Raw genomic sequence first — 113,763 nt, 5'->3', positions numbered from 1 at the left:
TATACATTTTTTGTTTACACTTGTCGCCTTGTCGGCATATATAGACGATATATTCATATATAGCTTTGTTTTTAAGTTAACATAAATGATTGTCTTTACCTATATAAAAGACCCAAATTGTAGAAAAACAGTTGATAAATAATCGTAAGTATCATGACAATTTGATTTTTCTGTTTTAATAATAGTTCACATGCAGTTATATATAAAAGGTGAGAATCTGAATATAACATACGATCATATTTATTCGGGTTCCATTAACGTAAACTATGCGATAATAAGACTATAAGAGCCCGGGAAATTGTACCATACCATACATGCATGTTTAATACGCAATATGATTAGATAGATAAAAGCTATAGTCATTTTCAATATGAAATCGAAATTGGTACACTCAGCATAGGGGAAAATAGCATTTTTATACTTTGTTTCTATTAAGAAATCGGTTCGAGAATTAAATTGAAAAAGAACAAAACATTTAATTATAGATAAAATATAACGAGTAGCCTCACAAAAAGGTGTTGTATAAACCACATTTTGGTGTGTTTATCGATATTTTTATATAACTAGAATACAAATTTCTTAGTGAGGCCAAAAAAGGCCGTTACATATAAGAAGCTGTTCTGTCCTCTTCATAATCAAAGGCATCCATGTCTTCTAGGGAAAAAGAAGAACAGAACTTATAAAAAGGAAAAGAAAATCTCAACTTGATCCTTTACTATACGCAACCTTTAACCCAATTTAGTTGAGCATATCTATTTCAACCTGATCCATTGCTTACTGATTCTACCTTTGATACTATTTTCATGTTTTAAAAGTAATTTAAAGTAGTTTTATTTAGATGAAACCATGACGTAAGTGAAAATTTTGCTGATATTTTACATGTTGAGACTAATATATACATGGTATCTATCTCAACATATATATAAGTTAAAAAAATGTCACTCCTTTTTACTAAATTATATTTTTCTCACAATATTCTAACCACACGAAAATTGAGGTATCGTTTATCAAATCAGTTTTTTCTAATCCTGTTTAACATTGTACAATTTTCTTTTCTATTTTACTTTAGTTTTCTTTTAATTTATATTTATACCTTATTCCTCGACAAAGAAATGAACCAAAAAAGGAGAAAAGGAAGGGGAGATGAGAGTAGCTAGCTAATCAATCACAATATTCATTTTATTTTAATTTTTAGTAATGTTTGACCCCAAAAAGTTATCAATGATTTTAGATTTTAGTAGTGATTTGACCAAAAGTTATATCACATTTGAATGGATTATGGATATATCACACGAAATACGTATACCTTTTGAATAGGGGCTGCTTATTTTGGGAGTTTTGTATTTCATATGTCGGTGTAACTAGTTGTTTCAACCATATATATATATTAGAAATGCAGTTAAAACTATATGGCTGGTTTGATTTGTTACAACTTATGAGCGTTTCATCAATCAAATAACTTTATAATAAAAAGGGAATCAGATGTTTATTCACACAACATATTCTTAAATCCCCTGAAGACCACAATCCACGATGATCAATTAGATCCGTTTGAAAGTGAAAAACCTAAACAACAAATAGATAGTGAACATGTGAAAGTAGGGTTTCGTGATATATAAATCAATAATGAAACATATAATAAAGAAATGGATTGATGAATTGGAAAGCACTGCAAAAATTATAATGAGATATAATAATAATGGAAAGAGACTGATAAGTAAAGAAAGAGGAAGAGTGTGGTTGCCACACGAAGAGCACCATCCTTCGCCATCATCACCCACGCATCACCACACTTGTACATACACCACCACTCGATTCATCCTACACTTAATGCAGTCTCTCAATTGTTAATTTAACTATAACAATTTATATAATAATATAATATACTGTATATATATATATATATATATCATCCAATAAGCATGCATACGTACTCGCCTACGTACATGTATACTCATCTTGCCACAACGATTCACATTATAAAAGTTTTGGTCTTTTGGAATATGTTAGACAGCTAGCAAGTGTTTCAAACATATATAGTAGACACATAAGACCATCATTAGTGAGTAACCCACCGTAGTTACTCTCATATTAATTAAATATATAATTAATACTAAATTAAGTAAAGTAACCCTAACAGAAACTTAAGCAAAATCACTCTATTACTAGAGAACCCAAAATAAGGTTGTTCAAACATTTAAATAATACTTGTTTAATTTGTGTTTATTAATTATCAAACTTTAATTATATTAAATGACAAAACAATTATTAATTTTTTTTATATTACATACAATTGAAAACAAATAAATTTTACAAACTTTAGAATATAAAACATATTTTACAAAATTCGGAACAGTAAACATAATTTATAAAATTCGGAATATTAAACATATTAAACAAAATTCGGAATAAGATTTATTGTGCAGTTGCCCCAAATTTTTGCCAGATATGTTCAATCAAGTCTTTCTCCAAACGATCATGCATTTGTGTATCATGAAGTTGATTCCGAATGCCCATCATATTATTTATAGTTGTTGGCATATCTGTAGAATACGATAAATCGACATGGGAACTTCCGCTTCCTTCTCCTTGATAGAACTCTGTTGGATAGTAGAAATTGTATTCATGTCGTTCGTCTTCCACTATCATGTTATGCAGGATTATACATGCTCTTCACGTGAATGACACTAAAAACCAACACCCATTCACTTCTTACAACCAAGACAGACCCGTGAATGACACTAAAAAACATCCCTCACTCACGGGTTACAACTCGCTTCCATCTTGCTGTCATCCGCAAGCCAACATGTTTCCCTTCACGAGACTCCTTAATATGTTGTCCCAAAACCTGAAACAAAAGATAAAAAAGAGTTAAACATGAGATAAACAAACAAGATAATGATGAGATAAACTAAGAATCAAACAAACAAGAGATATAATATTGAAACCTAAATGTTTGTCAACATTTGATCAACCAGTTTGTCTCTAAGTAGAGCTTCAGTGGGTGTTAGTTCAGACTTGTTAAGGAGGCTGTCTAGCAGTCTCATTTTGCTGTTACTCTCTTTAGCTGCTTGTTCTTTATCCTTCATTGCTCTTTTTCCTTGAACTCGCTTGTGCATAAAACCCCACAAACTTATTGACTAGGTGGTTTATCTTGTTCCACCTAGCCTTACATTGTGAAGGCCCTCTTGCTATTGAACCAGATGAGCCATCGTTTGCTTTGTAGTAGCCAGCAACCCTCTTCCAGAAACTTTGAAGCCGCTGTTCATTACTTACAACTAGATCCTTGCTTGTATTCAACCAAGCGCTTATCAGGTTGATATCCTCATCTGCACTCCACCGCTTTCTACTTCCTCTTCCTCCGTCTTCTTCATTCTCATCAACCGTTAACTCGATACAGTCTTCATACTCTTGTGATGGGCTAAAGTGAAGTGGTTGAGAAGAGAAGTTAGAGTTAAAATGGACAGGCTGAGAAGAGAAGGTGGAGGTAAAGTGTACAGGCTGAGAAGAGAAGGTAGAGTTAAAATAGACAGGTTGAGAAGAGGATGTATTTGTGAGAATCAGATTATCTGAACCGATGGAATCGTTTTGAGAATTCATAAGATCAACAAAACATGTTTGTTATGGAATGCGATTAATGTTTCTTGGATCCATTTCGGGTGTTAGTGAAAGCGAAAAGGGTTTGTAGAGAAGAAGTTAATGGTTTTTGTTATTGCTTAACATTGAGGTTTAGGTTTGCTTTTAAAACAAGTGGGTTTAGGTTTGCAACATTAAGTTTTTACCTACACTACAACAACCACACATTTATCACATTAAAACAATGTACAAACCCTATATCATCAAACAATAAGTTTGATGTTGAAGCATTCATCAATTACTGATTCGACAAGTACCTAATCTTACCTAAAGACACAACCAATTAAATTACAAACTCACACTTGAAGAGATAAGACAAGAACACTCTCGGAAATTTTAAACTCAATAATGTAAACTAACCACAAAGCAAACATAACACTATAACACTTGATGAAACTCAAACTCAAACTCACACTCAAACACTTGATCAAATAAGACAACAACAAACGGTTCATGACTTATGAAAGCTATAAGACTATACAAAACACAAAGTAAACATAACACTCAACCTCATCTCAACACACAACCACAAACAATATCTATCAACAACATGTGAAAGGTAGAGTACCATACCTTTTAAAATAAGAGAATCCAACCCGCTGTCACCACTTTATGTTTATCACTCCAAAATCAAATCCATTTCACCTCGCACAAAACATGACATTTATATCAATAGTAATCACACAATTACTTATACAAACAAACACAAAACACATTCTACTCTTAGTAACAACAAGAGACTAATCTCAACAAAAAATACAATAAACCGATTACAATCATAAACCCTCCAAACCAAACTTCAAATCAACACGCCATCAAACTAATCTCTTAATCAATTGAACATCAAACTAATCTCATAATCAATTTAACATCAGAATATTAAACATATTTCGAGAACAATCTGAAACCCTAAACATCAGAATAATCCCATCATTAAATCGGAATTGAGAACATGAACCTTCGTATCTCACGGTTACACCACCGTCGTTTGTCTCCCATCGTCGTTTGGGTGAAGATAACATCAAACTAATCTCCGCCGTCGATTGTCGTGAGAACCGAACCGTCGTATCTCACCGTTACACCGATATGGAAGCCATTGCCTCCGACTGAGCAACAAACAACCATTTTACGTTGAAAAATTCAATAGATTCGACGTGAATCTATTGATTTCTCCGATTTCTCAAGAAATCGCATGTTTTATCTCCGAAGCAAGGGAGAAAGAAGAGAGAGAAACAGTCGGCGAGAAAGGGAAAAAGAAATGAGAGAAAAAAAAATTTCTCTTTTATATTTAAAAATCCACCACTCAGGAGACGCCACGTAGCATTCTCTTAGAGTTACTCGGAATGTTTCCGACAGAATCAATTCTCAGGCAAATGGACTCAAATAAGGGGTTTTATTAATATTTTGAGGCCCAAATCCAAGAATATTTTTGAGAGAACCCATTAGTAATGATGCTGTAAGATCATATATATATATATATTTAAAAGATAAGATCACACAGTTTCTCGTAACATATGTCATATATATAGTAACAGTTTCTCGTAACATATGTCATATATATAGTAACATATTCCATATATATTCTATCGTAATTTAAAATTTAATTAGACTGTGATAGTTTTCAATTTTAATTCGTTATTATCCATTGATTTAAAAGCTGTGAATCCTTATATATGTTAGTATTGTACTAATATCACTTGATTGCGAGGAAAGGTTTCAACTTTATTTTATCTTTAAAAACCAAATAATAGGAACATGACTTCTGTATGGCTGTAGTGGAGTTTTAAGATTTGACGGTTCATGCTTTCCATTTGAAGGCTTTGTTAATGACTATGTGTTGTCTCGTTTTGTCTACCATTATACGAAACAAAAAAGATTATATTCTCTTACGTATATTCTCTTCGAATATAACCATATAAACACACAAATTTAATTTAATTTCATGAAAAACATATACTTTTGTTTACAGAAAAAAAAATTGACGCTTGGAGTCCCTCACTACTTTTGTATAGGCTGAAACAAAGCAGGTCTCAAAATATGGGCCGTTAAAATCATAGTTCTTTCCATTAGGCCCATTTGGTACAATATTGGGAATAACCGGGAAAATGGTATATTTCTATCCGTACTATTTGTAAAGTGTATATTTCTACCTGAACAAAAGAGAAGTGTATTATCCAACCTGAACTCTAATAAAATTCAAAATTACTACCCAGACTTTGAAGCGTTTCGATAAGACTTTGAGTGATTCATATGACACATAAGCAATGATGTGGCAAGAGTTTTTGGAATGAAACTCAAAACGACGTCGTTTTGATTTGGGGGAAAAACTTCAATTAGGGTTTTTTTTTTTTTTTTTTGACTTCACGATTCGTTTCTCTCTTTCTCTTTCTCTGCGAAGGCGAAAATGGAGAACGAGGATTGAAGTTAATTGCGAGGGATAAGTGTAGAGGAAACAAGGCGTGAATCGAAGGAGTTGTTAGCATTACCCACAATCGTTTCTACTGAAGCGAAAATGAGGTATTTTTAGTTCGTAAATCACAAACATTGCTTCGATTTTTGGTATTAAATCTTGTATTTTGTCTTGTTTTTGTTTAATAGTTGCATAATGTAGATATTTGGAGACAATAATTTGAAGTTTTATGTTTAAAGAGTCGTATTTGTTTACTGCACACTAAGTGTTTGATTAAATGCTTGAGTGTTTGAAACTTTGTATAATTTTTTTTTGTTGACAGCAATCCGGATCATGTGACATTCCTTGTGTATTTTGGAGGGTATTGGGTGAAGAATCATGTAGGAGATGTTGCTTATCTCAATGGTAAAGACATAGCTATAGAATGTAAACCAGAAGAGTTTTTCATCAAGTTGTCGGCGGAGTTGGGGGAGGGATTATATGGCCAAAACATGTGGTATAAGTACCCTTTTGAAGAGCATAATGAAAGAAAGAGATTGAGGTCTGCGGATTTGAGTTTTAAGAGGATGTGTGATGCGGGCAGATGGACTGGAGTGATGAATGTTTTTTTGGTGAACTCAACAGAGCATCCTAATGATATCGAGTCATCTGAGCCATGTGAAGAAGAGATCCGGGTTGAAAGAAATGTGGCTTCTTTTGTTGATGAGGATGAGGATTTCGATTATCATAACACACCTCCTAACTCTGATGGTGAAGAAGAAGAGGAGCATTTGGTTAGATACAAACGAGGTAGTGGTCAGCTAGAGATAGAACAAGTATTTGATAGTCTAGAGGAGTTCAGAGAAGCTTTAGTAGCTTATGCATTAAAAGAGGGTTGTAACATAAAGATAAGTAGATGGGGGAAAGACAAGTCAGCGGCTGTGTGTGGGACTAAAGAGCCTTGTCCATGGTATATCTACTGTTCTTATGAGGAGTGCGTTGGCAAGTGGAAAGTGAAAACTTTTGAAGATCAGCACAGTTGCACAAATGATAACTATTGTAAGATATTGAAAGCACCTGTGATTTGCAAGATGTTTTTGGATGATATCAGAACTGATCCTGATTATGGACCAAAATGGATGCAACAAGAGATTGAGAAGAACTACAATCTGATAGTAAGCATAGACAAATGTAAAAATGCTAAGAAAAAAGCTGTAGAGATCATCGACCGTGAGCACAAGGAGCAATTTTCTAGGCTGAAAGATTACCGCTTAGCACTTCTTCAGTAAGTTCTTCTTTCATTACTGAAATTTTAAATTTAACAAGTGTTTTCCAATCTGTTAACTAGGTTTTCATTTTGATATTTTGCTAGATCTAACCCTGAGTCAACAGTAGTGCTAGACACAGTGCTTGATGATGATGGATCAGAGATCTTCCATAGATTCTATGTGTGTTTTGCTGCCATTCGAAAGATGTGGTCTATGTGGTGTCGTCCTATCTTTGGAGTGGATGGTTGTTTTATGAAATGCACACTAAAGGGACAATTATTGGTTGTTGTGGGGAGGGATGCTAACAATGGAATGTATCCCATGGCTTGGGCCGTTGTTGATATAGAAAATGAAGACAATTGGGTATGGTTCCTAGAAAATTTGAAGGTTAATTTCAATCTACAAGAGGGTCAAGGGTTTACTATCATATCTGATAGGCAAAAGGTATATATCCAACCCGTACTAGGCTTTAGAACATGTAAAATGACATGTATGGTTTAACTAATATATCTTTGTTTTGCTTTTACAGGGTTTATTGAATGCAGTGGAAAGAGAGTTACCTTATGTTGAACATAGAATGTGTGCTAGACACATCTATGGGAACCTAAAGAAGATATTTCCCCATCAAGGTGACATGAAAAAGCTCTTTTGGCAAGTAGCGGAAAGTTATACCACGAAAAAGTATGAAGCAAATTTGGAATTGGTAAAGAGCTATGATATGTGTGTTTATGAAGCCATGATGGAGAAGAACCCAAAGAATTGCAGCCTTGCTTTTTTCACGCCAACATCCTCCTGCGTAGATGTTCATAACAACATCTCTGAATCTTTCAACAATGCAATAGATCCTGCAAGGTATATGCCAATGGTAGAGATGTTGGAGACGATAAGGAGAAGAACCATGGTGCGTATTGATATGAGGAAGACAAAAGCTGACAAGGATCTAAGCAGAGTACCTCCTAGAATAAAAGAAATGATAGCGTTGGAGCAGAAAAGGCTTGAGTTCTGCAAGGTTATCCCTGGATCAGACGGTAGAAATGAAGTCCGTGAGTCAGGTACATCTTACTCTGTGAACATTAGAATGAAGACATGTGCCTGCAGGAGATGGGAAATGAGTGGAGTTCTATGTAGGCATGCATTACGCATCATCGCAGAAAAGAAGCTAAATCACGAAGATTACATCTCTAGTTGGCTTCTCAATGGAAGGCAACAACAAATTTATAGGGACTCAATTCGGCCAGTAAATGGTATGTGTTTCTGGGATAACTCCGGTTTCGTGATATTGCCACCTCCAAATCTGGTTGAAGAACTTGAAAACAGAAAAGGAAGAAAGCCAAAACCAAAAAGGAAGAAAGGGAATAATGAGTCTCCAAAAAAGAAAAAGGCTAGTAGAGAGAGGAGAATCATGCATTGTCGTCGTTGCAGTTTAAATGGACACAATGCAGCTAAATGTCCAAATATGGAAGTGGAGAAGTCTATGCCACCTAAGAAGAAGAAGAAGACTAAACCATCGGCAGATGGAGGAGGACCAAGTCAACCAACACAAGACACATTTTCAGGTTTCAATCTTCTTATTCTCATCTTAAATATTCAGATTATGTTGTGTTGTAATGTTAGATTTTTTTTGTTTTTTCTAACAGGAACTTTGGAGAACTTAGGATCAAGCATGACATTTGTGGGTTTGGAAGCTTGAAGTATGAAGCGGTTTAGGACTATTTCTTTTTCTCTTTTTGATGTCATGGTCTGTTTTTGGGGACATGTAACAACACAATGTCTTTTGATTTCATGGTCTGTTTTATGACATGTACCACAACCAAATGTCTCGGTCTATTTTGGATTCTATCACAGTTGGATTGGGTTTGAGCAATGTCATATGTCTTGTTCTTTTTTCATTACCTTTCATACAAACAAACAGTCTTTCAAGCCATATTTTTCTCTAAACATCCAAACTAGTTACTCTCATACAACCACTTTTTAACTCACATATTCAATACATACACATGAAAAACAAAACCATAACCATAACAAAGCCAACAATGTTCTTCAAGCTTCTTAGTTGCATTTTCATCTCTTTGACCTCCTTCTCAACCACACCTAAATGCACACGAGTCTCCATGGCGAGAGTATCAATCTGAGATTCACAAGCATTGACGCCCTTCTGCAATGTCACTGCAGCTCCATCAATGTTCTCCACTTTCTCAATCAAGTCCTCGATCTCTTCGACCATAGACGTATCGGTCCATTTAAATGTATGATACCAATTCTATGACATTTACAGACTTTTAGTTGCAGACACAGCCAAACTATACAACAAAATTGAGAGAATCACACTTACCCCATCCCTTCCAAACGGACACCCATGAAACAATCTTCCAGGATTTTTAGCAGTTGTCGATGTCTTCAAAACAATAGGTTCTCCACATTGACATCTCTTGGGGAAACCTCTTCTTTGATTATCCATTTGATTTCTTCGAAGAGAAAGAACCCTAATTGAAGAACGCATTCGCAGAGAAAGAGAAAGAGAAAGAGAGAAACGAATCGTGAAATCAAAAAAAAAAAAAACCCTAATTGAAGTTTTTTCCCCAAATCAAAACGACGTCGTTTTGAGTTTCATTCCAAAAACTCTTGCCACATCATTGCTTATGTGTCATATGAATCACTCATATTTAACAGTTGACTAACAGTGTTTGTGTCAATGTAGTATTATCGATAACGCTTCAAAGTCTGGGTAGTAATTTTGAATTTTATTAGAGTTCAGGTTGGATAATACACTTCTCTTTTGTTCAGGTAGAAATATACACTTTACAAATAGTACGGGTAGAAATATACCCTTTTCCCGAATAAACTATGGTCTGTTTCTGGTTTCTTGATCACTCCTCTGACAGAGATATTTTATCCGACTTAAAAACAAAAAAATACAGGCAACCATGCTCCATTTTTTCCCGTTCCATTTTTAAATTCTTAACAATGTATCAACCATGCTCCATTTTTTCCCGTTTCTTCACAGTTTTCCACAATTAGGTCCTCTTTAACTATTTCTAACCAGTTCTACTTTTTCGAAAACGAAAAAGTTATTATACTTAAATGACGAATTGTCAATTTTCTCAACCAAAAATCTATAAGAAATTCAACCGATTCCATTAAATCAATGTGTTACTATTTACAGCTACATTTCTTCATATAACCCAGTTGGTAAAGAGAACAAGTGGACAAACATAATATTGATAGTTAAAACATCAATTTAATGAAATTGTGAATTGGTGACTAAAACAAAGCTTGCGTCTTATGCTTGATTGGTATAAGTAAAGACAAAGGTGACAGCAACACAAATGCATGAGAGAATACAATCTACTAAAACTCCTCTATTTCGCTGTCGTTTATTTTAAAACAGTGCCTTGAAGGAGAAGAAAGCAAGATCAAAAACAAAAATGAGAGACTTAATTCCTCAAATCGGTGACGATGATGATGATGACACTGAGCTTGGATTAGCGGCCGTTTGGCTAGCCAATTGCACAGCCTTACCGATGGTTTTCAAAGCCGCCATCGAGCTCGGTGTCATTGACACTCTCTACGTAGCTAACGTCACTGGATCCGGTTTGTTCCTCACACCTTGTGAGATAGCATCACGGCTTCCTACAAAGCCTACAAACCCTGAAGCACCGGCTCTGTTGGACCGTATGCTTCGGTTACTTGCTAGCTACACCATTGTCAAGTGCCAAGCCGTAGAAGGTGTGAGGGTCTACAAAGCCGAGCCAATTTGTCGCTATTTCTTGAAAGATAATGTTGATCAAGAATTGGGAACACTTGCTTCTCAGTTCATTGTATCACTCGATAGCGTCTTCCTCAATACATGGTAAGCTTCTTTCATATTTATAATATAAGACCGATATACAAATAATTTGGAGATTGTTTTTTTTTTTTTAGGGCGCAATTGAAAGATGTGGTGCTAGAAGGAGGAGTTGCATTTGGCCGTGCCAACGGTGGTTTAAAACTCTTTGACTATATAAGCAAAGATGAGAGATTAAGCAAACTCTTTAACCGGACCGGATTCTCCGTGGGGATTCTGAAGAAGTTTTTACAAGTTTATAGAGGTTTTGAAGGAATTGATGTGTTGGTTGATGTAGGAGGAGGAGTTGGAGACACACTTGGCATTGTTAGTGCAAAGTATCCAAACATTAAAGGCATCAATTTTGATCTAACTTGTGCTTTGTCACAAGCTCCTTCGTATCCTAATGTTGAAAATGTGGCTGGTGACATGTTTGTAGATGTCCCAAGAGGTGATGCTATCCTCTTGAAAGTAAGACCCAACCACAAACCCTAGTCTGCTCCAATATGTTAATACCTTACTTTTTTACTTAAAATGTTTTGCAGCGTATACTTCATGATTGGACTGATGAAGACTGTGAAAAGATTCTTAAGAACTGTTGGAAATCATTACCTGAGAATGGGAAAGTGATTGTCATGGAAATAGTTACTCCGGATGAAGCAGAGGTTAATGATGTGCAGTCCAAAATTTCCTTTGACATGGATTTGTTGATGCTCACTCAACTATCTGGTGGGAAAGAGAGGTCGCGGGCCGAGTTTGGAGCTATAGCTACGAATTCAGGGTTTCAGCATTGCAACTTTGTATGCCGTGCATATCATTTATGGGTCATTGAGTTTTATAAATAAGGCTTTGAAGTTGTACGCTGGTCCTTCTTGTGTTCTATAAAGGGGCTGAACCGTACTATGGTAATATAAAAGTTGTATGGATCTTGATTCCATTGAATAAATAATAAAGATGATACTGTATTGTGCTTTGGTTAGAACTTGTAACATCTTATTTTTCTCTTGGAACGAATGAAACTAATAACTATGACTATAAGTGACATAAACAATGTTGATCCTCCCACTAACCGGAATCCTAATCTGATTCTTTTTATATGTCTAATATCATTATTATCTTCATGATCTGAATCCGTTTCTTGAATTACTTCAGCTTCCCAGTTTTCTTCTTCTTCTTCAAATTCAATTTCTAACTCTTCTTCGTCATCATCACTTGTTTCCCTATCCACTGGTTCTTGGATCTTGTCTCGTTTCTCATTTCTTCCTGCTTCAGTTGATTCTTCTTTGTCTCTCTCTTGAATCTTTTTCGAGTCTTCAAATTCAGTTTCTTTGTTTTCTTTTTCTCTGCAAGAATGTGTCCTGTCTTCTACCAATTCTTTGATCCTTCCTTGCTCTTTAATTCTCTCTTGTTCATTATCCTTTCTTTTTGTTTCTGTCTTTGACGTTTCTTCATATTTAAGGTTATCTCTTAGTCTTTGTTCCCTGCTCTTGTCTTGTTTCCTCAGTTCATCGTCTTCAGCTTTTGCCAAGACATCCGTAATTATGCTCTCCTTTTCTTGTCCTTCTTTGTTGTTCATTTTCTCTTCAACCAATTCTTTGATGTCATCTCGGTTTTCATGTGTTTCAACCTTTTTAGTTGATTCTCGTTTTTCAACTCCCTTTAACTTTCTTGACACCTCTGCTTCTGCATTTTTTTTATCTTCATTTCTGCAACTGTTTGTTTTTTTCCCAAGTAGTCCCGGGTTCTTCTTGTCTTGATCGTCATGAGTCTTTTTCTTATGAGACTCTTGTTTTTGAGTTTTATTTCCTGAGCTATTATCATCTGTCCTCTTTGTCTCTTGGTTCTTGTTCTCTTTTGCTTTACCACTTGTGTCCACAAATGATTGCTTATTGTCTTGCTCGTGTTTCTCAATCTCTCTTATCTTCAAAACCTCTCCCAGTACTGCCCCTGCTCTGTTTCTTTCTTTGGCTTCTTCATCATCGCTTGTTTCCTCTTCTGCAATATTTCCGCTCATTGTATCTGACTTTCGTCTGTCATGTTCATGAATCTTCCTTGAGCTATCATGTTCTTCTATTATCTCTTCTTTCTCAACAACCTCTTCCTCATTTCTCTTTTGTTCATGAGACTCTTGTTTTTCATTTGCTTGAGTATTATTTCCGGACCTATTATCATCTTTCCTCTTTGTCTCTTGATTCTTGTTCTTTTTTGATTTACCACTTATGTCATTTCCCACATATGATTGCTTCTTGTCTGTTTCTTGTTCTTCAAGCTCTCTTACCTTTCCAAAGCCATCATCCCTAATTTTAGTATCCACCTCTTCCAGTACTTCCCCTGCTTTGTTTCCTTCTTTTGCTTCTTTATCATCGCTTGTTCCCTGTTCTGCAAGTTTTTTGCTCATCTCTTCTTCCCCATGTGTTTCTAGTTTATCTGACTTTAGTTTTTCGTGTTCTTGAATCTTCCTTGAGCTCTCATATTCGTCTATTGTCTGTGCTTTACCAACAACATTCTCCTCCTCTAATTCTTCTTTCCTCTGGTCTATTTCAACCACTTCTTGATGATTTATTTTTGAGCTATCATCATTAGCTTTTGAATCGACCTGTGACATTTTCTTTGCCTTCTCCTTCTGCTCTCCTTCTCTTATAAAAAGTTCTTCTTTTCTCTCTTTCTGTTCTGCATATCTCTTTGGCTGATCTGATCTTTTTTCCTCAGCATCTTGAGACTCACTTGAAGCCATAGATTTTTCCTTGAGCACTGCATTATATCCTCCCCTTTCATTCTTATTTTCTTTGCTATGCTTCTGTGTTTCTTTTCCCACTGATTCTTGGGTGTTGCTACTTTCTTGTATCTCACTTAGTTTCCGGTGTTTCTCTACTTCATCTGATTCTTGTACTTTATTTTGTTGAACCTTTCTTGAGCTACAATCCTCAGTTGTTCTCTTCATCTCCTCAATTTCACTCTGTTCCATTCCCTTTCCCTCTTCTCTATGATATTCTGGGATCTTATCATGCTCTACATTTCGTAGAAACTCATATAGTTCTTCTCCTTTAATCTCTTGGTTCTTAGTTCTGTTGTCAGTCTTATCTTGCATCCGCTCTTCTGCAACTTTCTCATTTGCCTCTCTTTCTTTCTCAGGAGCATTTGATTTCTCTTCCATTTTTTTCCTAATCTTCTTCTGTTCCTCTTCTTCCTCCCTTGATTTAACATTGTTGATTTTTGTCTTTGCCTCTACTTGTCCCCTCTTTGACACATTTGACTCCTTTTCCAAAATCTCTTGACCTTTTCTAAGGCTATCATCTTCAGTCACCAACTTTACCTCATGACTACTCGATTCTCTCCTCTCTGTTTCTTCAATCTTGCCTTTCTGTTCTTGATTTTTCTTCTCATTTGAATCTTGCACTTTGGTCTCTTGAATCTCCTTTCTCACAATACCATCGTCACTTGTTGACTTGAACCTTTCGCGTGACATAGTCTCAACAATCTTTCCTTGTTTTCCGTTTTCTTCTCTCCTTCCTTGTCCATCATCTTTACAATTCTCTGTTTTTCCTTCTTCCTGAACATGTGCTTCTAGCTCTTTTGTCTCTCGGACATTTCTTGCCTTGGGAACCTTCTCTTTTGTCTCTTTTACTTCAGGATCACTTATTTCAGGGATCTTGTTTGTTTCCTTGTCTACTTCTGATTTTTCTTCAATCGTTTGAACCGTTCTTGAACTTTCGTTCGCATTGGTTGCAACTACAGCTTCCTCTGCTTTTTCATCTTTCTGATCCCCAGTTTCGTCTTCCAAAAAATCTAGGACCATGTCTTGTTTCTTGTACATCTCCAATTCATGTAGCTCTTCTTTTCCAGTTTCTTGAATCTTTGTCGTAGAATCATCCACGAGATTTTCTTCTTCTTTTTCGCGATCACTTACTTCCTCTTTTAGTACTCCTTCCGACTTGTACAGCACCTGTTCAACTTTTTTCTTAGCCTGTGCAACTTCCTCATATCTTTCTTCTTCATCATGTTCTCCTTCCCCTCCTACTGTGTGTTCATCTTTCACTGATATATGTTTATTTATTTTCTTACAGTGTCTCTCACGTTCGCCTAAATCCAATTTCACAGTCTCTTGGCTTCTTCTTAAGACACCATATCTATCTTTTTTCTTGACTTTCCCTCTGTGATCATTTAATTCCGTTTCCACTACTAACTCATGGATTCTGTCTTCTTCCCCATGTCTCTTCTGTTTACCCAATTGTGGATCTTCTTCATCTTCTTGAACCTTTCTCAAGCTTTCATTTATAGTTTTTTCCCTTCTCTCCACAATCTCATTCTCCTCCATTGCTCTACTTTTGTCTTTTTCCTCTGTTTCTTGCATTTTGTCTTGTGTCATAGATCTCTGCAATTCATCTTCATCCTGTTTTTCAGTCTCTTGAACCCTCTTTGAGCTATCTTCATCAGTTTTAAGTTCTGCCTTGACAATAATCTTTTCTTGATGTTGTTCTTGTTTATCATCAGTATGGTCATCTCCACCAGTGTGTTTATCTTTAAGATCAGCTGCTTCCTCTTTAACCAAATATTTTCTCTTTTCTCGCTCCTCGTGTGTCCAATCTTCATATGATTCTCCCCCCAGCTCAGCGATGTTCTCCACGTTTTCTTCTTCTACCAATTGAGGAATATTGCTTCGCTCACCGTGTCTCTCAAATTCATCTAAATCCTCTTGGCTTCTTAAGATGTCATAATTCTCATCTTGTTTCTTGGCTTTTTCTCTGTAATCACTTGTTCCCATTTCCACTAGTTCCTGGGTCTTGTCTTCTATTTTTCTCTTATAAGGTTTACTCGATTCTTGATCTTCATCATCTTGAACTTTAGTCAAGCTACCATCTTTAGTTTTTGTCCTCATCTCCACAGTCCCCTTCTGCTCCACTGCTATATTTTGCATCTTTGGTCCATCATAATTCTGTTGCTCAGTCTCTTCAACCTTTTTTGAGCTCTCTCTTTCCGTTTCCAGTTCTGCCTTGGCCGTTGCCTTTTCTTCTTGTTCTTCTTCATTATGGTCATTGAGTCTCGCTTCCACCACTTCTTGAATTTTGTATGGTTTCTCCTCGCTCTCTAGCTTGTCATCAGGTTGTTCTTTATTAATCTCTGGAACATCTACGGGATTGTCATCCTCTGTTGTTGTCATAGGCTCTACAATTTTCTCATCCTCTTGACAACTTGGTTCCTCTGCTCCAGTTATTCGGGTCTTATCGCTTTCTCTGTGTCTCTTTGGTTCATGCAACTGCTGTGATTTGCTAACGTCTACCTTTCTTAAGCTATCACATTCACCTTCTACCTCTGACTCTGAGATTGTTTTCTCTTGCTCATGATCACCAATTTTCTCTTCAACCAATTCTTGAACCTTGCTTACATGTTCCCTTTCCGTCCTATACGACTCATGTTCTTTAATACCTTGAACCTTTCTTACAACATCATCATCGGTTTTGATCTTTGATTCTGCACCGCCATCTTCTTCTTTACAATCCTTGATTTCCTCTTCCACCGGTTCTTGATTCTTTTCTCCATCTTCAACATTGTCTTGCTCCAATTGGCTGTTCAAGTTAACCAATTCTTGTTCCATCTTTTCAGGTCTGTAATACTTCTTCTCTTCACTTCGACAAACTTCTCTGTTGTTGTGGAGTTCTGAATCTGTTTTTGCAGTCTCTTGGCCTTTTCTCGAGCTATCCCTGATTCCTTTCTCTTCTTCTGTTATTTTCATATCATCAACTTCTCCGCGACCACTTACTTCACCTACTATGAGTTTCTGGAATTGTTTTCCACATCTATCTTCTTCATGCAACTGTTGTTGGTCAATCTCTTGAACTTTTTTAGACTTATCATTCTCAGCTTTTGTATCCAACACTGCAACGATTCCTTTGCCTCCATCACTCACTTTTTCTTCAAGTGCTGATTCTTGAATCATGTCTTTTTCTTCTTGGCCCTTCATTGCATCTGAATCTTGTTGTTCAACCTCTCGAAATTTTCTTGAAATATCATCACCATCATCATCATCACAAAATTCTGTTTTCTTCTCTGCAATTTCCTCTTTCTCCTTGACTTTTCCATTTTTTGAAAATTTATTCTTCTCTTCAGCCAGTTGTTGTTGGATCTTTTCTTGTTCCCTGATTATTTTTGGTCTATTTGACTCTTGCTCACTTGTTTCTGTTTCTGCAATTTCTTCATCATTTCTTTTGTTTTGCACCAGTTCCTGCGTCTTGCTTTCTTTCTTAGATCTTGCTGGTTCATTCAACTCTTGTTTTATCTCTTGAAGCTTTCTTGAGCTGATGTCTTCACCTTGTGTTCCAACCTTATCATTTCCCTCTTCATCCTCTGTCTTCAGAACCAGTTTCTGTATCTTGTCTACCTCATCTGAATCTAGTTTTTCAGATTCAAACTCAAATTTTGTCGCAGTTTCTGCAATGTTTGGTGCAAATCCTCCGCCCATTTTTGCATCAACTTCTTCTTTGGCATCTCCAGTTTTTATCTCCATCTTTACACTTTTTGTCTCCTCCTTTTCTTTATCACTTGTCTTCGCCTGGACTGGTTTCGGAATATCATTCCCTGTATTTGGCTCTGCTTTTGGTGTTTTCTCTTCCACCAATTCTTCTATCATTTCTTGTTTGTCTTGTCGTTTCTGTCCCTTAGACTGTTGTTCTTCATTCTCTTGAAGCTTTAAGCTGATGTCTTTACTTTTTCCTCTGAGATTAGCATTTTCCCCTTCATCTTCTTTCTTCTCAACCAGTTCATGTATCTTGTGTACCTCATCTGCTTTTAGTTTATCAGATTCAAACTCATCAGTTTTTGTCTCAGTTTCTCCAATGTCATTTTCTGCAACTAATTGTGTTCTATCAATGTTTGGTCTGAATCCTTCTCCCATTTTCCCATCAACCTTTTCTTTTGCATCCCTATTTTTTATGTCCATCTTTGCAGTTTTATTCCTCTCGTCACCACTTGCTTCCCCTTCCACTTTATTGCTTTCTTCATTGTGTATCTCTGGTTCTTCAATCTCTTGAACCTTTCTCAAGCCAACATCATCATCTTCAATCTTTTCCTTTTCCATTTCTCTACTTTTAGTTACATGAGGTTTTTGTTCACCAACCTGATCTTCAAAAGCTCTGCATCCAAAATTATTACTATTAGTCTCTGCTTGTGAATCTTGCTGCTCCACTACTCGTTCTTGTTCCTCATGTCTTGTCTGTTCATGAGAATCTCGTTCTTGAATATCTGGGAGCTTTCTCAAGCTACTGTCCTCATTCTCTTTATTTGACTCAGCAACGATTTTTTCTTCTTCTTGTTCCTCAATCTGGTTAATCTTGTCCAAATTATCATCATCAGTTTCTTCTATATCCTTTTGTTCCTCTCCCAAAACTTGACTCTCTCTTTCTCCAAATTCTTCTTCTCTCTGAATCTCAGTCTCAGAGTGTTGGCTATTTTCTTGTTCCTCATGTCTTGTCTGCTCATGAAAATCTCTTCCTTCAAAGTCTGTAGGCCTTGTTAAGCTAATGTCTTCACTTTGTGCTCCAACCTTAGCGTTTTCCTTCTTCTCAACCAACTTTTCTATCTTGTCTAGCTCCTCATCTGATTCAAGATCTTCAGTTTTCATCGCAGTATCTGCAAAATTTGATGCCAATACTTCACCCATTTTTGCATCAATTTTTTCTTTGGCGTCTCCATTATTTATCTCCTTCTTTGCAATTTTCTGCTTCTTTACAATTTTCTTCTTATCCTCCTCTCCTTTGCCTTGTACGATATCTTGAATCTTGCGGTTGTCATTGCATCTCTCCCGCTTTTCTTGAATCCCTTGATCCTTGCTCAAGCCATCATCGTCGCCGTCAGTCGTTTTCTTTTCTTTTGCTCCACTTTTACTTGTTCTATCCAGCTGCTCATGATCAGGTTCTTGTTCGTCAATCTCTTCAAATGTTGTGGATCCAAAATCATCACTTTTACTCTCTGCTTCGTCGACCCGTTTCTGTTTTTTATCTTGTTCGTCATGTCTTGTCTGCTCATGTCCTTGTCCTTCAATGTCTAAAGGCTTTCTTAAGCTACTGTCCTCATTACTCTCAGCCAATTGTTTTTCGTCTTCTATATGTTCCAGAATCTTGTCTTGTTCATCAAACTGGTGACTCTTCTCTAAGTAATCATCCCCAGTTTCTTCCTCATCATTTTGCTGCTCTCCCAAAACCTGAGTCTCTTTTTCTCCAAACTCTTCGTCTCTCTGAATCTCTGTCTCAAATTTCTCAGAGTGTGCATCAGATTCTTCCCTTACTGTACTCTGCTCTTCAACTTCTCCCTTGTCCACTCTTTCTTCTTCTTCCTCCTCAATATTAAATCCAGGAATCCCCTTTACTCTTTTCGGCATAGTGATCGTAAGAGTGGCATCATCATCATCAAACCTAGCTTTAATCTCGTCTAAAACCACAGTATCAGGAATCCTAAAAACCTTCTTAAAAACCCTAAATTCAACTTCTTGTCTCCACGCCATCCATCTAATCATAACCATTTCTTCCACAGGCTTCCTCCCTTCTATAGTAATCCGATCCCCCTCTTTGTTTATATCTATTTCAATCCCTTCCTTTTTGAATCCTGCCCCCAAAATTATTTTGAATCTCAACAATCATTAGAACACTAAACCCTAAATCAATTCCATCGAAATTAAAAGTCTTTCGAGCACGTAAGCAAAAACAAAGAGACAAGAGAATTCAAGAGAAGTGATATTTAGTATTGACCTTTGATGTGAATGATGATGATGAACCTTGAATCGGTTTCTCGAGTAAGAACCAGAGGACCAAACGGGTCTTTGGAGAAGCGGAAATCAACCGAAGACGATACATCCTCTCTCGTTCTCGTGGCCTTTAATCCCAATTCGAGCTCCATTGTTTAACTTCTTTCTCTCTGTTCTCGTGTTTTTTTTTTTAGTGAGTTCTAAGGTTTTGATTTGTCTGATGGCTCCGATGTTCCCCACTAAAAGAGTAAAGGGCTAAGATATTCGTTACTTCCTCTTTAGGACTTGAAGATGATCAAATAGTCAACGCCTTTCCTCTTTTGTTGCCTTGAAATAGAAGTAACCAATTCATCAAATTACTTCACCTTAATCAAAGTTTTGCATATCGTTTTTGGTCTACAAGCAAGCATATACTGAACAGGTAATTAAATATTTTTGGATTCAATATTTTTGTTTTTATCTATCTGAGGACCAATAGTATAACACAAAACTCACATTACATAAAGTCAGATTGTTTCTTTTCTTACAAAAACAAATAATAAGAATAAAATGGGTTCTATCCTTGGAAAATCAGCAAGAACCCAAACCCTAAAAACCTAAGGAGTGATCTCATTTTTTTCTGGACTGAATCAATTGAATAATGAAAACAATAATAGACATAAGCAGAGTGGATCCTGCAAAACATGGTAAACGAAACTTTTTTCTTCTCTTCTTTCTTGGTTTATCTTCGACTTCTTCTTTCTTTTCCTCATCATGATCCCTTGTTTCTTCCTCAACAACCTCTTCTTCAATCTTGTCTTCTTCCACTTCTCTCTGTGGCTCTACTTCTTCTTCTTCTACCTCAGGTTTTGGCTCTTCTTTGATTTCTTCTTCTGGTTCTGTTTTCTCTTCTACTATTGGCTCTGTTTTTTCTTCTTCCTCTTCCTCTTCTTCCTCGATCTTCAAACCCGTAATCCCCTTAATTTTCTTAGGCATTGTAACAGTTAAAGTCCCATCTTCTTCATTGAGTTTCGCTTTGATCTTGTCAAGATTAACGATATCCGGAATCCGAAACACTTTCTTGAACTCCTTTATTTCAGTTTCTTTTTTCCATTCAACCCACTTTACCAAAACCATCTCTTGTACTTGTTTTCTTCCGCTTATCTTTATCCGATTCCCTTCTTTGTTTATCTCGATATCGATACCCTCCTTCTTGAATCCTGCATTTTGGTTTTCAACCTCAATATCTTATTTATATAAAGACTAAAAAAAGAGAGTGACTTTACATGATTATATAACCTTTGAGATGAAGAGTGAGGATGAACACAGAGTTGGTTTCTCGAGAAAGTGAGAGATGACCAAAAGAATCTTTAACAACCTGAAAATCTCTAGAGGAAGAGACATCGTCTTTTGTTCGAGTTATCTTCAGACCTAATTCTACCTCCATCTTTTTTGTGTGTTTCTTCTTCTTGAGCTACTACTACATCTGTTTAGTTTTAATCAGAACTAGCTTTTTTTTTTTTTTTTTTTTTGGTAGCTTTCATATGTTTGAGAGAATATATATTCGTTACTTGCTTCTTCAGGAAACTCAATAAAGTTTTTCTCTTTTTATTCTAACTGTCCCAGGCTCCCAGCTGCGTAGAACATAAAAGCAAGGGTGTGTTTGGGTACAGTGGTATGCGTATTTGTGGTTTAGGTGGGCAATTACAAAAACGATACGGTGCACTCGACCGTAGTGGATCATCACACTCTTTCTAGTACCTTCTGTCTTTTTCATTCTGAAGAGTTCGGTTCTGTCTCTCTCTCTCTCTGGTCAAATTGAGTTTTCACAAGTGTCATCGTCAACCTACTAACGCCGCGGCTGAATCAAAAGATCGTCTTTTTTCTGAAATTTTATTTTCAATGGCGGCGATATCTCTCTCGTCGTGTAAGATTCCCTCGCTGAATTCGAAAGATTCGTCTAGTGTTTCTGCTTTCACTTCTCGTTCTATCTCCGCCGTTAAATTTCAGTTTCCCGTTCGTCGGTTTCGAACCGGAGACTTTATAAAGTTTCCTTCTTTATCTTCAACGACTCGTTGCACTCCTCGACCTGTAATTCTCTCCTTCTCTGCTTGCTTAACTTTGTATTTCCATTTAAATCTAGCTTTCTGTGTGCTAATCTATGTGAAAAAGTAATACTTCAATCTCAAGCTTGAAACTTTCCGGTGAGAGTTGAGCTGCTGATGAGTCTTCCTATGGTGCTAGTTTCTTATTTTAGTTCCTAGCTGATTATTGTTACTCTAGGGTTTGGGAATTCGTTTAAAGTGAGTGTCTTCCTATTTAAGTTTGAGCTAATTTTACAAGACCTTGTTGCTATTACTTCAGATTGAAGCCAAGAAGCAGACGTATGACTCATTTGAGGATCTGCTTGTCAACTCTGACAAGCCAGTTCTGGTTGACTATTATGCGACCTGGTGAGTCCATTTTCTCTGTACAATTCCAAGTTTGGTATTAGCTAGCTACATATGAATGAGTATACATACTTTGGTCTAGTTTGGGATCCATTGTAGTCTGTTTGCTTTTTGAGCTTATTCGTTTGACATATAGATTTTGAAAAGCTAGTAATTCAGAATGTAATGCTCGTTTGGCAGGTGTGGTCCCTGCCAGTTCATGGTTCCAATACTCGATGAAGTGAGCTCAACCCTGAAAGACAAGATCCAGGTGGTGAAGATCGATACCGAAAAGTACCCGAGTATTGCCAATAAGTACAAGATTGAAGCACTTCCTACATTTATCTTATTCAAAGATGGAGAGCCTTGTGATCGCTTTGTATGATGAGTTCTATTGTCTTTTTATATCTTGTGGTTTACTTTGGTGTTTACTCTTAAAGTTCTTGATCTTACTCACAATCGTTTTCTTTCCTTGTGAATTATATAGGAGGGTGCTTTGACGGCCAAACAACTCATCCAACGAATCGAGGATTCTCTGCAAGTGAAGCCTTAGTTATGGATCAAGTGAACTCTTTTGATTTTGGTATGTTTTTCCACTGTCCCTGACCTAATCAGGGCTTAGAGATAGTGATGTTTTTCGGTTGATTAACAAAGAGAATTTGAGAAGAAAGAAGATTATGTATGCCAGATCTTTTATTCTCAAAAGTGTTAACAGAGAAGCTATTTTTCAATATCCCTCTCCAATTACATCAAGACTAAATTTTCCTTAGCAAAAGAAAACATAGCAGGCGTGTAACCTGAATGAATTCTATGATTCAAGGGTTAGAAAAGGATCTAACAACCGTAGGCTTGTAGTTCACGGACAGAGGCAGTGGTGAGGAGGAAAGAGCATGGTCTTCACCGTTGTTGTCAGAGTCATGGCCATCACAGTAACCTTGGAGCATGTCACCTTCTTGTGCAGTAAACCCAAGAACACCAATCATAGTAGGCCAACACTTGCGTCCAACTGTTTTTATAGCACTGCAACACCCAGGGCCAATGTAAGTCTCACCGTTGAGGAAGAACAGGATCAGCTCTCCAGAGCAGTGTTGGAGCTGCATCAGTGAGTCCCAGCAGTAACCTGTATCTTCATCAAGCCTGAGCCTGTACACAAGGCTTGTGGGGGGAGACGACGAGCCCACAGATGGTTTCATGAGAGGTCGAGCTGTCACTATGGAGGAAGCCACCATGAGCATGAGCGTGGTTACCATGAAACTGGATTTGATAGCCATATCTCACAGATTGGTAAAGTCGAAAGAAAAAAAGATTAAGAGTGGATATGGTGAATTTGCTAATGTTTGTGATGAGAATTGAGAGATAACCTTAGAGAGTTTATATAGTCACTTAGGACTTGACTGTTACAAGTAAATGGTAGATTGAAAGGGCCAAAGTAATTACGAGGGGAAGCTGATTAGTTTGTGAGATAATTAGTGCTGAGTGGCGTAGTGGGTATTATTACTGTATTAAACCTGCGTTATTAGTGGGACTATAGAACATTTACTATCGTTTACAAGCGAGTATGCTAATGGGCCACATTAGGATCACTTGACCTGGAATTCATTTGATTCAATTCAACCGAAACATAGTCACCATCAAAATCTTTGGAAGAAATAGGTTTGGTGCATGTGTTAACATAATATGACTATTTGATCATCTTGCAACAGAAGAAAGCACAAGGCAAACTATTTTTTATAAAAACACATTCAATACTGCAAATTTGAAACGTAATTAGCTTAGTAGTACTAATTCAAGATAGGTGTTTCAAAGTACATAATAGAAGCAGAAATTATTATAGCGGATAAGAGAAATTTTAGATAAGTGCATGAGATATGCAGATTCGTCTTCTAGTTCTTCCCCAAGTCTTGGAGCGGCTGTCTCTTTGATGTTCTTGGAGCTGTTACGTTAAGATTATGCACAATCTTCAAGTTTGGTGCATTCTCTTTCATGTCATGTCTTTTAGGCTTCACTTGTGTTCCGTAAATCAAGCTTGGTTCTCTTCTCACTTGCATCTCGGATATCTCCTTTCTGGTTTCAGGAGTAGCTTCTCTGCTGATCATTTCCTTATCTGCAATTATAAAACGAAATAAACATTTAGGGGTTAGTCATTGTTTTAGCTGTTTTGCCATTTTTGCTGGATACAAGAGACATAACATTTGTTAGAAAACTAAACTTTTTCATTCATGTTATTCTGAACAGTATATTCATCAGGGGTCAGAGAGATATTTTTCTCTGTGAGAATGGATTGAGTAGAAGCAGTTATTAGTCAAGAGTATATATCCCAATATAGTAAGTAACACCTAGAAATTGCTAAGATGTCGTAAATAAATTTACCAAAGGCAGTAGCAACAGGACCAGCTGCTTCATCTTCATCCTCGGTTCCAGCTAAGATGCATGTCTTTCCAGAGACATTGACATAGGAGCCACCTGAAGAATTCAACAGGAAATTTCCCTCCAAGCCTTTTTGAATGTTCTTTGTTAGCTTATCTGCTTCATTAATGTCTACAAATGATTGGAAACAATATAACAATTTTGCACTTAAATATGCCTCGAGCATGTGATACTGAAATGTAAGAGTGTTAATGTGATAGCTACCTGTTATTGCCAATTCTTCCAGCGCATCATGTATCTGATTCTGATTGTCAGTGGAAGGGCCAGATTCTTCTGCGTTTCAAGAATGAAGAAAGAGATGAAAATTTAATCTCAACTGATATAATGATATAAGCATAATAACTTCAGACAAAATGGTCAACCTATGGTTACGTCATATGATATAGATTATATTATTGGCTGTATGAAATTTTAATAAGAAGTTGCTCACCAGACACCATGGAACATGTTCCAGCAACTTCAAGGTCGTGGGAAATTTCGTCAATTGTCTCCGAGTTACCTTTGGCTGGTAACGCAACATAGGAGCTAAAGGAAACATTTATTTCTGCTTCCATGATTGACTCTGCTTCCTCAGTCTCAAAATCAAAAAGATTTAACGAGTCAACATGTGAAATATGACCTGCAACATCCTCTGCCTGAGAACCTTTCGGCATTAACTCTGCGCCTGCAGTCTCTATCCCAGCATTAGAGTAATTGATGTAAACAAATTTGGATGCGATACTACTGCTTGAGTCAGCAATGGTATTTTCTCTGAAATCTTGAACTGCAAGAAGACTTTCCTGAACCACACTGTCTTCCACCACCTTTTGTTCTTTCTTACGAGCGCTGTATGGTTCAAAGTTTACTAAAAGTTGTCGTCTCTCTGGAGAAGTGAAAGCAAAAGACTCTTCGCAAGTGGTAGCTGTATAATCTCGTATGTTTTTTGTTCCATCTAGTTCAGATTCTCCAAACAGCATGTGCATCTCTGGGCCAAAGGACGTGTTAGATTCACCCAACATATCCACATCGTTGTTTTCTCTGTATTTTTTTTCAGCTTCATCTGGTTCAGACTCTCCCATAAGAAACTGGCCTTCAACAGCACTGAGAACATCAGACACAGCATGAGACATAGCAGTTATATTGTCTCCTTTTACCCCTTCATCTGTTTCAAGATGTTTCTCGGCACTAGTGAAAGAGGCAACTCGAAATTCCACATACTTATTTTCTTCACCTTTTGCAGCTTCGTTCAATTCTGAGTTTTCTGGAACATCAAACCCATCATGATACTCTGCACCCGCTTTTTCTCCAGTCTTTACTGCTTCCTTTTGTTCAGATGCTCCGTACAGGAGTTGTCTCTCCACGCTTGTAAAAAGACCTGACTTGTCAGAACTATTGATTCCTTGCCTTCCTGTTTCACTTAGTTCAGAAAATGCTAAAGGTTGAGCACTGTGTAGCCCAGTGGACACTTCAGATTTCTCATAAAACTGCACAACCTCTTTTCCTTCACTTTCTCTAGCTTTATCATGTCCAACAGATCCAGCAAGCTCATATCTCTCCTGGTCAGTGAAAACAACATAATCTTCATAAAACTCCATAGGGTTGTTCCCTCCACCTGATACATAATTTCCCAAGAGAGTATGTGCATCCAGGCTACAAGTGCCAGAATCACGTTGAAGCTCAACAGTCCTATTTTCTTCATTCATTCCAGATCGATCTCCTTGTTTGACCTGACTTGTCAGCACTATTGATTCCTTGACATCAAATTCATCAGGAAAGATGGTAGATGTATGCTCCTCATCTATCCCAGCATCCCCCAGTGTTGAAACTTGTTTAGGAGTTGTGAAAACAACAGCATGAGACTCTCCTACTTCATCGTTTCGTTCGGTCATTGATTCAGCTGCAAGAGCCATTCCCTTTTCCCTGCTTTTTTCAGCTTCATCTGGTTCAGACACTCCCATCAGAAGAAAGTGGCCCTCGGCAGCAGTGAGAAGATCAGAGACAACATGAGACTTAGCAGTTATATTGTCTCCTTTTACCCCTTCATCTGTTTCAAAATGTTTCTCGGCACTAGTGAAAATGCCAGAGTCAACTCGCAATTTAACAGACTTATTAACATCACCTTCTGCAGCTTCGTCCAATTCTGAGTTTTCTGGAAAGGTATGTTTAACTGGAACATTTGGAATAACATACACGTCATGAAACTCTTCACCCACTATTTCTCCAATAATTACTGCTTCCTTTTGTTCAGATCCTCCGTACAATAGTTGTCTCTCCGCGCTTGTAAAAAGACATGACTTCTCAGCACTATTGATTCCTTGCCATCCTGTTTCGTTTGGTTCAAAATTTGCTAAAGGTTGATCATTCTGTAGCCCAGTGGATACTTCAGCTTCGTCTTCCTTTCCGGCCTCATCTATCTCAGCATTCCCCAGCGTTGAAACTTGTTTAGGAGTTGTGAAAACAATAGCATGAGACTCTACTGCTTCATCATTGTGTTGGGTCACTGAATCAGCTGCACGCATCTTTCCCCTTTCACTGCTTCGTTCCATCAACATCAACTTCCTTTCTGGGGTAGTAAATATAGCTAACTCATCAGAGGAACTAGAATCGTTGTTTCTAGGTAGAGGTAGGGACAGAGCTTCTGTGTTATCTTCCTCAAAACACTTTGAAACGTTATTTTCCTCAAGAGAATGAGAAGTGATATCAGTTGACGAGCATCTTTTTAGCTCTAACGCGTTAAGTTTGCAACCTCTTTCAAAATAACTTTTCTGCTCGGATTTCTCCAGAATCTCATCCAGCATCTCCAGATTTACACATTCACCAAGAGAACTATTCTTAGTGTTGTATCCAGAAAAGTTTCCATAAAGATTTTCTGCTTGTATTGTCTTCTTTAAGGAACCTGTCTCACCATCTTCGCCTGATTGAATCTCGTTCTGACATTCAGATGAATATTCCAGGATTGCTGTGATTGAATGTCAGAGAGAAACATGGATAAGTAAGTAATTAGTTAAGCAAAAAATTTAAAATTAAATTAAAATGATTAACAGTATATACCCTTTTCTTCTGCTAATTTAGCTACAAAGTTGTGCTCCTTCAGCTCACATGTAGGAGTGGAAATAAAGATTTCATCCTTGGTGTTGATATCTTCCTTGGCAATAACTGTTGAAGCAATATCCTTCACAAGAATATGGTCGGTAGGATCGCCTAACTCAGCTTCCGGGTTGCTCACTGCTAACAGTACTGAAGTAGGAGGTTGTGTGGTTTCTACAAAAAGCTCGACTGCAGGGTTGTTCACTTCTGAGCGCTCCATAAGAAATAAAGACAGTGATGATGATTCCACTTTTTCCTTAGTTGAAGCCATCAGAACTGTGTCTTGCTCATGTTTCTCTTCACATTCTCCTTCCATAAGTTCAGAATGCAACTCTTGAGTGTTTCTTCTCTGTGAAATATCAATTGAGCTTTCCAGAGTAGTTTCTAAAACATTCTCAGAAATCATAACAGAAACTGCAGCTTTGGTTTCAGATGTAGAAAGTGAGTCCTCCATTCCTTTCTCATCATCTTTGCTTAAGTGAGTCTCCTTACAACATTCAGCTGAATTTTCCAGGATTGTTGTGATTCAATGTTTGAAAAAGATACAGATCATAAAATAATTAGTTCGAGAAAAATACAAGAATAGTTCAAAGCAAATGAATAAAAGAACATACCTTCAATTTTGGCTAACTTAGAGATAGAGCTATGCTCCTTAAGCTCAGATCTAGGAGTGCAAATAAGGGTGTCTTCCTTGGTTTTAATATTTTCCTCGGTGATAACTGTCGAAACAATATCCTTGTCAAAGATACGGCTTGTAGGCACGCCTAGCTTGGCTTTTGGATGGCTCATTCGTAAATGTGCTTTAGCAGGAGAGGTAGTTTCTTCCACAGATAGATAACAACCAGTGCTGCGGATATCAGGGCGTGTGTTCACTTCTGAACGCTCAACAAGAAACTTAGACAGTGATGATGCTTCCCCTTTACCCTTCTTAGTCACAGCCATGAGAAATGTTTTCTGCTCATGTTCTCCTTCTAGAAGTTCAGAATCCAAGTCTTGCGTGCATCTTTCCAGTGAATGACCGGAAACTTTCAGTGCAAAATCCAAATCGTTCTTAGAAATCGTAACAGGTTCTGCAGCTTTGGTTTCAGATGTAGAAGGTGAGTGCTCCTCAGTCATTCCTTGTTGCGTATCTTTTACCAATTCTTGATTCACTGTCTTCATAGTGTTGGAAGAGCCAATAGCAGGTCCAGCACTAAGACAACCGACAGTATTGTATTCCAAAACGTTTCCATGTAAATTTGCTGCTTGTACGTCCTTCTCTAAGGATATTTTCTCGTCAGCTTTGCTTGGGTGAATCTCTTTCCAACATTCAGCTGAATTTTCCAGGATTGCTGTGATTAATCATCAGAAAGAAACACAAATTAGAAAATAAATAGTTAGACATAAAACTGAAAATAATTCAGATCAAATGAAGCAAACGTACCTTCTAGACAGGTCTGCTCCTTGAGCTCAGACATAGGAGTGCAAATAAGGATTTCGTCCATGGTTTTGGTATTTTCCTCAACAACTATAGAAGCATTTTCTTTAACAAAGATATGGCCAGTAGGGGCGAATAGCTCAGCTTTAGAATTGCTTACTGAATATTGCATTGAAGCAGGTGATAAACGATCGCTAAGAAGTACAGAGCATGATGATACTTCCTTTTCGTTCTCCTTAACCGCAGCAATCAAAACTGAGTCTCGCTCAAGTCTCTCTTCACGTTTATCTTCCGTAAGTTCAGAATTCAACTCTTGAGTGTTTTTTCTTTGAGAACTTTCAACTGCTTTATCCGGTGTAGAATCCAACACATTCTCAGTAATCAGAACAGATTCTGCAGCTTTGGTGTCAGATGGAAAAGTTGAGTTCTCGATCATTCCTTGTGGCTTCTCCTTAACACATATTTGATTCATTGTCTCTGACCTCTTGGAAGAGCCTCTAGATCCGACATTACTCTTGTCTGCTTCTTCTTGCTCAAAATGAGCGTACTGATCCAAAAGTTTTCTTGGCGTTTGATTGCCCTGACGTGATCTATCCCTCTTCTTTTCAAGAGTTTCCCCCGTCTTCTTTTCAACCAGATTCTCTTCAACCACTATTGGATTCTCAAATGAATCATCCATCTGCATTTCATCAATCACATTTGACTTCTTCAGATTATCAACAGAAGCTCCATCTTTTTCACTGTCAATAACTGAACAAGGCTTCGTTGAACTACTCATTGCTTGACCTAGCGTATTAGCTAATGTAGTGTGCGTCAAACTTCGTAGAAGCTTTTTATCCTCACTACCATTTCCAAAAGTTTTCTTTGGTTGTTTATCACCCTTTTGCGCTTGGCCATCATCTACTAGAAGTTTACTGAGACGCTTTTCACGTTGCTTAAACTGATTTGGAGCCTTTTTTACTCCAAGGTGATCAAGCTTCACAGCCTTAACGGGCTGCTTATCCATCAGTACACTAATTTCGTTGCAACCTCGTTTTGAACGCCGAGGAACCATTTCAACTTTAGAAGCATCCTGGACTTTCATCATACGGTAATCTTCAGTTGTCTGAACCTCACAATCTATTGAAAGCTCCTTCGTTTGATTAGTGGCTAGCTCGCTTTTTTGACTAGTAACCACCGTAGATCTAGCTTTGAGCCTTGTTGACCTTCTCTGATCCTCAAGGGTATTAGCCTGCACATCAATATCTCTCCCAATTCGTCTAGATCGCCTAGGAACCTTTTCAAATTTAGGATCATCTTGCACATCCTTCCTATGATGGCAATTTCCTGTATCCTGAACCATAGATACCAACTCCTTCACATTATTCTTGACAAGCTGATCTTCTTTATCATCGATATCTACAAGCAATTTTGACCGATTAGCAGGTAACAAGGTCCCTGCCTTGGATGCTATCCGTGTAGACCGTCTCCCAACCTTTTCTACCATGAAACCATCTTGTTCACTCTCAGAGATATCAGCCTCATATTCAAACTGTTCCAAAGCCATCAACTCGGTTCCTTTACACTCTTCCTGAGTAACACCACCAGATACAACTGTTTTCCCCTTATCCAGAATCCGCGTTGACCGCCGTAGCTCAATTCCACTTTCTCCAACATTATCAATCCCTTCGCTACGCGTTCGAACATCCTTCCCCTTCATAGAACGAGTGAATTCAAAAACTTCGTTCTCAGGACTAAATCTTACTTTCTTAACAACTAAATCATCTTTAACAACATCAACTTCATCAGAATCATCTGGCAAAACTATCAATTCCGTAAAAGTTTCCTTCTACAGTCAAAAACACACACACACACACATACACATACAAACAAAATCAACCGACGATTCCTAAAGATAAAAACGTTTGCAAGAAATTAGGATCAATGTGGTTTACCTCGAAAATATACGCGAGTCTTCTCGCCATCTCGGTATTCTTAATGTTCGCAGGGATCCCGTGTTTCTTTGATAACGCTTGTAAACGTTTTCTTTTCATTCGGTGAAATTCCATTTCTGAAGATTCTCTCTCTCACCATGAATCACTTTCAACACCTTCAGATTGTTAGATTTATAGAATTGGTGAATCTGAGTTTCGGGAATCGAAGAAGTACTGTAATTTGGGAATCGGAATCGTCCCCTGAAATGTTTTTTTTTTTTTTAGTTTAAATTTGAATTTGGCAACCCCCGCTCTCTTATATCACGCGCTCGGCTTGTGTTACGTGAGTTTTACTCGCTTGTGTTCAAGCCGTCCGATGCGAAAGATGGAGAGTGCGTGTACTTTACTCGCGGAAGCGTCTAGAAGAAGAACTGCTTCTTGGGCCGATATAATAGGCCCATTTAATCAAATCAATAATTATTTTTGAAATTTGACACTAAACCCTCCAGGAGAAGAAGAGTGTTTTCAGCGGGAACTTAAACGAATGATCTAAGCCGTTGATTTCTTATCTTCTAACACTAAACAAAGCTGAGATTTTTCAAAAACCTGAATTTGAGTGTGTTTCATGTTCGTGGATCTAACAATGATAAGATCATCATCACCTGGATTTGCAATCCATCCTTGTTTTAGATCCAATCCCTTCGTCAATTCCCAGAAACCGATTTCTCTCCCGGTGCAAATCGGGTCACGGCGGAGGAATTTCTCCGGAATCGGATCGGAGAATAGCGGCGTCGGTTTCGATGCAGTGGCTTATGAGTCTGAACGGTTGAGTCTAGACGCGGCGGCGATGGAGAATATGGCGGAGACGGCGAAAAAGGAACTGGAATCGGATCCAGATAGTGGTGACGACCCGAAAGCGTGGAAATGGGTAATCCGAAAGAAGATGTGGGATCTAATGGAAGCTAGGAACTACGCTATGAGACCTAGACCTGTTCATCACCGAATCCCTAATTTCGTCGGTGCATCGGCTGCTGCAGGAAAAGTTTGCGAATTTTTTTACCTCCCTTCTTCACTTTCTTGCTGATAAGTTAGTTATTGCCTTTTGTTAGTGAGTGTGCCTAAATTTGAGTTCTTTGGTGCAGTTAGCCGAGCTTGAGGCTTTTCGTAAGGCTATGGTCGTGAAGGTTAATCCTGATTCCCCGCAAAAGCAAATCAGGTTTCTTACACTTTCTGGTTAGTTATAGAGTTTTGAACTCATGTTCAATCATATTGCAATCCCTTTTGTCGCAAAGGTGTTGAGTTGTTACAGTTTTATGAAAGTTTTATTTCTTTCTGGTGATGTATAAGAAGAACAGTCTTGAGTTGTATTCCAATTCTAGTCTTTTTTGTCTGCTGTAATTGTAGGTGACAAGAAGTTGCTGACTCCTCAACCTAGACTAAGAACAGGATTCTTCTCTGTACTAGAATCCGATTTCTTGAAACCCGAAACGACCAATGAGGCTTGCACCTCTGTAGGAGTAGCTAAATATGGAAGAGCGATTGGCCTTGATGACAAAATCAAGGTTGATCTCATCGTCATTGGCTCTGTTGCGGTTAACCCACAAACAGGTGCTCGATTAGGGAAGGGAGAGGTGAGATTGCTACAAATTCAATTTCAATTAAAAGACAATTCATTTGAAGCAACTATATATACAGATATGAGTTGAGTTCCTCATTTTGTGTTTAGGGTTTTGCTGAACTTGAATATGGGATGTTGCGTTACATGGGAGCCATTGATGATTCCACACCCGTTGTTACAACCGGTATAGATATAATTAAGTACCAACTTTGGACAACCTTCTATTGTTTTTTTTTTTTTTTTGTTATTTATCATTACATGATTGATGAAGTGTTTACTTGTTTTGCAGTACATGATTGTCAGCTCGTATATGATATACCCCTCGAGAAACTGGCGATTCACGATGTTCCCGTGGATATCATATGCACTCCTACTCGAGTCATTTTCACAAATACACCAATACCAAAACCACAAGGTCTTGATTTCCGTATGAACTTAAGATTTCATGCAACTTGTCGTCAAGCTGGACTGTTTGCATGATTCAGTGATTCTCCTTTCTCCATTTGTTCATGAGAGCTGATGGTTTTTTTTTTTTTTTTTTTTTGCAGGAATCTATTGGGACAAACTGTCACCGGAGAAGCTACAGCAGATTCGAATACTAAGAGAGCTAAAAAAGCGATTGGAAAAGAAGACTGGCCGTAAACTTCCGACAGGACCATCTGAGAAATTACCTCCTACGGCTGAGCGAAAACGCCGGTAATTAACGGCTTCTAGTTTTGGCCAATTGGTTTTAGTTCTGTTTTTACCCGTTTGTTTTAACGGTTACTGTTTTATACGATAAAACAAAATGTATGTATATTATGTAATTGAGTAGTGAAAGTAAACAAAAATACGCAATATATAAATTGGTGAGTTCACTTCTATCCATTATCCAAACACATCTCAAACCATCGTAGCAATATTATATGATCATACACACATACATAATTTGTTCTTATATAATTTTATCATACATTATTTTACTTACTAATAAAAGAATGTCATTAAGACTCCTCAAGCTATCCACATCAGCAAAAATCTACTACTCTAAACTCTTGCTTCAGTTGATTAGTTTTTCACACAAAACCGTGTGATATACAGCTTCTTTAATTATTGGGAAACACACGTAACTAAACTTAATTTCTCATATAATAATGTTAATGGATCCTTAAACAATTTCCAAATAAAAGGCCCATCTGTGCATCTTTTGTCAAAACCATCTAATAACTTTAAAGCCATTAATAAGCCCACAAAAATAAAACCCCCTACTTCTTTGCCATCAAACCCCATCATCGTCCTCCAATCACCTTGCCACCTCAACGATTCAGTTTTCCAAAAAAAACAACAACCTCAATCGATTCAGCTTTTCAAAGCCACAATTATGAAACCTCAAAGCTGTTCCACTTCGTCTTCTTCAAACTCTAATTTAATGGTCACTACCTCCTAAAGCACATATATGTGGCTAGATCTAATATGTTTAAAGTACGAGAACATATATGTAAGAGCATATTAAACAACACACAAACTTTGTTAACGGGGTTCGGATAATCTACATCTCCCAGACCAAATTCAGGATTTATTAATTAGAAATAGAACTTCAACAATACCATCAAAAGATCTCCCTTTTAAGCTTGAACTCCTTTTCTCTCAAATCTCTCATGCCAATGAGATCACTCATTTCTTTATATTGTTTCTTCCGAGCAAACTTTTTCCAAAATATCCGCTCGCTCCCGCGAACATGCTCGATTTTCACTTGCCCATTCTCCACACATTCTCTTTTATCTCTGCAAAATCTCTTCTTGTTTCAAGTTTGATTGATCTCCTTTTGATGTCTTCACCAAAGCACGTAAAATCTGAAAACTTCAGAATATTGTACCCAAAACAGACTGAAGAAGCTTGAATAAATAGCAATTCAACCGTCAAAACTTCAATCTAACCGTTGAATCTCAAGTCCTTAATAGCACAAATCTCCCCCACAAAATTTCAGCATGATCATATTACTTTCCAAAGCCTCTCTTGAAGATGTTAACTTGAAATACATTTATGTAATCTTTCTCAGATCAAAAAAATATTAATCTTCTCTCCTTGATGATTGTGTGCATCAATCAAATATAATATTCAATCAATCGACCACACATTCAACACAAAAATGACACAACTCGACGACTAAAACTCGTTGATCCTTTTAGTAACCCATATGACATTGGCTAGGCATAACCACTCAAGGATGAAGATACTGAGAATCCAATACCTTGTTGCCTTTGAGATGTGTAGTTTTCACAAAAACTAAACTCAGCCTAAAAGCATTCAGAAATCTTGACAGAGACACGCAAACAGAGCCATTCCATTTTGATCATTAAACAGGAGACAACCAGCCACATGATAACTTCACAAGACAAAATATAATCTTCTGCAGTTTTAAAACGTTATCACACTAAATCACACATCGAAGAGCCACAAAACACAGAAAGGGGTCCATCTTGATAAGAACTTATCTTATTCTTTCAGCTTGAAGGAACTCTAGTGACTTGTATTGAAGCTTTGTTGATGCAGTCTTGAAGCAGATCATAATCGGATAGCAAAAACAACCCAGAAGATTATGAAAATTGGTGAAACATGTCCACTGTGATCATACAAGGCCACAAAAAAAAATGGATCACGATTTGGTTTTCGATTTGCAAGTTATGACCAAATCTGTAAGACAGCTCTGGAACAACACAATCCTGCGAACGTGCATCTTTGAGAGAGATTTCAGATCAAACCACATGGAGTCAGACGTCGAATTTTATATCACTGGAAAAAAAACGTTCTTAAGTTTCCAGAACACCTTTCTTAGCTCAAATCCGAGTTCTATAAACATAGTAACCGAAGAAGAAAGTAGCAACCCGAGAAAGAAAAACTATTCCTGAAACCTTCTTCTCATCATTCTTTGAATTCTCTGCAGTTACCAGCGTTATCTTTAAGAACCATATTCTATAGACTCCATATTTGATGCTTCTTTCTATCCCAGCAGCAAAAAGACATTGTTGATGACATTAATAACACAAATACTTTTTCTCTTCGTTTTGAACACACTCTTTGTTTTCTTCTTACGAAGCTCTTTCTGAAGAATAAAATCAAGAGTATCGGATAACTACTCTATTTCTAGTTGTTTTTCTTTGTTGAATAAGTCATCCTTGTCTATAGGAGTAGACTAGCTACACGTAGAACATGTTTTGTTTCAGTTAGTCAAGTTGCTTATTTCTCGGTTTCCACTTGTATGATCGTGTAAGATCAAGGTCTATTTAAGAGACCAGTTTCTTTGTTTCAATGTAAGCGTTTTTCAGTTCATCTTCTTGCAAATCCAATTTACAGAGATAACAAGTGGTATCAGAGCCTGTTACTAATTTGAGAGAAACAATGGGCGACAAAGACGTGATGATCATACCAAAGTTTGATGGCGACTACGAGCATTGGGCGATGCTGATGGAGAACTTTCTCCGATCAAAGGAATGGTGGGATCTGATAGAAACCGACATCCCAAGTCAGGAAAGGGGAACCGTTCTGTCAGGAGCACAACGAACCGAGTTACAAGAAAAGATAGCAGAGAAGACCGTAACAGATCACAAAGTGAAGAATTATCTCTTTGCCTCAATTGACAAGTCGATTCTGAAAACCATTCTAAAGAAGGACACAGCAAAGGAGTTATGGGAGTCGATGAGGAAGAAACACCAAGGAAATGAGAGGGTGCAAAGTGCACAACTACAGAGGTTGAGAAGAAGCTTTGAAGTCCTTGAGATGAGGTATAGTGAGACGATAGAAGAGTATTTCTCACGAGTGATGGAGGTTGCCAATGATATGCGCAATCTTGGAGAAGACATGCCTGATTCGAAGATTGTTGAGAAGATTCTCAGAACCCTTGCTGAAAAATTCATATACATAGTGTGTGCAATTGAAGAATCAAATGACATCAAGAGCATGATGGTAGATGGCTTGCAGAGTTCCTTGAGAGTTCATGAACAAAACATGATCAGACATGATGGAGAGGAGAAAGTTCTGAAGATGGAAGAGCAATGGAAACCGATCAGAGGTAGAGGCAGAGGAGGATACCCAGCCAGAGGAAGAGGCAGAGGAGGTCATCCGGGAAGAGGCCGTGGTAAAGAACATGTGCAGTGTTTCAAGTGTCATAAAATGGGGCACTACAAGTCTGAATGTCCAGATTGGGACAAGGAAGCAAATTACGTTGAGATGGAGGAAGATTTGCTTCTGATGGCACATATTGAGGAGGTCAAAACCGAAAAGGAGCAGGTTTGGTTCCTAGACTCTGGGTGTAGCAATCACATGTGTGGTTCAAAGGAGTGGTTTATTGAGCTTGACAATACCTTTCAAAGAAACGTGAAGCTGGGAGATGATAGGAGAATGTCGGTAGACGGAAGAGGAAAGCTGCGACTTGAGATCAATGGAAGGATTCAAGTAATCTCTGATGTTTATTATGTACCCGGATTGAAGAACAATCTCCTTAGCGTGGGACAGCTGCAGGAGAAAGGACTAAGAGTCATTATTGAAGATGGAGTGTGTGAAGTGTGGCACAAAGAGGAGAAAAGAATGATAATGCACTCAAAAATGTCAAAGAATCGGATGTTCGTAGTCCTTGCCGTTGTCAGAGATGCTAAAGACTGGTGTAGAGTCTTTAAGGAGTTCAAAGCTGGTGTAGAAAGGGAACTAGGAGAGTTGTTGGTGTGTCTACGCTCTGGCAGGGGAGGAGAATTCAATTCTAAGGAGTTTAATGAGTATTGCAGAGAGTATGGTATCAAGCGTCAACTCACAGCTGCATACACACCGCAACAGAATGGGATTGCTGAGAGAAAGAACAGAACTGTCATGAACATGACACGGTGTATGATGCTAGAGATGGGGGTTCCAAGACGTTTCTGGCCAGAAGCTGTTCAATATGCTGTCCACATATTGAATTGAAGTCCGTCGAAGGTGTTAGGAGATATCACACCAGAAGAAAAGTGGAGCAACCAGAAGCCATCAGTGTGTCATCTCAGAGTATTCAGAAGTATAGCCTATGCCCTTGTACCATATGAAAGGCGTATCAAGCTTGACGAGAAGAGCATTAAGTGTGTAATGTTTGGAGTGAGCAAAGAATCAAAGGCGTACCGTCTCTATAATCCTGCAACGAAGAAAATGGTGATAAGCAGAGACGTTCACTTTGATGAGAGTAAAAGTTGGGACTGGGAAGAAAAACAAGAACAGAAAGAGCTGGCTTGGGATGATTCTGAGATCGAACCTGTGGGAGAAGAGAATGTAGGAGGAGAAAATCAAGTTGGGGAAGAAGAAAATGCAGTGGGAGAGGAAGCTGAACCAATCGCAGAAGCTCAAATTCCTGTCAGAGAAGGATCTAAGAGAGCGATTAGGAGACTAGTGTGGTTTAAAGACTTTGACACTAGAGGTGTTGGCTTCTTGGTGACAGAAGAGGATGGAGAGATACTAGCATTGTTCGTAGAGGATCCTAAAAGCTATGATGAAGCAACAAAAGAAGAAGTGTGGAGAAAAGCAATGGAGAAGGAGATTGCTGCAATAGAAGAAAACAACACATGGGAACTAGTTGAGTTGCGAGAAGGAGCTAAGGTGATCGGGGTAAAATGGGTGTTCAAAACCAAACTCAACGAGAATGGAGAGATTGATAAGTTCAAAGCAAGGCTGGTTGCAAAGGGCTATCATCAGAAAGAAGGAGTAGACTTTCATGAAGTCTTTGCACCAGTTGCAAGATGGGATACGATCAGGGTAATACTGAGCACAGCTGCAGAGAATGGTTGGACTGTTTACCAACTAGATGTTAAAAGTGCCTTCCTACACGGAGAGCTGATGGAGGAGGTCTTCGTAGAGCAACCTAAAGGATTTGAGGTCAGTGGCGAATCAGAGAAGGTTTACAGATTGAAGAAAGCACTATACGGTCTGAAACAAGCTCCTAGAGCTTGGTACAGTCGCATTGAAGGTTATTTTCAGAAGGAGGGGTTTGAAAAATGCTACTGTGAGCACACACTGTTTGTCAAAAGGGAAGAAGAGCACTGCCTTATTGTAAGTATGTATGTCGATGATCTCGTTTATACGGGAAACTCGACTAGGATGTTTGAGGAGTTTAAGAGCTCAATGATGAATGAGTTTTCAATGACGGACCTGGGAAAAATGAAGTACTTCTTGGGAGTAGAGGTTGTTCAGGATGAGAAGGGGATATTTATAAATCAGAGGAAGTATGCAGAAGAAATTTTACAAAAGTATGGGATGGAGGAGTGCAATGCTGTTAAAAATCCCATGGCTCCAGGTCTTAAGTTGAGCAAGGCAAGAGCAGGAGAAGAGGTGAATCCCACGACATTCAAGCAGCTTGTTGGTAGTCTCAGGTACTTAACCGCTACAAGACCAGATTTGATTTACTCAGTAAATTTGGTTAGCAGATACATGGAAAGTCCAAATGAGCAGCATATGGTTGCAGCGAAGAGAATTCTGAGATACATTCAGGGAACAAGAGATTTTGGTATTCAATATAAGTATGGAGGAGAACAGAAGTTGGTTGGTTATGTGGACAGTGATTACGCGGGTGATGTTGATAACTATAAAAGCACTTCTGGGTACGTCTTTATGTTGGGAGGAGCAGCAGTTTCTTGGGTCTCCAAGAAACAACCGATTGTGACGTTGTCTACCACTGAGGCAGAATTTGTTTCAGCATCTTATGGAGCTTGTCAAACAGTTTGGCTCAGGAATGTTCTGTCAGAAATTGGGTTCGAACAAGAGGAAGGGACTGTTCTGTTTTGTGACAATAGTTCTACTATAAAGTTGTCAAAGAATCCGGTGCTACATGGGAGGAGTAAACACATTCATGTCAGGTTTCACTATCTAAGAGAGTTGGTGAATGAGGGGATCATTCAACTCAACTACTGTGGAACGCAAGATCAAGTAGCAGATATAATGACGAAGGCTGTGAAGCTTGAGGTGTTCGAGAAGCTTAGGAGCAGGATGGGAGTGGGTGCTAAGGAAGTGTAAACTGGAAAGGTGACATTCCAGTTTAGGGGAGGAAATGAAGAATAAAATCAAGAGTATCGGATAACTACTCTATTTCTAGTTGTTTTTCTTTGTTGAATAAGTCATCCTTGTCTATAGGAGTAGACTAGCTACACGTAGAACGTGTTTTGTTTCAGTTAGGCAAGTTGCTTATTTCTCGGTTTCCAGTTGTATGATCGTGTAAGATCAAGGTCTATTTAAGAGACCAGTTTCTTTGTTTCAATGTAAGCGTTTTTCAGTTCATCTTCTTGCAAATCCAATTTACAGAGATAACACTTTCTATAAAGCTTAACATTCTTGTTCATCAATATCAGACTTCAACCATCAAGATGCAGACTCCCAAATTACTCTCTACTTCGTTGCTTCTCCACATCCAAATTGAAACAACACTTGGTGTCTCCTCCTCCAAATTCTTCAAAAATTGCTTTCTTCTGTAAATTACTTCACATAATTGAACCTTATAAAATATAGATTCATTCTTCCTCTGATCAACTGAGAAGTTCTGGCGGATAAGACTACAATTCCACCTATGAACTCAGACTCACAAACAGAAACACTTCAAACTCACCAAAATAATTGAACATGTGAGGAGACCAACAGAAAAATCCCAAAGATTAGCATATGCCTTTAATTGCTTCAGATTCGTGTGATGAAACAATCTATTGTGTTTCAATCTTGTTGAAATTGGAAAACCAGAATTTCGACTCCACCCTTTTTCTGATAAATTCTCCACCGTGAAACACATGTCTTCCCTTATAAGACTTAATCTCAATAGAGACGAAGATTCTCAAACTCAGATTTTTGGTTGTGAAGAAGATTCTTTAATCCATCTTCACTTTTCTTCTCTTATAAATTCTCTAAACAAATGCACATTCGATTTCTTCTCCTAAGAACCACCAATTCACAGAGTACTGACTTCTTCCCTCAGGTTCGTAAAGCTGTGACTAATCTCTGAGATGATCTCATTTTTTTATTCTTACCAGAGATTCATAAAGAGAACATCCTTTCAAATTGTGGAACATCAAGACCCAAAACGTTTCCTCACTCTTAAACGTTTCATCTTTGTCAACTCCGACATAACTTCCTGAACACTAAATCACCAAATACGACATCTTCTCCGGCTCCCTCAGAGTTCCATGATATATGTCTTCATCTCAAAGGTAAACATGTTATTGATTCTCAATCAATACAAATAAACTCTTCCAGACTCGTTGTCAGGTTCTCTCTTTACTAACCAATCCATTACAAAACTAACTCAATTAAGAAGACCAAATTCACTATGTTTTACGTTCTTCCCAACGAACACGCGTGGAATCAAACTAGTACAAGCTGACAAGGTTCAATCCCACGTTCTTCCAGAAACACAACAACACAAATCACAACTTTCAGACTTCTGATATCAATTCCATCAATCAATTAGATCTTCGATTTCTTCTTTGTCCTCTATGGGATACAACTTTTAGAACACCCTCTTGGGTCTCTCTCTCTCTCCTTGGCTCTGTTTCACAAGCTACTAGACGAGCTTCCTTCTACACGCGAACGTACAGAAGACTTAATATACGTACTAAAAGAGTGGACCTTCATAGGCCTGATTTTAATTAGACATGGCCAAAAAAACAGAACACATAGACCCGTGACGAGTAAAACGATTCTCCTTTCTTCATTGATGCTTCCGCAACACGATTCCGTTCAACAACCGCCACCTCCTCTAAATATCTATAAATTCAGGCTGTTACTTTTTCATCGATCTTGAACCTTGAATTCATCATACCTTTCTTTTCGAGCCCAAGGTTAAAAAAAACTCTTTTCTTCTCAATCGTTTCCGGCGGTAATAGAAACAAGTAGCATTTTGATACAACTCCGATGGATAGCACAAACCCTGGGAGTTTATGATTTATTTTGCTTTTTCATAATACTCGTCATTCTCATCTGCTTCCAATTCTACGCTAGCCACAAATCCAGAATTACATCCAAAACAAGAGATCTCTATCGAACACAAGCTCTGATACCAAATAAAGCACATATATGTGGCTAGATCTAATATGTTTAAAGTATGAGAACATATATGTAAGAGCATAGTAAACAAGACACAAGTTTTGTTAACGGGGTTCGGATAACCTACATTTCCGGGACCAAGTCCAGGATTTATTAATTAGAAATAGAATTTCAACAATACCATCAAAAGATCTCTAAAATACCCTAAGACGCGCAGCTCTTCATGAAACACTATCTTGGTATTTATAACAATTGCGCAATCCTAGAATTAACAATTTTCCTATTCTAAACCGGTAAACTAACATATTTAGATAACTCCTAAATAGAACTAATCCTAATTTCATAACTCGGTAGGATTAGCATAGCTTGAGGTGTTCAAGCTTATGCCCACACCTGCAAGTCATTAACAATCTAAAAAATCAAACCTATATAATCACTCTCCTTGACGGACCATACATACATTTCAAAAAACTCCACAGAGCCACTAAAATCTAAACCTGTCAAAAAAAAAAAAAAAAGAAGTACAACACCCTCCCCAGCCATTCACCTTTTAGATTTTTTATACCATTCATGGAGATCCACACGTTCATTTCGTAACACAATAAAAAAAAAGACAGAATGTTGGTTTTGACTAACATATCTGCAGTTGTTCACGAATGCAGGTTCTTCATTCTTTACTCGTTAAATTGATAACTTTTTCTCCTAAGTAATCAATTTTTAAATCAAGGTATACACTACTAAAGGTTGAGCACGTTTGGTCATTTGTTACTATTATTGATTCACAGTACTTTCAGACAGATGAGGATATGAGTTTTTTATTACACGTGTCACATGCGGAGCTTCGTGAAAGAATAAGAACGCAACATGTTCGTACCTTGGGGGCTAAGAGCCAAGATTGAATTGGAAGACATACTCGAATTCATTTTCCCCCGTATTCATCAAGTATATCTTCTCAACTTAGTATATATTTTCCAAAAAAAAAAAAAAAAAACTAAATTGTAAACCCAACAAATTGTGATGACAGGGTCTACACAAAACCTGTCATCATAAAACATTTTATGTAGTTGTGTTTAGATCTAAATATTGATTATCAATTTATCAGAATACAAAAACATAAATACAATAAAGAGTGATATGTATTAAGTACTAAGTAATGCATAGAAGATGTACTTTTGACTTTTGGAAAAAAAAGAAGAAAAAAAAAAGAGAGAACATGAGAAAAATAAGCTCTTTGTATTTAATAACAAATGATATTCTAACATTTTTACTTTCAAATTTCAAATGAATGTTTTGTAATTATGATACAATTTCATTGGCTAAGTTATTCTTCTCATTCTGCCCTATAATATATCAGGAATATTTATACATTTTGCCATTCTTGGTCAAACCAATATTAGAATTATAAGTCAATTTTCAAGTACATTCTTAATTAGAGTGCATTTAGATGGAGGAAGTTTCATAAAATGCATAAACATATATATTTAAATTTTTTTATGTATGTATTTAATTTCTAAAGTTAAAAAGATGACAACAAAAGAATATTCTATGAGAGTTCAGAACATTCATTTATATAAATTATGGTACTCACATGTAACATTTTATTCAAATCATATATTTTGTTAGAAATATGTAGTTTCCCAATATATATTACTTCACCTTTTTAACTTTTTAGTCTATTTTTTTTTTCTTTTTGAAAGAAAAAAATTTAAATCTTAAATAATTAAGAAACATAATTAAAAAACAAAACAGTATACAATTCACGGGGGTAATACCCAGTAATTTGTAAAAGCTCTTATTGAAGAAATACTTATGGCTCGTCAGCCATTTCTTCATGATTACGGTCTGTTGTAGCTTGGTAACGAAAGGCTTTTAGCTTTTACCAATTGATTTTTGTTCAACTATAATTAAACCGTTTGGTTTTTACTTTTTACTGGTTGTTTTCGATCGGTTACTCTTTTATACAATAAAACCAAAGTTATAATATTTGATGAATTTGAGTAATGAAATCGCCGTAAAAAGAAGAAAAAAACTATATCAATAAAGAATTGGTGAGATTTATTCATTATCCAAACACATTTTAAACCAGTGTAACAATAAATCACACATAGACTTTTCGTCAATACATATGCTTATTGCTTATACTTTATAAATATGCTTATTCAAAGAAATACAAATTACCGTCAGAGCATCCACATTAGTCTAGATACTCTAATGGTATCTCACAAATATATAATATCAATAGTTCCAATATATTATAACTAAACTAAAGAGAGAAATTTTAAATCAAAAACAAATTTGAACCTTACAAATATCGTCAAAAAGTCTCATCTTTCCTCACCGCAGTTATGGATTGGGGTTAGCCACAGTCATGGGGTTGCGGCTAACCATAGCCATGGAGTTGCGGTTAGCCAAAGCCATGGGATTGAGATTAGCCGCAGCCATAGGGTTGGGGTTAACCGCAGCAATAGGGTTGGAGTTAGCGGCAGTTGTGGGGTTAGGGTTAGCTGCAGCTGTGGGGTTAGGGTTAGCCGCAGCAATGGGGATGGCCGGCTTATTCTTCGGCAAACCTAATTATTAAAGAAGAATATAAGTTTATCTACACTTAACACATCATCAATTAGGTATTACGACTTTGTTATAAGATTTACGTACACTGTTTATAGAGGCACCATATGATAAGACAAACAGCCACCAAGCACATAAAAAAGAGGCACAGCACCAGCCCAACCAGCAAATCCATTTTCCGTTACTTGTTCTTGTTCTCACTTACAATTCTTTTTATGTATTTTGTGTGGGTTATGATGATCTTATTATAATCCAAATGTTGGAAGTACTCATAGCAACATATAAAAGTGGTATTTTATAATCAAATTTGACCTTAACATGCGCTCAAATGCCCAGTTTTGATATAAATCAGATCATGACATGTGTGATACCTAATATTAAATAGAATGTGATATATGTATGCCATAAACTAATTTAGTCACAACATATGTTTAAGTATATCTAATATTAAATAGATTGTAACATTTGTTAAAGAATTTCCTCAAAACTTATAATGATTAAGAAAAAACTAACATATATGATATTGAAATCATTGTAGCATTAATTTATACATATATCTTTTTTTGCTCTATAATATTTTAAGCATCTTGTATAGAAAATATAATACTATTCAAGAAAATAATTTATTGTATTTTTTATAATAGGTGAATAATTTAGGGTTTTAAAAAATATTAAATCTAATAATTATATACTTTAATAATTAAATATGTTATAAGAATGATTAAAATATATTTTAAAATTGAAATGTTTGGTTAAATGTTTGATTTTTTTGATTAATTGAAAATGAATATTCTCAAATCATTCAATGACAATTATATGAAAATATACATAAAATGAAGGCAATAAATTCATTGGTGTCTTGAGCTCTCCAACACCGACATATCAACACTTTCTTAAGAATATTTTTCTATTAATATATAAGGGACTACTTCAAAATATTTCACAAAATAATAATGCAAATACAACCAACAAACAATATAAAACTGTAATATACATCAGACAAATTTAAATATTATAATATTGTAAATTAATTAGTATTCAAAAATATATAGATAGATTTACCAAACAATTACAATATTAAAAGTAAATATTCTCTCAAACAAAATAATTGTTTAAAATGAATATAACAATAATTTTTATTACTATATTATAATTTTAGGAAAATTAAAAGTGCTATGGATATGTATAAGTTTTTCTTCTACACAACTCCCAGAGGCTACCTTCTAGAGGTTATCTTCATCTTTAGTCTTCAAGTTGGTCGATCGGGAAATTCGCAACATCATCACCGCTAGAAGACTTCGTAAGCATTGGAATAACCTTATGCTTTTTTGGTTCCGCTAACACACCCTTTTCTTTATTCCATTATTATTGTAGCCTTGCTTTATTTTTTTTTGCGTTAGCTACTTTAACTTAGGTTCTCTGTGCAAAACCTAAACTCTTTCATTATTAATGATATTTACATGCTTAGCAAAAAAAAAAAAAAAAAAGGTTTTCTTCTCGGTTTTGATTGGGTAAAGTATTAAAAATTACAACTGAAGAATATAAAGTTTTTTTTTCCTGTTAAACATTTTTTTTTTATTTTAACGCCGTGAAACAAAAACTTTAACGCCGTCTATTGGTCTTCTTCTTCGCTCATCGTCGTCGACTCGCGTTCTCTCTCTCTCTCTCTCTCTCTCTCTCAGGTAAGCTTCTTCAGTTTTGCTCATACACCAATATAAAATAGTTTACTTTGGTTTCGTTTTCGTTTTGTTTATAGGCGCAAAGTTTCTTCCTTTTTTTCTTTCCAATGTTCGTGTCGATCTTTTTAATCACCAGAGATTGATTAAAACCTAAATTGTCTCCCTTTCTGTAGATAAATTGGGAGAATCTTTGACAAAACAAAAAAAAAATGCAATTTTCTTGTGATCCTGTAAGTTCTATGACTGAGATTTCGATTTGGTTTTTGTAGCCTTTTTTATTTATTTTTATTATTACATATTTATATGTTTCGTATGCGTTTGTGTAAAAAAAAAGGATCAAGAAGGAGATGAGCTGCCACAATATGAACACATTTATCAGAATGACTTCTCATATCGAAAGTAAGAACCTTTCTTTTGATGCTTCTGGCTTCTTTTTTGGTTATCTATCTTGTCAATATGAGTTGTTTCAATGCCTCTGTATGTAGGCACAAGAAACAGAAGGAAGAAGATATTTCAATCTGTGAATGCAAGTTTGATTTTGGAGACCCTGACAGTGCTTGTGGTGAGAGATGCCTGAATGTGATTACTAACACTGAATGTACTCCTGGATACTGCCCTTGTGGTGTCTATTGCAAGAATCAGGTTAATTGGTTTAAAGCGTTTTGCTTCTTCTTCTTCTATGTTTTCATGTTTAAAGCACAAGGGTTGTTGATCTTACTGTAAATTTCTAGTGTCATTCTGGCTTGGTGGTGTTCTTAGCTGTTCCTGTTTGAACTAGTGTGGGCTTAAATACAACTTATTCAGTTAGATGTATGTTTTACTTAGTACTTTTACATGCTTTGCTGGTCACAGAAGTTCCAAAAATGTGAATACGCCAAAACAAAGTTGATTAAGTCCGAAGGTCGTGGGTGGGGACTAGTGGCTCTTGAAGACATAAAGGTGAGGACTCAAGCTTCTTATTGTGTCTTTAATATTTCTGATACGCTTTTACTATGGTTTATGAAATTTTCATCTAACTTTATTGATCAAACGAGCAAATTAGATGGTTGATGTAAATATTTAGTTGGGTTTGATCAAACGACTGGTGTATTTGATGCTACGATTCAGGCGGGACAGTTTATTATTGAGTACTGTGGCGAAGTTACATCATGGAAAGAAGCAAAGCGTAGGGCTCAAACTTATGAAACTCATGGTGAGTAGTAACTACATTACAGAGATGATGATGAGTGTTGTAATGCTATAGGTGATGTAAAAATTGTGCTACATGGGCAGGTGTCAAGGATGCATACATTATATCTCTTAATGCATCTGAGGCTATTGATGCCACTAAGAAAGGAAGCCTTGCTAGGTTTATAAATCATTCATGGTAAAACAACTGGACTTTTTTACATGCTTCAAAGTAATTCATATCTGTAAAAACGTTCCTTATTCTTTCTTTCTCTATATTCCCGCAGTAGACCAAATTGTGAGACGAGGAAGTGGAATGTACTGGGAGAAGTTAGGGTTGGAATCTTTGCAAAAGAGAGCATCTCTCCCCGGACTGAATTGGCTTACGACTATAATTTTGAATGGTACGGTGGTGCGAAAGTCCGTTGTCTCTGTGGTGCAGTCGCATGTTCTGGATTTCTTGGAGCCAAGTCCCGTGGCTTTCAGGCAAGACTTAATTGTATCATTTGTCAAAAATATGGAGAAAATGATATTTTATCATACTGGTCTATACCAAATTTTATACCTTTCTACCCATTGCAGGAGGATACATATGTATGGGAGGATGGTGACGATCGGTAATTTCCTTTTCACTTATTTTTTGATGTATAGAGATGGTCATAGATCGTGTGAGAAAGGATTTTGATACTTAAGCCCATCTCTATTCTTTTGTCTCCAGGTATTCAGTTGATAAAATTCCAGTCTATGATTCTGCAGAGGACGAGCTTACATCTGAGCCCTCTAAGAATGAAGAGTCCAACACAAATGAAGAGAAAGAGAAAGATATCTCGACAGAGAACCAATTGGAGTCTACTGCTCTGATTGTTCATCAATCGGATTCAACTCCTATGGAGGAAGATGTTGTTTTCACGGAGACTGTTAAAACCGAAACAGCTGAAGATGTGAAGCTGCTCTCACAAGATTCACAACAAGATTCATCGCAGAATAATACTGCAATCGTATCACGGGTCCGTGGCAACATTTTCAAGATTAAGTCGGAGTCTCTTCCAAAGAAAAGAGGCAGGCCGTCGTTGTCAGGTGGAAAGACAAAGAATGTCGCTCAGAAGCACGTTGACATAGCCAATGTGGTTCAGCTACTAGCAACCAAAGAAGCTCAAGATGAAATTCTCAAATACGAGGTATAAAAGACTTTTTCAAGCTAATATAGCTACAAACTAAAATTCAAGACAAGGTATTGATGATGTGTTTGGCAAATTGTTGCTTGCACTCCCCCAGGAGGTGAAGAAGGACGCAGCAGTACGGCTCTCGTCATTGTACGATGAGATAAGGCCAGCCATTGAAGAGCATGAGAGAGATAGCCAAGACAGTGTAGCAACAAGTGTGGCGGAGAAATGGATACAAGCAAGCTGTAATAAACTCAAGGCAGAGTTTGATCTATACTCTAGTGTAATAAAGAACATTGCTTGCACTCCCATCAAGCCACAGGACACAAAGACCAAACCTGTGGAAGCAGGGAACGATGACCAGGTTAAGCTCTTGGAGCCCTGATAAGAATGAGCTTCAAAACCCGCTAAACTTACTCGGATGGTTCTGATTAGTCTTGGAATTACAAGTCATTATGATTATTGATTACAGTTTAAACTTTAAAGCCATTGATTCGAGGAAAAAGGGTAGTAATTAACTAATCAGTGTAGCCAAAAATATTTTGTTAAGGTTGAGATCTGGATATATTTTATTCTAAATATAATTTAAATTGATAGTAATAAATATGCTCAAAAGTAAGTTAATGTAGTATTAACATAATAATCTAACTTCTTAAAAAATTTAAAGATAATTTAGTTATATTTAAAATGCTAAAGAATACATGTTTCAACAAAAAGAAAGATTGAGAAAGAAATATGTTAGGAATCTAATTCTTAAAAAAAATGATATTTTATTGAATTGAAAGACAACTGTATAGAATATAATCTTTTGATGGCATACAGTTAATAACTTACAAAAATTAAGTGTTTTTAAAGTTAATCTATTATTAACTTATTCAATTTACATATTATATTTTGAGCCAATCTTGTATGTTGTTGTAAAAAAAAAAAAAAAAGTATATTCATATATATACAATTTTTCAAACTTTGATGTTTTATAACTCCTCATCCAATGAAGGATTTAAGGGTGAAGGGTAATTACCTGCATCACAAAAAAATATAGGTTGCACAAGGCATCAGCCATCAAGATTACTGCCCAGGGCCTTGAACACACAGTTGCTCGTACTTGCCTGCATGTGGTTGGACCTGATGATAACATGGATGCAAATAAGAATTTGGTTATGGAAGATATGGAGTAAGTTATGAGCAGAATTGAAAAAAGTGGTGAAGGAGTTTATGTCCAAGCGTCTACACTAGCGCACATAAATCCCTTCACCACTACGCTAACTAAGTTAACCAATATTAACACTGCGCTAATTAATTTAACCAATATAAGAAAACATGGTGAATAGTACTATGCTTATTTGTTTCAAAAAAAAAAAAAAGTACTTATACTTAATATTGAAATTTATGTAATCTTATTAAAATTCTAAAATCTCACATAAAGCATACAATTAATCATCGATGGGACTAAGTTTTAAAACCTACTTTTCAACAATTTTTACAAAGAATTAATTAAAGTGAAAACTAATAATTTTTTTAAAAAGATATATAAAAACGTGTTTCTATGTATAAATTGATTTTGTGGTAGATGAGTAGATATATCATGTGTACTACGAAAGAAAACCGTCGCACCAAATCTCTCTGCTAAATTACTCATAAAAACTAGATTAGGATCCGCGGTACACCGCGAGACAAATTATTTATAACTAAAACATTTAAATTATAAATTGTATTTGTTGGTTAAATATATTATAATCATATAATAATTGTTAATTTTTATGGTTTAAAGTTTAAACCATATAATATCGTAATGTAATTTGTTTTTTTATATAATATTTATTTAATCAATTTAATGAGATATGTCTATTCTCTGATACCGATAGTGTTAACAAAATAATGAAATAATGTTTTACCCGTGTAACACCAAATTAATGATATTTTAAATATATATAAATATCGACAAACCCGTCCTGTTATATAACTCTGTCCTGAGATATTTTAACTCGCACTATATCATCTTAATTTTTAATATTTATTGTTTTGTATTGTAAATATTAGCTTGAGTTGATATGTTATTTATTAAGATTGTAACCATTTACATTTTACAGTATAAGATTGCGCTTTTTATAAAGTTTAAATATTTATAATACTTCTTAAAACGGTTGAGTATTTCTCATATTTGAAGTTTCGTAAAAATTTAAATATATTATTAATATTTTAAAGGTTTTTCTAACTTTTTAAAAAGTTGAAATATTTATAATATTTGAACTTTATAAATTTGAAACTTCATAAACGTTTAAATATTATTATTATTTTAACATTTTATAAAGTTTAATTTTCTAAAAATTATAAATATTTATAATATTTCTACTTTTTATAAAATATAAATATTTAGAATATTTAATTTTTTAAAAATCTTAAATAAAGAACCGGAATAAACCAAATAATTTTTTTTTTTATGTTTGAATGCCTGATAAATCAAGATTTTTGTATAATGAATCATTTTGGTCTCTTTTATAGTATGAATCTGAACCATTACGGAACTTTTTAAGGCGATGTGGGATATTGTATATGTAAACTGAGTAATATATGTCCGTTTAAAAAAATTTGTATTACATCATATAGAGGAAAAAATCACAATTTTTATTAACAAAATGTATTATACAATAATTCAAGATCATTTAAATATAAATTCAAATAAAAATGAAAGAAATCATACATTTATATGTTTGAATGAGGTAGAAATATTTCTTTATTTTTAAAAATCTTACTTATAATTAATTTGAGATTTTTGGTAACTAATATTAAAGTCAATGCATTAAATATTTCAAATATTTCAAAACATGTTGAATTTTTTATTTCATTAAATTTGGTAGCATTTTGCAAAATTGAAAAAACTGCGTGGAGAAAATCAACAACTTTTGTTTACTGAGAGAAACAAAACAACTTTTGTCACAAAAGATAGTTACAAATGGTTGCTTATCAGGTTTCAACTTGATGCATTCACCTTGTAATTGAGATGCTTTTCTCTGGTGGTATTACAGATTGTTGCTTCAAATCGTGAAGAACGTTTGGAAGGCACTTTTGACGAGGAAGATGAGCTTGTGATGTGAGTCACGGTTCGAGGAGATCTATCGACATACTCGTAACTATCTACAGAGCAAGTGGAGGATAGATGAGTTTTGTTTCCCCCTTCTGCGTTTTCTTTGAATCATCAATCATCATTCCGACAAAAAAATATTGCAGGATGAATTTGTAACCCTGCTAATTAACTAACCAATATTAAGAAAACTCATGAGTAAATACTTAAACACTGAAATTATAATCTTAACACTGAATTATACCTATACAGCTCTGTTTCTTTTCTTCCCTTGCTACTACATTTGTAAATAACTTTTAAATTTGCTTAACCAATTACAGAATCAAAAATTATATAATTAATCTTATTAAATTTTCTAAATTCTCACATAGTACAAAGCATACAACCTTTAAACCTCCCTTTCAACAATTTTTACAAAGAATTAAAGTTAAAACTGAAAGAAAAAATTTTAAAAGTTAAAACGCGTTGATATATAAACTGATTTTGTAATAGATGATTAAATGTGGACGATGAAAAGAAAACCTTTCGTTTAAGTTAAATCTTTCTGCTAAATTAGTTATCATAGTATCATACCATGAGTAAGTTTTGACGTGTAAAACCCAATTTTTCTTCTTGCATAATTCTGTTATGAAGTGGTAAAGTGAAGACCTTCGACGAAACATTAAATCCATATTTTGAAAGGAAATGTCACCTACTAATTACAACGTTGGTAACAAACTCTGAGATTTGTTTTCATAAATTTCACGTCTTTGTTATAGTCTCAGAACACAAGAATATATATATATATATATATATATATATATATATATATATAATAGAAAAGAAAAATGATGGAAACTAGTTTCGAAAAAATACCTTAGGAAAAAAAAACGTGTATTGTGGCTAAGTTACTTGGTGTCTTGTAAATTATATGATACATGGTCTTTAAGCAAATTGTCTCATGTCACTGCTTGAAAAGATACTGAAAGGTCTCGGTGTTGTATTCCAAACTCCAAAATTATACTAAATAAGAAATTGATTTATAAGTTTTAAAACCAACAATTTATGACTATACTAAGCTGTTAAATTTTATGGTTATCTTGGAGAGTTAGCATAGCTTTTGTTGGGGTACGTACTCGGACCACGTAAAGATCCCATGCAATGAGTAGCTCAATGAACCCTGCGCTAATTAATTTAACCAATATTAAGAAAACATGGTGACAAGTACTTAATATTGAAACTTATATATTCTTATTAAAATTCTAAATCCTCACATAAAGCATACAATTAATCTTCTATGGGACTAAGTTTTAAACCTAACTTTTCAACAATTTTTACAAAGAATTAATTAAAGTGAAAACTAAGAACTTTTAAAAAGATATATAAAAACGTGTTTCTATGTATAAATTGATTTTGTGGTAGATGAGTAGATATATCATGTGTGCTACGAAAGAAAACCTTGGCACCAAATCTCTCTGCTAAATTACTCATAAAAATGAGTGAGTTTTGACGTGTGAATGCATTTTCTTGTAAACAACTCTCTATACAAAGAGGTAAACAAGTTTTCACCTTGTACAAAAATCCATATTTTTTGACGCGGTATTCATTTTATAACTGAAGAACTAAAACATAAGAGGAAATAAAATCTGTCAATTTGATGGTTGACGTCCAATAATCTCTATACTACTAATTGATTGGCTAACGTTATACGCAATTGTTTAACGTGTTTTGAGACTCAACAAGTCATCAGCTCTGATCATTTTCTATAAATTTGGTGTGTTATCATCCTTCATCAGTCTCATAACACAAACAAAATATCATAAGCTTAGCTAGAGAAAAACAAGAAGAAGAAAAAAAAAATGGAGGGAACAAGTTTCGAAATTAGTTTGGCCAGAAAGATAGAAACAAGGCCCAAAGTGTTACTCGCTACCAACGACTACGAAACATCTAACAAATGCCGTGGGTTAGTTCACTCTATAAATCAAGAGGAGGAACCTCTGTTGTCGTCTGTTCAAAAACAGATCAGCTTCACTGGAGGATTTTGTATTGCTTCTCCACCCGTCCGAGGTTTGATCTGTTTTCATGACGTAAAAGAAGATAAACACTATAGGTATTCGATTTACAATCGGGCTACGAAAACTTGTCGGACTATAGCAAGAATCCAAGCGGATGAAAAAACGTTGATAGAAACTCATTTCGGATACGATGAAATAAATGATGCATTCAAGTTGTTATGTATAAAGTCCAATCTCGAAAATTTATGGGACCCAACATATGAGGTTTTGACGGTGGGACGGCCGGGTGAAGAAGAATCTTGGAGAAGAATCGAATGCAAAGTTCCTCATACTTCGGTTGGTCATCATGGAGTATTTGACGACAGAGGAACTTTGTACTACCTAGCTCAGTGCAAGTATGATGATACTCACACAAAGAATGATATAATGAGCTTCAACGTCAGCTCTGAAGAATTTACACCCATTCCATCACCTGACGGAGTCGATCTGATCAATATAGGTAATTGGAGACTTGTCAATTACGACAAGAAAATTGTGTTGGTGGACGACAAAAATGGTTTCGCTTATGACCCAAACGGCGATGTGTACTTTGATACTTGGCCGGTTTTCGAAGAACGACGACGCATACTGATTCGTAACTGGAGAGACAACACTAGAGGTCCTGCAGCTAATGAACTATGTGACTACGATCGCTTCCGAGGTACCACAAGAACAGGCGAGCTTGTTTTCTCACCAACTAAGGTTACGACAGAGGGGTCAGTCACTGTGATCTTTTACAATACGAGTACGCAAACATTTAGAAAATCCGTGGTTCAACTTTTGGGTCCAGGTCAAGATGAGGACCGTTACGTTGATACATTCTTGGATAATTATGTCCATAATCCTCTGCCTGTCTGAAGAACAAGCGTTGGTCCATTCATTGGGATTAAATATTCTCTAAGTACTAGCCATATATACTAGTAATTATTAAGCTTACTTTTATTGGGATTTGTTAAGTTTTCATTTCTATTGTCCATAATTAATCTTTATTTATGCTATATAATAATGTTCTGGGATTGGTCGTAATTACATTTCTGTTGTCGTACGTTCATCCTCTTTATTTATAATGAAAGATAAATGTTTATTAATTTAGTTCTTTGTAATAACTAATACAAAATCATAATTAACTCGTACAACAAACATTACCCATGTGATTTAACAATTGTGACTGAAAAGGGAGAGAAAGAAGAAAGAAGAAATAAGAAAATGAAAAAGAGAAAGCAAAAAAAAATTGGCAACAAAATGTATCCCTAAAATCCATTGAATTTCCGAATTTAATCTGTTTGTTTGTGAGTTACAGTAGAACCTCTATAAATTAATACTCTTTAAATTAATATTCGCTATAAATTAATAAATTTTTCCGGTTCCAAGTTGGGGCGGGGTAAAAAATGACACATTTTGATAAAATAATAAAATAATAATTTTTGTGAAAATCTTATGTAAAAATATGATCTCATCAATATCATAAATTAATAATCAAATAAACTAAATATATATATATATACACATGTATATCTAAGAAAATCTAGTGAAATATGATTCTATTGTTGTTTGTCTATTTTTGAATTTGTATTATTGTTGAAACTCATCTCTAATCTTTTTCATTGTTGTATTCTCAATCGCATCTAAAAATTGTGGAGAGTCTAGATGCGATAATTGTTTATTTAATAACAGGTTTTAAAAGTACCGCAATATCTTCTTAGATTTCATCATTACCATAAAGGATAGTATTAGCAATTTCTTCAAAACTCTAAACTTCTAACATTTATCATTTTTATCTATATAATTTAGTAAACAAATTGAAATTTATCATATTACGATAAAAATATTATAAATTAAGAAAACTCTTTAAAAATGTAAATGATAACAACATTATTTTTTGTTGTAATAGAAAATTTTTAAAATTATGAAACTGAGAAAATCTCTTCATAAATTAAAACCTCTATAAATTAATAAAATTTCATGGTCCTCACCTTATTAATTTATAGAAGTTTTACTGTTATATCAAAAAAATTTTTTCCTTCATCTGTAAGTTTTTTGTTTATTAATTGATGTGTTGCCAAAAAAAATAATAATAATGATTTATGAAAAATAGAATCTACGGAAAAAAGGAAAAAAGGGCCAATGAGAAGCTTACAATATATATATATATAAATGGTTTGGTCTTCAAGTCTTCATAGTCGATTTCACAAGTCACCCCACTGAGCACCATTCAAAGTAAAAGTTTGAGACTTTTTCTAGTTTGACCCATCTGACTCAGCGAAACTGAGTTGAAATATTGCATCGTAGTAAAAGAAGAGAGCCAAAAAAAAAACTTCTTGCGGTTGATTTTAAAATCTCGTCGCCGGCGTCGGACTAAAAACAAGAGGAAAGAGAATAGAGAAGAGAGATTTGCTCATCAGAGAAAGAGGGTTCTTTTATTTATAGATGGTGAAGGAAACGGAGTACTACGATGTGCTTGGCGTTAGCCCAACTGCTACTGAAGCTGAGATCAAGAAAGCTTACTATATAAAGGTTCAATTTTTATTATTATGATTTTATTATGGGTTTCTTCTGTTTTTTTGGATCCGGTGAGTTTGATGAATTCAGGGAGGAGTGATGATGATTCGAGTATCCACGAATTTGACTTATACTTTATGGAGTGATAGAGATTTATTATAGCTTTTGAAATCTCTAGTTTTTTTTTTTTTTTTTTTTTTTTTTTACGGTATAGTGATTGTGTTGGGTCGTTTTGTTTATTATTATATACACAGGCACGCCAAGTTCATCCAGATAAAAACCCAGATGATCCTCAAGCTGCACAAAACTTTCAGGTTACTTTTAGATTTCGATAAAAGATTGAGCTTTTAACAAATTCCAGTCAGATTCGGGAACACTTACTTTGGTGATTAGCTTTGTTGTCTATTGTAATCATTAGTACCAATTTTTATCTCCAAAATTCTTGGATTTTATAGGTTCATGTCTGAGGGTAGTGGAATAAGTTCATGTTCTAAATATATCAAGAATGAGAATTGGTGTTCCTGTTAATCTCTTCTATGTATGGTTTACATGGCTAGTGGAGATGTGTCTTGAGAGTTGTATTCTCTCTTATCATCTGCTTGTATTGGATGTTTTGGATAGATTATTTTTCAAACAGTAACTTGTTATTCAGGTGTTGGGAGAAGCCTATCAAGTGCTAAGTGATTCTGGACAACGCCAAGCTTATGATGCTTGTGGCAAGTCAGGGATCTCAACGTTAGTCTCGTTTTCTTGTCGAGTTTACCGACATGGGTGCGAAAAGTGTTGGGACTTTTTTCATTGGTGCTTACTTGTTTTTGTTCTTTTTTTTTCAGTGATGCGATCATCAATCCTGCTGCAATATTTGCGATGCTTTTTGGTAGTGAACTTTTCGAAGGGTACATAGGACAACTTGCTATGGCATCAATGGCTTCACTTGATATCTTCACTGAAGGGGATGAGTTTGATACCAAAAAGATTCAAGAAAAAATGAGGGTAAGTTTTGGATTTATTAGTGTCCCCTGCTCAAAACCATGTCCTCCTTGTACAAAATTTGCTAAAACTGTAGATTGTGTTTTGTTTCAGATTGTCCAGAAAGAAAGAGAAGACAAGCTCTCTGAGGTTCTTAAAGACCGACTCTACGAATATGTGATAAACAAAGACGAATTTGTCAGTAAAGCTGAAGCTGAAGTAGCTAGACTCTCAAATGCAGGTAATATATTCTGTAGAGTGTTCCGTGTTCTGTAGTTATGCTTTCTCTTTCAATCAATGCCATCTCTGTGCTGAAACGAGTCTCACCCTCTTCTATTTCTTCAGCTTATGGTGTGGATATGTTGAATACAATTGGGTATATATATGTAAGACAAGCAGCAAAAGAGTTAGGGAAGAAAGCTATTTATCTCGGAGTACCATTCGTTGCTGAATGGTTTAGGAACAAAGGTCATTTCATCAAATCTCAGTTAACAGCAGCAACAGGTTAGATTAAAGAAAAACTAATCAAGAACGTTCTTTGTTAGATTTCTAAAATCTGTTTTTCTCTCTTAGGAAGCAAGACATGTAGTGATTTTGTTTTCATTTCCTGGCTGTTTATTGTCATCCTAGGCGCATATGCTTTGTTCCAGTTGCAGGAGGAAATGAAAAGGCAGCTGAATACTGAAGGAAATTATACTGAGGAGGAACTTGAGGAATACCTTCAAACCCATAAAAGAGTGATGATTGATTCACTGTGGAAGCTCAATGTTGCTGATATCGAAGCCACTCTTTGTCGAGTTTGTCAGCTGGTTTGTTTAGCTTAACAAATACTCATGTTCACATCTGACCTCTTTGTTTAGTTTCTATGGTTTGTAAGCTTATCTATGATTCTTTTTGTTCAGGTTCTTCAAGATCCAGAAGCCAAAAGAGAGGAGCTTCGTACAAGAGCAAGAGGGTTAAAAACTCTGGGGAGGATCTTCCAGGTAATATCTGGTTTCATTTCCTTCTTATAGTCTGACGGGTTGTTAGAGTGTGATTTGGGAATTAAGATACAAGCCTAACCTAAAGCATTCATACAGAGAGCCAAAACAGCTAGTGAAAGTGATCCTTTAGAAAATAATGAACCTCAAAAACTAAACGGAAATGGAAGGGGTGACGACCATGATACCTCTACATCACCAAAATCCAGTGAAGCATCTCACTCCACCTCTGGTCCTCAGGTATCATTTCACATGAACCTTTTGCTTATCTTTGATCTTTCCATTTCACCAAACTCATCACTCTCCATCTTCAACGATGGATAAATCTTCTTTCTGAATTGTGTTAGATAGACATAACATTCATGCTTGTGTTGTTTAGTAGAAACACTCTGAATCAGTCACAATCTCATAAACAGTTCAAATCGAAAGTAGTTAACTGTTTTCTTGTTTGGTAATCTAATAGGAACCACAAAGCCCTTACGTGGAAGAAATCAAACTAGGAGATGAACGGTTCAACTATTACTTCCCAAGACCAGCACCACCTCCTGGCGCAGGGAAGCACTCCTCGACTGGCTATGATTGATTCAGGTGAGATCAGAGGTATCTCTGTAGCGGTTTCTTGCTTATTCAAAACCCTTTTGTATATTATATGTACCATGCAGTCTTAGCATATTTGATATTGCAGTTGTGTGCCATGTATGTAAAATTTTCGTTGTTTTTTCTTTCGTTTTGGGGGATGCAATGTGAATTTGGGATTTGTTAGAAGTAATTTATTAATGTTGAAAGTACATGAAAATATCTTTAATAGATGTTACACTAATACTACACCGATAATTTTATATTTTATAATGTAAATTTTGTTTAATTACTGTTTTCAATATATTAATTAATATTTAAAAAAACTAAGGTAAAATATTTTAAAAAAATAAAAATTGGAAGACAGTTTTAAGTTTTAACTATGAATTGTTTTCTTAAATTATTCTCCAAATTATTCTTGATTTTTTTGGAATGAAATCTTAATAAGGGGAGATTTTAATTAATGTTTTATAAATGACTAATCCAATAATTAATGTAAATTTTCTTTAATTACCTTTTTCGTTATATTAAAATTTATTAAAATTCAAAAAAGTAAGTTAATATATTTAAAAACTAAAAAACAATTTTCTATGTTAAAAAAAAAATTTGGAAGATAGTTTCAATTTTACCTATGAATTGTTTTCTTAGATTATTCCAAATTATTTTGGATTCGTTTAGTAGAATGATTACTTCTAATAAGGGGAGATTTCATTCTATAAAACATTAATTAAAATGAAATTGTTTGTGTTTCCACCAAAAAAAAAGGAAATTGTTTGTGTAGAATGATTAATTAACTAAAACATTGTTTGTGTAAAACATTAATTAAAATAAATTAAATTTAATTAAAGTAAATTCCTAAAATGATTTTAATTCAAATTATTTTGGATTCTTTTAGTAGAATGAAATCTTCTAATAAGGGGAGATTTCATTCTAAGAAAACATTAATTAAAATGAAATCTTTTAGTAGAATGAAATCTTCTAATAAGCTAGCTTTCATTCTAGCTTTTGAATGGTTTTACCATATACTAAATCTAATAAGATATTAGGGTTATAAATAATTTTAGAAATTTATTAAAGAATAGATTTTTTTTATTTAAAATAATAATAAATTAAAAGATGCATGAACTCGATTCAGTAATGCGACATATAAAAAGATGTCATCACAACCGATTCAATATCGTGCGTGAAATAAATCAATGGGTCGGAAGAAGCCGAGTGCTCGTGGTGGAGATGATGATGATGATGAGCAGCAACCTGCTGCGTCATCTGTCGTTGGTGCTACTAAATCTAAGAAGAAGTTTGCTCAAATTGATGAGGATCATGAGTACTCAATAAATACTGAAGAAGAGAAAGTTGTTATCGCTGCGAAGAAGAACAAGGGTAAAAAAGGCTTTGCGGTTTTAGCTTTTGATATCCTTGGTGGTGATGATAGCGAAGAAGTTGATGGAGATGAGGAAGAAGGCTCTCCCGGTGAAATCACGTTTTCGGGTAAGAAGAAATCTTCTAAACAGAAGGGCAGCAGTGTCTTGGCCTCATTAGGCGATGACTCAGTTGCAGACGAAAGTGGTCTAGCTAAAACTCCTGTTGTAGAAAGTGGAAAGAAAAAGAAAAAGAAGAAGAAAAAGAGTGGAAGGACAGTAGAGGAAGAGGATGATTTGGACAAACTTCTTGCAGAACTTGGAGAAACCCCTGCTGCTTCATCCACCACTGGAGAAGAGAAAGTTCAAGCTCAGCCTGCGCCAGTTGCACCGGTAGAGAATGCTGGTGAGAAGGAAGGAAAAGAAGAGACTGTTGAGAGTGCTGCAGCGAAGAAAAAGAAAAAGAAGAAGGAGAAAGAGAAGGAAAAAAAAGCAGCAACCTCTTATGTAGAGGCTAAGGAGGAAAAACAAGAAGAATCAGTAACTGAGGCACAACAGCCGAAGAAGAAGGATTCAAAGGGTCAAGCAGCAGAGAAGAAAATTCCCAAACATGTTAGAGAGATGCAAGAGGCTCTTGCACGGCGGCAAGAAGCCGAAGAGCGAAAAAAGAAGGAAGAAGAAGAAAAATTAAGAAAGGAGGAAGAGGAGCGCCGCAGGCAGGAAGAGCTTGAGGCTCAAGCTGAGGAGGCTAAGCGTAAGAGAAAGGAAAAGGAAAAGGAGAAACTCTTGAGGAAGAAGCAAGAGGGCAAGCTTCTAACTGCAAAGCAAAAGACTGAAGCTCAGAAGAGGGAGGCTTTTAAGAATCAGATCCTGGCTGCTGGTGGAGGTCTTCCTGTTGCAGATAATGATGGTGAGGCTACTTCTTCAAAGCGTCCCATTTATGTCAACAAGAAAAAATCATCTCGCCAGAAAGGCAATGACACTTCTATTCAGGTGGAAGATGAGGTAGAGCCAAAAGAGAATCATGCAGGTGAACCAGTTCCTTTAGGTGAAGTGGGTTCAGCAGACACTGAAAAGGTTGATTTAATAGAGTCAGCAAACACAGATGAGAAATCACAACCTGCTGATGTAGCTCAGGAGAATGAGAATGGGGTTGAGGAAGATGATGAAGAAGATGAGTGGGATGCAAAAAGCTGGGATACTGTTGATCTTAACCTTAAAGGTGATTTTGATGATGAAGATGAAGAAGCTCAGCCTGTGGTTAAGAAAGAATTAAAGGATGCTGTATCAAAGACACACGATTCAGGTTAGTATGAAATGTATTTCTTTGTTCTTCTTCCTAGTGTTTCATCCAATATCTATTTTTAATTTTATCTTTTGAATTTCTACACAGACCCTGAAGCTGAAAAACCAGCAGGTATGAGCAACCCAACAACAGCTGCTGTAAAAGCTGTGCATGAAGTGGAAGATGCTAAGCAGACAAAACGTGCTAAGAAGGGTAAAGGTTTAGCTTCGAGTGAAGTTATAGAAGAAGGTGGAGAAAATCTCCGTTCTATTATTTGCTGTATCATGGGTCATGTCGATGCTGGTAAAACAAAGCTGTTGGATTGCATCAGAGGAACAAATGTACAGGAAGGTGAGGCTGGAGGTATTACTCAGCAGATTGGTGCAACTTATTTACCTGCGGAAAACATCCGAGAGAGGACTATGGAACTGAGAGCTGATGCACAACTTAATGTGCCCGGTGTATTGGTTATCGATACACCTGGCCATGAGTCCTTCACGAATCTGCGGTCTAGAGGTTCAAGTTTGTGCGACATTGCCATTTTGGTGGTTGACATAACGCATCGGTTACAGCCGCAAACAATAGAATCTCTAAATCTCTTGAGAATGAGGAATACAGAGTTCATTGTTGCATTGAATAAGGTGAGACTGCTTGTCATTCTGTTTGGATGGGGTAAACAATGAACAAAGTGGGAGAAACTTATATAGATGGGAAATAAATTCTTAAACTTCCAGGTGGATAGGATTTCTGGATGGAAAAAATGCAAGAATGCTCCTTTCGTGAAGGCAATTAGACAGCAAACTGAAGATGTTAAAGATTTATTTAACATGAAGCTCGCTGAGGTAAGTCATACATCTAGAGTTTCTTATGTATGATTTGAGCTATCACTTTGGTTTACATATCGTTCAAGTTATGTTGTTTCACTGGTGTTCCCAGATTAAAACCCAGTTCAAGGAGCAAGGACTCAACACTGAGCTTTATTACAAGAATAAAGAAAAGGGAGAATATCTCAGTATTGTTCCCACTAGTGCTATTAGGTATGTATCTCTGCTTATTTGTTTCTAATGTACAGCGTAACAGATGTCTTGCTAAGAAAGTTGGTTCTTGATATTTGCAGTGGGGAAGGGATCCCAGATCTCTTGCTGTTTTTGGTTCAATGGGCTCAGAAAACAATGGTTGAGAAACTTACATATGTTGACAAAGTGCAGGTCTCTCTCCTATCTCTTTTAAGGTAACACTTGTTTCTGCATTACTTCAGCATGAGGATTCTGATCCTTTCTTGAAATTTTTGAATAGTGTACTGTCCTTGAGGTCAAAGTTATTGAAGGCCATGGTACAACAATTGATGTTGTGTTGGTAAACGGTGAACTCCATGAAGGTGATCAAATCGTCGTTTGTGGGCTACAGGCAAGTAAAAACTTTATATTCTAAATCCAAACAAGTAATGTAGTGGGTATACATAGAACTTAGTATACTGATCTTATATCTTCCTCATATTTCAGGAACCTATTGTCACAACGGTTAGAGCACTACTAACTTCTCATCCAATGAAGGAGTCAAGGGTGAAGGGTACTTATCTGCATCACAAAAAAATAAAGGCTGCACAGGGCATCAAGATTACTGCTCAGGGACTTGAACGCGCAGTTGCTGGTACTTGCCTGCATGTGGTTGGACCTGATGATGACATGGATGCAATTAAGAATTCGGTTATGGAAGATATGGAGTCAGTTATGAGCAGAATTGAAAAAAGTAGTGAAGGAGTTTATGTACAAGCGTCTACACTAGGGTCATTAGAAGCATTGCTTGAATTCTTGAAGTCCCCAGCTGTAAGGATACCAGTCAGTGGTATTGGCATAGGGCCTGTGCATAAGAAGGATATAATGAAGGCTGGAGTGATGCTGGAGAAGAAAAAAGAAGATGCTATAATTTTGGCTTTTGACGTCAAAGTGACTACAGAGGCTCGTGAACTTGCTGACGATATGGGAGTTAAAATCTTCTGCGCTGATATCATCTATCATCTATTCGATCTATATAAGGATTACATTGAGAAAATCAAAGAGGAGAAAAAGAAGGAATCAGCCGATGAAGTAGTCTTCCCATGTATCCTTAACATTCTACGTGAGTTCAATAAGAAAGACCCAATAATCCTTGGAGTTAAGGTCGTCGACGGTATACTTAAGGTATCCTATTCTTACTCTTCTATATTCTCTCGCTAACTTGCACATACAAGTCATTGGAGGATTCTCATTCTTTTTAACATTCGTCTTGGTTTTTAGATCGGAACCCCCATTTGTGTCCCCAGCAGAGAGTTTATAGATATTGGCCGCATTGCCTCTATTGAGAAGAACCGCAACCCTGTTGACTATGCAGAGAAAGGCGACGAGGTGGCGATTAAGGTAATAACAATTTTTTTTACAGAGAGAGACAAAAGAGTACTTATGGTTGCTTAAGTTTCAACTTGATGCATTCACCTTGTAATCAAGATGCTTTTCTCTGGTGGTATAACACAGATTGTTGCTTCAAATCGTGAAGAACAGAAGACGTTTGGAAGGCACTTTGACAAGAAAGATGAGCTTGTGAGTCACATTTCGAGGAGATCTATCGACATACTCAACGAAAGCTACATGGTAAGCGGAGGATAAGATAAAAGTTAGTTCCCATTCTGCGTTTTCTATAAATCATCATCATCATCGTTCTGACCAAAACCAAAAAAAAAAAAACCATTACAATTGCAGAATGAAATGTCGAAAGAGAAATGGGATCTCATTGTGGTACTGAAGAGTCTCTTCAAGATTTTCTGAACATTCACATGTCTACTCTGGACCTTAAAACAATGAGATACATCTTCCTGCTTCTAATCGAAACATTTACAAAATAACAGAGAGAGGTTAAGGAGAGAGACAAAAGAATGTTCTTGTCTAAATTATACATAGAGGATGCTTCCTAGTTTCCTTTGGACTTTTAGTTTTTTTTATCTTGTTTTCTGGTTATTGTCTGAGGTAGATAACAGTTTCCCCACTGTGGGATAAGTTCCTGATTTAGAATCCAAGAAAAACTATAACAAGACTATAATGACCTCAAGCATAGAGAAACTTACAAGCAAAAGGGAAACACACAACATTGTTGATAACAATTTTAAGCTACTGTTGATTCAAGAAAAGGGTAATCGGTATAACCCACGACAGGATCAGAAGTGTAAAACGTTGGTCTATCATATTTATTGAGCGGTGCATCAACTTGGAACCTCTTTGGCAGATCAGGGTTGGCCAGAAACCATCTACCATAAGCCACGAGATCGGTTCTTCCCTTTGACACGGCCTCATTCCCGTCTTCCCTCGTGAAACCTCCTGCAGAGATGAAAGCCCCCTTAAAGGCTTTCCTCATAGGCATTAACGTGTGAGGACATGCATGTACTTCCCCCATTGTTTTCATTCTGGCTTCAATCACATGACAGTAGAGGATTCCGTATTTGTTCAGAGATTCCGCCATGTAAAGCCCCAATGCTCCTGGATTAGTGTCTCCGGATTCCATGTAGTCAGCAAACGGAGAGAGCCTGATACCAACACGGTCTGGTCCGATCTCCTTAGACACTGCATCAACTATTTCTAAAGCAAATCTGCAACGTTTTTCCAATGATCCACCGTACTCATCAGTTCTATCATTCACCGTATCCTTCATGAACTGGTCGATCAGATAGCCATTAGCTCCATGAATCTCAACTCCATCAAAGCCTGCAACAAAAAAAAACATTCAAAGGATAAGAATCTTGAAATGATTTATTCAGATTCTTGAATTATTCCCAAATCTGGATTTTTGCTTACCAGCTTCCATAGCATTTCTTGCTGCCAGCCTAAAATCGTTGACAATGCCGGGGATTTCTTCGATGTCTAGCCGTCTTGGAGGAGTAAACATGGCTTCGTCAATACCATTAGAGCGGATTTGAGGCATCAATGGCTTATCGGAACAAGAGATAGGAGCTTGTCCATTTGGCTGAAACCCGCGGTTAGAAACACGGCCAACATGCCAGATCTGACAGAAGAAGACACCACCTTTGGCATGAACAGCATCAACGATTGGCTTCCATGCCTCCACATGCTCTTTAGTCCATATCCCAGGAGTATCTTGATACCTTTGAAGATCAACAAATCACACAAATGTGGTAAGATCATCAAAAACCCACAAATAAAAACGGTGTCTTTAATCAAAAAGGAAGAACTTTTAAGTTACCCTTGAGCTGTATCTGAAACTCCGGTGGCTTCAGTGATGAGAAAACCTCCTGGAGTCGTTCTCTGAGAGTAATAAACGGCAGCGTGAGGCTGAGGAACGTTTCCGTACGATCTCTGTCTCGTCAGTGGTGCCAGAACAACTCTATATAGAAACAAAACGAATCAAGCTTGTTATTGTAAGGACTCAACACACAAGTCATCAAAACGACAAAGTAAGGATACAAGTTAAAAATATTACCTATGAGAAAGATTGAATCGTCCCATCTTATAGGGAGTGAGAAGAGGTATACTCTGTTTTGCTACTGCGTTTTCCATTTCCATGAATTCGGATTTTGTTTGATTTTTCTTTCGAAACCACTTTCAAGTTTTTTTTTTTTCCTTGGATTGTGGAGGATAATGGATATATCTAGGCACATATTTATACACATTGATTGATCAAAAGAAGTAGGAACGTGAGTCTTTATTTCGTCTATAAAGGAACGTGGACGTCATTGAGGACGCATTTGTGGACCCTTATAAACCCATCCACTTGGAATATATTTACTTCTTCATGATGACGAATGCATTGACGACATGAGAGCACTTTGAACTTAACCTATATTATTCTTTCCTTTGTTCCTCCCTATCATCTACATACAGTTCGGATTCGACTTTTTTGATCCGTTGGAGCTTTATACGGAACATAACAAATGGGGCCTCGTATGGTTTCAATCACTTCTTTTGTTTTGGTTTGACTTTACGAAACTTTGACCACCGGCAATAATATGCTCTGCTTTTTTGTTTTCTGCGCAACATAGTAAAAGAGTCGAAAGAATGTGAATTGAGACTCAAATGGAAGATTAGAAGAGACATTAAGACACACTAAATTGCGGCATTATCACATCAAACAGATATAAGAAACCAACCATTTTGGGTGTATATGTGTCCCGCCCACCTTGCTTGACTAGTTTAGGAAAACAAAGGTGTTCAATCCCAAATAACAGCTGCAACAGTTTGAAAGTGACACAGCTCTTATCATTGGAATCAGATTTGGGCCTTAAGTTTTATGTTATCAGCCCAGTCTTAAAAAAACTCGTAACACTTGTTAGCCTAAACCGTTTTGTTATTTTGGGTACACTTATTTTTTTCTTTCAAATAGTATGGTTCTTATTCAGGTGTTGGGAGAGGCCTATTAAGTTGCTGCTAAGTGATTTAGCACAACGCCGCCAAGCCTATGATGCACGTCAGGGATCTCAGTGTTAGTCTTTATCTTGTGACATGGATCTTCTCGGTGCAAAAGTGTTCGGTCCTTACTCCTTTTTTTTGTTCATCCTTTCATTAATGTAATCATCGCAACGTTTTTTGGTCTTATTGAAGGGTGCATAGGACAGATTTACTTGATATCGCCAAAAAATTACAAGAAAAAATGAGGGTAAGTTTTGGATTTATTAATGACTCAAAGCCAAGTGTTCCTAGTTGATGCTATACCCTTAATTGTGTGTTCCATACTTCAATTATGTTAAAAAAAAAATTCTTTTTTTTTTCTTGGGATTTAGGGGAAATTAATGTGAATTGGGATTGTTATAAGACAATGATTGATGTTGGAATCTCACATGAAAAAAGCTCTTTTGTGACAAATGTGTTGGAGATCATGTGTTCTCATTACTATATGTGTTGAGGCACAGGCTACGTTGTGCAGATTTTGTCCTCTTAAAAGGACTTATAATGCATTAGTAGCTGTCCATTTTTATTTGCATATGGGAAAAATTACTAAGACCCATCATTATTTCTTAAACTATTTATTAAACACACACAACTACAAAAACTAGAGTATATTTTTGTTGTGGTAATGATTTTTTTTTTTTCCCCATTGGAACTTAAATGATACGGTAATGAATCAAATAGCATTAGCTGGAACAAAGGACAAACTCAATAATTTAGTCTCGAAAATGTTTGGCTTGAGTGTGACGGTGTGACTGTGAGTCTGTGACCAATGGGAAATTGTGATTATTTCTATTATTAATTCGAAAATCATGGTTTATTATAAAATGTGTGAAAGCTTAACTCCTAAGCCGTTGATATGGCTTGATGCTATATTTTTTTCAGTTTAGATCTTCAAACAATGTTAGAAAATGTTGTTAATCGATATGTCCCAATGTACATTAAATTAAATATGATATGTTTGAAGTAAATAAATAATAATCCAAAGTACGTCTTAATTACCGTTAAAATTTCGCTGTAATCAGTTCCGAGTGGCTTAATATAAGACGTAAGTACTGTTGTTATTAGAGACGTCGTTGATATATAGAGAGATTAAAAGCACGACGTTAGCAAAGGGGGTATAAAAGACGAAATAATCCTTATACAGAAACTCATCCTGAAATAATAACAAGTGGACCAAAAGAGAAATGAAGAAGGTCAAATATGGTAAACGACACGCGTCAACGGAATAATCATAAATTTAATACCTAAAAAAATAATAATTTCGAAATCTTCAGATATGAATTAAAAAAAAAAAAAAAAAAAGGAAAATATACAAATCCAAGGAAAGCATCAATGGTGGAAGAAGCTTGCTTGTGAGATTATTATATCCAGCGACGACGAGTCAAGCAGTAGTGAACCATAAGTAGTACCACAGAGTGTGTGTGTGTGAGAAAGAGAGAGATAGAGAGAGAGACGTGTTAGTGTGTGTTTTTTCTTCGCCGCTTCCACGGCGTGAATCGACTTTTCTTTTTTTGTTCCCAGATCTCATCTCTTCCGTGTTTGATTCACTAGAAATCTGCAGGCGAGAATCGAGATTCAGATCTCGTTTTCGCTTGCACTTAGGGTTTTTCAAAAAAAAAAAAAAAAAAAAAATCAAATCGAGATCTCCGGATCTGATAGTGTCGGTGGTGTTCAATTTTCAAAAAAAAAAAAAAATTGAGAGAAAATGGAGAAAACTGAGAGTGAGAAGAAATCGCCGGTGTCTGACGTCGGAGCATGGGCTATGAATGTAATCAGCTCCGTCGGAATCATCATGGCTAATAAACAGCTCATGTCCTCCTCTGGTTTCGGATTTGGCTTTGGTATGTCTCTCTCTCTCTCTCTCTCTCTCGCTCTCTGATTCTGATCTACACATCTCCCATCTTTAGCTTCACACTTTCACGACTCTGATGATTTCTTTATTATAATATTATTCCACAGCTACAACTCTTACGGGGTTTCACTTCGCCTTCACTGCACTTGTTGGTATGGTCTCAAACGCTACAGGACTATCAGCTTCTAAGCATGTTCCTCTTTGGGAGCTTCTCTGGTTCTCCATTGTTGCTAACGTCTCCATTGCTGCTATGAACTTTAGTCTTATGCTCAACTCTGTTGGCTTCTACCAAGTAAAATTCTTTCTTTTTTGACTCTTTTCTGTTACTCTGTTTGAAAGATCTTTCGTTTTGATTTTTGATTTTGATTATTTTTGTTGTTGCTCACATAGATTTCGAAATTGAGCATGATTCCGGTGGTATGCGTGTTGGAATGGATTATACATAGCAAGCATTACTGTAAAGAAGTGAAAGCTTCTGTTATGGTTGTTGTTATTGGTGTTGGGATCTGTACTGTCACTGATGTCAAAGTTAATGCCAAAGGTTTCATCTGTGCATGCACTGCTGTTTTCTCCACATCTCTCCAGCAGATTGTAAGTTTTGATTCTCACCATCCCTTTCTTTATGTTAGATCTGGCTTTGCTTGTTTTGATCTCTCTTTCGTTCTTTAAACGCAAAGGCTCAAACTTTTCTTGGATCTGGAAGGGAACCTTTTTTTCCCTTTGATCTCGATTTATGTATAATCTGTATGTTTGGCCTCCCAGTCCCAGATCTGAATTCATAAACTAATCTGGGAGGCACAGTTCTCTAGTACTTGCTGGAATCCTTAAAAGGGCATTTGTCCTCTGGAAAGTGTTGTGTCAAGTGTTTGGCTGATAAATTTTCATTTTTTCTTTTGGTAACAGTCAATAGGTTCTCTGCAAAAGAAGTACTCAGTAGGATCTTTTGAATTGCTGAGCAAAACAGCTCCAATCCAAGCCATTTCACTTCTCATCTTTGGCCCCTTTGTTGACTATTTCTTGAGCGGCAAATTCATATCTACTTACAAGATGACTTACGGTGCCATCGTAAGTAAAAAATTTCAACTTCTCTAAGATTCAGATGACTCGAAAGTAAACACAAAATCCTTACTCTTATCTCTAAATTTTGCAGTTCTGCATTCTTCTGTCCTGTGCATTAGCTGTTTTCTGTAACATAAGTCAGTATCTCTGCATCGGAAGATTCTCAGCTACATCCTTCCAAGTTCTAGGCCACATGAAAACAGTCTGCGTCCTCACATTAGGATGGCTTCTCTTTGATTCCGAGATGACATTCAAGAACATCGCCGGGATGGCCATAGCTATTGTTGGGATGGTGATCTATAGTTGGGCGGTTGATGTAGAGAAACAGAGAAACGCAAAGTCAACGCCACACGGCAAAAACAGTATGACCGAAGATGAGATTAAGCTACTCAAAGAAGGAGTTGAGCATATCGACTTGAAAGACGTTGAGCTCGGTGACACTAAACCATAAAAGTGTGTGGTGCTTATCATCCATTTCAAATTACACGTTCGAAACTGATTCTTTATACAAATATTTCCTTTGTGTGCCATTTTCACTTTGTTCTTTCCACTTTAGATCATTTTGGGCCTTTAGAAAGCCCATATATCCTTCTTTCCTTAAAAGTACAAGACCCATCTTAAATAGTGAATGTTCGTTCTATAAAGTAATACAGAAATGTCAACTGAACCATGTGAGTTTTATTCATTTAATATAACCCTTAGAATTACCAAAACAGATCTTTTTGTTGTTATATGAATGATTCAATGGCATAAAATTTTCTAACAGTGACCAGTGTCCAAATGTTATAAATTTGGTGGAAACGAGCATAATAACTCAGGTCATGAGTCAGGACATGTGATGCGTGCTTAAAAAATACAAGAACGTACATGTGATGTGGTTTAAAGCTATAAGGGAATGATTAAAACAAAAGCTAGGGTTATTTCACTGGGAGCTGTAAATAATTTTTGTTTACAGATTTGTGATTGGATTGGGGATGAAAAGTTTAAAGTTTTACTGGATGGTGGTAGTAAAAATAATTAAAAAAAAAAAAAGTTACTGAGTTAAGTAAGATGGGAAAGAATTGGGGAGGTCCCAGTAATATGAAACCAGACCCCAAAAAAGATCCAAATCCTACAACTAGGTACCATGCTATTACTAGGCCCTCTTTTTCCTCTGCTTTAATGTCTTTATTGGAACCCTCAAAACCTATAGACAATTCATAAAAGATCAAAACAAAATTTTAGAGAAAAGAATCACCTTTTTTTTTTTCTTTTTCTTTTTAATCTTCTCAATTGCCGAAAATTTTATCAATAAATATATTTTCTAAAACAAATTTTAATCCGAGTTGATAAAAATTTGGTCTCTAATCTTCACATATTTCTTCTTTTTTTTTTTTTTCTGTTTGGCCAAAATCTTTATAAATGAAAGATTTGTATTTTCAACTTCCAAAGCCAAAATAATCACAGCAATCTTGTTGTTCTTGATAAGTCATTGCATTTATTATTTAAACCTCAATGGTGGTCGCTTGACTTAGCAGTTATACATACACTGATGTTGGACGTGTTTTTTAGACCAAACCAAAAAAGCAAATACTAGAAAAATTTGACTTTTACATGTTCTCCCTTAACCCTTATTAGTAGAGTAGTAAACGTCCTTCACGTGCTCATCGAATCAACTTTGTAAGGGTTTAAATTAGATGTCTAATTAGTAATTTACCTATATAATGACCGACTTAAACCTCATTTTTTTCCCAAAATGAGGTACCAATTAAATTTCCAAAACTCTTAAAAAATTTTCTTCTTTTTTTGCAATATCAGAAAGTGTGAAAACCGAAGAGATTTAACATTATTAACAGAGTTCTTTTCTCCTTTCTTTTTTATTTTTTCTTTTACTTTTCCTTTTTGTTTTGTGTTTTGCTTGAGCGAGAGAGCTTTGTGTGTGTGTGTGTGTGTTTTGTTTTATCTTTTTTTTTTTTTTTTTTTTGCTCTCTATCATATTCATAGTGGTAAAGTCACATTCTGATTAAAATAGAAATGCTTTTTCCATCGTAAGGGATCATCTTTTCATGCCGATTGCATCAGTGCAGATTTCCTTATTTACATCTCTTCTTTTCTCAAAAATTTCCTCTTTTTTTTCTTAATCTCTCTCTCCCTTACTCCACTTAAATATATCAACTTTGTCTTTCTTTCCCAAATCTTTTAATTTTTTTTGTCTGGATCGTATCAGTGAGGGTAGAAGAAGATTGTGAGAAAAAATTGAAGCAAACCCACAGATGATTACGTCCTCTGTGACCTGAGAAAACCCTACTCAGAAGAATAATAAACCTCAGTGCTTATTTTCTGACGAACAGAGACACACCTGCTAATGGGTTCAGAGCAGCATAGATTTCTTCAGCAGGAGCAGGTTAATTTCTCTCTTCTGTTCCTTTTGAATTCCTGTTTCTGGGGTTTAGTTTCACTCTGTCTCCCATGGGCCATGGTTGTCTAAGTTGTTTCAGATTTTAAAGTTTTAGTTTTTGGAAAGTTGCTTCTTTTTTCTTTCTCTCTTGCTACTTAGATCTGACTACCGAACTCTGTTCACACTAATCTGCTCTTTTATTTATTTATTTAGGGTTTTATGTTGAGTCTCTCCTCTGATCATATTCTATCACAGTGTTGCGCAGCAAGTGATAATTGAGAAATTGATTAAAAGCTGACATTTTTCTCATTCAATTAGATTAAAAATTCAAGCTTTTTTTGAGGTTCTGATCTAGATTCGATGCGTGTAAGCTTCTAAGATTACGTTTTTCTAAAAGAGCATAACTTTAGATCCATAGTCATGGTTTTGTAGAAACGCTTGATTCACTTATACGACGCAGTGATCTTATCTTCTTACTTTCCAGATCTCTTTTACCTGTTTTAGCTCATTGATCTTAATAATTACACTGAAGTGTGTGTGTGTGTGTGTGTGTATGTGTCCTTTTACCAGAGGAAAAGGTGGGGAGGTTGTTTAGGAGTGTTCTCATGCTTCAAGTCACAAAAAGGCGGAAAACGAATTGTACCTGCATCTCGCATTCCGGAAGGTGGTAATGTCTCAGCCTCACAACCTAATGGAGCTCATCAAGCTGGTGTCTTGAATAACCAAGCTACTGGAGGAATCAATCTATCACTTCTAGCTCCACCATCCTCTCCTGCTTCTTTCACCAATTCAGCTCTTCCTTCAACTGCTCAGTCACCAAACTGTTACTTATCCCTGGCTGCAAACTCTCCTGGAGGTCCTTCATCGAGTATGTATGCCACTGGACCATATGCTCATGAGACTCAATTGGTCTCACCGCCTGTTTTCTCTAGATTCACTACCGAGCCATCGACTGCTCCTTTCACTCCTCCTCCAGAGCTTGCACGTCTGACTGCTCCTTCTTCACCTGATGTACCTTATGCTCGTTTCTTGACTTCCTCCTCTGGTAAAGGTCATTACAATGTTTCAAGTGATCTTCAGGCTACGTATTCTCTTTATCCCGGAAGTCCAGCCAGTGCTCTTAGATCACCAATCTCTCGTGCTTCCGGAGATGGGCTATTGTCGCCTCAAAATGGTAAATGCTCAAGGAGTGATTCTGGCAACACCTTTGGGTATGACACAAATGGTGTCTCAACACCTTTGCAGGAGTCAAACTTTTTCTGTCCTGAAACTTTTGCCAAGTTTTACCTGGATCACGACCCTTCGGTTCCTCAAAATGGTGGAAGGTTAAGCGTGTCGAAAGATTCAGATGTGTATCCTTCAAATGGATATGGAAACGGGAACCAGAATAGGCAGAACAGAAGTCCCAAGCAAGACATGGAGGAGTTGGAAGCTTACAGGGCTTCTTTTGGGTTTAGTGCAGATGAAATCATCACAACTAGTCAGTATGTAGAGATCACTGATGTGATGGATGATTCTTTTAGCAAAGCGACTTACTCTCCAAGCGATGGACAAAAGCTGCTTAGAAGAGAAGTAAATTTGCTGAGTCAAACAAGCCCCAAATCTGAAGCTGATCTTGATTCACAAGCTGTGGACTTTCATTCACCAAAGGCATCAAATGGCTACAAAGGTGAGTATTGTCGCATTAAATCTTAAGTCTCTTTGCAGAGAAAATATCATTCATTGTGTGCTAAATTGTATCATTATTGTGTGGCTCAGATCACAAGCAAAGAAACCAGCGCATCCATGCGGATGAAGAGGCTCTATTATCGAGAGTGGGTTCTGTAAAAGGAAGCAGAAGCTATCCCATCTCGAGCTCTGATGCAGAGGTAGAATACCGAAGAGGAAGAAGCTTAAGAGAAAGCAGAGAGAACAGACACAGGATAGGCTGATCAAGACAACAACAACAACAAAGCCAGCTCTGTTCTTAAGGTCTTCTAAGTTCTAAAATGGGAGCTGCTAACTCTTGAGATAAGAAATCTAGTGGTTTTTTTCTTCTAAGTATATATAGATATATAAAAATATATATATTACAGATGGTTTTTTAGTAGAAGAATGATGTTATATATATAAGAGAGCAAGAGTGAGAAAGTGAATGCTTGTTTTTTAGTTTGACATGGCTTTTTTGTAAGACCCATCTTTTATCTAATTGCAGTAATCTGTTTTGAGGTTCTTTAGGCGATCTCTTCTCTTCTTTTATGCATTGTTAAGGACCTAAGGCTAAGATAATTCTTAATTTTCTATATGAACATTGACATTGTTGTGAGAACATTGACATGCTCTGATAATTGTGTTTACACTAAAATTTTGTATGTTAAATCAAAAAATTGCAAGTAGTAAATTCTAATTCACTTTATAATTGGAATGGAGGTTTTTTAATCAAAAAGTTTTTTACTAGAAAACACAGACAAAACAGTAACACGTTAAGTCGTTAACTTTCAAAACATTTGTTAAAGTAGTCTCTGTATCTCTGATAGGTATGATGAGTTTCTTCCCGTGTTCTAGAATGTTGCTGGATCGGGTCAATATTATTGGGCCAGATTAGATTTTGGGTTGTCGACGTTGCTTACGTTTGAGTTTCATTTTGCTTAAGAATTTAATCTATCGAATTAGTCTTTTAATTAAGGAAACATTGCCTTAAATGCTTTGGTCTGCGGCCGTTTTGTGACCGTTAACCCCTATTTAATTAATAAAATAAAGTTAATTATAGAAAGAAAGAGCGACTTTAGAATTTGGTGAATAAAATAAAGACCTTTACAATTTCACTTCTTCAGGCACTAAATTTTATATTTGTTTCAAAATTTTCAACAATGGAAAAGGAAAAAAAATCCTATTAATATAATAAATATTGAAAACTTCTTATTTCCATTATAATTTCACGAACAAATGACCTAATGGTTTTGTAAAAATAATTAAAAAAAAAAATCTATAAGAAAATCACTGCAAGCAATAGAAAAAAAACTTGTTAAATATTGGCAACTGTTTCCATTCTATGTGCAAATAAGAGTGCCTCGGTTTGCGGAAGATTATATTTCATTATCAATCAATCATTCTCTTCCACGTAAGTCAATACAAACGTTTTTATCTTCTTTTTCTTCTCTTCTTCTCTTCTTCTTGTTCAGAGATAAGACTATAAAAGAGGTGAAGCTTCCAAGCGCCCACCGATAAAAATTCGGATCTCGTGTCCAATGCAAGTGTCAAAAACAAGTGGCCGGTGTGGTCTTTAGACTATCCTCATTGGTTTAGTTTCTTAGTTGTTTCTTAAGGCATATTTAATAAGAAAAAAAAGAGAAGAAACTTTGCTAAGAGTTAAGGAAAATTTTGTTGATTATTGGTAGAACCAAATTTAAGGGTTTCTTAATAATAAATATAGTAAAATAATAATTAATATCTTAAAATATTCAAAATTATTTTATATATCAAAGACACAACAAGACACAACAAGACTCAAGAAGACACAACAAGACTCAACAAGACTCAACAATACTAATCATCCACTAAGTCAAGCAGCTTCTCTTTCATAGCTTCTTCTTTCGGAGTAAGCGGTCCAGTTTTGGCCAGCAAACTGTCAAGAATTTGCATTTTTGACAATCTCTCTTTCAGCAGCAATTCTTCCCTCTTGATTTCCCACATGCCTTGGTACTCCTTCAAAGCCTTCTCTTCTTTCGCTTCTGTATGAGTCTTCCTCTGTTTGGCCTTACTTGCGTCTCTGCCAATAGGCCTTGTGTTTGTTGGCTCATCTATATTACCGCCGGTCTGAGAAGCTGAAGCTTGTGTAGGATCATCAAAGAGTCTTTTCCTGTTGGTTACTTCAGGTGCTTTACCATTAACACTCTCACACCATTTCTGGTCGTAGCGTAACTCTAACCAACAATGCTCAAGAACGAATTTTTTCTGATAAATGTTATAGTACATATCATATGCTGTCCTCAGTATATCATCTTCATTCTGACCACTAGTTTTAGCCCTTACCGCAGCAGCATATGTTCCACAAAACTTCCCCACCGTATCTTGGATCTTAGACCATCTCTGTTTACACTGAACTGGCCCTATCTTCTCATTGCCATCAGAAAGAGGACTATCTGAAAAATACTTAGCAACCCTATTCCAGAAGGTCTTGCCCTTCTGATCATTGCCTTTCACAGCATCCTTGCTGGTGTTTAACCACCCGCTAATGAGAATCCGGTCATCAGAAGGTGTCCATTTCCTTCTCTCCCTACGGAACTGACTTGGGGAAGGTGTTGTGTCTTCACTTGGGGAAGCTGCGGAACTGACTTGGGAACTAAAGAGAGGAAGTGGAGACGACAGAGTAGGTATATTTGGGTAGAGGGAATCAAAAGAAATGGTTTGACTATTCATAAGTCCCACAAAATTTGTGGACTGGTTTAGCTCATGGTCTGACTCCATAGTAGCAAAGAAGAAAAGAAGAGTGGTTTATGCTTGAGAGGTGTAGAAACGAAGAATGGTTTATGGTTGGAAGATACTCGGGTTTGTGGTTTAAGATCAAGAAAAGCTTAGTTTTTAAAGTGAAGCATATTGGAGTTACAATTAATTCTCGACACCAAACACACAATGAATACACAACCTAGTCACTTCCATTAATGAAAGAACAACCACCAATTAAGAATAATTACTACCTAGTCACAAAGAAGTACACATAGGAGCACAAATCTGATATGACATGCTATAACTCACTATCCGAAAAAAGAAACTACCAAACAAACAAAGCAATCAATTTAAATATAAACAAGTTAGGTGTATATTTACCTCTTTCGGAGATTTGGTTGAAATATTGTTTCCTTGTCGCCTTAATTGTGATTGGTTTGAGCTCAACTAAAAGAAACTCACAAAACAAGAAACAAGAAATGGTTTTAGTAACTATGTAAAGACATGACATCCATTAAAGCATAACTACAAGTACATGAGTCTTAACTAATACCAACTGTGTAAAGATTCATTAAAGACACAACAACCAACAACCAACTTACAATGTGATAGGAGAGAAAAGAGTTGATTCAATCGGTTTCAGATACACAAACCCAATTCAACCTATTATGAGAATCTAACAAGTTAATCATCACATTCACTCCTTAGAAGAAAATTTCAGGTTAATTATACAAATAAGAGAGAGAGATGAGGTAGTATAGGTTCTGTTCTGACCTCACCACATGCAGACTCAAAGAAGGTTCTCACATCAGCTTGAGAAACCTGCACTCGTAGGAAAAAATCTTTAAACAGGAGACAGTAATAAAATTATGTATACATTCTATGTAGATAGTTCAGCATTTACCTTCTTGTCGATATTTGTGCAGTAGATTGTCCTTGTGCACATCTCCCTTTCATCTTCTGACTGAATTAACCAAAACACAGTAGATATCCAAAGTAAAATTCAAAACTCAAAACTGAAACCAAAATGATTAGTATAACTTCTGATCAGTATCCCTATAGAGCTTTTTGTCACACAACCTAAAAAATACTATATTTTAAGTTGAAAGATATATAACAAACATTAATTTAAAGCTTACTTGTCCACAGTTACTAAACAAGGCAGCAAGACCCTCCTCAGTCACCTAAAATCACAAAACAGATTTGTTATACATTGATGCAACTTAACTAGAATCCGTTCCACACAACCTTAACAGAGAGTACTAATAAAAACTTACACTCTGGTCAATGTCAGAAACATACACTGTTCTTCTAATACTATCCTATCTTTGAGCCTTAGAAATCCTCCCAGTCAACCTCCTCCTCCCTTGGCTATAATTGTTTCTTCTCTGTAATAACAAAAACATCAATAAAACAGAATATAAAGCAAGCACATTTAACCAAAGTTTAAAGCTTTAACAACAAACAGAATTATTTTTACCTTCCTGGTATTATCATCCTTCTTGGCATCAGATTCAAATTCTTCACCTGATTGCTTCTTGGCTGTAGCAAAATCGTCAGCAGAGAGAAATTGATTAGGTTTCCCAACCTGATTGTTCTTCTTAGGGTTGTAGTAAGAAGGGAAAAACTCCTTGGCATCCAAAACGTAAAGGAAGAAACTTTGATTCAATCGGTTTCAGATACACAAACCCAATTCAATCTATTATGAGAATCTAACAAAGAGATTAATCAAAATTCACCAACAACAACTTCATCAGTGAATAATAAGATGAGGAGATTAAGAAGTGTTACAAACACTTCACCGAAAATTAATCTAAGTTTCCCAGATCAACCGAAATTGTCTCACAAACAAAAGACATAATTAAATTAAAATTGAGACAATTTTCAAATAAACAAATAACAATTACTAGACATGCAAGAACAATTACCTGAACAAATCGAATGGCTTGAATCTTCCCCAAATATTAGGGTTTCGACGGATCGCTCACCACCGGAATCACATGCCCCCTGCTTCACCGGAACCAAATCGCGGCCAAATCCTAGTCCAATAGCCGTGGGAATCAACTGGAAGAGAAGCAATCAGTTTCCGGAATCGAAGGAAGAAGAGATTCAAGCTGAAATCGCGAAAAGTCTCGAGAGAGAGAGAGAGAGAGAGAGAGAGAAAAGAGAAAAAAGGAAAGTGAAAGAGAGATGAAAAAAAAAATTAAACCCCTTCGTCCCAAATAAAACTCGACCCACTGATTTTGTGACACTTGTCCAGCAAGAGACGTTTCTTGCAATCCTAAAATAAGAAACGAATCTTGCATTTCTTAGCTTAGGTTTCAATAATTAATATTATCTACCCCTAAGAAACAAACTAAGAAACAACATAATTGTGCCGATGAGGATAGTCTTATATTGTATTGGTTACTATTTCTTCGTCTTAATCCAATTGTAAAGGAAGAAAAAGCGTGTTTTAAACAAAGAACATGGTGGACCTATTAAAGAACTCGTTAAAAATGTCATAAATATCTAAAACACTAATCTCCCACGTCTAATACACAACAAAGTCATTATCACAACTTGACGAGACACACCTATATATAAACCATTCAAACCTTTTTCTATATATTTCTCATTCACTTTCCAATTCGAGAACAAAAATAAGAAACCTATACAAAACTTGTCTCATGAAGAATAATAATAATACTCGACGTCAATCATCTTTCAAGAAGTTCTGCCGGAAACTGTCACCGGAGAGGCAAGATTCAGCCGGAGATATACAGCAGCATAGCAGTAGCAATGTTGAGGACAAGAACAGAGACTTAGAGGCTGTTTTTGCTTACTTGGATGCAAACAGAGACGGTAGAATCTCTGCGGAAGAGCTTCAAAAGAGTTTCACGACACTAGGAGAGGAACTGTCCGATGAAGAAGCCGAAGCTGCGGTCAAACTGTCTGATACAGACGGAGATGGGATGTTAGATTTCGAGGAGTTTGCTCAGCTTATCAAAAGAGATGATGATCAGTTTACAGAGGAAGAGAAGAAGATGGAGCTCAAGGAAGCGTTTAGATTGTATAGATCAGAAGGTGAAGAGTGTATTACACCAAGAAGCTTGAAGCTGATGCTAAAGAAGCTGGGAGAGTCAAGAACAACCGATGATTGTCAAGTTATGATTAGTGCTTTTGATGTCAATGCTGATGGAGTTTTAAGCTTTGATGAGTTTGCTCTTATGATGCGCTAATAATATGATAGTTATTATCACCTCCTATATTGTCTTTTTGTTGTTCTTTTATTTGATCTTCTACTGTATATAATGTTAATGGCTTGTGACGCAATAAACACGATTGTTATTTAACCTTTTTTGAAACTTTGTCATATTAGAGTCTCACAGGAAAGGGTCAATCTACTATGGAGTCCATTGAGGTTTGACCATCATAGTCATTAAGAAATTCTGGCCTAGTCATATTATTCCCTGAAGTTCACAATTCAAGACAAAAGGTGAGCATGTGCAAATCGATATTATGATAATAACAAGATTCATAACGAGAGCCTTTTGTCAGATATTCACGTAACGGTAACAATTGAGGAATCTAAAAAGATCCCATCCCTACCAATCAATCTCGTGCCCTTATTACCAATTAATTAGAGTTATGACGTTGAGATTTTACTAGTCGAGATGATGGTTTTTGTTGGTCCATCTTGAATCGAATCTTGTTATCCGATGGTCAATATCAATATCGAGCAATATGTCATTTAGTTTTTTTTGATACTATGTTTATATGTTAAGAGTTGGGGTTTAAATTCGAAATCAATTGGTTATGAACACATTGACTAGGTTGTACATTTATATTACATTAAGTCCAATCTAATTCATTGGTAGGATTTTTGACACCTTCCGTATTAAATCAACCAAGTAGGTATGAATGTGGAGCTTTCAACAAAAATGGATTTGATTCGAATCATCTTGTGTGCCTCCAACTTCTTCGGGCTTACTGTAAAAAACAAATTTATAGAGTACTGAGAAGCCAGCCATGTTAAAACATTAAGACTCATACTTCTCATTTATAGATATGATCATATGATTAGTGTAAAAAAAACAAATGACAGTCGTAAAATATTTTATATTTACAGAAACACCCTTTCTTGATACTACTACCTAAATTTAAGACTGAATAGAAGAAAACGTGTTTTAAACATGGGGATGAGACCTTGTAACAGACTAACAGAGGATATACTAATATTTTCTTTCCTCTAGATCTGAAGACCTACTAATAATACAACTTCTTCTAGATCTAAAGACTAATAATATATGTTTTTATTTTTCTAGATCTAAAGAACTAGTCTGAATCTCCCACGTTTGATTCGTTTCAATTTCTATTTTCTTATTACTATTCTTGACTTGAAACACACCTATATATATATATAGAAACACTTTATACCATTTCTCATTCAACTCTTAAATCAAGAAGAAAGAAACCATACTTGTAAACACACATACAACACCTGCAACATTTCTTTTTCTTTTCAAAATGAAGAATATTCAACGTCAGCTTTCTTCATCTTTCATGAAATTCTTAGAAGACAAGAACAGAGACCTAGAGGCTGTGTTTGCTTACATGGATGCAAACAGAGATGGTAGAATCTCTGCTGATGAGCTTAAGAAGAGTTTCATGACAATGGGAGAGCAAATGTCTGATGAAGAAGCCGAGGCTGCCGTTAAACTGTCTGATATAGACGGAGATGGGATGTTGGATCTTCATGAGTTTGCTCAGCTTATCAAAGGGAACGATGACTTCACAGAGGAAGAGAAGAAGATGAAGATAATGGAAGCTTTTAGAATGTATATTGCTGACGGTGAAGATTGCATTACCCCTGGAAGCTTGAAGATGATGCTAATGAAGCTAGGTGAGTCCAGAACCACTGATGATTGCAGAGATATGATTCAAGCTTTTGATCTCAATGCTGATGGAGTTTTGAGCTTTGATGAGTTTGCCCTCATGATGCTTTAAGCTTTGTTGTTTCGTCTTCTACAGTTTTTGTTTGATATATGGCTGTGTAAATAAGGCTTTGCAAGCAATATCCAAAAACTTGTTTTATATTATCCAAAAAATCATACTTCATTAAAAAAAAAAATTCATCTTGTTTCAGTTTCAATGTACATGAATCCTATTTCATTGTGTTTCTATTTGGTGTTACACAACAACTACATGCCAAAGCATCATACAAGAGAAAAAAATATAACAGAACAGATTGGATTTCAATTTATAGTTCTCAGCTCATGGCATGTTGAACAAGCTTATCCAAGACCTTCCAATATCTCAGACAAGAAGGGTCTGTGTGAATCGCCCTAGTCACCCATTTCTCAGGGCTTTGGTAGTTTTCAATCCCTGAAGCGGTTTCAGGTCTGTCTTCCGATTGTCTTGCGGGTATATGCATCTGGAAGTAAACCTCAGCAGGTCTCATTTCTGTCCAAAAATATTAAAAAAAAAACTTCAGTTGTGCTCAAAGTTTTGGTGGAATACGAAAAGATAAACATTAGGACATCTGCAGTCTAACCTGGTGGCCAGCAGAACCATTCAAGACGAAGATTCTTCTCCCATTTCTCTTTAGAGCCAAGACTACCATGTGCTTGAGCTATTAATATATACACGATAGGCAAAGGAAACAACGAACTCGCTTGAACTTTGCTAAGACTTTTTACAGCCAGTGAGAGGAACTGCGAGTCATTAGACTGTCTAGCCAGCTCCATGCAGACAGCACCATGGCAGAGAAGTAGACAGCTCTCTGAATTAAACAACGAACAAGCTTGTGCAAGAAATTCCTCTGCTAAGAAAAAGTCTTTTTTCCCGATGGAATCTAAGCCACGAGCTAAGCTATATACACCCATCCATTCTTTCCATGAATTCTTCTTCTGGCTCGAGCATTCTTGTAGGCTCATCTCTAAGAAGTTAGCATCAGGTTCCAGATCATATTGAGATTCTATGAGCTTCAGGCATATCCAACCAATATTTAAGTCAGTCTTGAGCTCCAAACACGCTCTGTATTCCTCTTGCATGTTGCTGGTACTCCCTTTTATCGCATAGGCACGGCAAAGTTGCAAATGTCCTAGAAATAGGTAGCTACTTGGAAGCGAAAGGGAAGAAGCTTTCCGGGCATTGCCAATGGACTCTGCTATATTTCCCTTCTGCAAACTGATCTCAGAAGCACAAAGCAGAAGCTGGAACTTTTGATATTCGCCTTCCTTCGAACATGTCTCATCAGAGAGTGCCACAGAGATTAGACGCTCAATAGCACTACAAAGTTGGCGAGGAAATCTCTGCTCACGTGCCTTCTGCACGAGATTCAGAATAAGCAAGTATCTTACACCGCTGTTCCAAGGTTCTTGATGCAAGAATCTGCGAATTGGAAAACAATCATTTAATAGTTATAGTGAAAATAAAATTTTCTACATATTACGCCCTTAGCTCTCTAACATATACGAGAGATTCTGAGCACATGTATCAAAAATTGAGTTGTAGATGATGAAAGGATCAGTGAGAGTTGATCAATTCAGATTTTGAAAATGCTAACATGGTGACGAAAGATTCTCAAATACCTTTGCAGTTCCACAACAACAACAGGAGCATTCAGACACTGACAATGGCATGTTGGAAATGAGAACCTTGGAGCTGTATTGCCAATTACATTGCAAGCAACCGATCCTCCACCAAGGACCTCCAATGCGGACTTCAGACCTTCCTTATTTACACAGTCAGAGACATTTATGATACAACATCTACTAGCAGTACAGGCATCCTTCATTCCTTCACCAGCTAACAAAATATATCCAAGCAGGTTCCTAATTCCAAAAAATCATATTTCCAAGTTATGATTATATACCAACATATCATTACACAGTTAAAACATAGCGCGCTTGATCAGCTTATTTAACCTCTGGTACTGATCAAAACTCACCTTATCAAATTACTATGAGGGTACATATGAATAACTTTTCGGAGGTGGGCAATCCCCTTCTCAAATCCAAGGAAATCTCCTGCTCCAGTTTTCAGCTGCAATATCCAGAGTGGTGTCATTATAATCCAGAGTTTAAACAAATACAGCATTCGAAATGAAAGGGCCAACATGATATTCGAGATCAACAGGCTCACCAATTTGTTGAGTGCGATCAAATAGTGCATTGCAACTATTTCTTCTTGTGATGTAATATAGTTACGAGTGCTTGCAACAATCGACTGAAGTCTATCACTCTGATCAAGAGAATGGATGGCAGATACTATAAAGCTGATTTTCGAACTCTGGAAGAAATCCTTTGGCATTTTCTGGATGCTGGTTATAGCAGAATCAACCCCAGATATGCAATAGAGCAGACTACAGATGAAACTGATTGGGGAGGCTATTGAGGGTTTTTCCATGGTAGAGATCCTAGTCCCCAGATCTCGAATCACTGAGAGAGCCGAATCATTCTCACCAATCTTCCACAGAGAGAAAGCATATATTTGCAAACCTCCGGCATCAAGCAAACCTTTTGGAAAATTTGATTAGATATTAGTAAATTTATTAACATTAGCCTCAAATTTGCATTAAACCCCAGTCTTCAAACAGGGGGATGAACAATCTTAAGGGCAAACCTTTTGACTTCAAATTTGTGCATTCCATAACAGATTCTTTGAATCGTCCTGCCTGCACAAATAGTTTAAGTGAGTACAATATTTGCATTTGTATTTGACTATTGAATTATACCCAATCTAAAAATAGCTTTCAAAAAGACATGTTAACGGAAAGAAGGGTGGGCATCTCACCTTGCTGAGTGACCTGACCAAGTTCATAGATACTTTTCCAGCATGAGATTTCACTGAATTGTCGGGGTAAATACTCATTGCAGCTAGTGCCAGCCTATAAGAAGCAATGGCAGTGTGATAATTATTTCTTGCCTCACAAACTAGCCCGTGGAGGTTATGGGATTCAGGGTAATAAGGGGTGCGTTGCACTGCCTGCTCAATGCAAGCAAAAATCTGCAACATAGTTTCAGGAGCGGGAGTTATTTAACTCACTTGATAACTAAATAAAAACCTGTGTAGATAATAGATATATAACACATGTGTTTATACCTGCGGAGATGATATATTTCCCTGTAGCAAAGCAAGCCATGCCAGACCAACTTGGAACTCCGCAAGCTGGACAGAATGATACCACGCCTCACATAAAAACCATCACACTTACATGTAAGTAAACCACAATTAAAGCAGCACTTACAGGTGATATCTGTGCAGCTCGTAAACAACTCTCGAAAGCCTCGTCTGATGTTGACTCCCTGAGGTGTTAATTAGTCTATGGGGGGCAAATTGTATTTCGAAGACATGAGAAATATTTTCACATAAAAAGCAACTACCTCGCATAAGTATCAGCTGAGCCAGCCCAAGGTAGCGCAAGTGTAGGATCTATGCTTCTAGCACAATCAAAAGCCTGCTTTGCCAATTTCATTTCGTCCGATTCCCTGAAGATCTGTTTAATGCAATCAAAAAGAGGAAAATCGTATCTGACGTCATTAACATAGGTGAAGCAAAAATGCAATTCCTGGTAAAGCTAGGATATCCAATACAAAGCCAGAAAGACAAAAATGTTAAATACAATACCTGACCCATAAAAGCCCAAGCAACGGCTAAAGATACATCCAAATGCAATGCCCGGATCAAAGCATGTAGTTTCAAAGCACTATTATCAGACATACAACCCAAAGCAACCCAGAACTCTGAGTTTTCGCATTCAAGCAGTAATGCTCCCAGAGCCATCTTTTCTGGTAGCTTCCTGATAGAATAGTCAACTATTACAAGGGAGCGCATCAAAAACTAAGAAAATGCCAAGTAACGTTTAGTATAATCTTACCAAGAACTTGAAGATTCAGAGTCATTGCTTAAACTTGAAACAAGATCACAAGTTATGGCTATGTCAGTATAAACATTAGCTTGCCAAGGGGCTAAGTGTAGAGCTCGCTGGTAACAAGCTTTGGCTGACAATGCAGCTGAGTAACAAATGCTTTTCCAAGAAAGGATTGAATCACTAAATGTTTTTAACGTGAAATCTGAGTTTTCAGTTCCAGCAGACCATGGAAAGCATCTTGCAAATGTAAGCTGCTCAAGAATTAGATATTAGATCCCCAGCTAACGAGCGAGCTTTACACTTAAAATACAAGGACAGCCTAAAGTACCTGAATATCTCCATACAATTTCCATATACAAGACATGTTGCTGGACAGTTCACTACTTTCTTTTGCAGCTTTACGAGCATCCTGTAGTGAATTTGCAATAATCGTTCTCTCATATAGGTATATATTGAAATATGGATGAAAGCAGGAAACATCTCAAGAGTGTCGTGTTATTAACCTCCAACAACGAAGCTGCCCATCCAAATGCGCCCAAATTTATACATTCCTTTGACCAACTAAGCAATCCAGAAGCAAGACCATAAAGCACTGAAATATTCTGAGGTGAAATCTTCAACGCTTGCTCAAATAGCTCCACACCCTATTCAAATAGTATATGAGACTTCTGGAGCCACACAGACAAACTTTCTAAAGAGGTAATTTTGAATAGACGTGGTTACAAAGGTTTTACCTTTCTATATGAACCAAGCATCAAAAAGATATTTGCACTCTCCACTAATGTAAAAATTTTGGTCTCATCTAATTCAATGGCGCGGCCATACGCCTGTTGTATCATTGAGAAATAAAGTCACAATGAAAACCGACAAAAACTCAAACCACTTCAAGAAACTGGGAAGACACAAAAAAAGAAGAAGGAAACAGTATAATTTACCTTTATAGCAGCAGTAAACATTCCAAGTCGCTGGTAAGCCAGGCCTAGAGCCTGCAATAACAGACACAAAGAAAAACAAAGATTCCTGTCAAATTCCGTAACAGACTAAAAAACAATGAAATGAAAAAGGTAAATAACTGGAGGGAGAAGAGAAAAGGATAATTACTTCCCACAAGTCTGACAAGGTAGGATAACCTCTAATTGCATGTTGAAGGCTCTGAACAGCTTCAGACCACTTCTTCTGATGAAGCTATAATAGAATTCATGGCCATAGATAATTATCAAACAAGGTAATAAAAGATACAGCAGAAACAGAGAAGGCCAATTGAACAAAACCTGAATGTAGCCCAATCTACAAAACGCCCAAAAAGCCTTAGGAGACCTCTCAGAAGCGTCACGACAAACAGCAATCTCCAAAATCTCTTGCCCTTGTCTATCAAATAAATCGCACAAAGCTTCTCCGGAATCAGAATCATTAGGGTTTATCAACACTGCTCTCTGGTAACACTTAGCAGCTCGATTGAGATCAAGCGTCACACGCGAGTAGTAATGCCCTAGATACTTAAACGCCGCGGCATTATTCGGGTTCAACTTCGCCGACAACACAAAACGCTCCGCCGCTTGCTCCGATTCTCCAACATTATCCCACAGATACAAACCCTGAAATCAAATCATCAAAATTTTCAATTTTTTCCAGATAGCAAGAGAACCCATAAGTAAAAGGAACTAAATTTCATCATCAAAACAAAAATAAATTACGAGTTCGAACTGTAGAGAAGAATCATCTGGGTTCGCCTCTACAGACTTCTTAAGTTGCTCCAATTCCATCCCAATTCAGAACGAAAAGATCGAAGATTTCGAAACGAGTAGAGAATAATTTTCAATCTGAAGTGAAAAAAGGTAAGAAGGGAATGATTAAACATGTGAATCTCTTCCTTCTTGTTTACTCTATCTCTCAACAAATTCAAAACCCTAACTTTATTTACCTCTCACCGGCAAACAAATCATCGGCGTCGCAGAGATACAAAAAACCAAGCTAGCAATTTTTTATTTGACCCTTGTAATACTATCAAAATCAAAATCACATCCTGTATTTTTATTTCTGCTTATTAAACCCTAGAATAATTATTAGGCCCATCGGCCCAAGTCTCTAAGACCCGGTTTGATTTATCGGTTTAATCTCGGTTATTTTCATTTACACGGTTTAATAAAATCTTAATTAGTTCTCGCCTGCTCGGTTTATGATGATTAGTGATTACAAACAACACTGGTTTTACAATTTCTCAAGTGAAAATGAACACTAATTGTAATCAAATTATTTAATTACATGGGGAGGACCAAAATAAAAAGTCTTTTGAATAAAAACATCACGTTTTATTTTTTTGCTCCGACTAATTCTCCGGCGATGACATACCGGAAACTCAAATTTTCGGGTAGCCATTCAAAATTTTTAATCTTCTTCTCCTTCAAACATTTCTGAGCAATTTTCCTAGCATCTTCTGGTAAACACTGAGCTGTTGCTTCCATGAGCTTAGACACATCCATTGACATGTCTTTGACATAATGCTGGAAGATCTTTGGCAACAAAATCTTTGTGCCTTTGTAAACACGAACGTTACTTCTGATATACTCTTGCTTAGCTTGTCTTAGATCCCGGAAGATTCTATCCGCGGTGTAAACCCGAACCTAGTTTATGATCTATTACTGTTAATGCCACATTTAGACTGAAATCATTTAGAGTTGAAATGGTTTATTAATTATTGTTACCGTAGGATCTGTGAATGCTCCTGAAGAAATAGCGAAATGAGCTAGAGCCTCGGGGTATTCCAATGCGTAAATGTGTCTAACACTACAAGTTTTAGACTTTCTTGAAGGTGAAAACAGCGTTTGGAGTAACTGCAAAATGTTAAATTGAAAGTGAGAAGTTTACTATATGTGGTCAAAAGTGAAGCAAAAAGGAAAGAAAGATGAAATGGTTTACAGGTGATGGTGATGTGTAGTGAGGTCTGATTCCTAAGATTGAGCTTTGGATGATAAAAGGGTTTATGCGATAGCCTCCAATATCATAAGCTGCCTGTGGTTATATAAAAGAGAATTGCTTAATAAAAACCATAAATTAAGTGTTGCTCTGCTAAAATGAAAGAGATTTTAAACCTTCAAAACCGAATTGTTTCTTGCGCGGTTGTGAGATCCATAAGCTAAGTAAGCCTGCAAAGAAGGGAGATTATCAAACAAGAAAAGATAAAAGAAACATATTAAAAGAGGTTTAAGAGCTAGTTCACGTACATGCATCACAAGAGCATTGTGAATGTTGATCCAAAACGCGAGCTTCTCTTCACGTTTCATTCGACTCGGATCAACTTTCTCAAGATTTTGAACCAATGATCTGCATACCAAAAAAAAATTCATATCAATCCCAATTATATAAATGTAGATTGTTACCACAAAACCATATAAACTTTTTACCTGAAGTTTTGCAACATAAGAGCAGCGTAACTGAAACTACCATCATCTAAGTGTACTCTAAGAGCCTCTATCACAACAACACCACAAGGCAAAACATTGCCTTGATCTTGACAGTGATTCAGCAAATGATCCTCACTCGCGCAATTCAAGCTCCATTTATCATCATAATTAGATTTGGAAGAGAAAATGGTTGAGGCGTTCGACATCGATGAAGCCGGGGAAGCAGGAAAACAAGTGGTGTGATTGGTACTCGTTGAGCTTCTTGAAAGTGTACAATACACAGAAGAAATGCATCTCATGATATCTTCAGAGAGTTTATTCGGGTTTATGAGGTTATTATTATGATCAAATATACAAGAAGATCCGAGAAGCTCTCCAAGACTCTGATTGCCAGTAACTACTCTAGTCCCTTCCTGAAAAGAAAAAAAAAACACAAAAACAGGTTAATTAAGTATTTATTTCTAATGATCTGTTTAATTAAGTTGCTTGAGTAAAGTGTTAGATTACCCTTGAAGATAAGGCTTTTAAGCTAGTGTTGAAACTCCGAGGATAGGAAATTGGTTTTTGGTAAGGTTGATAATGAGTTAGTGATGGTGAAGTAGTGACAGAACGAGATAAGGTTGTAGCAGAGAGATTAGAGTAGGAATTAGGAAGTTGCTGCTCAAAAGATTTTCTGTAAAGAGATAAGAGATATCGTTCCATGTGTAGAATCTCTAACTCAACTGATGCAATCTCCTTCTTCAATTCTTCTGAAGACTGTGAAAAAACAAGAAAATAAAATAAAAATCAAGAATCAAGATATGGCAAATCAAGAAAGCAGTAAGATCAAAGATTTGGGTGTTAGAAAAACGAACCTTTGGGATCAGACAGAGATTGGAGTTTTGGTGGGTTATTAAAGTCTTCTCAATAGGTACAATCTGCAATTTGGAGGAAATTAAAAAACATCTCTTCACTTTCATGTTAATGAAAAGTTTGCATCAAACCATATTAAAAACACCCAGAAGAAGAAAAAAGCAGAAACTTTACTTGTTATTTAAAAAAAAAAAAAAAAAAAAAAAAAAAAAAAACCTTTTTTGCTCTGTTTTTGGGAGAAATAAAAAAGGGAAGAAAATGAAATGATTTGGAGACCGTACAGATATGCTGTCGGAAGAGAAACTTGAAGGTGACACATCAACTACACTCTGCAAAGCCATGTTCTCTCTGTGACTGTTCCTACAGAAACAAGAACATTGTAACTTTGATCCAAAGATATGATTGATAGATGCAAACTGAAGTCGTTTACCTGGGAGAATATGAAGAAGAAGAAGAAGAAGTAGGAGAGGAGGAGGAAGAAGAAGAAGACGAAGAAGATGATGATGAATAAGCACAGTTCATCAGAGCCATCATTTTCTCACACTTTGAAAGCTCTCAAAGCTAGAGAAAAAAAGAAAGGTCCAGCCCTTTTTGCATCAAATCTTAAGTTTTGGTTATGTGACTTTCAAAACCTGAAAAGGGGATAATGACTTTGTAACTTTCCGGGAAAATGAGCAAGTGAAGAAACCGACATTTTTTATTTTCCCCGGGGATTCAGAATTTAGCGGGTCAAGTTAACTCTATTTTTTACTCCACTTACCTTATTATTATTTTTATTTTTATTTTTTTGGTTAATATCTGTAATATATTTTGTATCTTTATATATCTGTCAATGTCCTCTGTTTTCATATTTATGGCAATGTTTTTCTCGCAGTGTAATTCCATTACTTCCACAGTCCCTTTGCATGTCTATATTTTACTCATAAATCAGACCTCCAACAATATAAGTGCAATAAACAAATTACAAACTTAGAAGATCATAAAAGATTAAAAGAATTATAAATGATGAAGTTTATGCGGATTTGGTGTAATCAATATCTTGCTCTAAACTATCTAGTAGTGCGACTTATTAGTAGCTAATAGAACTGGTGAGATTATTGAATGAAATGTTTTATTTACATGAAAAAAAAAATACAAATGATTAGCTTATACTACAAAATAGAGTCACCAAAAACAAAATCTGAAAATTAAGCATACTTCTACAAGTAGTAGAAGAGAAGTGAGATACTACTACTACTACTATGCAGTTAATGCCTTTGAGCTAACTAAATAAAACATTTCACTAAAGCACTGGGGACAAATTACTACATGAGAGTTGACAATGGGGTTTTGAAAAAAATACCAAATAAATATGTTCCGATCACACCCATATACCATACGATATATATCATCGACATTATTCTAATAACCCCGAACTTTAGATCAACCTGAACTTGGTTATTAGCAAACACCAATTATAATGTGCAAACTCGAACTTCAGATGAAGAAAAAAAAAGATACTTATATTGGAATTAATGACAACCGATCATTGATAAAGTATGAAACTAATTAAATGAAAGTTTTTGTAAGAAGAAAGAATCTAAACAAACAAGTATACGACTAGAAATGTGCATCCGTGCCATTGCATGTTAGTGGCCATAAATGCATAACCACGACAGCTGTCCCCATAAATTATGATGCCACCCTGTCCCAATTTTATTTTAAGTACTTTTTTTTTCTGTATCCATTAATTACTGCTATTAATACGGGTTTAGAGTTTATAGGACTTTAAAAGAGTACAACAATTCATTTAATAAAAAAACGGGTAAAGTCATACCCCCAGTCTCATTCTCTTTTAATTTCGCTTCGTACTATAAACGGTTGGAGTAGAAGAAAACTCATGAATTAGATTGTAGGGATGTTGATGTAATATAGTATTTTATAAAGAACTAGAATCGGATCCGTGCTCTGAGAATATTTACGGATATATACGATTTATAACGATATAAATATATTACATTTTTAGTTTGCTACTCCTCTTTCATAATATAATATGTTTATAGAAATATTTTTGTTTTATAATATAGGATGTTTCCAACTTTTTATGTAACTTTTAGATTAAATTTATATTATATATTATGCAGACTTGTTTATGATTGGTTAAACTTTTTAAAAGTAATTATTTCTTAATATGTATGTTTTCACTAAAACATCCTGTATTTTGAAACGGATGGAGTATAATAGTTGATTATGATAAACTATATATTTGTGTAAAGAGTTTGGATAAAATAGTATTAAATAAAAACAGAATATAATAAATAGTAATATAATGAGTTTTGATATAACAAAAAGAAATAAAACTGAAAAAATGAGTATAATTTTCTTCATGATAATATTTTCACATTTAAAAATTCTAACTACTTAGTTGTTTTTTTTTGTGTGTGTGGCCATTCCCACTTAGTTCTCATCATCCAGAATTCCTTTGCTCCATTGCTTCTTGCTTGGGGAAGAACATATAGTTGCATCAATAATAAAAAATTTCTTGAACCTGTTATAATTATAAACAAATAAATTAGAGCATAGATTGTATAATAAACTTAACAATTTGACCATTATAAGAATAATTTATTGTATAGTTGCAGTTGCTCAAATGAGTCCAATCGAGGAAAATAAGAACAATTAACCTTTTAAAAATGGTTAGGATAATTTAATCTTTAAACATTTGAAAATTATATATATATATATATATTTAAACATAAAGATATAATATAGAACTTAAAACTTGTTTAAAATACATTAATTACTAACCTGGATAAACTATGATTTCGATAAAAATAGTAAATCATTCATTCAATTGACAACCCATTTTTGTGTTTTTTTTCCTGAAACAATTGAAAATATTATATTTGATAAGAACTGAAAAAAATTCTGTTCAAATACTTTATAAGCATATAAAATTTAATAAAAGGAAACAGTTAGTAGTTTAATATAGAGGATATATATTATGGAAGAACATTTAGTTAAGCCAAATTTAATAGTCTTATGATTATTTTAACAAAGGAAAGAACATAAGCAAGTGGGAAATTTTACAATGATAGAACTTAAAATAGAGACTTATGTGACTTACTCGAGAATTCTTTGTTTGATTTCAAAAATTATAGATGTTAGAGAAAGTAGAATGACTAAGGTTTTGATAGCCATTTTTGGAGAGTTAATTTGCCGAGTTAAGTAAAAAATGGTAGCCATTTTTTTTATCTAAAGAAACCTTGTATCGTATTTAGAGGTGAGAAGATGATTTACTGTTGCCAATGAAAATGATATAACGATATATAGTATCATATATCCCTATATAGAGTATAAGAAAAACTTTGTGAGCAAGCAAAACTTCATAATTTAATTATAATTGGATATAGAATTAGGAAAATATTGAATGCTAATGAAGATAGTGATGGAATTAGTTTAGAAAATAAGATAATTTGGAAATTAAGATCGGATATATAAAGAATATGATTCCAAATTTTCTAATTGTGCTTTTGGGATTGACCCAAACTAAATAATGGAATGTATTTTTGATATAATGAGATTTGTATCATTTCTATTAATAATTAATTATGCTAGTTAGAATTTATTTAAAAAGTTTGAAAGAATTATAGTAGTATAAATTCGAATATGCTATTATATTCACTCAGAAAATTATATTTAATTTTTTTAATTTCGCTTCGTACTATAAACGGTTGGAGTAGAAGAAAACTCATGTAGATTGTAGGGATGTTGATGTAATATAGTATTTTATAAAGAATTAGGTTTTATATTCGCTTTGGTCTTTTTGTTATGTTTCCACGTATTTACATTTGCATTCCTCCTATTTTACAAATGTCCTCTTATCTTTCTAATATTTAGCGATGTTTAACATCTAATTTTATTTTGATGTGGTATGCAAATTGAGTGGCTCATAGTAGTTAGAAAACCCATTCATTTGACCACCACCTTTGAATGTCAACTGTACTTTTATCATATGCCAGCGATGATATTTCATACAATACAAATAGTACTAGTATATATTTTGGGTAAGTGTGATATCCTATCTGAGATTTTCTAGCCATCTAAAGATAGCTGAGATGAGATCACGAATGTGAGAATGTACAAAATGTTTTCTTTTATACACGTAGATGTGCATGTACAGTATATACATAGATGATTGCGTTATTAGCCTAGCTGTGACCAAAGACAGTGATAGAAACAAGACTGAAAAAAACTGAAATGATTGAGCAAAATTTATTTTAGAAGAAAATGAAGATAGAGGTGTGGACCAACTTTCATTTTCAAGTTAAAATAATTTGGGGCTTTCCTTACCACCGACTTTTATGCCTCCCACATTTAAAATCGAAAAGGAAACTCAGGCACGTTGGGTGACCCATTTTAATAGTTTTATGTACCCATTTCTAGATTTATATAGTATTACATATTTTTCTTTCTGTACTCATGATCTTCTCATAGTCGAATAAACCATAATATAAATGAACAGGTCTATAACAACTGGCTAAGCTTACCGGCAATGGTACTAGTAAACACATGAAATGCCAGCTTAGAGTAACTTACTTCATTTATAACCGGTGTTCCGCAGGAAAAAAAAAAAAGAAGAAGTATAAAGTAGGAAGCAGCACTAGCACCTTACTAATTTGTATACTCGATCTTCTTAATCACTTAGTACAAGTTTATTAAAATATATCCCCCACCACTCGACCTCCTTAATCACTTAGTACTAGTTTATTGATACTATATCGTCTCATTAATCACAAGTATTTTCATAAAATATTGACCAAAACCATTGAATTTGAAGAGTTTGCGGATCAACTTGCAAACTTCGTGATCATGTCATATTAGAGTTACTACTTATATAAAATTTTAGCAAAGGAATTCAAAACTATTTCATAAACTATGATTCAAACGAATTACATTATATGAAACAGTTTCAGTTTTGTATCTGCATATATCTATATATATATATATATTTTTTGAGACATTTATGAAATAAATCCTCAAGTTCAAACTTATTTACAAGCATACCATTAACATTAATTATTTATTTGTTTTTCATTTAATTAATTAATATTGAGTTTTGATTTTTGGAAACAATATTTCCTATCCTAATAAAATTTCCAAAACAATCATAACCACTCCCTTTAACATTAAGTATTAAGTTTATAATTAATTTAATTAATATTAAATTGCCAATTTTACAAAACAATATTTTCTCCATACATACATTTCATAAACAATCGTCCTAATCAATAAACACTCTTTCGTGTTCTAGATATGTCAAAAATCAAAACTTAATAATGATGTCTCCTATTTTTTCATCAGAAAATTTTTACACTTTTTCGTAGACGAATTATGACAAATAAAGATGATAAAATCAATTGACTAAAAATGAAGATAGGCGGAGATGTCGCAATGGACGGGATAAAACAAAGACGAAAAAGATGATAGATTTATTTTGTCAGATAAAAACAAGAACAATTGTGTCGATCTAGACACAAAAAATACCAACATTAGTTTATGTTAAAACAAAAGTCAATTACAAATATATATCTGTAAGTAATTAATATACTGAATTAGTTCTTTTTGTTCAAATAGCTATTTTCCTATTTCTAACAAATTATATATACACGTTTTGGTCCATTTTAATAACTAAAGTTTATTAAAAGAAAAACAATGTGGAATTCATATCAAACAAATAACTGTTAACAATTTTTATTTGCATTTCACAACAAAACTATATATATTAAACTTAATTGATTCTTTATATATAAAACATACAAACCTACAATACAAATTATCGTTTACATATATTTAAAAATTTTTAAATAATAAAAATACTATCTGTAAATCAAAAAAAAATATACAGTATATTCCTTCTATAAATTATTCCCTCAGTTAGATTTTACACATTTTAAAAAAACAATGATTACTGAGTATAATTATATTTTTTTCTTTGACTAAAGAGATATTATTTAATTTTAAACTAATAACAATTCAAAATTTTAAATATTTTCAATGATTATCTTCTTGAAGTTTACAAAACATCAATCTTTGTAAGATAAAAAAATATCCCACAACATCAATTTTTATGAAACAAAGGGAGTACTACTTTTTTAATTGTATATCTATGTTATATTATAATATAAAACAATAAACCTCAAACAAAATACTTTTTAATTTCCATACTAACTAATATATCTTGTAAGGTTAAAATGTATAACTAAATATTAGTTTAATATATTTATATAGTTAATTTATAAGGCAAATTACATTTTTATTAAAAAAATAACTTTACGGTATATGGCGGGTGAATATATAATTATAGTACAAATATGTAATAACGTTAATACCGGCGCATGTATTCATGCATGATCGCTATAGTTCTGACACGTGCTATCTCAAATTCAGTGCTGTTCTAAATCGCATTTTTATAATAAATATAACATAACAAGTCAATAATTAAAATAATCATTTTATTTGTCAGGATGTTTTTAATCACCGTTATGTAAAATTCAGATATAAGATGCACGTGTGGAAGCATGATGATTCTCTAACAAATGGAAAGAATCACTGATAATAATTGTTTATTAACTTGTTGACAAAAAAAAAAAAATTGTTTATTAACTAAAGTTATTTTTGTATTTGTTTTCCTAACCGATCACAGGCTGTGTGATACACAACCGCAGACCAAAATAATCGATATGTTACATATGTATACTGGCATCACAAACGGACCCTGTTGTTCAACAATAGATCAGCCCACTATCCAATTGGTGGGCTTTGTATCAACTAGTCAGTCTTTCTCTTGCGTCAAACTCCGTTGAACCATATAGTAGTATGAGAAAGAACAAAAATAAATAAATCAAAATTTAGATCATCAGAAGAAGATCAAACAAGATATAATTAGTTCTGCTATATTGTTGGATTGATCGCGATATATATAGTTATATACGAACGAATCACGAGCAATTAAATGTATCCATAAAAGTAAAGAGAGAATCGTGAGGTTGAGGGTGCATGTGATGAAACCATACTAAGAGTAAGACTAAGAGGACATGGTAGTGGATCCACTATGTGGATGACTTGTGTTTAAACGCAATTAACCTCGTGTGCGTCCCATTTTTTCGCGTCATTTTCTTGATCTTTTTAGTCTGTATATTAAGGGCGGTGTATTGGAACTGAAATTGTGGAAGATTTTGGAGTTTTGTTAAAATCACATGTTATTCAAATCAGGATTTTAAAATCTGTTCTCAAATCCCAGGTTATTGAAAATGAAATTTATGTAAAATCATCCAAAATCATTCACAATACCTTGTTATTCAATTAAGTATTTTTAAAAGTCATATCAAATCTACTGTTATTCAAACTAAACAAATAATTTTCAAAAAAATACTGAAAATGGATTTTGAATGATTTTGGATACTTTTGTAGTTGGAAAATATCAACAAAACAATCACACCACGAGAGGTGGTATTTGAAGGAATTAAAAACAAAACAAAACAAAGAAAATCCACAAAAATAAACTGCATCATGAGACCACTGAGAGGTAAGACCTCTTTAGCTTTCTCTTCTCTCTTCGTCCTCGTCTCTCTCTCCCTTGATCCATTGAACAAAAAACAAAAAGGAACTGAAGAGAAACCCAATTTTGTTCTTCGTTAGGTTCAAACTTCTCTTCTCCAGTTCTTTCTACTCTTTAGTTATGTTTGATATTTGATATCAATTATTCAGGTGGACTTCTACTTGTGTTAGGATAAATCTATATTGGTTGAGGAGATTGATTCATGAATGATGTTGTTAAACATGAAGTGCTGAAATTAAAAGCTCTCTAGCTTTCACTTCGGATTTAGTTCTGTAATATTTCTAGGTTATGCTTGTATAGTTGTATTTACGATGAAGGTATTTTGTTTGTATGTATGATGTTCTATAACCACAACATTGTCGAATGTAGAAGCTGTTGAGCTCTTAATACTCTCTGTTAGTTCTTGGTTAAGTTTCTTTCTACAATAACACTAATTTGCTTGAGGAGATTGTTTGTGCAGATAAGTGTGTATCCAAGAGATTGTGCAAGAGGACAGAGATTCCCAACAGCTACAGAGCAAGCAAGAGAGAGGATTTTAGATTGCAAAAGGAGAAGAAGAAGGCAAGACTCAAGAATTACACTGAACTTGTTCTTGCATCTGCATCACTCGATGATGTTGAAGCCATCTAGAGTGCTACAAAAAAAATTCTAAAAAGAAAATTGTTTCCCCGTTTTTAATGCTAAAAAAAAATTCTCACAATCACCCAAAGTCTTCCTAAATCACTCCCGTAAATCTCACCTAATCAACAATCATTTAGATAAAAATCTACCTAAATATCCTAAAACACTACTCAAATCTCTCAAAACACCAAAACATACAAACTCCACAAAATCCTCTGAAATCTTTGTTCCAATACACCCCTCTAAGTTGTAACTTGATTTATATAAGCACTTCTTTTTTTTTTTTTTTTTGATAAACATAAGCACTTCTTTTACGACAGTAATTTGAGATTTAAGAAGAAGAGGAAGAAAAAGTCATGAGAGAACCAAAGGGAGCATAAAAACATATCAATCAGACAGCCTGAGTCTCAGATCCCTTGCTAGATGTCACGATTCCTGCAAGCTTTTGTCATTTTATGAGACTTAATTGGGCTAAATTATATATATATATATATATATATATATATATATGATAACTGATAAATAATTCAATGAATGTATGTGTGTGTAATATTTTAAAATCGGAATATCCACACCGCAATCCATATGTTTATAAAATAAAATAAAAATCCATATGTTTATAAATACAACCGTTGTATTAATTCCGTTGTGGCTAAAAAAAATGAGTGTGGACATACGTTTCTTTTTTTTTTTTTTTGTTCAAACGTTTGTACATACGTTTCTATCTTCATAAATCAATTTATATTGTTAAGTTAACTAGCTTATATTATCATTTATGACATGTACTAATATCATATATAATGTTTTTTTATATAAAGGAGTAATAGATTAGTTTGAATCAATGATTTAGAGAATATGTGTAAAGGGCAAAAATTCCTTATATAATGGGAAGCAGTAGTGCTGGTTTGGTACCGAACCAGACACCGGAGCTAAGCTAGATTGTTCGGTGGTTGCTGTTTGGGCGCACATTGCTTTCAGTTGTCCCCTTGATCAGACTCCTCCAATGCACGTGAGTACTGTCCACGCGCCGCTGGCCCATGAGGTTAACTCAGTTTTGGAAGAAATTACAAATGCAAACTGGCAGGAGAGGAGTCAAAGCAGGGACACACCATTGCCTTATTATTGATCATGATGTCTATCGAGTGTCAACGTTATCAAAGATTCAAAGTCTAAGTGTTGAATGGTAATCAGTCTAGTTAACCAAACGGTAATATTTGGTATAGTCATTAGGCCATACCGCATATTTTAACTATTTATAAATGTCAGCATATTAGTTTTGTTTAGTAATTCTGCTATATTTTCACTAAAATTAACCTTTTATTAGGTACTTTATTCTGCTATTTCATTCATAGATTAACTTTTCTATACAATCTACTCTGCTATTTCATTTGTGTATATATACTTTCTACAAATCTTAGATTGAAATTACTTTTTTTTTTATGACATGTTATATGTTACTTACATAAAAGTACATCATAAAATTTAAACATAATCAGTCTCCATATGTTGCAGAGCTTAGCTTTTGTTTTTATTGTGTATAAGATTGTTATTTGAGAAGGTATATATTATTGTGAGTTTGTGACGATGGTATTATTAACCCAAAATTAACATCCCTACCCACATACGACAGAAATTTATAATTTTAATGTTCGTAAAAACATTGTTAGTTCACAGCTGTAAATTTGTAACAACAAAAACTTATGCAATATTACATATATACACAAAAACGAACATTAAGATTAACATGGATCATAAGTCATAACCAGATTTTTCCTAATAATCACAAGTTTCAAGATCTCGAAAGGAAAATGCTAAGCTCCTGTCCATAACAACACCCTTGGTTCACCATATGAAACGATTCCGAGTCACACGACCCGGTGACTCGCTCAAACTTTGCTCTCAGATACAACGTCTCGCCGTTCGGAATCACCCCGGCGCCTACGGAAACAGACTGCATCAGCCGGAGAAAACTGACGTCGTTTTCATTGGTTTCTCTCCTCACCGCAAATCCAAATTTCCTACCGTTGCAATACATAGACCAAACGGGAACGTTGAAGATATTAGACCGGCGGTTGCTTTTGCTCCGGAGAGCGATTCTGAGAAAGCCCTCCTCCATCTCCCGAGCAAGAGCTGCCGTGGGAACGGCTAGTTCGAGGAGTAGGAGAGGTGGAGAGGAGGGACGAGTGTCGTCTTGGATGCAGAAGCTGACGTGACCACGGCGGTGACCGAAGAAAGTGCCTGTGACTACGACGCCGGGTTGGTCTAACGAAGAAGTGGAAGAAGACACGGAAACTGTGTCGTTTTGGTCGGAAGGAGGAGATTGGTACGTGCAACAATATGGGATGACGCACTCGATGAGTGAACGGAGGGTTCGTCGGAGTCTGACTTCACGGGCACAGTCAATGCTCGTTGGAGAGTCAATGATTTGTAGATGACTACTTTGTTTTCCGGCCAAATCTACCGTTGTTCTCATTTTTTTGCTTTTATTTGTAATCGTGTAAGTGACAAGAGAACAAGATCAGTAAGGTTGATGGTATATGTATAGGTGTGAGATGTAAGTGGAGGGGATTTTTTTTTTTTTTTCTTTTCGTTTTAGTGTATAGTATTTGGATATTATTTTGTTTTTGTTGTTATTTTTTATGTAATGGATAACCACATTTATACATGCGTGTGCTTTCGTTTTCTCTGTTTTTAAGTGATTGTTTCTACCTTAATTAGTGTGTTCACAAAATGGTGGTAAACAAACCTGAATTTAGTATTACGTTTCATGTAATTGCGAAACAGGGATCCAAAAAATTATGAAAATATAATAAATGATGTTGATAAGGAGAAGGGAATAGAGGGAATCGATATAATATAATTGATTGGCTGAACAAGAAATAGGTCCACTTGTAATCAAGAACCCAATCGATCGATCCCTTTTATTTTTGGTACTTCTTTGAATTTTCTTTAGTTGATATACTAAAGTCTAACGTATATGAAAAACCGTGTTTTACGCTGATATGATGATATGTGTAAGAAATCAAAATAACATTGAGGGATTGAGTTTAATTTAATTTTCTTTCATATGTGACTTATTCAGTAGACTAATTTAATTACGATAATTTTTTTGGAGTTGATTGTAAAAATGATGTACATCTTAGCGTTACTCAATTTTGATTGCATTCTTATAGCTGGATTACTTATTATGGTTGTAACTTGTAAGTTATATCGTTGTATAATATCCTCAATAGTCAATACTTACTTTTGGGAAACCTTTTCGAAAGATATATCCTATATATCTGAATTACTCACAGAGATATGTTTTGCTTTTTTAGGTTAATTTTTAGGCATTAACAAAAAGATGATTCATTGAATAGAGAGAGTACACTGTACACATAAAAAGTAACATGGCAATGATGGGTATTAAGCGTGAGAAAGCCCGTAGAAGCATCATTCTGTTGAGATGATTGTCTTCAGATACTATTTACCGTTATAGTGCCGCGAATAGTCAGTATTATGTGCTGTTGTGGGGACTATAACTTTCCTTTTGTCTATCATTAAAATTTGCAAAAATGACTTAACAGAAAGATAAGGCATTAGAGCCTAATTTACGGGGAAAGCATGATACCTGAAATCTTATACCAATCAAGTATCAGCATTCAGCCAAATGATAGGATAGAAAGAAAAACAAAACAATAACGCATGGCAACTTTCAAAAAAAAAAAAAAAAAAACAATGACGCATGGCTGCAGTTTAGATACTAGAGAGAGTAGTACATAAGCAGAACAACCAGAGCTTCTCAAGAATGGGCCTGTATTACATGGGTCCAGAAACTACTTTGATGGGCTGATTAAAACCTCACTCTAGTATTCTCATCCGATGTAAAATGTATCAAACTAAGCTACGATTCTCATGTCACTTGTGGAGTATGAACAAGAAAATTTCTAAAAGTCAAATGCACGTTTATTTTGTGTCGTCCCAAATTTCAAAAATAACTAATTTACTATTTGCGCGACTTTGATGAAAATAATCATATAATGAATGTTGATTGAAAATGTAGATATATATATCTTTGAGATAGTTGAAAATGTATTATTAACACGATGAAGAAAAATATAAAAAAAAAAAAACATAGAGCTAATGTTTGGTTACCTAGTCATTGATTGAAAAAGCCTCAAAACCTTCTATTTGTCTTCTTTATCTTTTTTTTTTCATATATATTTTATCGGGACATGTAATCTCGATACTTTTCATTAACAATGTTTATCCATGTCATATATAAATATCATATTAGAATATCATATCCAGAGCCGTCGCAGAGAATTACGAGGCCATAAGCCCAAAAACATTTTTAGGTCTGTTAAAAAAAAAATTTTAATGAAAACACAAATAAGTAAGAGTTGTGAGGGCCGAACTCGGGACGTCCTAAACTCCCTTTCACCGCTTATACCACTAGGATAAACAAAACTTTTTTGAAATAGGATCGACTATATAATTTGCAGCCGCAAGCTGATGCTTCATCAGCTTGTGTCTTGGGTCGGCTCTGATCATATCTAATCAAAATTTTGATATATTGTAGTCGTATATGAGGAACATTAGTTAATTTAGTCATAATCCAATGTCCATAAGACTCAACATAGTATCATAGTCCATTTTGTTGATTCATAGGATTTCTATATCGGTGTCATAGTAAATTTTGGTTGAAAGTAAACCGATAAAAACTACTTTGGGAGAAGCTATCAGGATCCCAGATAAGCAAATATAAGATTCATAAACTACCATAAATATTAGAGATGCAAAACAAATCATTCATTATCAATTAGTTTTAAGTTAAAATTCAATATATAGCTCTTAACATACATCCGGATTTACATGTTTTAGTCCATTATATAGAAAGAGAATCAAGGATATACCGTACATGCATTGAGTTAAAATAAAGAAGTAATCGAAAGACCGTGATAAGATAGAAGTTTCTTACCCATTTGTCTTCAGTCTGCGTCATAATCTTGTTTCTTCACCAAACACTAATATTTTTTAACACATTCAGAACAAGTTGTAACCATTATGTAATAATGTGAATGTGATAGTTCGTGGTTTTAATTAGGGTTCCGATAAAGATTAAAATGAAACAAAGTTTGGATAATATAATTATGTTATTTTACATAACAACGTAATCATTCTCATTCATATACCAAGAGTCGAATTGGAACTTTCTAAGCACTGGAATTTAAATTTATTTATTGTGTTGACAGTTGACAGTTGACACGTTTCTAAAACAATTTATTAAAATTTTTATAATAGAAAAAGGCAAAGGTCAAATAAGGCGATAAGGTTATACTATAAAATATCAAAAACAGATTCAATAATTTTTATATAAAAAAAAAGATAAATGATAAATAATTGCAAAAAAAAAAAAATGGTGGCTCCCGGCTCCCATAAGGCTAAATTTTGTTTGGTACACTACCAGCAGCATATCAACGGTCCGAGCATACGCGGGGATATAGACCTGTTATTTTCATACACATATATACACCCCATAAAATGGAGTTATATATATGATCAAAGAGAAAGAAAAGGAGTTATATTTCATTGTTTCACTTTTTCGTTTACTAAATCGAAAAAAACAAATCTCATAAATGATTAAAGTAAGTCAATTTACATAGTTCTGCATTCATACCTATTTTCATATGCTTACACACACACAACCCAATAAATGGATCGGAGTTAATTATATGATCAATAAGAAAAAAAGAGTTATAAATTTTATTCACTTTTTTTCTTTTTCTAAACGGAAGAACCAAATTTCATAAATGATTTAAGTGAGTCAATTTACATAGTCTTGCATTCATACCAATGGACTCACATCAAATATAAAGAGCATCTAAGAATTGCCTAGCGTCCAGTCTTTTTCGAGGGAACCTTAGTTCTAGATAGAAGAATTTATCATTTTTTGTTTGTAATGCTGGTAATTTTATTTCGTCTTAATTAACATATTTTTAATAGCTTATTACTTCATTTCATAATTAACTTTATGAAAAAAATAAAAAAGATAAATAAACATTTCATATATGTAGAGAGAGATATCCACAAAGTCATAACGCATGATATTTTTTAATCATCCGGCAAAGCACACGTATGCAGAGTAGGAGGCAACCGCACCAAATGGGGGGAATAGGTAGTATAATTTCGTTTGGAGTCTTGTACATAAGTTGGTGATATAATTTAATTACAAAACATAAGAAGATAGTTTTAGTTAATGTTGTCGCCGCCAGATACAACCTGTCATTGTCGAAGACTTGCCGGTCATGGCGGAGGACTAGCCGATAGATTCCGATTTTGTTTACCCAATAGATAAAATTCGAATCTTAGGGTTCACACCAAATTCGAAAACAATTACTATTTTAATAAGATTAGTACTATACACCACGAGTCACGAGACTTTTCACCAAATGATATAGTAAGTGAACGTATCATTGTAACTAGCCTATTGGTTGAACTAACCGGATTAGAGTATCGAGTTTTTCTTAAGTAAATTAGTAATGAAAAGTCTTTTGTTAATTATAGTTTACTACATCACCATCTTACATCAAAAGTGTAAAGACTAAAAAAGCAACAAAAAAGAAAATGAACGTCTGAAGCTTAAATAGATTTTAAAATAGACTTCGAAGGTTAAAATCCCATTGGCTGCGAAGCCAAATCTTCCATTATGTTAGTCTCTTTCCGATCCCACCACTCCATTAAATAGTAACTCTTTTACGTCGGAATACCAAACTTTCTCTCCAAGTCATATTTTACTTTTATTTAACTTTTTCATACGAAAGTTCCATATGTGGAAATTTACAAGGATTTGTTTAGTTTATTACTTTGATTTGCTCCTATATTAATCATGTTTCCAAAAGCAGAGCTTTTGACCTGACCCCCACGTCTTTATAATTAAATGGGCATTTTACTTAATCCCAAACCATTTCATATCATTAGTAGTGAACAATAATAATAATAACAAGTTCATCCTAAGGTATACGTGCATGTGTATAAACACAAATCTTATAAACCTCGCAAGTTGCAGCAAGAGTGTTGTTGCTTTTTAAGCTTTCTATGGGTACCGTACACATGTATAATAACAAAATGGGAAATTAATTTGTCACAAAAGCTATAACTTTACACAGAGTGTTTTCATTTTTAACATTACACAATCGATCATTTCCACTAACGATATAATTAACAACAACGACAACAAAAAAGAAAAAAAGAATGAAAACTTTTAGTGTTCTTTCTTCTACGAATTAAGTGTTTCTTCGATTTACGATGATGAGATCTGAACATCGTCGGAGGCTTCGTATATAGTAGAGAGTCTCAGTCTAAACGATCGAACCGCCAATTTAGCTCTCCCAGACGTATATCTTTTCAATTTCTGAACCGAACCAGACCGAGAATAACCGTTAACAGCTTTAAACGGCGTCGTTCTACTCTGTAATTTCCCTTTTTCCATCGTCATCGTCATCGTTTCGCCGGCGGCTCCGACTCTGTTGTTAACGGCGTTGGGATGATTCAGCGTCACGACCGGAGAGATCCTCCCGCTATTACGACGGCGATATTTCCTCCCCTTCTTCTTCCCTTTCCCCGCAGCTTTCTCAATCGCGACGCTGGCTTTCACGGCGAGAGCCGCCATATCAGACGCCGAGAGACGGTACTGACGTTTAGAGATGGGAAGAACGAAATAGATCTGATCCGCTTGAAGAACCTCGTCGGATTCGATCGCAGGGATGAAATCGTCGTAGTAGAGAGAATCGGAGTTACAAAGAAAATAAAAAGAAGATGATCGAGACGAAGACGACGAAGAAGATGAAGACGTCGATTCAGATTCAAGAACCTGAGATGCTAACACCGGTATATCGTATTCACGGAGCTCGCCGTTAATCGTGACGATTTTAGCCGTCGTCGTCGTCGACGAAGAATCGTACTCGTTTCGATCAACAGATACACAAAGACCCATTTTTTTTTTTTCTAGCTTTTCTTTGTTGGGTTTCTGGTAAATTAAAAAACTCCAAAAATAAAATTTGAATTCTGATTTGTTGCAGAGAGATAGAGAGAAGAAGATGAAGAAGAAGAAGAGAAGACGCGTTATAATAAAACAGAGTATGGTTTATACAGAGAGATCTGGTGGGGATATATAAATAGAGGTAAAGTGGTGACGTCATCGTTTTACTTAAACCGGAAAAGGTACAAAAACGGTTAGGGTAATGTTTTGTTTTTGTCAAACCGGGAGCTGACGCGTACGCTTAGAGCATTGTTATTAGAGGGGTTTGACTCTTGTGGAGTAGTCTAGTCACAGTCTTGTTTTACAAGGCTTAATATTTTTAATATTCATGGATATGATATAGGATATGAACTGATGAATAGTGGTACGGTCACTGTCCTTACCCAAAATTCATGAACCTTCTATTTTTTTTTTTAATGTCAAAACTATTTTGACTGATGTAATTATGTAAACATATCCAAATTTCAAACAATTTTGTTTAGGTAACTTTCTATTTTTGTAATTATGTCCTTAGTCCCTACACTTTTATTCTACATTGTAAATTGGTAACAAAATCTACTAGTAGTAACTACTGGATATACTAATTCAAATTGATCAAATAATTTCGTCAAAAGGTTTTTTTTTTCAGTGGTTTTTTTATGTTTATGTTTACTATTTGAATTTTAATACGTATTTGCACATTTTGATGAAACAAAACATAATTTTGCTTGAAGTAATTTTCCAAACAACTAGTCCAAACTCAAAATGATAAGCGTGTGAATTCACAATGTAGTACTTTAATTTTTATGAATGTACTGTATAGTCAAATAGTGTGAAATGTTCTAGTAATATATACGCAGATGTGCGTTTAGATAGATAGCCTTTCTTATCCATATCTACGGGCTGTACAAATTGATCTAGAAAGTCTAATAAAATTGTCAACTTCCCCCAACTAGAAGATACGCAAATATTAAATCGTCAATATAAAATCTTCCCATTCATTGTATATATGTATAGTACTAATACGTGCGTCCATTTTCGTGTACATATAGAAACTATTGACGATGTGTGACTTCAAATATTTTGGTGAATTATGACGACAATCGCGGTTTAGGTAGCAACCGTTTTGGGAATTTTTTAACAGATTTCCATATTCCGGCCGTAAGGATCAAGATATGTCAGCAATGACGCGGCTTCGATGGTCTCAGCCGTAACACGTGACTTAAAAATTAGCGATAAGGAGACGAGGAAAAAAACAATAATTGAATAAGCGTGGGGAATAAGGAAACCGCAGCAACTATTTTGTTTCCTTCTTTAGTGTGAAAGACCACAGCAACTTGTATTTGACTCTCACCATTCATCAAATATAAAATTCAATCCACGTACCAGAAAAACGCAAGTGATCAAATCAATTACTTTTACTCGTAAATAAATGCTATTTTTAATTATGTGATTTTTTCTTTCCTTTTTCTCGTAGTAACCATCGTAATTAGGTACAATTATCACTATTACGGTTAATTAATCACTAGTTACGGTTAGAATTTTTGTCTAATCTTAACCATAACTGTTTAATAAACGGTTACGATTAAATACGGTTTCGGTTGATATTATTTGATGATATAATCTAATTGATATTATTTATTTATAATTGATATGTTCTTTTAGTGTATTCATATTTCTTCATATCATATGATTCATATTAAATAAATAATTGTTATTATATTTTATTATGTTTTTGAAACTACGATTAAGAAATTACGGTTTAACTATGCGGTTAACCAACAGTTTTGATATAGTTACGGTTAATTAACGGTTATGGTTAATAAAATTTAACCATATATTTACGGTTAACGGTTACGGTTTTAAACCATTTATATGGTTACGGTCTGGTTACGGTTCATATATAGTCCGGTTATAATCTGAAATATGGTTACGGTTTAATTTTGGTCATGCCTACTCGTAATGATTCGTTATTCAAAAAATATACAGCGGCTTTGTAACGATATAGTTATAACTTTAAGAACATTTTGCAATCATCTCTATACTAAAAGAAAGAGTATAGAGTGAGATTTTCTAAACCCATCTCTATTTTTATCTTTAAAAAAAAAATTCAATTTTTTCTATATTTTGGAGTTTACAATTTTAATTTCACATTCAAATTTGAAAATATATATATATATATATATATATATATATATATATATATATTTCATATGAGCCGAGTAGAGTTGGAGATGAACCCAACTAGACAATAAAATTACTCATTTTTAAAAAAATGAAAAATGGAAATACTCTTATCAACTCACGAGATACAACTCAAGTGCAATTTACGTTATCCATTCTTTTCCCCCAAAGAACTATCACTTTACTCATGCTGATGCTGCCTTGTACTTGGAAATAAAAATAACTTTATAGTGGAAAATATACTTCAATAGAAGTTCAAAACTTTTCCAATACGGAGTCAATTTCATGAATTAATGAATGATGTTTAGTTAAAGTTTATGATAATTAATTTTTGATAAGTCTAATGGGGTTTATAACCTTAATTAATCATCACTGGGAATCAAAGCTTTGCTGTCACCTCGCTGTCATAACAGTATATAATGTGCAACTACGTGTGCTTGGATTAGATTAATTACGTTGACATCTCTAATTTTTAAAAATGCTTCTCGAAATTCGCGAAAATCACAAATTTGAATTGATTTATGAACTTTATTATTGCATCTTAATCATAGTTTAGTTTCATTCAGTTATTACCAAAAAAACAAGTCTGAAGAAGCTAGGGAACACCGTACGCATTTAATTATTACATTGAACCGTGTAAAGTCGAACAGGTCGCAGGCCATGCAAAATGCAAGGAGGATTCACGTGTTCAACCGATGACTTGGTAGCCAATAGTACCTAGTACGTACGTACCAACTACATTTATATTTAATACTCAACTTCCGAATAACAAAGACCCGAATCCAAAAGTCTGATTACATGATACGGTCAAACTAATAAACGATCACACAACGACGCTATAGTATATATGTATGCACAAACGTTACAAGATAATCGTCTATCATATTTTACAGTGCTCAAATACCACCTACGGTTTGATTCGTGTAAGGCTATGAGCTGTTTAATTAATTATTTAATTGATGTCAATATGTCATGAGTTAGTAGAACTTCATAATGTTTTTTTCTTCTTCAAAGACTTCATGATGTTGAGATTATTCAAAGATGATCTCAAAAACTACTATATTCATTAGAGTTGCACATACATTAAAAAGTGCTCATTAATTTTTATTTTTAATGATAAATAGTCAGAATTTAAATATGATGCGTCTTTGAAAAGGACTGTTATGCAATATTTTGTTGGACAATGGAGCTTGTTAGAAACTAGATTAATTGATTGGAGATGAGACTTCCGGTGGTGTCATACAATGTTCATGAAAGTCTTAATTGATATGTCAAGTTGAATATTGAAAGTAAATACATTAAATTCTTTTGTCCTTTACTTAAAGATGTCTTTAAATCTTGATAACGGAAGCCTTGCTAAACGCGTAATGTGTCATTTAATTACAACGGAAATGAGGTAACTTCAGAGAATTCCGTTAAAACACGCTTTTTTGCAGAGTTTTCCAACTTTGCAATTGGCCATAGTACTGGTCTGAGTCTCTGAGATAGTCAAACAACTTAGAAGTTTTATAAATTTACTTCTTCGTTGCTTCCGTTTCAAGATTGTTCGACAAATGATTTATACAGACGTGAAAACTGACGTATAAAAATGTTAACCAAGAAATTTAAAAGTATATATGTTTTAGACGTGTGCGTATTGTTAGAACGGCCACGCAATCACGTTGCTAAGTTTTAAATCTCTTGCACGGCTTCAAATAATGAAATATAGAGTATAATATCCTACTGGCAATTACATTAGTTTATGTGTTAACGAAATGTTTGTCCTATTGGTGACGATGATCACGTGCTAATCAGGAAAGATGGGATGTTTTAAAAGACATAGATATTGGTACAATGATCCCAAAAATTATTAGATAGCTACCAGAAAAGTACCTAAACCGTTTTGTTTAGATAAACCTCCTTGCACGTTTGCCTTTGTTCCCTGCCAGAAAATTTCCTAATTTCTGGTTTATCCTATGTATAACGTGGTCGTGACTCGTGTGCGCACACGGACTTACTCTTGGTTGTGTAATATTTTTTGTTATTTTTTTTGGTAAAACATAGAACAAACAAAATAATAAGCCTCAGTGGTTATGTACTCTGTTTAAAGGACTTAATTGAAACAATTATAGCGATCGATCTCAAAAAGGCTTAATATTGGGCTATGAGGTATATGATTAATTTTGTTATCGTTAGTTAGTGGGCTTGAAACGTTGTGTTTCATAAAACAAAGATTATTATGGTCATGTCATTGTGTGTGTGTTTTATTTTTCTCAAAGTTTCTCTGATGAAATGTGAAATTTATTTATCAAATAGACGAAACTCAAAGTTTCTCTGATGAAATGTGAAATTTATTTATCAAATAGACGAAAGTCTATAATTACAAGCTTGGAAATTACAGACTTGAAAGACTAACATCTCTCCGATAAACAACTTGTTTTAAATAAGTTAACTTTTGAAAATAATTTGTTGTATTTGTTGGCATAGCATTGGCCATTGTTAGTTATACATTTTTCAACAGCTTTCAAAACTGTTTTACACCATATTTAAATTTAGATAAATGACCCAATAGTTTAGATATAAACCACTAAGTTACTTATAATAATAGTAAATATGTTTTCTTCGTTTTGAAATTAAAATCATTTGTCCCAATCGAAATAGTCATCCCTACTTTCTTCTCCTTTCCACCATCTTGTACGAATCATAGGTCCTTCCCTTCCACCATCTCCAATCACTTGCCACTTACAGAGATCACATTTGTCTCTCCCATCATTAAAGATTGTAAACCAATGATCACCACCTCCCCTCCACGTTATATGGCAGCGAAATTTTGTAGTGCCTTTCCAATTTACTCTGAATTTGAAAGACCATGCACCACCGTAACGTATGTGTTGCAATCCCAAGTCATCTTCTGAAGACTTGCAATGTACATTTATAACCTCTCTGTTTCTGACTATATTACCGATCATCACAGTTTTCTTTTGTAAAGGTAACAACCGTCTACCTCTCCCGATTGGTTCTTCCGACGATGCAGCATCTGAAAAAGCTAACAATGACGACGACAACAACACGTAACAAACAAAACTGTAGATCATCAGTTTTATAAACTGATGACTACAGAAGATAGCCATGATTCTAATCTTCTATGGTATGAGAATTGACAGAAGCTAGATAACAATATTTATAGTCCCTGTTTAATTTATTTATAGAATTAAAGATCAATACAAATATTAATAGTATGCTGCTATACTTGACAAAGAAGAATATTTATAGTTTATTATTATCTGTTGACTAATTATAGTTTGTTGTTTCTTATTCTATTCATATCGAGATCAAATTTCATATCCAAAAACCAACAAATTACTTAAAATGATAGTATTAAGGAAAGAATATCATATCACCTAGAATTTACTCTTTTTCATATATTACTCTAATAAATATTAAGTATATTTTTTTTTGGTAGAGAATATTAAGTATATTATTCTATGTAATCCTTTTATTTATGATTTGTACTTATAGATAAGTTATATCATTCCATTCAATAATATAACAACAATAATAATACAATCTTATTCAATCTATTTACATGGTATCATAATATCAGATCTATTATTGAAATCTGTTCTGATACCATGTAAATAGATTGATACCATGTAAATAGATTATATAGGATTGTATTATTATTGTTGTTATATTATTGAATGGAATGATATAAATTTTATATATAAAGGACAAACCATAATAAGAAAAATAAGTTTCAAATTATCTAACAATCAAACTTATTTTATTGATACTCTTTTCTTAATAGATAATACACACCAAAGAATTTATGAAATTAGTCAAAATTCATAATCAATTAGTCAACATTCTGTAATCCTAGTTGAAACTGACGATAATACACCGAAACGATACAAGTAACATACCACGAACCATATATCCTTTCAAACGTATATTTACAGCCAAAAAAACTATATGACAAGCATATTTCAATCCTTTTTGAGTATACAACCTAATATCTATATTTATAAAAACAAACAAAACATGATACTATACTACATTCATATATATATATATATTCATTCCTATAGCTTCAAAAGGTTATAAAGCAATACTAAGTACTAACCGTATACAATATAATGGCCACATTTTCTAGATTTTTATACACATAGTTAGGTTACTCTTAAAGTTATATAACTTCAGAACGGAGCACGGTGTGGGACTCCCTTACGTCTGCTTGAGTTCCGGTGATTATATATCGGTGGCGTCCCCGGAGAAAGATTAAAACCACTCTCATCACCCGAGCTCGAAGACCGTTGATCTCCTGACAAGTAATCAAACCTAACGGTGGAGATGGAGAGACCACTCATGAGACGATTGAAAGCACACGTCGTCTTCCGTATCTTAGTTGGTGTGGTCGCCTCATCAGATTCCCACTCACCTTCGTACTCCCTTCCATGCTTCCCTCTCAGAGAGAAGGTTAGACTTGGATCATTCCCTCCTCGCTTCATCCCTCCAAGCTAAAAATAAATCACCAAACAAAGGTCAATATGGTCATTTCATCAACAAAACAGAGGAGAACAGGGGAGAAGAGAGTTTACTTTGCAGCCGAGGGAGCAGAAACGGAAAGAATCAAGAAGACTTCTGCAACAGATTTCACAAGTGTTGGTGACGCCTTTGCCGATTCTTGGCTGAGGACGTTCGTTCAAGAAGACGATCCTTGCGCTGTTGATTATGTAAGTCTGAACACAAGAGATGTCTATGTACTTCTGAATCTCGTTCACCCTCACCACGTTGTGGTACGATGACCTCCGTATCTGCAATTAACAAAAATACCAATTTCTTAACTCCGTTCTGCGATATGAAGGGAAAGACAAGGAATAATGATTATGAATATGGTGGAAACAAACCTGAATGACACGATGGTTTCTGTGATTAGGCAAACAGTAAGAGCAAAAGGCTTCGGAACTGCAGTCAAGACAGAACATGTTGCATTCGCTCTTGTTGGAAGCGGCGTGGATGGAACAAGGGACGAAGTAGTTTGCTCTTAGCATAGGGATTAGCCATGGTGGAGGACTCAGATTGTAGTTATCTTCTTCTGCTCTCATCATCGTTCCCTGGAAGATAGATGTTAGACACCAAATTCAAAGGGTAAAAATATAAGAATCTGCACATTAACTCTTATGGAAAGAAACGAGAGTCAGAAGAAGAAGAATCATTCAAATTACCATGAGTGTTCTTGTGATATGTTGTTATTGAGGTTTTCAATAGCCAGCCAGCTTGAAGAGTGAATAAGAAGAACTGACCTAAGAAGATTGAAAAGACTAAGAAGAGATGTTTTGATTTAGAGGAGGCGGCGGCGGCAAATAGCTGAAAGAAGAAAATAAGAGAAATTGAGGTTTTTCTTGTTTTTTGAAGTCGGCCACCGATATAACTTTTTCAGAGTTTTATATTAATTCACATGAAAATCCATATAAATATCCTCTTTTTGTAAAAATTGTTTATTTTTAGTTCTCTTTAATTACTTTTCCTTTGGCCAAATAAGTGTCTGCTAATTTTTTTGCTTTTTAAGTCCAGGAGAGACACACGTATATCTGTGTGCACATGTGTGGGTCTCTCGAGACCCCAGAAGTAAAGGAACTAAAAAAAAAAAAAAAAAAAGAGTAGTAGTATTCTTGAAAATTCTGAATCATTATTGCTCTCCTCACAAATGATGATAAATCATTTTTACTATTTCGTGGTCCGCGACAAATATCAAAATTTAGCCGACTATTTTATTCGGTCCTACATCACTCCCAACGTAGGAAGATATTCCTATTATTTTCTACCAAATTTGTTGATTTGTATCAGTATCGTAATATTCGTTACGTTCAGTATTTGTGATAAATATCCACATATAACATAACTAGTGGTAGGATACGGCCATACGAGAGAAACCGAGTGTGGTGGATACTATTAAAAGAAGAAAAAGGAACTAATTATATTACCTTTGGTCACATTAGAAACACGTGGCAAGAAGTGAAGAGCCAGAGGGATCGACGGACACGAGGGGAGACAGAAC

The 113,763-nt window shown here is 35.3% G+C and overlaps 22 protein-coding genes, 1 long non-coding RNA gene and 3 pseudogenes across 46 annotated transcripts; 12 read left to right on the top strand and 14 right to left on the bottom strand.

The window, feature by feature from the left end:
- The first annotated feature begins 5,926 nt into the window (after window positions 1-5,926).
- On the top strand, window positions 5,927-9,180 carry LOC104743834 (uncharacterized). The gene is made up of 5 exons (XM_087490536.1): window positions 5,927-6,153; window positions 6,369-7,310; window positions 7,398-7,737; window positions 7,823-8,849; window positions 8,931-9,180. The coding sequence occupies exons 1-5, from the start codon at window positions 6,149-6,151 to the stop codon at window positions 8,981-8,983; spliced, it is 2,367 nt and encodes a 788-aa protein (XP_087346662.1). The 5' UTR covers window positions 5,927-6,148; the 3' UTR covers window positions 8,984-9,180.
- Window positions 9,166-9,808, bottom strand: LOC147925894 (uncharacterized protein At4g04775-like). Its single transcript, XM_087490537.1, has 2 exons — window positions 9,626-9,808; window positions 9,166-9,553 (listed from the first exon to the last, which is right to left on the bottom strand). The coding sequence occupies exons 1-2, from the start codon at window positions 9,791-9,793 to the stop codon at window positions 9,278-9,280; spliced, it is 444 nt and encodes a 147-aa protein (XP_087346663.1). The 5' UTR covers window positions 9,794-9,808; the 3' UTR covers window positions 9,166-9,277.
- Window positions 9,809-10,495: 687 nt separating this feature from the next.
- LOC104751574 (indole glucosinolate O-methyltransferase 5-like) lies at window positions 10,496-12,089 on the top strand. The gene is made up of 3 exons (XM_010473536.3): window positions 10,496-11,143; window positions 11,215-11,587; window positions 11,662-12,089. The coding sequence occupies exons 1-3, from the start codon at window positions 10,719-10,721 to the stop codon at window positions 11,959-11,961; spliced, it is 1,098 nt and encodes a 365-aa protein (XP_010471838.1). The 5' UTR covers window positions 10,496-10,718; the 3' UTR covers window positions 11,962-12,089.
- On the bottom strand, window positions 11,662-20,134 carry LOC104753884 (uncharacterized). Its single transcript, XM_019237818.2, has 2 exons — window positions 19,855-20,134; window positions 11,662-19,711 (listed from the first exon to the last, which is right to left on the bottom strand). Exons 1-2 carry the CDS (start codon window positions 20,000-20,002, stop codon window positions 12,093-12,095), a joined length of 7,767 nt encoding a protein of 2,588 aa, XP_019093363.2. The 5' UTR covers window positions 20,003-20,134; the 3' UTR covers window positions 11,662-12,092.
- A 191-nt stretch (window positions 20,135-20,325) lies between these two features.
- LOC109129537 (uncharacterized) lies at window positions 20,326-21,448 on the bottom strand. Its single transcript, XM_087493207.1, has 2 exons — window positions 21,129-21,448; window positions 20,326-21,049 (listed from the first exon to the last, which is right to left on the bottom strand). The coding sequence occupies exons 1-2, from the start codon at window positions 21,274-21,276 to the stop codon at window positions 20,460-20,462; spliced, it is 738 nt and encodes a 245-aa protein (XP_087349333.1). The 5' UTR covers window positions 21,277-21,448; the 3' UTR covers window positions 20,326-20,459.
- LOC104751573 (thioredoxin Y1, chloroplastic) lies at window positions 21,242-22,989 on the top strand. Its single transcript, XM_010473535.3, has 4 exons — window positions 21,242-21,920; window positions 22,194-22,282; window positions 22,460-22,637; window positions 22,746-22,989. Exons 1-4 carry the CDS (start codon window positions 21,732-21,734, stop codon window positions 22,809-22,811), a joined length of 522 nt encoding a protein of 173 aa, XP_010471837.1. The 5' UTR covers window positions 21,242-21,731; the 3' UTR covers window positions 22,812-22,989.
- LOC104751572 (egg cell-secreted protein 1.1 pseudogene) lies at window positions 22,932-23,622 on the bottom strand (annotated as a pseudogene).
- Window positions 23,623-23,923: 301 nt separating this feature from the next.
- On the bottom strand, window positions 23,924-31,369 carry LOC104751571 (uncharacterized). 10 transcript variants are annotated; one of them, XM_010473528.2, is made up of 8 exons: window positions 31,103-31,369; window positions 29,175-30,996; window positions 28,366-29,082; window positions 27,716-28,252; window positions 25,116-27,623; window positions 24,890-24,958; window positions 24,629-24,796; window positions 23,924-24,362 (listed from the first exon to the last, which is right to left on the bottom strand). In XM_010473528.2, the coding sequence occupies exons 1-8, from the start codon at window positions 31,214-31,216 to the stop codon at window positions 24,142-24,144; spliced, it is 6,156 nt and encodes a 2,051-aa protein (XP_010471830.1). In that variant the 5' UTR covers window positions 31,217-31,369; the 3' UTR covers window positions 23,924-24,141. The 10 variants fall into 10 exon arrangements, with proteins under 10 accessions (XP_010471830.1, XP_010471832.1, XP_010471833.1 ...); XM_010473530.2 differs by having other exon boundaries at window positions 24,629-24,784; XM_010473531.2 differs by having other exon boundaries at window positions 24,629-24,781.
- A 192-nt stretch (window positions 31,370-31,561) lies between these two features.
- On the top strand, window positions 31,562-33,562 carry LOC104753883 (5-formyltetrahydrofolate cyclo-ligase-like protein COG0212). The gene is made up of 6 exons (XM_087493201.1): window positions 31,562-32,123; window positions 32,224-32,314; window positions 32,486-32,712; window positions 32,808-32,883; window positions 32,989-33,114; window positions 33,248-33,562. The coding sequence occupies exons 1-6, from the start codon at window positions 31,707-31,709 to the stop codon at window positions 33,397-33,399; spliced, it is 1,089 nt and encodes a 362-aa protein (XP_087349327.1). The 5' UTR covers window positions 31,562-31,706; the 3' UTR covers window positions 33,400-33,562.
- A 10,262-nt stretch (window positions 33,563-43,824) lies between these two features.
- Window positions 43,825-44,588, bottom strand: LOC147925893 (uncharacterized). Its single transcript, XR_015585329.1, has 2 exons — window positions 44,367-44,588; window positions 43,825-44,281 (listed from the first exon to the last, which is right to left on the bottom strand). It is a non-coding gene; the product is annotated as an uncharacterized LOC147925893 (long non-coding RNA).
- Window positions 44,589-45,287: 699 nt separating this feature from the next.
- Window positions 45,288-48,892, top strand: LOC104751569 (histone-lysine N-methyltransferase ASHH1). 3 transcript variants are annotated; one of them, XM_087493411.1, is made up of 11 exons: window positions 45,288-45,579; window positions 46,132-46,188; window positions 46,293-46,357; window positions 46,444-46,600; window positions 46,811-46,897; window positions 47,066-47,150; window positions 47,231-47,324; window positions 47,413-47,611; window positions 47,708-47,742; window positions 47,844-48,303; window positions 48,401-48,892. In XM_087493411.1, the coding sequence occupies exons 2-11, from the start codon at window positions 46,168-46,170 to the stop codon at window positions 48,671-48,673; spliced, it is 1,476 nt and encodes a 491-aa protein (XP_087349537.1). In that variant the 5' UTR covers window positions 45,288-45,579; window positions 46,132-46,167; the 3' UTR covers window positions 48,674-48,892. The 3 variants fall into 3 exon arrangements, with proteins under 3 accessions (XP_087349537.1, XP_010471829.1, XP_087349536.1); XM_010473527.3 differs by having other exon boundaries at window positions 45,491-45,961; XM_087493410.1 differs by lacking the exon at window positions 45,288-45,579 and having other exon boundaries at window positions 45,965-46,188.
- Window positions 48,893-53,208: 4,316 nt separating this feature from the next.
- On the top strand, window positions 53,209-54,261 carry LOC104753882 (putative F-box protein At1g76830 pseudogene; annotated as a pseudogene).
- Window positions 54,262-55,579: 1,318 nt separating this feature from the next.
- Window positions 55,580-58,647, top strand: LOC104751568 (chaperone protein dnaJ 10). The gene is made up of 10 exons (XM_010473525.3): window positions 55,580-55,917; window positions 56,157-56,216; window positions 56,555-56,637; window positions 56,736-56,895; window positions 56,986-57,112; window positions 57,217-57,375; window positions 57,502-57,680; window positions 57,774-57,854; window positions 57,951-58,091; window positions 58,315-58,647. Exons 1-10 carry the CDS (start codon window positions 55,831-55,833, stop codon window positions 58,432-58,434), a joined length of 1,197 nt encoding a protein of 398 aa, XP_010471827.2. The 5' UTR covers window positions 55,580-55,830; the 3' UTR covers window positions 58,435-58,647.
- A 135-nt stretch (window positions 58,648-58,782) lies between these two features.
- LOC104751567 (eukaryotic translation initiation factor 5B) lies at window positions 58,783-63,712 on the top strand. Its single transcript, XM_087493200.1, is given in 11 exon segments — window positions 58,783-61,091; window positions 61,179-61,711; window positions 61,805-61,912; window positions 62,007-62,107; window positions 62,188-62,278; window positions 62,367-62,477; window positions 62,573-62,938; window positions 62,941-62,979; window positions 62,981-63,250; window positions 63,347-63,466; window positions 63,581-63,712. Coding segments are annotated over 11 exon segments (3,339 nt in total). The 5' UTR covers window positions 58,783-59,623.
- A 395-nt stretch (window positions 63,713-64,107) lies between these two features.
- Window positions 64,108-65,739, bottom strand: LOC104751566 (12-oxophytodienoate reductase 1). Its single transcript, XM_010473523.2, has 4 exons — window positions 65,535-65,739; window positions 65,298-65,438; window positions 64,892-65,199; window positions 64,108-64,801 (listed from the first exon to the last, which is right to left on the bottom strand). The coding sequence occupies exons 1-4, from the start codon at window positions 65,615-65,617 to the stop codon at window positions 64,206-64,208; spliced, it is 1,128 nt and encodes a 375-aa protein (XP_010471825.1). The 5' UTR covers window positions 65,618-65,739; the 3' UTR covers window positions 64,108-64,205.
- Window positions 65,740-67,604: 1,865 nt separating this feature from the next.
- On the top strand, window positions 67,605-70,054 carry LOC104753880 (UDP-rhamnose/UDP-galactose transporter 1). The gene is made up of 5 exons (XM_087493199.1): window positions 67,605-68,340; window positions 68,459-68,643; window positions 68,742-68,942; window positions 69,255-69,416; window positions 69,502-70,054. The coding sequence occupies exons 1-5, from the start codon at window positions 68,205-68,207 to the stop codon at window positions 69,859-69,861; spliced, it is 1,044 nt and encodes a 347-aa protein (XP_087349325.1). The 5' UTR covers window positions 67,605-68,204; the 3' UTR covers window positions 69,862-70,054.
- A 1,006-nt stretch (window positions 70,055-71,060) lies between these two features.
- On the top strand, window positions 71,061-73,999 carry LOC104751565 (uncharacterized protein At1g76660). The gene is made up of 3 exons (XM_010473522.3): window positions 71,061-71,793; window positions 72,358-73,456; window positions 73,546-73,999. The coding sequence occupies exons 1-3, from the start codon at window positions 71,755-71,757 to the stop codon at window positions 73,716-73,718; spliced, it is 1,311 nt and encodes a 436-aa protein (XP_010471824.1). The 5' UTR covers window positions 71,061-71,754; the 3' UTR covers window positions 73,719-73,999.
- A 1,180-nt stretch (window positions 74,000-75,179) lies between these two features.
- Window positions 75,180-78,605, bottom strand: LOC147925892 (glutathione S-transferase T3-like). 4 transcript variants are annotated; one of them, XM_087490439.1, is made up of 8 exons: window positions 78,141-78,281; window positions 77,693-77,754; window positions 77,490-77,600; window positions 77,352-77,396; window positions 77,117-77,228; window positions 76,987-77,034; window positions 76,815-76,875; window positions 75,180-76,659 (listed from the first exon to the last, which is right to left on the bottom strand). In XM_087490439.1, the coding sequence occupies exon 8, from the start codon at window positions 76,231-76,233 to the stop codon at window positions 75,313-75,315; it is 921 nt and encodes a 306-aa protein (XP_087346565.1). In that variant the 5' UTR covers window positions 76,234-76,659; window positions 76,815-76,875; window positions 76,987-77,034; window positions 77,117-77,228; window positions 77,352-77,396; window positions 77,490-77,600; window positions 77,693-77,754; window positions 78,141-78,281; the 3' UTR covers window positions 75,180-75,312. The 4 variants fall into 4 exon arrangements, 2 of the variants coding, with proteins under 2 accessions (XP_087346565.1, XP_087346566.1); XR_015583783.1 differs by having other exon boundaries at window positions 76,521-76,659; window positions 77,117-77,176; window positions 78,141-78,605; XM_087490440.1 differs by lacking the exon at window positions 78,141-78,281 and having other exon boundaries at window positions 77,693-77,852.
- A 218-nt stretch (window positions 78,606-78,823) lies between these two features.
- Window positions 78,824-79,549, top strand: LOC104751564 (calcium-binding protein CML38). Its single transcript, XM_010473521.2, has one exon. It carries the CDS (start codon window positions 78,882-78,884, stop codon window positions 79,431-79,433), a length of 552 nt encoding a protein of 183 aa, XP_010471823.1. The 5' UTR covers window positions 78,824-78,881; the 3' UTR covers window positions 79,434-79,549.
- A 1,058-nt stretch (window positions 79,550-80,607) lies between these two features.
- LOC104751562 (calcium-binding protein CML39) lies at window positions 80,608-81,280 on the top strand. Its single transcript, XM_010473517.3, has one exon. The coding sequence runs from the start codon at window positions 80,722-80,724 to the stop codon at window positions 81,199-81,201; it is 480 nt and encodes a 159-aa protein (XP_010471819.1). The 5' UTR covers window positions 80,608-80,721; the 3' UTR covers window positions 81,202-81,280.
- A 3-nt stretch (window positions 81,281-81,283) lies between these two features.
- LOC104751563 (tetratricopeptide repeat protein SKI3) lies at window positions 81,284-87,089 on the bottom strand. Of its 6 annotated transcripts, none has more exons than XM_010473519.3 (20): window positions 86,991-87,089; window positions 86,764-86,889; window positions 86,341-86,664; window positions 86,171-86,254; window positions 86,005-86,055; window positions 85,804-85,896; window positions 85,573-85,713; window positions 85,398-85,478; window positions 85,076-85,320; window positions 84,826-84,997; window positions 84,582-84,694; window positions 84,446-84,503; window positions 84,301-84,366; window positions 83,992-84,204; window positions 83,821-83,872; window positions 83,341-83,714; window positions 83,147-83,241; window positions 82,788-83,030; window positions 81,749-82,587; window positions 81,284-81,657 (listed from the first exon to the last, which is right to left on the bottom strand). In XM_010473519.3, the coding sequence occupies exons 2-20, from the start codon at window positions 86,830-86,832 to the stop codon at window positions 81,464-81,466; spliced, it is 3,507 nt and encodes a 1,168-aa protein (XP_010471821.2). In that variant the 5' UTR covers window positions 86,833-86,889; window positions 86,991-87,089; the 3' UTR covers window positions 81,284-81,463. The 6 variants fall into 6 exon arrangements, with proteins under 6 accessions (XP_010471821.2, XP_087349322.1, XP_087349324.1 ...); XM_087493196.1 differs by having other exon boundaries at window positions 84,826-84,993; window positions 86,991-87,087; XM_087493198.1 differs by having other exon boundaries at window positions 84,446-84,489; window positions 86,991-87,072.
- Window positions 87,090-87,275: 186 nt separating this feature from the next.
- LOC104751560 (uncharacterized) lies at window positions 87,276-90,118 on the bottom strand. 4 transcript variants are annotated; one of them, XM_010473516.3, is made up of 10 exons: window positions 89,753-90,118; window positions 89,604-89,676; window positions 89,325-89,387; window positions 88,978-89,226; window positions 88,471-88,883; window positions 88,291-88,390; window positions 88,159-88,212; window positions 87,986-88,078; window positions 87,772-87,900; window positions 87,276-87,690 (listed from the first exon to the last, which is right to left on the bottom strand). In XM_010473516.3, exons 1-10 carry the CDS (start codon window positions 89,854-89,856, stop codon window positions 87,379-87,381), a joined length of 1,590 nt encoding a protein of 529 aa, XP_010471818.1. In that variant the 5' UTR covers window positions 89,857-90,118; the 3' UTR covers window positions 87,276-87,378. The 4 variants fall into 4 exon arrangements, with proteins under 4 accessions (XP_010471818.1, XP_010471817.1, XP_087348592.1 ...); XM_010473515.3 differs by having other exon boundaries at window positions 89,604-89,682; window positions 89,753-90,058; XM_087492466.1 differs by having other exon boundaries at window positions 88,159-88,390; window positions 89,604-89,682; window positions 89,753-90,058.
- Window positions 90,119-99,224: 9,106 nt separating this feature from the next.
- On the bottom strand, window positions 99,225-100,124 carry LOC104751559 (protein MIZU-KUSSEI 1 pseudogene; annotated as a pseudogene). Its single transcript, XR_015585250.1, has one exon. The product of XR_015585250.1 is annotated as a protein MIZU-KUSSEI 1 pseudogene (transcript).
- A 4,519-nt stretch (window positions 100,125-104,643) lies between these two features.
- LOC104751558 (uncharacterized) lies at window positions 104,644-105,666 on the bottom strand. Its single transcript, XM_010473513.2, has one exon. The coding sequence runs from the start codon at window positions 105,516-105,518 to the stop codon at window positions 104,826-104,828; it is 693 nt and encodes a 230-aa protein (XP_010471815.1). The 5' UTR covers window positions 105,519-105,666; the 3' UTR covers window positions 104,644-104,825.
- Window positions 105,667-110,040: 4,374 nt separating this feature from the next.
- On the bottom strand, window positions 110,041-110,865 carry LOC147925891 (S-protein homolog 3-like). The gene has a single exon (XM_087493193.1). The coding sequence runs from the start codon at window positions 110,834-110,836 to the stop codon at window positions 110,345-110,347; it is 492 nt and encodes a 163-aa protein (XP_087349319.1). The 5' UTR covers window positions 110,837-110,865; the 3' UTR covers window positions 110,041-110,344.
- Window positions 110,866-111,614: 749 nt separating this feature from the next.
- Window positions 111,615-113,300, bottom strand: LOC104751556 (protein RGF1 INDUCIBLE TRANSCRIPTION FACTOR 1). The gene is made up of 4 exons (XM_010473511.3): window positions 112,931-113,300; window positions 112,613-112,819; window positions 112,304-112,519; window positions 111,615-112,222 (listed from the first exon to the last, which is right to left on the bottom strand). Exons 1-4 carry the CDS (start codon window positions 112,931-112,933, stop codon window positions 111,902-111,904), a joined length of 747 nt encoding a protein of 248 aa, XP_010471813.1. The 5' UTR covers window positions 112,934-113,300; the 3' UTR covers window positions 111,615-111,901.
- Window positions 113,301-113,763: the final 463 nt, after the last annotated feature.

This window comes from Camelina sativa, chromosome 16 (assembly GCF_030686135.1).
Source record: "Camelina sativa cultivar CO46 ecotype springtype chromosome 16, ASM3068613v1".
NCBI classification, from domain to species: Eukaryota; Viridiplantae; Streptophyta; class Magnoliopsida; order Brassicales; family Brassicaceae; genus Camelina; species Camelina sativa.
Note: the sequence above shows the minus strand (reverse complement) of the source record. Positions and strands in the feature narration are given on the sequence as shown.

Excerpts from the sequence above, each read along its gene's own strand:
- LOC104743834 (XM_087490536.1), top strand. Across the intron at positions 7,311-7,397 it reads TACCGCTTAGCACTTCTTCA|ATCTAACCCTGAGTCAACAG; the intron begins GTAAGTTCTTCT and ends ATATTTTGCTAG. Across the intron at positions 7,738-7,822 it reads TCATATCTGATAGGCAAAAG|GGTTTATTGAATGCAGTGGA; the intron begins GTATATATCCAA and ends TTGCTTTTACAG.
- LOC147925894 (XM_087490537.1), bottom strand. The coding sequence starts at position 9,793 with ATGCGTTCTTCAATTAGGGTTCTTTCTCTTCGAAGAAATCAAATGGAT. Across the intron at positions 9,554-9,625 it reads GTCCGTTTGGAAGGGATGGG|AATTGGTATCATACATTTAA; the intron begins GTAAGTGTGATT and ends TAAATGTCATAG.
- LOC104751574 (XM_010473536.3), top strand. The coding sequence starts at position 10,719 with ATGAGAGACTTAATTCCTCAAATCGGTGACGATGATGATGATGACACT. Across the intron at positions 11,144-11,214 it reads AGCGTCTTCCTCAATACATG|GGCGCAATTGAAAGATGTGG; the intron begins GTAAGCTTCTTT and ends TTTTTTTTTTAG. Across the intron at positions 11,588-11,661 it reads GTGATGCTATCCTCTTGAAA|CGTATACTTCATGATTGGAC; the intron begins GTAAGACCCAAC and ends AATGTTTTGCAG.
- LOC104753884 (XM_019237818.2), bottom strand. The coding sequence starts at position 20,002 with ATGGAGCTCGAATTGGGATTAAAGGCCACGAGAACGAGAGAGGATGTA. Across the intron at positions 19,712-19,854 it reads CATCATCATTCACATCAAAG|GATTCAAAAAGGAAGGGATT; the intron begins GTCAATACTAAA and ends TTTTGGGGGCAG.
- LOC109129537 (XM_087493207.1), bottom strand. The coding sequence starts at position 21,276 with ATGGAGGTAGAATTAGGTCTGAAGATAACTCGAACAAAAGACGATGTC. Across the intron at positions 21,050-21,128 it reads CCTCACTCTTCATCTCAAAG|GATTCAAGAAGGAGGGTATC; the intron begins GTTATATAATCA and ends ACCAAAATGCAG.
- LOC104751573 (XM_010473535.3), top strand. The coding sequence starts at position 21,732 with ATGGCGGCGATATCTCTCTCGTCGTGTAAGATTCCCTCGCTGAATTCG. Across the intron at positions 21,921-22,193 it reads CTCGTTGCACTCCTCGACCT|ATTGAAGCCAAGAAGCAGAC; the intron begins GTAATTCTCTCC and ends CTATTACTTCAG. Across the intron at positions 22,283-22,459 it reads GTTGACTATTATGCGACCTG|GTGTGGTCCCTGCCAGTTCA; the intron begins GTGAGTCCATTT and ends CTCGTTTGGCAG.
- LOC104751571 (XM_010473528.2), bottom strand. The coding sequence starts at position 31,216 with ATGGAATTTCACCGAATGAAAAGAAAACGTTTACAAGCGTTATCAAAG. Across the intron at positions 30,997-31,102 it reads GACTCGCGTATATTTTCGAG|AAGGAAACTTTTACGGAATT; the intron begins GTAAACCACATT and ends TTTTGACTGTAG. Across the intron at positions 24,363-24,628 it reads TCCTGTTGCTACTGCCTTTG|ATAAGGAAATGATCAGCAGA; the intron begins GTAAATTTATTT and ends TTATAATTGCAG.
- LOC104753883 (XM_087493201.1), top strand. The coding sequence starts at position 31,707 with ATGTTCGTGGATCTAACAATGATAAGATCATCATCACCTGGATTTGCA. Across the intron at positions 32,315-32,485 it reads CAGGTTTCTTACACTTTCTG|GTGACAAGAAGTTGCTGACT; the intron begins GTTAGTTATAGA and ends CTGTAATTGTAG. Across the intron at positions 33,115-33,247 it reads ACCAATACCAAAACCACAAG|GAATCTATTGGGACAAACTG; the intron begins GTCTTGATTTCC and ends TTTTTTTTGCAG.
- LOC104751569 (XM_087493411.1), top strand. The coding sequence starts at position 46,168 with ATGCAATTTTCTTGTGATCCT. Across the intron at positions 47,612-47,707 it reads CCAAGTCCCGTGGCTTTCAG|GAGGATACATATGTATGGGA; the intron begins GCAAGACTTAAT and ends TACCCATTGCAG. Across the intron at positions 47,743-47,843 it reads TGGGAGGATGGTGACGATCG|GTATTCAGTTGATAAAATTC; the intron begins GTAATTTCCTTT and ends TTTTGTCTCCAG.
- LOC104751568 (XM_010473525.3), top strand. The coding sequence starts at position 55,831 with ATGGTGAAGGAAACGGAGTACTACGATGTGCTTGGCGTTAGCCCAACT. Across the intron at positions 57,855-57,950 it reads CTCTGGGGAGGATCTTCCAG|AGAGCCAAAACAGCTAGTGA; the intron begins GTAATATCTGGT and ends GCATTCATACAG. Across the intron at positions 58,092-58,314 it reads ACTCCACCTCTGGTCCTCAG|GAACCACAAAGCCCTTACGT; the intron begins GTATCATTTCAC and ends GTAATCTAATAG.
- LOC104751566 (XM_010473523.2), bottom strand. The coding sequence starts at position 65,617 with ATGGAAATGGAAAACGCAGTAGCAAAACAGAGTATACCTCTTCTCACT. Across the intron at positions 65,439-65,534 it reads CGATTCAATCTTTCTCATAG|AGTTGTTCTGGCACCACTGA; the intron begins GTAATATTTTTA and ends GTTTCTATATAG. Across the intron at positions 64,802-64,891 it reads AAGAAATGCTATGGAAGCTG|GCTTTGATGGAGTTGAGATT; the intron begins GTAAGCAAAAAT and ends TTTTTGTTGCAG.
- LOC104753880 (XM_087493199.1), top strand. The coding sequence starts at position 68,205 with ATGGAGAAAACTGAGAGTGAGAAGAAATCGCCGGTGTCTGACGTCGGA. Across the intron at positions 68,341-68,458 it reads TGGTTTCGGATTTGGCTTTG|CTACAACTCTTACGGGGTTT; the intron begins GTATGTCTCTCT and ends ATTATTCCACAG. Across the intron at positions 68,943-69,254 it reads CCACATCTCTCCAGCAGATT|TCAATAGGTTCTCTGCAAAA; the intron begins GTAAGTTTTGAT and ends TTTTGGTAACAG.
- LOC104751565 (XM_010473522.3), top strand. The coding sequence starts at position 71,755 with ATGGGTTCAGAGCAGCATAGATTTCTTCAGCAGGAGCAG. Across the intron at positions 71,794-72,357 it reads GATTTCTTCAGCAGGAGCAG|AGGAAAAGGTGGGGAGGTTG; the intron begins GTTAATTTCTCT and ends TCCTTTTACCAG. Across the intron at positions 73,457-73,545 it reads GGCATCAAATGGCTACAAAG|ATCACAAGCAAAGAAACCAG; the intron begins GTGAGTATTGTC and ends TGTGTGGCTCAG.
- LOC147925892 (XM_087490439.1), bottom strand. The coding sequence starts at position 76,233 with ATGGAGTCAGACCATGAGCTAAACCAGTCCACAAATTTTGTGGGACTT.
- LOC104751564 (XM_010473521.2), top strand. The coding sequence starts at position 78,882 with ATGAAGAATAATAATAATACTCGACGTCAATCATCTTTCAAGAAGTTC.
- LOC104751562 (XM_010473517.3), top strand. The coding sequence starts at position 80,722 with ATGAAGAATATTCAACGTCAGCTTTCTTCATCTTTCATGAAATTCTTA.
- LOC104751563 (XM_087493194.1), bottom strand. The coding sequence starts at position 86,832 with ATGGAATTGGAGCAACTTAAGAAGTCTGTAGAGGCGAACCCAGATGAT. Across the intron at positions 83,873-83,991 it reads TGGTCAGGTCACTCAGCAAG|GCAGGACGATTCAAAGAATC; the intron begins GTGAGATGCCCA and ends CTATTTGTGCAG. Across the intron at positions 83,242-83,340 it reads TGATCGCACTCAACAAATTG|CTGAAAACTGGAGCAGGAGA; the intron begins GTGAGCCTGTTG and ends TGGATATTGCAG.
- LOC104751560 (XM_087492466.1), bottom strand. The coding sequence starts at position 89,856 with ATGATGGCTCTGATGAACTGTGCTTATTCATCATCATCTTCTTCGTCT. Across the intron at positions 89,683-89,752 it reads TCTTCTTCATATTCTCCCAG|GAACAGTCACAGAGAGAACA; the intron begins GTAAACGACTTC and ends TTGTTTCTGTAG. Across the intron at positions 88,079-88,158 it reads GAAACAATTCGGTTTTGAAG|GCAGCTTATGATATTGGAGG; the intron begins GTTTAAAATCTC and ends ATATAACCACAG.
- LOC104751558 (XM_010473513.2), bottom strand. The coding sequence starts at position 105,518 with ATGGGTCTTTGTGTATCTGTTGATCGAAACGAGTACGATTCTTCGTCG.
- LOC147925891 (XM_087493193.1), bottom strand. The coding sequence starts at position 110,836 with ATGGCTATCTTCTGTAGTCATCAGTTTATAAAACTGATGATCTACAGT.
- LOC104751556 (XM_010473511.3), bottom strand. Across the intron at positions 112,520-112,612 it reads GAAACCATCGTGTCATTCAG|ATACGGAGGTCATCGTACCA; the intron begins GTTTGTTTCCAC and ends TGTTAATTGCAG. Across the intron at positions 112,223-112,303 it reads TCTGCTCCCTCGGCTGCAAA|CTTGGAGGGATGAAGCGAGG; the intron begins GTAAACTCTCTT and ends ATTTATTTTTAG.